General features: G+C 56.8%; 6 protein-coding genes across 8 annotated transcripts; 4 read left to right on the top strand and 2 right to left on the bottom strand.

Moving 5' to 3' along the window:
- Positions 1–8,549: 8,549 nt before the first annotated feature.
- On the bottom strand, positions 8,550–30,339 carry ANXA6 (annexin A6). Of its 2 annotated transcripts, XM_067304570.1 has the most exons (26): positions 30,239–30,339; positions 26,783–26,843; positions 23,108–23,192; positions 22,693–22,787; positions 22,302–22,415; positions 22,122–22,212; positions 21,935–22,014; positions 21,796–21,852; positions 21,511–21,604; positions 20,919–21,014; positions 19,993–20,051; positions 19,393–19,515; positions 19,193–19,251; positions 18,427–18,505; positions 17,416–17,497; positions 16,999–17,093; positions 16,208–16,321; positions 14,949–15,039; positions 14,074–14,153; positions 13,785–13,838; positions 11,762–11,779; positions 10,779–10,875; positions 10,315–10,410; positions 9,902–9,960; positions 9,451–9,573; positions 8,550–8,919 (listed from the first exon to the last, which is right to left on the bottom strand). In XM_067304570.1, exons 2-26 carry the CDS (start codon positions 26,798–26,800, stop codon positions 8,860–8,862), a joined length of 2,019 nt encoding a protein of 672 aa, XP_067160671.1. In that variant the 5' UTR covers positions 26,801–26,843; positions 30,239–30,339; the 3' UTR covers positions 8,550–8,859. The 2 variants fall into 2 exon arrangements, with proteins under 2 accessions (XP_067160671.1, XP_067160672.1); XM_067304571.1 differs by lacking the exon at positions 11,762–11,779.
- Positions 30,340–33,285: 2,946 nt separating this feature from the next.
- Positions 33,286–38,429, top strand: LOC106493571 (cationic amino acid transporter 2-like). Its single transcript, XM_067305082.1, is given in 10 exon segments — positions 33,286–33,299; positions 34,515–34,852; positions 35,509–35,664; positions 35,952–36,120; positions 36,361–36,497; positions 36,876–36,948; positions 36,950–37,035; positions 37,038–37,089; positions 37,603–37,739; positions 38,326–38,429. Coding segments are annotated over 10 exon segments (1,266 nt in total).
- A 3,223-nt stretch (positions 38,430–41,652) lies between these two features.
- LOC106493572 (platelet-derived growth factor receptor-like protein) lies at positions 41,653–46,112 on the top strand. Its single transcript, XM_067305081.1, has 6 exons — positions 41,653–41,707; positions 42,797–43,121; positions 43,531–43,682; positions 44,215–44,508; positions 45,228–45,367; positions 45,895–46,112. The coding sequence occupies exons 1-6, from the start codon at positions 41,653–41,655 to the stop codon at positions 46,096–46,098; spliced, it is 1,170 nt and encodes a 389-aa protein (XP_067161182.1). The 3' UTR covers positions 46,099–46,112.
- Positions 46,113–46,224: 112 nt separating this feature from the next.
- Positions 46,225–56,539, bottom strand: CCDC69 (coiled-coil domain containing 69). The gene is made up of 9 exons (XM_067304876.1): positions 56,429–56,539; positions 50,784–50,853; positions 50,188–50,354; positions 49,527–49,614; positions 49,200–49,273; positions 48,852–48,953; positions 48,371–48,490; positions 47,987–48,084; positions 46,225–47,770 (listed from the first exon to the last, which is right to left on the bottom strand). Exons 1-9 carry the CDS (start codon positions 56,495–56,497, stop codon positions 47,602–47,604), a joined length of 957 nt encoding a protein of 318 aa, XP_067160977.1. The 5' UTR covers positions 56,498–56,539; the 3' UTR covers positions 46,225–47,601.
- An 8,974-nt stretch (positions 56,540–65,513) lies between these two features.
- On the top strand, positions 65,514–72,985 carry GM2A (ganglioside GM2 activator). The gene is made up of 4 exons (XM_067304881.1): positions 65,514–65,669; positions 68,524–68,676; positions 70,087–70,269; positions 70,625–72,985. Exons 1-4 carry the CDS (start codon positions 65,556–65,558, stop codon positions 70,778–70,780), a joined length of 606 nt encoding a protein of 201 aa, XP_067160982.1. The 5' UTR covers positions 65,514–65,555; the 3' UTR covers positions 70,781–72,985.
- Positions 72,986–79,491: 6,506 nt separating this feature from the next.
- LOC106493624 (proton-coupled amino acid transporter 1-like) lies at positions 79,492–108,688 on the top strand. Of its 2 annotated transcripts, XM_013953697.2 has the most exons (11): positions 79,492–79,606; positions 79,915–80,062; positions 80,924–81,014; positions 82,180–82,268; positions 82,905–83,000; positions 83,832–83,916; positions 87,302–87,520; positions 87,847–87,945; positions 90,823–90,989; positions 97,277–97,446; positions 104,837–108,688. In XM_013953697.2, the coding sequence occupies exons 2-11, from the start codon at positions 79,920–79,922 to the stop codon at positions 105,100–105,102; spliced, it is 1,425 nt and encodes a 474-aa protein (XP_013809151.1). In that variant the 5' UTR covers positions 79,492–79,606; positions 79,915–79,919; the 3' UTR covers positions 105,103–108,688. The 2 variants fall into 2 exon arrangements, with proteins under 2 accessions (XP_013809151.1, XP_067161119.1); XM_067305018.1 differs by lacking the exon at positions 97,277–97,446.
- Positions 108,689–112,591: the final 3,903 nt, after the last annotated feature.

Below are 112,591 nucleotides of genomic sequence, written 5' to 3'. Positions count from 1 at the left end.
CCCCGAAGGCAGCCTGTGCCTGCACTGCCTGCTCACAAGCTGTCCCAGGGCTACCAGCTCTTCCTCATTAGCAGCTGAGGCAGAGAGGGTTCCTCTCTGAGGAGGAGGAGTCTGTCCCTCTGCCTTAAATTACATGAAAACAATTATAACCCTCCAGCTGGGCTGTTTCTTGTTAGCGATTCTTTTCCTCAGTGCTGCTGCTTTGATTATTGCATGTTCATGAACAGAAACAAGCCAGAAGAGCAAGGACTGAGAGGAACACCTTTTGGTTTCGCATAGGTCTTTGGGACTTGCCCACTAGCTACCTGACTTTCTTTCCTGTGTTGGTTTTGCCACAAGAAAGGTGTTACAGAATATATACAGAAAAACAGAAGCAGAGAAACCCTACTGTAAGTGAACATGCTGCTAGGTCTGCCTGCACCCGTTGGCTTTCCCTCCTGTCTGTAGCCGACTGCTACTGGGCTCTCTCAGAGGTGTCCTTTGCTAGAGGTCATGCTGTTTCCAGCTATCCCAGCCCTGGCTTCCTGCTCAGCTGTGTTCAGACAGCTCCAACACTTCTTGGCAATTAGAGGTTTTGGGGTACTGTCTGGGTAATAAAAAGGTTTTTTTTTAAAAAAAATCCTTCCCCCAACTGCTCTTAGCTCCAACCAGAACGTTGCCCTTGAAGCCTGGCTGAGTTGTAAGACAGAGCTCAGTGGGTGCTGGGACCCTCATGGGCTGTTTGGGTGTTCTCATGTCCAAGATCTTAAATGAGGACAAGAGAGGGAAGCATGGCTGTGCTCCAGAGCTGAGCATGCAGCTGTGATTGGAATCCATAGGCTCACGGTGAACAGAGAAAACCTTTGCTTTTGTTCCCCAAATAGCTTGTAAACCTTCAGAAAACCTGGCTTCAAAGCTAAATGCAGTCCCACAGAATGAGAAAGCATCTTCTTTATAAGACAGTGTCTCAGCCTGCAAAAAATAGCCAAGCTCCGCTCTATTTCTGTGAGGAGACAAGAGGGGGTGGCCTGACTCTTATTTCCAGCTTTCCAGACTGACAGCCGAAAAGCTGCCTCCCTTCCCCTCTGCTCCATCTCAGACAAGTTCACACCAAGAAAAACACTGTGCTACTCACCGGGTTGGGGTGCAGAGGGGCTCGGAGAGGGAGAGCCCTTTCGTCCACACGCTCTCTAGCTGCAGTCCACAAATGCAGGAAGACCATCTCAGCTGAGTTTACTTTTAGGCATGGAGAAGGGGAATTCCCCATGATGGAGGTCCCAGACAGCCTCTGTGTGGTTTTGGTAGGGAGCCAGGCACCATTTAAAGGGCTCTCCTTTGCCATTCTTTCCACACAAAGGGGGCAGCTGAACAGTTCCAGGTATTAGTCAGCAGAGGGAGGGAAGGAGGGGTCCGTCATCGAGGTTGGTGATTCACTTATGGACTACTAGAAAGGCTGGTTACATCATTTTCGTCACCTGGTTTCTGAGCAAGTCAACTGGGTTCGCAAATGCTTTGTGCTTCTCCCAAGGGAGAGCTGTTGCATCTTGCAGGGAGACGTTGTCATTGTCCAGCCTGCATTTCCATCCAAACATGCCATTCTTGGCCAAAACAGGAGGATGCTTCTCAGTGGGAGAGTAGGGAAGAGCTGGCTCCACTAGTGAAGCCAGACAGGTGATGTCACGGCAGAATTGCAGATAGTCCTGGAGACCTTCCACCGAGACATCTGATGGTTAGAACCAAAGCTGGAGCTGGCTGATGCTGGAATAAACACTGAAGACCCAAGCATTTCTGTATTACAGAGACCAGTTCCAGCTCTGAAATGCCTTGCCAGCAAACACAACTTTGTACCTGGCAAGGTGTCTTTGCCCTACAGTTGTGAAGCATGCCTGCAAAAAAGCTCTGTTGTAGTTTCACCAGTTTGGGTGGCGGTAGCACGGGTACCTGGCATGAGGGGTGAGCTTCCTTGGGGGCTGACACCCACCTGCAGCCTAGGCATCCCAGGACATGGTTAGTTGACACAGCACTCTCTTCTGCTGCATCTTCACCTCTCTAGCTAGCCGTGCAATGCTGGGTTAGGTCTCCACATGCAGTAAACAGCCCCGGTGGCCATGGGGAAAGAGCCTTGTCTGAGCACAGCCCTGAACTCCTCTCCCAAAGCATGGGGAGAGCGCTCCTCTCAGTCAGGGACATCCAGATCAGATTCCTCCTTCGATGACCCCAGGAGGATGGGGGACCCTTGTCTGGTGATTCTTAGAGCTGCGAGTTGACTGCTCTACTGAAAGGCCTGGTTGCTGCACTGGTGGGAGCACGCAGCTAAGCCCCAGGTTCTCCCAGTGCATCCAGAGAACATGCTGGGAGTGTGCCACGGCTGTGGAAACTTCTCTGTAAGGGCAGTGAAATCTCTATCTACACAGCTGTGCTGATATGAAGAGATTCACAGCATCTGAGTCATATTTGCCTCATTCCAGCCTGCCAGTGATGTTCAGGATCCCTTTTCATTAGTGTTACCCCACAGGACATGATACACCTGTTTGCCGTGCCACTGGGGCGTGAGCTGACTCTGACTTGGAAGCCAAGTGAATATATTAGCTAAAAGGCTGCTTATATTCACCCAGCACTGTGCTGCTGCCTGCACACATATGCACTTCCTTTTCTTTTTCCCCAGCTGACTGCTCTTTTTATTTCCATCTGAGGTTACCAACTCAGACTGGTCCAAAGGCCATCCTAAAAAGCCAGTGACCAGGACAGTGCCAGCTGATGCCAGAGGCTGTTGGTCCCATTGGTTTTTCCTCATTCCTCTGGTCCCTCAGTGCTCGCAGGAGAGAAAACTCACCTGACAGCAGCTATGATTCACTAGCACACAAGTGGCTCTGAAGATGAGTTCATAGTTGCCATTTTTACATGCTAGGGTTTTTTGGCGTGGAGAGGTGGGCTATGAAGTTAGAAGTCAGCACCTTCAGCTGAGGCTTATTCACGTGAGGTCACTGCCTCTGTTTGCTGCTGTACCAGGCTTTGCTGCAGGGAGCAGGGCGAGAGGGTGCATGAATGGGCTGGTACAGGTGTATGAGCTCTCCTCTTGCTGCCTGCCCCTCTGCTCCTGCTTCTTTCTATCCAGGCTTTGTCTGGGTTGTCGCTTCTCAGAGCTGGGTGGGAGGTGAGCATGTCTGGGACTGCCTGCAGTGCAAATCCCACATGGAGGGCCCAGCAGCCCAAGGCAACCAATAAATCCACTGATCCTAAATACTGCTAGTCAAGCAGTGCATTTAAACCCTGCTAGGGCAGAAGCTATGGTGTGAGGAGGCCAGCCAGAGTCTGGTTGTTCAGGGTGGCTATGCTGGAGAGCTGACCCAGGAGCAATGGAGGAGCAGAGGGGCAGCTGCAGAGCAGGCCGCAGGCACAGCCGGTTGGTGTGGTGCCCCAGGGACGTTTGTGGATTTAGATGGGCTCAAGGCCATGGGGGTGCTGCTGTTTAGTGCCTGTTGACATCAAAAGTGGGTTTCACTCAGGGTTGCTGTTTATATCGCGCTGATCTGATGTGTTCTGGTGCTTCGGTAGGGGAAGGAAAGCAGAAGGACGACAATGACGCTTTCAGAGCTCGGGAGGAAGCTTCGGCCACAGAAGGGGATTTCCACAACACTGTGATCTGCTGCCTATGCAAATTAGGAACTCAAATTAACCTGGCAGGATGGGAGGGCTCTGGGATGGAGGGCAAGGGAGAGAGGTGATGGAAGAGGGAGGGAAAGAAGAGAAAGGAAAGAGCAGGCTACTGGGAGAGGGAGAAAAGACGGAAGGAATGTGAAAAGAGTCAGAACAGGAGAGAGGTCAGCAGAGGGATGGAGAAAAGAGAAGTTGGGGAGGGATCTTGCTCCTCCAGACCTCCTGCAGAGCCCTGCCTTTGCAGGGGGTCAGAGTTGCATGGTGACTTTCCATGGATGCTGAGCTTCTTTTGCTTTGCTTGTTTTTCCCTCTTGTTGAAGGGGAGCTGCCTTCTCCCTCTGGCATGTGAGACAGGCTCCATATCTCCCACTTCACAGGAGGAAATTGCTACCCCTGGCCTTCCTCCAAAGCCTTTCCATCCTCCTCCTCCCTCCTCCATGATCAGCAGGGACCAGATTATGGTGGCACCTGGTGCAGTCCTGCCAGCAGATGTACCACAAACAGTGAGAACCAGGTCCCAGAAGGCCTCAAAGGATTTGCTTGCATGCCTTAAGCTTTGAAGTACTTGCAGTCCCGATCTGCAAGATCAACAACACACACAACGGATTTTCCCCTTTTCCTCTCTCCCTTGGCCATGTTTCATCCAGTTGTCATGCCTGAGAAATGGCCTTGTCAGCAGGCATCATGTCCTGCAATGACAGCTCCGTGGAGAACAGGAGGCAGAGAACAGCCTTGGGGCTCAGCACCACACACAACTCAGGCGACGGAGGTGACATGGGAGGAATAACATTGTGGCTTAGTATGATCACACAGTACCATCATGCCGGTAGCAGGTTTATGGCACACAAAGAGCCTCTCTGTCTCTAGGCTGCTCTCTGTGACATGAGTTTCTGGCTTTATCCGCTGGCTGGGGAAAAACAAGTTGTCTCATGTACCAGCCATTCCCCTGTGTTGGGGCACTGTGGGAAATGGGTCACCCAGTGAGCAGCACACAGATATGAGGGTCAATGCTGCTTCCTCCTCCTTTGGCAAGGAAAAAGGAATAGATAAAGAGAAAACCTCTGCCAGCTCACAAGACTCAAAGCCCTGGCTGCGTTTCTCCCTCTGGAGGATGGGGAAGACTGCAGATGAGGTGGAAGTGGCTCACTGAGATTGCAGCGTGGTGCCAGGTCAAGGACAGAGACCAATGTCCCGTGTGTCTCTGTGCACCAAACATGACTCCTCCCAGGGTCTGGTGGCCCCAGCAGCTGACTCAGAGGGAGAGGTTTGACCCTCCACACACAGAACACAGGCTCTTGGGGTTTTTTGGATGTTGCAACCTGTGAAATCTAGTGCTGGCTTTGCCTGGAAGCGAGCCCTTGCTACCAGCATTGCAGGTCAATGTGCAGAACAGCTGTACCCTGAGAGCTGGTGTGCAAATCCCTGACCCCAGGGATAGCTTTTCTGCAGGGATGCTGAAGACCTGAAGTGTGGATAGCCAGCACAAACCTACCTTCAAACCTTGCCCTGGTGACAACCTTCCTAATTCTTCCCCCTTTTTTGTTCCCATCGTTTTGTCCTCACCTTTCCTTTCATTGCTTGTCTTAAACTGCTTTCCTTCTTGTGGATCACAGAGGCAAGGCATGAGATGTGCCATTATTTGCCCTCAAACTGGGCAGGGTTGGAGTCAGCAGGTGGAGTGGAGACATTCCTGGAGGAGTTGTGCTATAAGGTGCATTTTCTGTAGAGACTGGGATGCTATAGGGATGAAGCTGTCTGTAGGGACTCTGACCTACTTGTTTATAGAGGATTGTCATAGGCAAAACAGTCCCAACCCCAAGGAATTTTGCTGAATTTAATTTATTGCTATTTAACACAAATTTCTAATCACCAATTTGGATACTGAGAGAAAAGGAAACATAAACAATTGAGCAAACAGTTAAGTAAACACCTTTCTTCTTCCTTTCTCAGGCTCAGCTTAAGCCAAACACGCATCCTCCCCAGTTCCTAGCCTCAATTTCCATTGTTTTCACCACAGGTTACACTTAGTCCATCCCAATTCCTTCAATGAGGCAATGGGTGGTGCAGGAGGTCAGGGTTGTGAGTTTAACTGTTTTTGTCTGCCCCGTCTCTGTGCTGCTTACTGGGTTTCTTCCACTGCTTTGTACAATGGAGAGGTACATTTAAAACCAGGCTCCAGAGCCTCTGTCATTGTGCTGCCATCCTGTGCATGGCTTGGTTTGCTTGGAGCCCTGTAAAAGCAACACACCAGCCCAGCACTTCCTCCTTCCTCACGGCTGCTTTTAACCAGAGATATTTTCTTTCTCTGGGCCTGGTGTGGAGTCCTTGGAAAGAGATGGAGTTAAATCACCTCATCCCTCACTGCAGCCGACTCTCCAGAGTAGGAAGGCAGCGGGTGCTCCTTGGAGGGTTCATTGAGCTGGCACTGGGAGATGCATTACTGCAATGCACGACATCAGACAGGAGCAGTTCTCTGAACAAGAGCTGGCTGCAGATTAATCATCCTCAAAAGATGGCATTGGGGTGAGAAACAGAGAACCCTTCCCCTGTGCAGAATGACTCCTAGGGCCATGCTTGTGCTTCCCAAGCAGCCTTCATTCTCCTAGGATTGCCTTCATGATGGGCAGCTCTTTGCTGATAGCTGTTCCTCAGGGTTTTGGAGGTGTTGTAGGGTGGCTGAGCCCCCCATGCTCACAGCGCGTGGCTGTTCCAACCTGTTTGCAGTCTCCATCATAGGGCAGCCCACCCTGAATAGCCCCAGATATGCTATCAACCACGGCAATGCAAAGGCAAGATGCTTAACTATCCGATGCTTAAACAGGATATGCTTAAATATGCTTAAATATTTGCAGTGATTAAAATGCTGCTGGCTGGTTTTTGCTCCAGCTGTAGCACAGCTGCTGGAGATGGATTACTGCAGCACTGGGGGCTAGGTAACAGGAGGAAGGCCTTTCAGCAGCAGGCATTTTCAGGAGAAGTCTTCCAGGAGATGGAGTCCCTTCAAGGAGGAAATCCCATCTTGCTCTCCCTCCCCATCCCCAAACACTGTATAACTTTGGTATCTTGCCCTCAACACAGGAGCGGCCGGGAGCGGAGTTCATAGCCGCACCCTGCCAGGGAAATTCCTAGTGTGTGGGAATGAAAGACGCCACTCTTGGTGCATCGGGGGCAGCTGGGATTTCTGGCGGGTGCATCTCCCCAGGGCCTGGCCTAGGGGAGCAGACCCAGAAGGGCTGTCTGATTTCATACACTTTCCTGTGCCACATCAAGGCAGCTGGGCTGTGGGTAACAGCGTCACTGATCACAGGCCATCGCATCATAGCCAGAAAATTCCCTGGAGCATTTACTCCTGTGCCCAAGATATACACACACACACCCCTATACACACATCCCACACTTGGAATAGCCTCAATTTTAGCAGCAAGAAAGGGGCCCATGAGCAAGCTGGGCTGATGGCTTGCAGGTTGCAGCCCTGTTCTAATGCCGACCTCCCCCATGCCCTTGAGGAGCAGAGGTCCCCTGCCCTGAATCTGACTCCCCAGGGCACAGTGCTGGGGTCTCTCCCCTGAGCCAGCAGATTTCCTTGGTGCCTGAAAGCAGCTGTTCCCAGCCCCTGCCTTGCCCCAGCATGGGGATTTGCCCTCAGGGTGGACCCCAGGCCCTGACACCCAAACGCCCTCCAGGCTGAGAGGTGCCTGCTCGAATCGCCTGGCCCCAGCAGGAACGCGGCACAGGACGAGGCCAGCTCCTCCCGGGTCTCACACACGCACAGAAGCCACAGGCGGACCTGCAGAGCATCTGCCCTGCCATCGCAGCTGCCGAGCTCAGCCCTCCGGTAGCTTCACGCCTCTGGTAAAAAGGCAGAGAGTTGCAGCGCTGAGCCACAGGAAGAGACAGACAGATCAAGATTGGTGCTTATATCCTCCCTTCAAAACATCTGGTGCGTCTTTGCAGCAATTTCCCACCAAAACAGGCAAAATGTGAGCTGCTGAGGGGGGCAGGTGCATTCAGCTGCAAAGGCACCCAGCTGTCTTTGGAAAAAGGAGGCACATTTCTACTTAGTTGTGCCATGCAAGCATGACAGGGGAGCACAAGCCTGTATCTGAGAGGCTGAAAAAGCTTCAGCAGGGCTGTTTTCCCCCCAGGAAAGGCTTTTTTGTCACAAGTGGATGTTTAGCAGGAGAGCATAGAGGGAATTTTCAGTGGAATAACACCAAAATGAATTGTTTCAACTTCCGCAGCTTGTCTCTACACGTTACTGCTTCTCAATTGGCTCCCCTGATTTTGATGTTATAATAATATTGCATTATTATTTCTAATACTGCTTTGATATTTTGAAGGTAAGTCTTTCCTCACCAGGCAGTTCTAAGGAAAATTTGGATAGTTAAGGGGTTTTGTTCTGACTTGGAAACAATTGAAAGTGCTGGGATTCCCCACTTTTGGAAATTCCAGTTCTTTTCTTCTGGGAACTGGGGGAAATGCAAACATAAACTAGCCTTCATGGCATGTGCCTTTCAAATGCCCCCTCAGCAGGCTGAGAGCACAGGAAATTGCGTGCGAGGAGAAGGGGATGCCATCAAGTCAGATCTGTACCTCCAGTTTGTAACACCATCATCTGCCCAAGATCCAGCCTTTGGCTACAACCTGGAGGAGAGCAGCACGAGACCCGCCAGGGATTTTCAGAGGCGCCCAGCAAAGCTCATGGTGAAATCCGTACGCAGCAGCCAGCCGCAGGCACATTTGGCAGCCCTGCGCCCAGCCCAGTCCTGCACGCTGCCCTCCCCAGGGCTGGCAGCCCAGCATGGGGCTGGTGCTGAGCACATTTGCCCGCAGGAGCAAGGAGACACTGATTTCTGCACAGGGGCTCAGTCCCACCCAAACCTGCCGCAATAAGTAGACTGGTCTTGGCCCAGTGACAGCAACATCAAGGTTTTATTTCTGAGATTTAAAATTGTCTTCTCGCTCTGGGTAAATGACTGGGTTAGTGGCACGTTTGAGTATGAATCATTTTGCACTGAGACAGACATAATCCCCGTACACAGACCCCTCCCCGAGACCCCCCTGCTTGCAACGCGGTGCCATTTTCTAGCACAAAGTGAGTTGTCTTCCAAGGGGAACCAAGTGTTCCCTGAAGCCCCCAAAGCTGCAGTGACATTAAGGCGGTGTGTGCGCATGTGCTGGCTCAGACGCGAAGGAAGGGCTCCCACGGTGGCCCCGGACGGCCTAGTCCTCCCCCCCGCACAGCGCCAGCAGAGCCTTGCAGTAGTCGCCGGAGGTGTCCTTCTGCAAGAGAAAAACCCATGTCGGAGAGAGCCACGCGCCGCTCTTGCCACCTGGTGATCCCTGCCCCAGGGAAGCGCAGCTTGCGGTGTGGACAGGAGCAGGACCTGTCGGCTGCCTTCCCAGCCCTAGAGGGCTGGTTGGTGCTGGTATTTCTATTGCAGATGGCATGGGGACCATGGTGAGCTCTGGGGAGCTGAACTACGAGCGCAGCCCTTGCGCGGAGCTCGCTTGGGGTCTCCGCAGCACTGGGGCACGAGGCAGGCCTGCCCTTGGGCACACAGGCAATAGCTCCATGTCGCAGCCACCCCCCAGGGATCTGCAAAGCAGCAGGTTTGGCAGTGCAACCCCTTCACAGCCAGACCCGCTAAGCCAGTGCGGTTCGGGGCTGGTTTTTCCTCCCGAGGCTGTGCTGCAGCCTTTGGGTGCTTGGCTCAGCACTGCTCCCAGCCCAGGGTCCACACAAGGCTCAACACCGCCAGGGCTCAGAAAGACAAGCTGATGTGCCGGGGAGGGACACCCGCGGGCCCTCACCTCGATCATGCGGTGCAGCGATTTGTCAAACAGGTCTATGAACTCGCCCCGGATGTTGAGCAAGTCGATCTCACTCCGGGAGATCATGATGCGGGTGAGGGTCCTCTCATCCGTGCCAGCACCCTGCAAAGGGGAGCTTGAACAAATAACCCTGGAGAGAGAGGGGTCCCGGGAGCCTGCTCATGTTTCCAACGCAGTCCAAGTCAGGGGCTCCCCTCGGACATGGCACTGGGCTTGCTGTCCACAAGACACGGACCTGCTGCATCCCCCGCTAATCCCAGATGGCCATTCAAGTAACAGCTTGAGCTGAGCCTGGCCCTGCTCTGTCAGGGATGGCCGGAGGAGGCCAAACCCCATTGCTGCTGTGGGGCTGAATCAAAGCTCCCCAAAGGGTGTCTGCCTGCCATCACCCCTGCCCCTGCAGCCTGGCCCCGAAGGAGCCCATTTTCACCTTCATGGACTTGTAGAGCTTGTCAGCGAAGAAGGCCGGCTTATTCTTCACACTCCGCACTGCAACACACAGACAGGGGAGAGACAGTTGGCTCCTGGCTCTGCGACACCAAGGCCACTGCCAAAGCCGCAGTAAACACCACTGGGCCATCACAGAAGAGCCACGTCCACCTCCTCACCCCTCCATCAAGGCCAGCTGCAAAACCCTCCTCAGCTACAGGACTGGCCCCACAGGATAGCCCCGTAAACACCCCGATCCAGTGCCGCACTGGGAATCTCCATGGCCCGAAGGCAATAGGAACAGGCAGGCAGCATTGCCTTGGTAAAGGCAGGTGAAGGGGCTGCCGGCTGGGGCATCCTGCCTTGCTGAGCAGCCCTGAGGAAGCCTCCGAGGGGCACCCGTCAGGCACTAACCGATGGCCACGAATGCATCCCTGACGTCTCCTGACATCCGCTTCTTGATGGCGTGCGCCACATCGTGGTTGGTCATTTTAATGAATTCCTGAAACACTAGGGATGGACAATAGGAGACAGTCACCACCAAGCAGCTCCATCCCAGCCCCAGAGCCCTGGGGCAGTAGGACAGCAAGATGCCCAAGAGCCCTGAACCCTAAAAACAGAGACTTCTAGACCACATGGGACCAGGTCAGGTGCCACCTTGGGCAGCCTCAACCAGCCCATCCCAAATGCAAGGCCACACCATCTCCTCCTGACACCCCCCCCAAGCAGACAGCTCCTCCCCTCATTCCCAACACTGGTGAAGACACAGGGCCGCTCCAGCCTCCCACTGCCTGGGAGCCCTGTCTGGCCCACCCCAGTGCAAATCGAAGTGCTCATGCCCCAGCCGGGGCTGGCAGCAGCACACAATGTGGTCCTACCTCTCCGGAGGTGGGGGTAGCTGCGGGTGCACAGGATGCTGAGGAAGCGGGTCTCCAGGGAGTCGCTGGAGTCATTGCTGGAGACATCAGCGAGTTTCTGCAAGAGCAACCCAGAGTGAAGAGGGGAGCAGGGGCAAGGGCGTAACAGAGAGGGGCAAAGATGTCAAACAGCCCTTCCTGGGACAACCAGTCCTGGATTCCCTCATGCAAAGAGGTTTTCTGCTCTTAGAAGGCTCCCTAGCATATATTTTTTTAAAAATCAAAAAAGGCATTTTCTGTTGGGGCTTTAGGAAAAGCATGCATAGATAGTGTACAGCTGTGTACACACCCATGCAGATACATGCATACACACATGTTATCTCTGAAAAAAGATGCTCCCCAGTTTTTAATGAAAAATCTGTGCAGTGCTAGCGGTTAGGATATTTTTTCTTTCGGGGGTTACAAATACCGAACAGGCAATTCAGAGCTGCCAGATTCAGAGATCACCCTTCACGCTGGGTCATGTTAGTGCTGTCCGTGGGCAAAACCACTGCCATAGCTGGTGCTGGGCTCAGTGGGGATGCTGTACTCATTGCACCCGTTGGGCTATTTCAGTAGAAAGTTGCCCCTTCCCCAGTTCCCCGTGAAGCAGGGAAGCCAGGCCTGAGCCCTGCTCTGCCTCGACCATGAGCCCGCCCCTGCAGCCAGTGGGCAGGATTGGTCCCCAGCCCTGGCAAGGGCAGGTGAGCAGCTTGTCTCTCCCCTACCCTGCCCTCTGCAGCACTGCATCCACCTGTCCGGCAGCGCTGCGGGAAATGCCCTCATGCCAGCCTGCCTGTCACCTTGCCACCCCATCCCACTGTGAGGAGCCTGGAGCAAGTGGGCACAGCCCTCACGGCCGGAGGAGCTGCGAGCGTGGGGATGCTCCTCCGGCCCAGCACCCAAGGCCTGGAGCATCCCCTTAAACATGCACAAGGCTGAGGAGCAAAAGGGCAGGCACTCACCAGGGTCTCGGCAACAACCTGGCAGAGAGAAAGAGAGAGACAGGAAGACAACAGGGTCAGAAGGTGCTGCACAACCTTTATCTTTCCCTGACAAAATGAGGGAAGCATAGCAAGAAACCCCCCAAAATATGCGTCCCCTGCTCCCTGGCTTCCCCATGAGTGGCTGTGATCTTATGAGCTACCCATGTCCTTTTTCCATTTGGACCCAACACTGCTGGCTGCCAGGGACTTTGGTTGAGCAAAGCAAGCCCCTCCAGACCCCATAGCGCCCTGTCCACACTCCCAGGCAGAACCTGCCGAGCCCTGGAGACAGGGGTGCTGGCAGGTCAAAGACCCCCCCGCAGTGGGTCCCTGGGAACATGGAATGGAAATCGCAGGTAGGGGCACTCAGGGGAAAAAGAGGAACAGTCTCCCATTGGGGTGGTGCTGGGGTATGGAGGAGCCTGTGAACCCAGCCAAAGCCAAAGGCTCAGGGTTTGAGTAGCAGCTTTTCCACTGGCACTGCACCAGCCTGCCCGGGCTCCCAGTTATGAGGGGCAGCATCCTTGCACAGCCCCAGCAGGTACAGTGGGGATGCCACGCGTCATGGCTTGTGGGGCCGACAAAACTACTGCCTGGTACGGAGACAGGCAGGGCAAGAGCGGCCGGGAGCCAGCTGAGGGCAGCCTGTCTCCCTCTGCCAAGTCCAGGCAGCAGGAGGAGGGCAGGGGCCAGGTTTGCTGATAAAATGCAGGATGGTACCAGCACAGCTAGTCCATCTGCCTAGAAAACATCCCTGTGGTTTTCCTCCCTGGCTCTCTCTTTCTCTACATCAAGCGGGAGGTGAGCAGCAGAGCAGCAGCAGCACACGGCAGCATGCAGCCAGTGCAGCATCCACTCCCTCTGCCGGCAGCAGCCCGTGGTGTTAGTGCAAGCAGCGCTGAAGCAGAGCAGCCAGGCAGGAGTGCAAGTGCTGCAGCAAGCTCGGAGAGGTGACAGGAGGGTCATAGGGTGGTTCCCAACGCCAGGCCTTTGGTCTGAGGCATCGTGGAGCAATGCTCACTGCAGAAATGAGCCCCTTGCCCACTCCAAACATCCCCCAGACATGCGTCTTGCTGCACGCCAAAGGAAAGTGAGGGAATGGGGCGCACCCAGGCCCTGTTCTGCCACGACGCTGGGAGGCAGCTCCAGGGAGCAGGATGGTGAGGCACACTGGGGAGCACACAGCTGCCCAGGTCAGACTCAAAGCTGAGCTTTCTGGCCCCATTCAGAGGCAGCTTTGCCTGCAGGTGCAGGAACAGGAGCCCAAAGTGCACAGCGCCAAAGGCTGTGGTTCTCCCGGGCCCAGGAGGCACACAGCTCCAGAAGCAGCCAAGCGGGCCAGCAGGGCCCAACACCCTGCTCTGCTGTTTCTGCTTGCCTGGCCTTTCCCTTCCAGTCTGCGCTCACTGTGGCCCAATAAAGACGAGAGAGATGGTTTGGGGGCTGGAGCTGCCATCCCAGGTGCTGGTGACATGCTTATGTTTCAGGGCTGCCCCATGCACAACAACGAGGTGGGTGACTCCTACAGGCCAGCCCAAAGCAGCCTTTGAAGCTAAAGTGCCAAATTTCAGTGTTGCTATGTGCTGCCGGACCCCAAAATGGCAGCTCTGCACAGCTAGCGGTGCAGCACCCCAGAGCTCCAAAGACCAAGGCTGGGAGCTCCCCAGCCTGCTCTCACGGTTTGCAGCCTCCATGTGCAGGGACCAACCTCTGCTAGGAGCAGAGGAGCCCAGGGCATTGGCCAGGCTGTAGCATCAGACCTGGCAGATTCATCACCAAAGGTTTCATTTCACCTGGCATTTCTCCTTGCAGCTTTATAGAGACACTGCCCCAGCACCATTAGGTTCCCTAAGGAAGCTATTTCCAGATCAGGGGACATAACATTGTTGGTCTTTTACACACAACCAGCAACACAGCACAGCTCCCACTGAAGCTAGGAAGCCCTCAGGTGTTCCCAAATCCCATCCCCGTTTGCGCAGCAAGCCTCCAGTACGGCCCTTACCTTTGCATCTTCCTGAGCTTGTGTGAGGTTCTCTGGTCCTTCGTCACGGTTGCCCTGTGTTTCAATACAAAAGTCATAGAGCTGGGGAGCGAACATCTCTGGGAAAGCCCCAACGAGGAGATGCGAACAGTGTCCAGCAGCCCTGCCCAGCCACTCAGCGATGCTTTGACTGTCCTCTCCTAAACAGCATCCTCGCACACCCCCACCTGCCCCACGGGGACCCTCTCCCACATGGCAGTGCAGGGACACCATCCCTAGTGAGTGCGCCAATCGCGAGAGCTGCCCTCACCAGAGCCAGGGAGACGAGAATCCTCTTGAAATGCCCTGATGTGTCAGAGCTCAGGTCATCTTCCAGACGCTTGTGGTAGGCTGGGGAGAAAGAGGAGAGCTGAGCCCTGCACCCAGGGTCCAGCTCCACTTCCCACTCGCCAGCACATTTTGTGCCAGCGATCCCCATGGGAAACACTTGCACCTGCAGAGGGTGGTGGCCATCCTCTACCCTTTGCATCTCTGAAGCAGATGCCTCCACCTGATTTTTTCAGGCCCAGGGAAATGGGGATCAGCTTGACAGCTCTAATTCCCTGGACTAGAGCACAGCCTCCTGTTCCAAGTGCTCAGGAAGGAAAGGGGTCATCGCAAAAGAGATCTCCAGGGAGAAAACTGCGGTGGCAGAGCTGGGAGCATTTCACTGTAACTTGGAGAGATGCCAGACCAGCACACTTCTGGGGGTTACCAGCCACAGAGATGTCTATTTAAAACCAAAGGGGCTCTGGGAGAGATGAGGCTGAGGATTTAACCTTGATCCTGCAGCTCCTCTCATACCTTAGGGAGAGGGGAGCATGGACAGAAGAGGCAGAGAAGAGGGGATGGTTTAGAGATGTGAGAAACGATAGGACAGAGATTTGTGGATTCTGGCCAGCCTTGTCCTACGTTTCTACTGCTTTTTAATGAAGGCTTGGGCCTGAGTAAGAGCTGTTGTTGCCTGGAAGGACTAAGACACTTTCACCACATCAGGCCATGGATCCAACCCAGAGAGCAGTCGTACCCTGAGTACAAAGGGCCTCGTACAGCAGTAGAGCATTAAACATACTCTTTTCTGCTTGCCAGACCCCAGGACCCTCGGTGCACCCTGCACGCTCCCCGCACTGCGTCCTGCTGCTGTACCTTGCTGATATGCCTCGTTGATAGCCTTGATCTCCTGGTTGTTCCTTGTGGTCATGATTTCAATGAGCACGCTCTCATCTGTGCCGGCTCCCTGGAAGAGAGTGGTGTGGAGGGTGCTGTGGGGCTCAGCACGGGACAGGGATGCCACGACCCTCCTGCATTGCCCCACCAGTGTAAAGCAAGGAGGAGCTGCTCTGAGCCCAGCGCTACATCACCCTGAATATCTCTAGGTCACACGATCCCTCCCATCTCCATTTCCAACTGCTCCAGTGCATCTGCCATGCAGGGGCACCTTGACATTTATTCAGTCATTTCTAGGGTGTGCAAGTAAACTCCCCTCCTAAAGTTGCACAAAAAGGGGGAGGGGGAAGGGGGGGTTGGCCATGAAGACCAGGTTCACTTTGAGCCCAGCAGTGTCTGTTATCTGCATGTCACAGGCTCTGTTCCCGGTCTCTGCGTAGCAGGACACAGTTGTTATGGTTACAAGAATTGGTATCAGCAGCCAAGTCCATGCTTGGATCTGCAGATCTGCAAGACCCCAGGCTGTGTCCTGCAACCTGGGCCACAGATGAGCCTCAAGACAGCAAACCAGCTCAGGGATGAGTCCCTTTGCTCTCCAGGTCAAGCAGAAGCTCTGAGGATGTTTGAAGGGGAAGGTCTGTGGCTGCCAACAGAAACCTCCCAATGACCCCATGGGCTGGGAGGAGCCAGCACAAAAGAGTCCAAGAGTGCTGCTGCCAGGGAGGGTCTCCGGCAGGGAGATGAAGGGTGCTCAGCCTCGCCAGCAGTGCGGGTCCTGCTGGCCCAGCTCAGTGCACAGCACTGTGTAGAGCTGGTTTGCACTCACGCTGGCTCTGCCCTGGCTGCCTGGGCCAGTTGGCAGGGTGCTGCCTCCTGCTGCAAAATGGGGATACTGTGCAAAGCAGCCCATGACCTGCTGAAAGGCTTTGTATAAAAGCTGGCAGGAGCATGCTGGCTGCAAACAAGCCAAACCGGGCTCCTAGCAGGTCTCAAGTGCAAACCAGGCCTTAGTCTTGGTGCTTTTTGCTCTGCTTTCCTTTCATAAGGGACATGAAGAGGCCCTGGCTTCATATGCCACCAGCCAATTCACAGCCCTAGCTTGGTACAGTCTGTAAGAGAGGGAACAAGTGTGCCATCCTCCAACACCTGCCCTGGGCCATGGGCAGGATGGGTACAAACTTGACAAATACTGCATCATCCCCATGTGTTGAAGCTGGTCCTACAGGTGCTACAATTACCTCCACGGCCTTCCTCAGCTGCTTGGCGTCGTACTGCGCTGGGGTCAGCATGAGCCCAAGGATCAGCTTTGCCAAACTGCCCGACAGCTCTGATTTCAGATCTGCCATCAAGTCCTGCAAAAGTGTTCAGGCATTGGATTCAGCCTGTCCCTTGCTCCTTTGACAGGGATGGATCAGCCGAGGCAACAACAGGGAGAAAACAGGGGAAAACAGCATGGGATACCCACCCATGAGCAATGCAAGGAGAAATAAGAGCTATTCCAAATCCTCCCTGCCAGCAGATGGCTGTACAGAGGAAGAGCGGAAAGGAGTAAGAAGTGCATTTGACCAGCTCCTTAGAGCTAGAATCCCCAACACCTTCATTTCCTCCTATAGAAGCGGAAAGGGGAATAATATTCCCTGTGCCAGACGTGATCTGCATCTCCCTGGCCACAGCAAAGAGACCCTCTTACTTGGAGGTGAGGCATATTTGGGCAGACCTTTGGGGCTGTTTAAAGTCATGTTTGGGGGGATGGCTCCAGGGACAGCCTAGTTCTGGAGTCCTCCATGTGGGACCCAGGACCTTCCAAAGCGGAGGAAAACTGATGCTCTCGCCTTGGGTTGGTGGCACACCCAAAATGGGAGGCCACTTTGAAAACCTCAGTCTTCCTCAGGTCATTGCAGGACAAAGCAAGGCTCCCAGATTCCCCTCCCCTTCAGCAGGATTTTTTCAGCGAGGGTCAGATATCAGAGTGAGAGGACACAGGCAGAAGAAAGGAAGCATGGCGGGAGAGGGGACAGGCCAGCGTTACCCTGCCGTAGTGAGCCTTGTACGCCTTTATGATCTGCTGCCTCTGGGCATTGCTCCTCTGGGTGACGATGTCAATGATGGCCCCTTCATCTGTGCCTGCAACGACAGCAGCAATGCCGCAGAGAGCCACAAGCCACAGCCCCCAGGGCTCTGCACCCTCCCGGCCAGCCCGCTGCAAGGGCCACGCCAAGCCGCACTGTCACCCATTACCGCCCGGTAACAGCGCGTCCCTGAAAACTGGGGACAGGGAAAAGGGGCAGTTCTGCTCCAAAGCTGGCTCCTTATTCCCCTCTGGGCCTTTTCTGCAGCCCCGGGTGGGCCAGGATGGTTTTTCTGCTCCCTGATCCACTGAAGAGCATCTCCCCCCCGGGCCAGGGGACACAGGCTCGCCAGCGCTGTGCACACGACACCCACTTACCCAGCCCCTTCATCGCCTTCCTGAGCACCTGCGCGTCGCCATCGTCGTTGAAGTTTCCCTCAGGGTGCACGGTTCCTCGCAGCTGCAGAGGCACAGAGGGGTTTTAGGCTCGCTCCCAAGGGAGGCAGGGAGGGAGGGTGCCAACCAGCAAGCCGAGGCCAAAGCAGGTGCTGGGTTAGTGTAAGCACCGGGGCTCAGCGCAGATGTGCCCTCACTGCCACCCTCCATCAAGGGGCAACCCATAGCCAGGCCAGCGGAGGCTGGGGAGGAGACAGCAGGGGACACTGGTGTCTCGGTGGGGCACTTGGTGCAGTAACCTTCTCCCCGACTGTATGGACCCCTCCACTGGGTTTGACTGCATCATTTGCAAGCCAAAAGGGGAATCACTGAAAGTATTCCCGCTCCTTCCCCCAGTCGGGTGTAATTCTGCCCTCCTAGGTCCTCACACAGCTTCCAGCAAAGTTAACGGGGTGCTTTGCCTTGCGTGCTGCACCCCAGGGGCTTTTCTACCCATCTCTTCTTATCACCTGCAGCCAGACAAGCACCCTTCCATACATCTCCCTGCTGCATGCACAGTGCATGCTCCCCAGGGTGCGAGGGCCAGCAGACCTCCCACCAGCCGAGCCTCTAGTTAGTTCCAGCTTTGGTACAAGCTGCTCATGAGGAGCTCAGCCCTGGAGGGGCGACATCTCCGTCACGCACCAAAGCGGAGGCCGCACGTGGTGCGTTGCACGGACATGCAGTGTCTGCCACCCCAGCAAGATCAGGCTTTAGAAACAGGAAGGTCTGGTTAGTGGAGACCACAGCACTGCCAGGGTTACATCACGCCAACCTCATGCCCAACACCAAAGAGCCAAAGGTCTCAAGAAAAGAAAGCAAGAGGCAGAGAGGAGGTGCCGGGCTGGCCACAGCCCCTCAGCAGGCCCTGGCGTGCGGAGAGGAAAAGCAGTGATTTCCAAGCTGGCAGGGAGCTGAGCGAGGGATGGAGGCAGGAGGGGAGGGGGTGCTGACCTCCACTTTAGCCACTGCACTAAGCTCCCACATCCGGTAGGCCACCTGCGCCGCTTCGGGGAAGAACTCACCTGCGGCACTGCAACGGGAGGGCAAGGACACAAGGACAGTGAGCAACGGGGCTGGTGCGCACAGCACAGGGCAGCCAGCGCTGCCACCCAGCCCACGGGCACCGATGCCGCCACCCCAGCCTAGGGCCAAGCAGCTGGCTCCAGCCCCGCTGTGGAGTGGCCCTACAACCCATCCTGCTCCACCGCTTAGCAGTGCCAGCGGCAGCGGGACTGGTGATGGTGCAAGGGGGGCATTGCACACCCGTTATCTGTGCAGGGGGAAGCAGGCAGCCAGTGGAGGGAGCCCTGGGGATGAGGGGAAAGCAGGCCATAAACTGTTCCCGCTGCCCCTCTGGAGCGTCCGCCCTCCAGGCTTGCCTTCCCCGACCTCTCAGCCTCAGGGACAGGAGGACGCACAGGCCCTCTCACCGCCTGCCCTGGCCTCCCCTGCCTCTGCGGAGCCTCCACATGTCAAGGAGGGACATGGCACTGTGGTTTGCCATGCAGAGGGGCCACAGAGCCCTCTGAATTGAGCTGCTCCCACTGCAAGTGCTGCTGGTCCTGACTGGCTCCCGGTCTGGAACGAAACCTGCCAGCATGGTGTTCCACAAGGCTCCTCAGGAGGCCAGAACGTTTGCACCCAGCACCCAGGGCAGCCCCAACAGGACCCAGAGGGACAGTCCAAGGCAAAGACAGGCAGTGACAGGCGCTCTTACTCATCATCTCCTCCACACAGCTTCAGAAGGGCCTTCTTGTACTCGCCAGATGTGTCTTCCTGGAAAGACAGTCGGAGATGGAGAATCACACACAGCGAGCTGGGCAGGGTATTCAGCCCTCCCAGGTATGCTGGTGTCAGGGTGAGAACACTGCTAGCAGGAGTTCAGCAGATGATGGTTGGGAACCCCCTAATGTTTACCTTTATCATGTTGTAGAGAGACTTCTCGTACTTGGTCCTGAACACCTCTCGGATGTCCAGCATGTCGATCTCGCTGCGAGAGACCATGATGCGGATCAGTGTGTTGTCCCTTGTGCCCAGCCCCTGCAATGGATGAGTCCTGGGATCAAGCCTTGGAACAGCAAACAGCGAGGGCTGGGCAGCCCGCTTAGCCTTGCCATGGGCCTGGCCCCAGGGGACTAACCCGGGGAGGTCATTCGGCCCATCAAATCTGGGACCCTTTATCAGATTTCCAGCCAGTCCCAGCTGAGTGAAGAAGTGCTTTGAAGGTTTCCTCTGCTGGAGAAGATGACTTCATGTCTACTCTGGAGCGCAGGGGAGGGGAGGAGCAAAGACTGCAGGGTCATATAGGTCCCATCTTCACAAACAGGCTATCAGCCTGCCCTATAGCACCCACCCCACTGCTGGCATGCCGTGGCACGGAGCAGGAAAGAGATCTACAGGGCTTCTCATGGGCTCTAAGGAACAGGGCTTGCATGTCAGGGGCAGGGCTTTCCTCTGCTCTGCTCCCCCAGAGCTGCAAAGGAGCCTCGCAGCTCTGAAAGGGGGTGATCCACTCACCTTCATGGCCTTGTGGAGCCTTTCAGCAAAATACTCTGCTGTGCTTCTGATGCACTTCACTGGGGGGAAACAGAGGGGAGGTGAGAGAGACCGGGAAGCTGTCAGACTGCTCTCGCTCTGGCCCCTGACCCAGGGGCATCAGCCAGCACCCCGCGCCTCCAAGCTCCCATTCCCTTCTCCCGGCCCAAGTCTCTCAGTCACCACCCATCCTTCTCCTAGCTGTCTGCTTTCATTGGCTCTCCTGCAGCAGCCCTTGGTGCCTCCCCTGAACAACTGTATCTACCCACCATCCAGAGATGTCCCCTACACAGCCGTGTGCTTTGCTGTGCTTCAAACACTGCAGTTATTGTCTGCCGCCATTAGCTGTAAGTCAATGCAGCATCAGGCACTGCTGTGGGCTGGTCCAAGGGGGACCTCCACAATTCCCTCTCCGCATGAGGAACTTTTCATCTCTTGTCCATTTTCAGTATTTATAGCAGTGGGGATATGGACATATGAGTGTTTGCTGGCTCCTGGCCCCCGATTCACACAGCAGGAGCACAGACAGTCCAGCAACGGCAGGGAATGACAAATACATGTGTGTTCACTGGGAGGCTCATGGGGCGGGGGGGGGACTGCCTGTCAACACTCACAGCACGTATGGTAGGAATGGCCCAGAATGACCAGTTTTAGGTGTGAATGGCTCTTTATGACGAATGCTGTCTGAGCCAGTCCCCAGGATAGGCATCTCTGCATTCTCATACACTAAGAGTTCATGCTGCTCTTCACACACATCCCTCCCAAGAGCACGTGCCCGGATTTGAGCTACCTAACACCAGGTACAGCTGTAAGAGTGTCGGCCCCACTGACTCTTTCATTAAGACCTCAGATCCCCAGCAAGGCAAATAACGTTTTTGCAGCATCCCCGACCACTGGGGCTGACTTACCCACTGCCAGCATCAGCTTTTCGAAGTCGCCGGACAGCTCTCCCCGGATGCTCCTCTCGATTGGCTTCCCAGAAATCTTCAGGTACTCGTCAAAGACTGCGGAGCACAAGTGAGACAAGGCCCCAGCTGAGCCCTCCCGAAATGGCCGGCACATGCTGGCGGGAGCGGTGCTGCCCCCTTGGGGGATGTGAGCCACTCTGCGGCAGGACATCCTGGGGGCTTAGGTGTCCCGGCACTGCGCGTGCAGGTGGCGAAGGCAGCCCTAGGCATGCCACTGCTGTGGGGCAAAGTGGGACACCTCCCCTCTCCCTTCAGGTGTCTGTCCAGCCAGGTGGGCCATTTGGGGACACGCAGGACAGCCACGTGGGGCTCAACTGACCTCATAACTTTAAGGCCCAGTTTGCTGCTCAGGACTATACTAAGCAATGCTTTCAGCAAGGATGTCCTCACCACCACAGACAAAAACAAGGCACTTGGCAGATGATGGAGCTCTGGGGACCCAGGTGTCTGGCCAGGCCAGCTTGGCAGGAGGAGCTGCCCAAACCCTGCAGCTGCCATCCACCCAGCCCTGAAACTCATGGGAGATGCTCACCCAAGCGGAGGTGCTGCTTGCTTCGCCGGCCCAGGATGTAAATGAACTGGGCCTCGTCAGTGCCCCATTTCAGCTCGCCGGCTTCCAGAAGGTCCTTGAGGGATGGGGAAGATGACAGAGAGCCCAAATCATGGCACCGTTCATGCTGGGCTCTGCACAAGCACAGGCACCCTTGGCATCCACCGCATTTCACAGCCTCAGAGCTGGACTGTCCCAGAGTGACCAGCGCCTCCATCCCATCCCTGCCCAGATGCCACCCCATCCCAGCAATCTGCCAGGCCTCACCTTGGCATCCTGCTCCACCAAGTCCTCGCTCACCACGTCATCCTCCTCCCTGGTGCCCTGTGGGACAGACACTGGCTCAGCCCTGCCGGGCTCCCTTGGCCACCACCGGCACAGGACAGGGGAGGCCAGCTGGACCTACCTGAAGCAGAACAACAAGCATCTTCTTGAAGTGACCTGATGTGTCTCCAACTATGTCAGCCTCCAGGTCCCTCTCGTAGGCTGGTGGGAGAAAGAGAGGTCAGGGCCTGGAGCCAGATCCCTTAACTCTGCCCCTTGCCCTGGCCTGAAGGGACACGGGGTATCCCCTGCCCATCTCCAGCCCTCACCATCTTTGTAGGCAGCCACGAGGTCATGGATCTCCTGGTTGGTGCGAGAGGCGAGGATCTCAATCAGACACTTCTCGTCAGTGCCGATGCCCTGAGGGGAGAGACAGGGCCCCATGAACTGCAGGGTGAGCCGGGGCAGCCATGGAGGGGTCTCTGCAGGGACTGCCCCCCACCCCTTACCGCGATGGCATCTTTGATCTCCTTGGCATCGCTGTAGGCGGGGGGCCGCATCAGGCTCACGATCAGTCGCTCAAACTTCCCCGTCAGCTCGTACTTGAGGTCTGCAATGAGGTCCTGGCAGAGAGGGCGAGAAAGGGGCTGGGAAAGGCCAGCTCCCACCTGCGGGGAGCAGCAGCAGGCCCTGTCGCTGGCCCAGGAGGGCATCTCTGGCTGTGTAGGGCACTGGGAGGCCCGAGGCTGGGAGGCCCTTTCCTCTTCCGCAGGTCGCGTGGCTCAGGGCCAGGGAGCTGTGGGAGCCCTGCGTGGGCTTGTTGGGGGAGCCGCTGCCAGCCTGCGATGGTGGCAGGGGCACAGGCCGGGGCGGGGTGGGGGGTGGCGTTTCTGCAGTTACCTTCCCATAGAGAGACTTGTAGGCTTGGCAGATCTCCACTCGCTGCTTGTTGCTTCTGGATGTGATGAGGTCCAGGATGGCCTCCTTGTCACTGCCTGCAGGAGAGAGACCAGTCACATTTGGTCTTGCCCCCCTGCATCTGGGCTCGTCTTAAAGATCCTGCCATGTCCAAAGCTGCTTCCGACTCTGGGCTGTGAGGAGAAACAGGAGGGGCAGAGCCAAGGAGCAATGCCTGCTAGGCTCTGGTGCTGATGGGGAGCAAAGGGGAGCCAGAAAAAGTCCTGGCAGGCTGCTAAAATAGATGGGTGGCTGAAAGGGCGGCAATGCAAGATGCTCAGCCATGCAAGGGATCAACCCGAAGGACTAGGGGACATTAGGGCAACCCTGGAATGATGGTTGGGAGGAGCATCCATACCAAATCCCTTCATGGCATTGTACAAGGCCTCTGCATCCTGGCTGGCATCAAAGCCGGGGAAATCCTTCACTGACCCCCTGTAGACCTAGGAGAAAGGAGACAAGAAAATGAAAGGAGAAAAAGATATTCCCATGGCTCCATTCCCCTCTCCCAGCAGGGCCCAGCTTGGACAACAGGGCAGAAAAAATGAGGGAAAAAGTAGAAGTCAAAAGGTGGAGATGCAGATGGTGAGCAGGAGCAGGGTGAGATCAGCTCCCTTTTCAGGCTCTCTGAAGGCAAAGCTTAGCTTCAAACATAAACATTTGTTCCTCTTTTCAATTATTTCCTCTCATTTGTCATCCAGCATAAATTGTTTGCATTCCAGGTCATTGTAGTACATGACCTTCCCTCTCTTATCTCAGTGGCATTGTTCTTCATTTGCCCATTGTATTGTATATTTAAAAGTTAAACACAATCCTCCTTATCCATGTCAGCAAGAGCCGAATGTTTTGGAAGCAGGTTCCCTGAACACTTTTGGTTCCCAGCTGTGAAGAGAGAGACTGTGGGGAGAGACTTTCCCAGGAACCTGAGAAATCCCCCAGGTTGGCATCACCCAGTTCCCTCTGGCTGCTCCTCAGCACCTCCAGGGCTGTCAAGCCTCTGCACAATGGATACACCAGGAGCAAGACCGTGTAAGTGAAGGCATAAGGGGAAACAGGGCCAGCGTTTTCCTCACATCCCTGACTTCCCTCCTCGCAGGTTAGCTCTGAAGCAGCTCACACGGGGAATTTGCCTGCACAAACACAGGGCAGAAGCTCTGACTGAAAGCACCAGAAGCCTGGGGTGGAAGCAGATCTGAAACCAGCTTGGCTCCACACCCCTCATAAGGAACTGAGAAATCTCCCCACTGGAGAAAGAAAGATCTGAACAGCAGAATTTCCTTAGCAGCATTGCTGGGGAGCAGAAAAGCGAGCAGCGGGCTGCAAGCCAGACCAAGTAGCTTCACTGAGCTGCTTCAGGACCCTGGGAAGCTCTGAATGCACATCACTCAACCCAGTTTTTAATCATATGCCAAGCAGATATGCACATCTCCCTGGGCTCATGCACTCAGAAGGAGCTGCTGGGCTTGATTAAAGTCCCTGGGAGCTGCACAAAGGCCCGAGACTATTGCCAGCACTGGCATTTAAAGCCAGTTTGTCCCCAGACAGGATGGGAACCAGCAGTGCCAGATCCCTGACAGGGCGAGGGCATCCAGGAATGAAACCAAGGGAATGGGCAAGGAAGCAGTCCCATACCTGCAGCCCTCCCCCCCAGAAAGGGGCCTGCTGGGCATGACGCGGAAGGTCCCCTCACCTGCTGGGCTGTGCAAGATCAGCTCTGCCATTTCCTCTGGGCGCTCAGCCCCTTGCGCTGCGGCAGTGGGGCAGCCAGCGCAGAGGGGCCGACCCCTGGGAACACACCAGGCCCTGGAGCTCGGCCAGGAGCAGAGCCACCGGGGGGAACAGCCGCCTGCCTTGCAGCACAACGCAGCGAGCGGGAGATGGGGAAAGCCCCTTTCCCCCATGAGACAAACTCCAGGCTCGGCACATGGTGCGGGCCCTCTCTGGAGGTGCCACCAACATTGATCTCCTGCGTGGCGGGGGCAAGCTCCGGCAAGAGGAGACCCTCTCCTTCGAGGTGTGGAGGGAGCCAGGCAGGCACACTCGGACACTGAGACTCTGCTGGGGATGGGAATGGGATCGTATTGCAGGTGATTCACTGGGAGGCTGGATTTAGCCCCACTTCCCGTAAGCTCCCAAGGCCCTCTCGCTCACTGCAGGCAGCTGCCCACACACATGCCTTGCAGAGAGGCAGACTAAGAGTTATCAGGCACAGGAGTTGCTCGGAGGCTCCAGCAGCGGGAGAGGACGAGGGGTAGCTGGAGGGCAGGTCTTGGTCCTGCTTAAACAGGGATGAGGAGCAGGGCCAGGCTCCTACCCTGCCAGCCCCCCCGGCCGAGCAGCCTCCCCTCAAAGCATCAGCTGCCACTGGGTAGGGGAAACTGAGGCAGGAGCTCAGCACTGCGCCTCACCCAGTGCTCCCTGCACGCTCGCGGAAACGAGCCCCAAGGTGGTGCAGAAACGTTCCTTGGGAGGGAAGCGGCATCTTGCTGCTGGGCCCTCCTCACACCTCCATCCCCCAGACTTCAGCCGTTTGGGAGCCCTCTGCCCTCCCCTCCTCCAGTCTGAGTCATCGCAGCCTGCCGGGGACCTGGGAGCTATAAATAGGCCAGGCCGGGGCCGGGAGGGTGGAGGCAAAATTCCCCGCGAGGCTTCGCTCTCTCCTCCCTGCCCGCTGCACAGCTGCTTGGGCCCCTGGACTTCTTGCCCAGCCCTGCTGCCCTCAGCCGGCTCCCCTCCCCAGCGGTGGCACCGAGGTGCCCAGCGTGCCCGTGACTGGGGTGACAGACCCTCCTCCAGCGTGAGGAGCCCGCGTGCAGCGCTGGGTGCCGGGAGGCAAAGCCTCGACTCTCTCCCAGCGCTGCCACGGGCTCGGCGCACACCCGCAGGTGGGGGGCGCAGCCGTGCTGTGCCTCGGTTTCCCCACCCGGAGGCAACCGCCCCCTCGGCGGGGGGAAGCACAAGCCGCAGGTAACCGGTCTGAGGCAGTAACTGCCCATTTCCCCGAGGGAACAGAAAACGGAGCCCGGCCCAAGGGGCACAGAAGGGGTCAGCGTCGCAGAGGGCTTGGACTCCCCTGCCCTGGCCCGGCCAGCCGGGACCCCGCAGGCAGGGTGCATCCCCGCACAGCTGCACACCAGAGCCGCGGGTTTTCCACCCACGCCGAGATGTTTTCCCGGCTGCGAGGGGGCATCTGCTCACCGAGCTGCCAGATGGCAGGTTGCAAAGGCACCCGTGCCTGGAGGGAAGTGAAATTTGGGTCCCCTCACAGAGAAAAGCCAGAGGGGAGGGGAGTGGGAACGGCCTTGGGCCTCTCCGGAGGGCTGGAAAGGCAGGAGTCAGGGCTCTCCGCCTAACCCAAGGGTGTCCATGTACCCAGGCCGCAGCCAGGGCTGCCCCCGCACATGCACCTCCTCGCCCCGGCTCCTGCCCCCGTCCTAGCAGAAGCTGCCCACGGCGGAGGGCTTTGCAGGCACTGCCCTTTGGGGAAGCCCCCCGCACGACGCAGGCTGGGCCAGCACGTCCTGGTCCCACCGAGACTGTCACTGCATCAGCACACGTGTGGGCAACCGAAACCCAAACCCGGGCTGAACTGCTTACTGCAGGCCTGCCCAGAGGGCTCTCGGACATCCTTTCTCCCCTGCTAAGCACCAAGTCCCCAGTGCAATGTCTATTTTCCTCCCCTTCCCAGAGCCCCACTTCCCTCTCCCATCCCACTTTGTTCCCAAAGGGATTTTTGTGCCTTCCTCCCCGCCTCTTCCCAGCTCCCTCGGCCCCAGCATGCTAGCACTTCCCCCCATCCACTCCATGTCCCTATGGAGCCAGCTGGAGAGGGAGCAATGTAAACAGGCTCTGCGGCAGGATCTCGCCCCGCACCCGCCACCGCCGCCTCGGCACGGCTGAGACAAAGCCGCTGCTTGGGCACGGCTTGTCCTGCGGCAGGGGTCTCCGAGCCGGGCAGGGCATCCCAGCGAAAGCCGAGGCAGCCCCGGGAGCTGGCCCTGCCCCAGAGCCCACAGGGTGGGGTGCACCGTACCTTTCCTTTGGGTGCCATGGCTTCTGCAGCTGGAAATCACCGGCACGAAGGAGAGAAGGAGCTGTGGGAGGAAAAACAAGCAAGCAGATATGAGCTGGGGCATCTCTGCATGCGATGTTGCTCTGACGAGAAGTCAGGCATCGCACAGCTCTGATCCTCGGCCAGGACACCCCTTCCTCAGCAGTCTCCTGAGCTTGGGAGAGCTGAGGACTCCTCGGTCCTCTCTGAGGGCCACGTGCCAGAGCTGGGACAGGGCTCTTGGGGCTGGCCGGGGAGCTTGGCTCCAAGCAGCCCTAGCATTTGCTGTGCTGACACACGGCAATTTCCCCAGCACTTCCATCCCGCTCCGCTCCAGTGGGTCTACCAAAGGCTCCTTGCAGGCAATAGTTGGGGAGCACGATTTTGCCAGCGCCATGGCAAGGAGCACACCTGCAGTGCCGGGACCGGGTCAGGGCTGGCTGCCCTGCAGAGCCAAGGCCCTTTGCTGCTGGCACCGAGTCAGGGATCCCAGGAGCAGCAGCAGAAATGCGAGGGGAGGTCTGCCCCGGCACAGCTTCCTGGCAGCACAACGTTAGGCAGTCAGCACCAAGAGAAACCACGAGGGGAAGAAAGTGCTGAATATGTGGAAATGACTGAGCATCCTCCGCAGGAGCAGGGCTGGCGCTGTGCTGCTGACCCTCCGTGCTGCACCCCATGGCGCACAGCACAGCCCCGGGGTCCCGCTGGGAGCATCAGCCGCGGCGGTGTGCGGGAGCCCCCCATCGCTCTCCCCATCTCCTCACTCCCCACACAGCCCTCCAGGCCTTGGGGGCGCTGGGGTTGTCTCGGCTTCGGCGGCTGCTGGGGAAAATCCCGCTGCGACGGGGGAGGGAGCGCTAGGCAGCTCCCTGCAAGGTCCCGCTGGCTTTATCTGAGTTTTGGTGCACCAAATCAAGCCCTGATATCAGTCAAGCATGCAGAGCAGAGCCCAGGAAACAGCTCGGTTTCTAGGGTAACTCACAGATTGTTTTCTAACATCAAGCACCATTTATAGCTGTTAATCTACCAGGGCGCGGGCCTTCCCTGCCCCCACGGAGAAAGTCCCCAAAGAGCACGGTTTGCGCCAAGAGCCCTGAGAGCTGGCGGAAGGAGAGAAACAGCTGGAAAATGGAGTGCGGCCATGAATGAATCTCCTAAGCGTCATCTGAGCCGCTCGGCTTCTCCAGCTAGGAGTCACATCCCCCCTTCCTGCTGCGAGCCAGGGCTCGGCTGCCGTCCTCGACACGTTGCAGGAAAACACAAGGCGCAGCAGGCATTTTGCACCAAGGCACAGCCAGCGAGTCCTCCCCAGCCCCCTGCACCGAGGAGCAAGCGAGAGGATTTCTGCCCCAAGCAGAGCTGAATTTCATGCCAGTGAGCGACTGCAGGGGGAAAAAAAAATATATATATATATATATCTCACATGAACTTCCCTGGCACCGCCCCATATCCCTGCAACAGGGAGGCTGCCAGCAGCCGAGAGGAGGGGTGCTGCTCGGTGCCGGGGAGGTCACTACGAGACAAGCCTCTCTGCTCAGGGAAAGTAGATTTCTGGCCCCAAGTGCCCACGTGGGCACCCTTGCCAAGAGGAGGAAGTCTTGCTGGGAACCAGAGCAGCATTTGCTTCCCCACTGCCCTTCCTTTTTTAGCTGGGGAGGCTGCAAGCCTCAGCACCCAGTTCAGCACAGGCTGGGAGCACCCAGGGGCGGCTGGAAGTCCTCGGCGCCTCCTGTGCACACCCTGGGGCTGCACTGTGGACCAGCTGCTGGGCGGGTGCCAGGTGCAGGAGGATCCCACAGCCCCCAGGAGTGGGGTGCTGGACACCCAGCCCACATGCCCCCCCCCCTGTGTTGAGCCACTTGCAGCAGGCTGGGGAGCAAAACACCGCTCTCAGAGGCTGCAACCCCTCGGTAGACTGCTGGCCTGCTATATTACACCCTTTTCTCCCCAGATGAGGAGGTGGCAGGGCAAAGACAGGAGGTATGTGGAGGCCTGGGCAGCTGCAAAGGGACACAGCTGCCCAGGGCCAGCACCTGCCGGGCCTCCACATACCAAGAGAGCTTTTCGATGAGCTCGCCAAGCCCCGGTCCCACCCCACTGCATCAGGAGGCCCTGGGAGCCCATACGCTGCTGCAGTCCTGAAGCCCTGTGCCCTCCAGGAAACACAGAAAGCAATGTCCAGCACAGCTTCCTTGCCTCCTTCCCTCCCATTCTGCATGCAGCAACTGGGCTGAGACCACCCAACCCATCTCAGCAGTGGCTGAGAATCCCCTACAAAACTGGATCCACACCCTGTCCCTCTGTTTCCTGCCTCCATGTGAGGCTGCTTTTGAGGCCAGCCATGTGGCTGATCACTCCTGGCTGTGGCGAGATCTCCGCAGAGGCCCAGCTCTGCCCTTGACAGCAGGCGAACCCACGGCCAGCTTGGGAAGGACACCTCAGAGCTGCTTGGGCTCTGGTGGACAACCACAGGCCACCAATGGGGCAGGTGATAACGCCCATAGGCAGTCCCGCTCCTAGACCCTGGGCAGGGGGGTCTCCCCAGCTCTACACACCTCCTGATCTGGGGTGTACAGAGAGGTGTGGGCAGCAGGGGGGTCCTGGACAGCAAGCGCTGCAAGAACCCCCAAAGGATTTACAGACCCGATCCCTGGCATCGGTCCCCAACTCTCTCTGCTCTTTGCAGAATGAATAAGCTTTGCAGAATGAATATTTCCAAAAAGCATCTTTCGTGCCCACAGCTTGCACCCACTGCGGCTGTCTGGGTCCCGCCGCAGCCCGCCAGCCTCTCCACGGCCCCCGCCCCGGCTCAGCTTTGGGCTGCCATTGCGTTCGAAGGCCTCGTCCCTGCACCCGGGAGCTATTTTTGCACCTCCCACCTGGCAGGCTCCTCTGCAGGCGCAAGCGGAGCCCGAGGCGCAGCGGAGACGGGTCTCCCCGAGCGCCATGGAGGGCCGGACACACCCAGCAGCCTGCCTACATCCTGCCCGCAGCTTAGAAAAGCATCCTTAAGAAAAAGGGAGGACGGGTTCCCCCAGCCGAGGCAAAGGAGGTCTCCAAAACCCCTTTCCCCCTTCCCAAGCAGCAAGAAGTCCCCCTGCCCCCTTAGATCTATGCGCGTTTATAACGCCGCACAGTACGTTTCCCCGGGCAAAGTTTCCTGGGTGGCAGAGAGGGATTTTCCCCCGCGGGGAGCGCAGCTCGGAGCGCTGCACTGGGGCCACGGGCGCCCCCGCGGCGCGGCCCGACTCGCCGACCCTTTCGCGAGCAAGGAACGATTTTTTCCAGGAATCGGGGCTACGCTCCGGCCCTCCCCCGCCGCCGCCCCTCTGCGGGAGCCTCCGTCGCTTTGCTCGCTGCCCAGCCGGCGCCTTCCTCCTTCCCCCCTCTCCCCTGCAGCCGCCAGCACCGTGCCCTCGCCCACCCGCGCACACTTACGCGCAGCCTGAGGCCTGTCCTGGCGCTGGGGACGAGCCGGGCGCCGGCGCTCCCCGCCCGTGCTGCGGCCGTGTGCGCCCGCCGTCGCCGCGCGGCGCTTCCCCCCTCCCGCCGGGAGCGTCACGGCCCCGCCGCCTCCAATCCCCGCCGCCCGCGGGGGTCGGGGCCGCGCTTGCCCGCCCTCCGCGAGGGCCGCCGCGAGGACGCGGGGGGCTGGGGCGGGGGGGGGGCGCCGCCGGTGTGTGCGCAGGCTGCGCGCCAGCGGCCGTGACGCAAGGAGCTAACGGCGCCTGCACTTAGCTGCGGAAATTCAGCCCCCCCGCGGCGTCCTGGCGAGCGCCGGCGCCGTCGGTGCCCCGCTGCCCCCGCCGGGCCGCCCCCACCCGGCCCCTTCCCCCGGCCCCGCGGGAACGGCCGCCCCCGACGCCCGCTGCCAGCGCCGAGGGGGCTCGGGGACGGTGCTGGCCGGGGGTTCGGCAAGGGGCACCCGCAGGGCAGGCGCCGAGGAGGCGCGGGGTGCCGGGAGCTGGGGAACCGCAGCTTGGTGCATCCTCCCTGCGCGGCAGCCGGCGGTTACCGCGACACCTTCCCCTCCCTCGGTAGGGGAGGGAAAGATGAGAAGACCTTGCAGCAAAGCCGTGGGCAGAGACCCGGCTTTGGTCTCCCCAAGATGGTGGGGTGCTTTCAGGCACGCTGTAGGGCCCCAGTGCTGCTCTCCCTGCTGCCTGCGGTGTCCAGCAGCCATTTCCTTTGCCATCTCATCCGCGTTAACCCTGTATGCTCTTTCCCCAGCTAATGTAAAAGCTGCAGTGGGCTGGAGAAGCTGGCCAGGCTCTCCGCAGTGGAAGGCGCAGGCAGTGGTGTCCATGGCCTCATTTACATCCACAGGGGCAGATAAAACCAAGCCTTCTCCCCCCCACCCCCCCAACCCTTGGGATGGTTAGGGAGGGAGCAGATACTGAAACAAAACCCTTCAGCTATCCAAGCCTGGGTGAGACCCACTGGCTGGAGCATCTCTTCAGTGGGAAGGAGCCTGATAAGCAGTAGGGATGTCTCCATCACAGGCAACTGTAAGTTTATAGCTGACTACCCCAGCCCAGCTCTTCCCCCTGCCACCCTGGCTACCAGCACAAGCTGGTCCTTTCTGCTTCTGTTGTTCCCCTCAAGGCAGTGGGGTGATGTTCCTACTGGCTGGCATCAGCAGGGGCACCCAGAGGCCTCGCTCATGTGAGATGTTGTGGGTGACAAGCACTGCTTTGTTCACCCTGTGCTGCTCCCCTCCGCGTGCTGCAGTGCAGGACAACAGTCCCGCTCTCCTCCTGGCTGCGGCAGGGTGCAGAGCCCCCAAGCCAGGATGTGCTAGCCAGGCGGGTGCACAGGGGTATAGCAAGCACAGAGCTGCCCTGCTCCCACTGTTCCAGTAGTGCCCTGGGTAGCTGCTGCTCCTTGCAGCTAGGGCAGGGCAGTCTTGTGTTTAGAGCAAGCAGGTGCTTTAGTTTCTTCCTCACCTGTAATCAGCTGTTTCCTCATTGCTGATGGTTCCTTTCTCCTGCTCCTTGCAAAATTTTGTAACATCTGAGGACTGAAGAGTGCTAGGTCTTGTGGCCTGCTCTATATTGCAGCTCCTCCACAGCCTGAGGGATTTGAGTCCCCAGACACCACAACAAAGACAGTCTAGGTAATACCTGTGGAGGTGCAGGACCTATGAAGCCTTCATGGCCCTAAACTGCCTCACCTGGGACCCACACCTGCACCCTGCCTGTGGGCTGGAGCCCCATTTAAGCTCAGCCTGGGCCCTCAGCCCTTGCTTGAACTGTCCTGTAGGAGTGCCTGTCTGTCCCCTGCCCTGCCCTGCCCTGCCCTGCCCAGTCTAGTCTAGTCTAGTCTAGTCTAGTCTTGTCTTTGGGGGCCTGTATCTCACTAGGGAGGGTTCTGCCTGTGCTGGGATTGCCTACAGGCCCCATCTCACCTGCCCTCATAGAGCAGATGATCCTTGCTGCACCCCAACAACCTGGGGCTCAGCAGGCTAAACTGGGCAAGTATTGGCTGTGCTGAGAGCTGTGGTCTCAGGTCTGCAGGGGAGGAGGGGCCTCTGGGGCAGCCCTGCTCCCAGGATGGGGCTGGATGGATCAGTGATGGATGGTCTTGCTGCTTGTTTGCTCTGCTGCAGGCTGAGCTCAGGCTAGTCACTTATCTTTCTTCTTCTAAAACTGCTGTTTCCATGTGATTAGGTTGTGACCAGCTACCACTCTGGGGAGCATCTGGGATCTCATGTACAAGTACTGGGGAAGCGCAGGCAACCAGGCAGCCTCAGTGTTTTGCTCACAGGAGCTACAGCTGGGTCTTGGCAGTGCTTGCACACTCTAAAGCTTGTGTTTGTGCCTCTCATCTGTATTCAGTCCTTGGACCTGGTCACCTCCCTTTGCCTTCCCTAGGAAGGATTAGGCCAGGATGCAGTCACAGCTGCATCATGATGTAGGTGCATGCACCACTGCAGCCCCCTGCACCCAAACCTAGCCACGTTTCTGCTCCTCTTTCTTCTGAAACCTGCTCCATGTATCAGAATCGGGGTTCCTGATGCAAGGGGGTGAGAGAGGTGGCATGGAAAGGAGGAGAGCGTGTGAGAAGACAGGGAGGGGTTCTCCTATTCCACTGGCACACACAATTTTGAAATGTTAATTAAAATTCCTCAGTAATGCCCCTGAGCCTGTTAGCATTGAGGGCATGTGTATATGATTTGGACGGCATTGTGGGAAAAATATTTTTGCATAGATTTTCCATTGTGTGGCCCAGAGTGGTGGTCAGCGGAGGGCAGGGGAAGGTGGGCTGCGAGCAGAGGTAAGGGCCAGGATGCTCCTGAAAGGGCTTTAAGCCCGAGGAGAGGGATTAAACACTGCTGATGGGGCTGTGCAGCACTTGCCTTCCCCTTCTCTCCCTCAGCTTCCAGCCTGGATGACTTTTTCCAAAGGACTGGTGAAGTAAGTAGTTTATTTTGCCAAAAGAAGGAAGAATCATCTGAGCAAAATGCTCTGAGTGGGATTTGCACAATGGGATATGAAGGGTGGGTGCTGCTGGGCTGGTGTGGGTGGCAGGACTGGGAGACACAGGTCCCAGGGCGCTTCCTCACAGCAATGGTGCATGGAGGAGCGGGGAGGGAGGGCAGAGTGGCCTGAGCTGTTGTGGCCACAGGCAGCAGCTCTCCAGCACCCAAAGCAACATGGCTGTTGTCCCCGGAGGGACCAGCTCCTCCACATGCCCAGGTGGCCACAACCCTGCTGCAAACTCCTCATCCATCTGAATCCTGGGACCAACATCCCTGTCCATGTTCCCCAGGGTGGGCTGGCTTTAGGTACCCCCAGGTGACCTCACCTTTGGGTCTCAGTGTGATGGACTGAGCTTCTCTCTGCTCCACAAGGGCTCATAGCACCTGCTGCCACAGACCAGGGCTGTGGGGAGCTGCAGTGGCTGTCCCTGTCCTGTCCAAGCTCCAAGCTGCAGCAGGGACTGCAGGGGTCTCATGGCCCCACGGTGGTGTGCTGGGTTTCCAGCTGACTGCCAGGTTCCTGGCACCTGGGTGCACACAACCCGGGCCCCCTAGGCAGCAGATCATGGGATCTGGAGCACACAGAGTGGACTTTGCTGCGTGGTAATGAAGAAGTCCTAAAAGCCCCGTGTGGATGTGAAGGACTGCAGCACCCATTTCCAGAGTCCCGGGAGCTCAGACGGGGAAGGACTGGGGCAGTGGTGGGGGAAGGTGCATGGGTCCCAGCCATTCCTGGCTGAGTACCTCTGTTACCCCATGCACCAGCACGAGTATCCCATGGTATGGCATTTCTGCCAGGCTGGGGTCCCTTTTGGCGACTGCTGCGAGTCCTTCAGGGTGCCATGCTCAAGGGACCTGTGCTGTTATTGCGTGGGCTGATGGCCCAGGAGCCCCAGGCTCTGAGCTGTGCTACAGTTGTGGTGGGAGCGTCTTCACCTGAGCAGATGGGTCCTTCCTGATACACTTTGAGATCTACGGGTCCTCCAGATGCAAAGTGTCACCCACGCCTCCTCTGGCCTGGTGTGAAGTCAAAAGTCAAAGAGTTTGTCAGTCCCTGCGGTTTCTGCACCTCAAATAATTTAAGTGTCAAAGCTGGGACAGCCTCGCTGCATGTCCCTGCTGGGGAGGCTGCTGGAGTAACCTGATGCGTGTCAAATAGTGGAAGTTGCACAAAAAAACTGTTTTCCTCTCTTACAGATGTCGGTTTGGATTTCCCTGCTCTCTGTTTTGAAGACACTTTCCAGCAGAAAGCAGGTGCCGGCCAACTCAGGAGGGCTCCAGCCTTCGCTGCTGCCTCTCCACTGCAGACCTCACAGCCTTGGGAGTGGGCAGCACACTGGGGGCCGGCGTGTACCTCTTGGCAGGGGAAGTAGCTAAGATCAGCTCCGGCCCAAGTATCGTTATTTCTTTCCTGATTGCAGCTGCAGTGCCTGTTCTGACAGGGCTGTGCTATACTGAATTCGGGGCCCACGTACCCCTCACCAGGTCAGCTTATCTCTACAGCTATGTGACAGTCCACGAGCTGTGGACGTTCATTGCCGGGTGGAACCTGTTACTGTCCTATGTCATTGGTATAAGGTGCCTCGATGCCTCCTGGTTTTCTTGGCAACTGCGTGTCATTCCCAGGAAAAAGATTTTTCCTTTCTCCTTTCTGGTGGAGAGTGCAGGGAGGAGAGGGAAGAAAAACTGCAGTGGGACAGAGGCTGCTGACTTTGTAAATTGCACTCCCCTACTGAAAATTTTGCCAAAAAAGGAAAGGGGGGGGGAAAGTTGTTCACACCTTTAGCCTTATTCTGCTTTTGTTCTTTCTGATGCTCAGGCTTTTCCCTTAGCTTTTTGGGAAGTGTTGCTTGGAAACCTCTGGTTTATATCCTGCAAACTTGGTTTTCTCTTGCTGGAAAGTCTCAACAGCTTCTGAGAGGGAGGGAAGGAGGAGGGAGGACTGTGAGGGGGAGAATGGAAAAGGGGAATGGAAAATTGTTCTTAAAGAAAATCTTGGTGAGGCAAACAAATGCTGCCATTTCTGAGGAGGTGCTTGCCCATGTATTTTGACCATATCTGACAGAGTGTCGGATGGACATGCCAGATCAGGGAAGAGCCAGCCAGATGTGCTGGGAACTGCAGAGGGGAGCGACCTGGGGAGGGTGGCCGACTCTAGCGTGTGCATCCTCGTTGGCCTTTTGCCCTTGGCCACTGGCATCTTCCCCAGCTGCCCTCCTCTCCTGAGGTACAGCCAGCGTTGCCCGGGCCTGAAGCATGACCTTTGATGAGCTCCTTGGCAAGAAGATGGGGAAGTTTTTGGGTGCCCACGTGGTCATGAGCTTGGTGGGGCTGGCAGAGCACCCAGGTGCCTTTGCCACCAGCCTGGTGGTCCTGCTGGCTGGTATGATGCTCCCTGACCTGCTCCTCTAGATGGCACTGATCATCCCTGAGGCTTTGCTGTGCCTTCCCTGAGCAAGGAAAGGGCAATGAAAGGGACTTTGGGAATTATTACAGAGAATTCTCCACCAAGGAAGGCCTTGTGGTTTATCCTTGCCTTACTTGCCCTTTTCTTTCATGCAAACCCTTCTGACCCCGCCACCGTCCCCCCATTTCCAACACCCAGTAAAGTCTACCCCGAGCCTGGCGCTGTCCCAGGGAAATGACCAGTTTTGTGCTGTTGCTCCCCAGTGCTGCTTTCCTTTGGAGTGAAAGAATCCACTGCGGTCAGCAAAGGCTTCACAACTTTCAACATGCTTGTGCTGCTCTTTGTCACCGTGAGTGGCTTCATCAAAGGTGACCTGAGGAACTGAAAGCTCAGCAAGGACGACCTGCTGCAGGCAGCTTCCCCTGGGGCCAGGTACAAGGGGGGAACCACTCTCCCCATGCTTTCAGAGGAGGACAGGGGATGGTTGAGTGATCCTCCTAATGCTTTATCCCAGGAAACCCTGCTTCTTCCTTATCCATGCCCTGTTGACAATGCACCAAAGAGCCCAAGTCCTGATCCCAGAGGAGCAAGAAGGTTAGATGGGGCTGGTCAACCTGGCCCCATCCCAGGACCCCTTTGTACTGACCAACATCCTCCTCCTCCTCCTTTCAGGAACCAGTCTGTGGCTGCCAATGGAACCAGTGGCTTTGGGATGGGAGACTTCACGCCCTACAGTTTCACTGGGACCTTGGCTGGAGCTGCTACCTGTTTCTGTGCTTTTGTTGGATTTGACTGCATTGCTACCATGGGTAAGCAAGGCAGGGAGAGATGTCAGTGTGTGCTTCCTCTGCAGGGTGGGAAACCGCAACAGTGATTCTCCCCATGGCCACAGGAGCTGGTATGAAGCCAAGCTGGGAATCAGCACACTGCCGGCTGTGCCACTGTTGCTGTCTTCCAGCCTCCATGCTCAGAGGAGGAATGGCGTGAGCCCATGTGGGCTAATCCTAAAGCAAAGACTGTCCCTGTTTCCATAAGCCCTCAAGCCCAGGAGGTCTAGTGGTCCTTGCTAGAAAGTCTCTCTGCTCTAGCCAGGGGATGTAGGATACATTCTCACACTTGAGCTGGGCTCTTAGCATGGCATGGACACTAAATAAGCATGTTTTTACAGCCAAACTTGTCCTCCCCAGGGGAAGAACTGAAGAACCCCCAGAGATCTATCCCCCAGGGGATTGTCATCTCCCTCCTCATCTGCTTCCTGGCAGGTCTCAGCCACCCTCACCCTGATGGTGCCCTATCACCTCCTGGACACAATGAGCCCACTTCCAGCAGCTTTTGAATATGTTGGCTGGGCAGCACAAAATACGCGATGGCTCTGGGGTCACTGTGTGCCCTGACTACCAGGTAAGGGAGTCCCTGATGTCAACAGATGTCAGAGCAATGTTTCATTGATGCTGACAAAAAAATCCCCCTTTCAAGAATCCCCCATTCAATTCCTTCTCACTGCCTTGTTCAACCAAAATCACTCAGTCCTGTCCTTGCAAATCTTTGTTGCTCCCATCTGGCCCCTTCCTGAACAAGGATGGCAACTGGACCCCGTTGGCATGCTGCTTTTAGCCCGAAGTCTTGGGAAGTGGTCAGGCATTTGGTGGCACCATGACCACAGCTGACAGGCTGCCAGGAGCAGGCTGGGGTGTCTCAGCACACAGGTCTCCTGGTAACATGTGGACACCACTTCCCAGACACTGTTTCTTGTCCCATTGGGAGGGAGGCGAAGGCCATGTCTACATGGTCTTGAGAAGGTCACACTTGGCAGAGATGAACAGGAGCTCCCTTGGCACCTGAGGAGGAGCAAAAGGCAGGATGCATCTTCTGGGCTTTACCCTTTCTCTCACCCATCTCCTCCCTCCTCTGCAGCCTTCTGGGCTCCATGTTCCCCATGCCACAGATCCAATATGCTATGGATTGCAATGGGCTCCTTTTCAGACCTCTGGCCAAAGTTAGTGGCCTTCAGTGCCCAGTGGTGGCAACACTGGTGTCTGGAGGAGTGACAGGTAGGTGAGCTATTGCAATAGCCATTAGCCTTGAGCAGAGCTTGGTGAATGTCTTCTTTTGGCAGGACAATGCCAACCCCTTAAGGCACAGTCTGCCCATGCTGCTAAATCGGCAGTGATTCCTTCATCCCTTGACAATGCTTTTGCCAATAGCTGTTTGAGTGTTATATCTCCAGTATAAAATACTTCTGAATGTAAAACCCGCAGAGGAAACCAAGCGGGACTGGAGAATCCTGAGTTAAGATGGTGGGAACTTCCTTTAAAGAAGAGAAAGGCAGAGACACAGGATGTGGCAGAGTGAAAATGTGCCCATGCAGCCGTGCAGGGCTGTGGGTGGGAGACCATTTAGCCTCCCTGGTAGGACTGGACACTGGAGCAGTCTCTCAGCTGTTTGGGGAGGAGGTGGCAGGATGCTTTGCACGAGTGACTGAAGCATTACCAGCTGAAAGAGATGTTCGAGTCCTGTTGCTGCTGGTGTTACAAAGAGACCTGGGGGTGTAGAGGGAGAGCAAGGGTGAGGTGGGCAGAAAGCAGCAGAGTGCCACCAGCTGTTCCAGGAGACCAAAAGGGCTGCTTCTGTCTACAGCTATCCTGGCCCTCCTTGTTGACATGATGTCCATCGGTATACTGCTGGCCTACTCTCTGGTGGCTGGCTGTGTGCTTCTCAGGGAAGCTGCTGGGCAGGCCTGAGGAGGGCAGGGGGTGGGGGTTAGTGAGCTCTTGGTGCTGACCACACCAGGAGCAAGGCACTGGCCTTGGTTCACCTTCAGCACCAGAGGGGTGAGTTGCCTCCCAGCATCGCTTTGCAGATCCTGCTTTTTAAGGGCTGCTGGGAAGACAGGAGGAATGCAGCTCCCAGGCACCAAGCAGAGTGGCATGTTTCACATGGCTTGATGTCAACTGTCTCTTCCTCAGGTATCAACCTGAACCTGGCACTCCAGGACACTTCTGATGGAAAGGTCCCAGCTGTACAGCTCTGGTGTGTCTGTCTCATCCACCCACCCCTGCATCCAACTCCTCATTCCTCCCAAATGGTGGTCTGTGCTCTGACGCTTGTAAATATGCCTGTGAGCAATGTGCCTTAAGTGGAGCTAGCAGCCAACCCAGGGGGACCAATAGAGAGCGTCTCTGGTGTAGTCAGGCCTGGCGGTAGCATGGGTTGGCAGGTTCATGCTTGCTGAAAATGAACTGCAGGCAGGGCCTGCCTAGCTCCCTCCTGCCCTCTCCTGACAGCCACGCAACTGATTGCACTGGCATGGGCCTCTACACCTCTCACTCAGTTGACATCTAATACTGGGTAGAAAAGAGTTAAATTCTCTGTGACAAACCATTTGGCTCGAGTCCTGGCCCCTGCTTGTCCTGCTGTCACTCCCACATGCAACAGTGGCCTTGAGTCTGCACTGAGGAGTGGAGGAGGTTCAGCCCAGGAGTGGCCGGTCCCCTAACATGCTGCCTGTGGTCTGTCCCCAGGCGTGCTGGTCTGTGCTGTGAGCACGTTGAGCACCACAGGGCAGCCGTGCCTTTGGGCAGTGGGTGCCTAGTGTGTTGCTGGCCTGGCTCTCCCTCTCCTGGGAATCCTGGGGACCATCATGCTCATCTGGAGGCAGCCGCAGAACCAGGAGAAGGCATCCTTCATGGTGAGCAAGAAGCCTGGTGCCTGGGGGGCTTCCCAAAGGAGAAGGACGTGGGGGACAGAAACAAGTGCCATATCCCTGTGGGAAGAGGGTTATATTGCATGTCATCAGGGGGATGTTTCCTCTGTGCTCTGGCAGCCAGACCTCTTCTGCATCCACATTAAACAGTGCTATTGGATGAGTCTGCTAGCTTACTGTGTTTTTCAAAGGGACCGTGAGGAATGTCTAGTTCTTCCCCTGGTGTGTCACAGGCCAGATGAAGGGACATCTCCTGAGCCCCGCACAGAGCCCAGTGCCTGATATGCAAACTGGAGCAACTTTTTGGTAAAGAGATATCTGGTCTTGATGCTCTGGGTAGGCTTCATTAGTGGTTTACTACCCTCCCTCTGAAATCCTACAGCACCTTCCTCCCAGGTGCAGGGCATGTCAGCCAAACCGTCCCTCATGAGCATCAGACTCCACAGCCAAAACTGGGAATCACAGCTCATGTCTCTCCACCTTGCTGGCCCTTCCCTCACTGGCTGCCAAGTAGCCCCAGCAGCGGAGAGCTGAGAGGGGGCTGTAGGAGCTCTGCTGGCTGGCCAGTGCCTCTTGTTGAAGGCACTGTTGCCTTGTGCCTGCTCACTCCAGGTACCTTGCTTGCCAGTCCTGCTGCTGCTCAGCATCACCATCAACAGCTACCTGATGGCTGGTCTCAGCGCAGCCACTTGGCTGTGGTGCCTTCTCTGGATGGCTCTTGGTGAGCCCCGTGAAGCTGGAGGTCCCACAGCCGCCAGAAGCCTCTTTGGGCAAAACGTGGGTGTTTCAAAAGCCCATGATGTTAGTGCTTGATGTGGAGTGGTGGTGGATGGGTGGAGAAAGAGATGCCCAGTCTTACCATAAAAGGGTGGTGAGACCACCACATGCTCCAACATGTGGTGCTAATTGTCCCCACCAAAGGACCGGAAAGGGGTGAGCTGTGGTGTTGTGCAGTATGGAGGAGAGGGAAGAAAAATCCCTGCACACTGTTCTGTTTGTTCCCAGGTTTCTTCATTTACTTTGGCTATGGGATCCGCCACAGCGCTGAGAGATGCCAGCCTGGAGGGCCGCCTCCCCAGGAAGAGTTGGGAAGCACAGCCAGGAGCATGGACCCTACTGCCCAGAGCAAACCGAGTCCTGACTGGGCAGCTGTATTAAATGGGTGCCTGAGGATCTGTGCAAAAATGCAGCACTGGCCACTGCTAACTTCTCTAATGAGTTTGACTGGTGTTTAATGACCCTCTTTGAATGTCATAGATGACTGCCCGTGTTGTCACCCCTCCAGCCAGCATGTTCTCGGGTGAGGCGTGTGGCCATCAATTGTCACTTAGGGTTAGGGAGCGCACATGTCACCTCATCAGCCTCCTCTCTATAGCTGCCATAATGTCCTCCATAGGTGTCCCATGCCCAGCTCCCCTTGTTCACATTAGCAGTGTCACAACTGTCCCAGAGGAGACGAGAGGGAAAAGAAGAAAACCTGGATAGTATTATCCTTCTTGTGGAAAAAATCCTGGATTGTGCTGCAGGGATAATAGGGAGGTTGTGGGTGAGGAAAGGCTGCCCTGTGTCCCTACAGAATGGACAGACCTAGTGGTTTTGGGGTGGATGGGAGGGATGGTCTGGTGGATGTATTCTGGGAGTGGTGGTAGTTCCCTCCATGTCCCCCTGCCATGAATATAACCCCATGGGCCCTGCGACGGGCAGTAAGAGGAGATGGGCTGGTCCCCGCGCGCCCAGCCCCCTTTGCTGGTGGCACAGGGCCATGCTCGCTGTGCTGGGGGCCTCCACCCTGCTGCAGAGGGAGCCCCTCATCTGGGGGCAGAGAGCAGAGGTCCCTTGGGCCGAAGGACGCTGTCGGCCCCCGCCCTTGGAGAGCAGGGTACAGCCTAGAGCAAACCGGCGGGGCTGTTTTCTTTTGCATTTGGGCCTGAATGGCCCCATTCACCTCCCCGGGAGGGACCTGAACCCTTGTGGCCAGCCCTTACGAAAGGAATTTTGTTTGGAGAGGAAAAGAGTCAAGCACTTGATATATATATTTTTTCTTCTCCTTTGAAACCTCTCCCTTGCATCCGCTGCTTCATCCCTGTCCCCGTGCTCACCTCCTCCCTCTGGCCCCCTCAGCTGCTTGTGGCAGAGCTGAGCAGACCTTTCTCTCGCTGCGAAGCTGCAGGCGCTGGGACCCTCGCCATCCTTGCTGCGCCACCTCTGTAGCCCAACCTTGCTTTAGAGGGGTAAGGGGGGCTTGACCTGCCTGTCCTGCCATGAACGCCAAGGCCTGGGCTGTGCTGGGCTGTTGCCTTCTCCTCCTTATTGCAGGTAAGTTCTCCTTTCTGCACCCTTGTTCCTCCTCAGTCCCCAGCCCGTCCCAGCACTCCCCTTTCCCCTTTTTCCGGGGCCGGGCACATTTCGCTGGCCCCATGCAAGTCATGCCTTCGTGGGGTGCCAGGACACTGTGCCGGCTGCTTAACCCTGCCATGCCAGGGACCGCTGCTGTGCAGGGGCTTGCTCCGCACCTTTGGCCATGTCCTGCCCCCGGACACCTTGGCTGGCACTTGTGCGGCGAGGAAGAGCGGAGCGGGGCTAGTGGTGCCAGTCGGGATGGGGGGAGCTGGGTGAGGAAAGGACCGTCTCCCTCCCCACACCGGCCCAGATGCTTCCTCAGCCAAACCGGAGGCATTTCTCCTGCTCTCTGCAACCCCCGGCAGCCACGTGGCATAGCGACAAGGAAACCGAACCACTCGCTGTGCAAGTGTGACCCAGAGATGCAGCGCAGAGAGCGGGACCTTGTGCCCTCCTGCGCCAGCACTCGGACCCAGGCGACTCGCCCTGCCGCCTTCGTCTCCCTTTGCCCAGCAGTTCTGCCTGCTGCCCCCTTTAATTACGACTGCACAGGAAGTTACAGGGACAACAGCAGTGCCAGGTCCTTGCCCCGCGACCTCTGATTTTGTGCTACAGTGCTCGGTGTGTGCATTCGGCCCTCGGCCAGGGCAGACCAGCTCCTGTGCAGGCGAGCCGGGAGCAGCCCTGGCAGCTTCCAGGCTGCCGCTGCGGCCCGTGAGGCCGCAGCGCGTGGCGTGCAGCCCAGGGCATGCAACCCCCGGTGTGCGACCTGCCGTGGGCCCCCCCGGTGCACGCACGGCTGCGGTGCAGCGCAGGAGGCTGCCTCAGCCTTCGCCCCTTGGCGTGGCTGCGGGGCTGGAGGTGGGATAAGTGGCGTGGTGCCTCTGCAGGAGCCACAGCTGCCTCCTTCTCAGGCCTCCCAAATCCGTGCACGGTCTCGCTCTTCCTCTGTTCTACGGGTGGGCACAAATTTTGCAAACTCAGCTGGAACCTTTGTCTCCTTGGTCGCCCTCGGAGCGGCGTGACTGTTTGACCTGGGGTAACTCTCCTCCTCTTTGTCCCCAGCTGAGTGTCACAAGAAGGGAAAGCCCCCCAAATCCACAGGAAAGAAGGCCGCGAAGGAGCCCAGAGGTGGCGAGCTGAAGCCTCTGCAGGCAGCAGGCCGCCTGCCTGCGCAGGCGCTGCCCCGGCACCAGCCAACGGCGCAGCCCCCGGTGAAGGCGGCAGGGCCCCCCGTGCTGCTCCGGGTGCTGGGGCCGGGGCGCTTCCAGGCGGTGGCCGAGGCCCTGGCGCTGCGGGCGGGCGACACGCTGGAGCTGCGGTGCCGCGGGAGGGCCGTGCGCTGGAGCCACCCTGCCCACCTGGAGGACGAGGAGCGGCCGCGGCTGAGGTGCGTGGCGCTGGCAGGGGCTGATCCAGTCTCCCGGCTCCCTGGGCCCTGCGCAGCCCAGAAGTGGGGGGGCCCCCATCCGGCTCCCACTGTCCCCAGAGCCCTGGGAGGTTGCGCCCTGGGGTGACTTTGAGCTCGGTCTGATACAGCTGCCCCCCCCCCGCCGTGCTCCCTAATTTGAGCAGAGCTGTGTACTCCATCCATCACCCCTCTGGCTTTCCCCACACTGAAGGGGGCTCACAAATACCCAGATTTTGGGGCAATAACTGCATTCCCCAGCCCATGAACGAGACCGTCCCACGGTTACCAAGTGTTTCCCGCCCTGGGTGAGTTGCTGCCTGTCCGGCCACGATGAGGCCCTTCACCTCGGGCACCCCGGCCGAGCCAGCCCATGCCCGCTCTCTTCCAGGATCAAGCACTTTGAGAAGTACAGCCAGATGCAGGTGGTGAACGCCACGGCTGCAGACACCGGCCAGTACAGCTGCTGGTCCTTCCAGTGCCTTGACACCCGGTGCCAAGATGGAGAAGACAGGACGGGCAAAACCTTCATCTTCTTCGCAGGTCAGACACCTGCCTTGGGCTCCCCACAGGCCTGGCTGGCATTCGCCTCCATGCGGGGGAGACCCAGGGCATGTCACCCGAGAAGCCCAGCTAGGTGTGCGGGAGATGCTCTGCCCTCTCGTTAGCGTGACGAGCTGCGGAGCCCCTGGCTCTGGGTTTCTCGGCACTGGGGAGTGGGGGAACTAGGGCTTTGCTGTCTCTCTACGGCCTTGCAGTAGGTTTTACTTGCTCCTTGCAGAGCCTCCCCGATCTGGGAGGTGCCAAGCAAAGACCCTGTGCCCTTATACAGCTCTGCGGGGCACTGAGGGTGTGTGTGCTCTTATGGAGGTGGGCATGGCCGGGCAGGACTGGGTCAGGCAGCACTGGGACCAGCAGGAGCACAGGGAGCTTGGCTGGAAACTCGTGCCCTCACCGAGGGCTTTGGGGCTACCTGGGGGCAGCAGGTTGGTGAGCAAGGGGCATGTTTCCTCTGGGGTGCTGGAAGGGCTCACCACTCCGAGGAAGGCTCCCAGTCTCGGTGACCTCCCCCCAGACCCCCAGGAGCTCTTCATCCCCACGGAGAATTACTACGAGGTGCTCCAGCTGCGTGCCAACCGCCCCACGCTGCTGCCGTGCCAGGTGACCAGCCCGCTGGCCCGGGTGACACTGCACCGCGAGTTCCCTCCTGAGGAGGTGCCTGTGGATGGTGTCAACATCTCCTATGATGTCCAGAGGGGCTTCATGATCCACCGCTCCCAGCCCTCATATGCGGGCTCACTCTTCTGCATAGCCAGCCTGGATGGAGTGAGGCAGATCTCCACGAAGTACATGCTCATCTATATTAACTGTGAGTGGCCCGGCTTAGCAGGAGGTCACCGCTCGGGGTGTTCAGCTGGTGGGCTGCAGGCATCCGCCCCTGCCAGCTGTAAGTCTGGCCTAGAGTTTCCCTTATTAATAGGACTTGCTGGGTTTTGCTAAATAGCTGTGGGGACGTGAGGTGGGAGACAGGCTGCATCTAGCCCCCGGGAAGGCACAACTCTTCTCACGCAGTTGACCATGGCATGGGTTTGCGCTTTGCGAAAGAGGGTGTTTAACCTGAGCCGCATAGTGCTGATTTGGGACAGATGGGGAGGGCTGAACACCTGGAAATGCCTGTTGCTGCCTCTGTGCTCCTCTGGCAACACCTTGTCTGCCTCTGCTGGCAAAGAGCCTCTCGCGGAGCAGGGCCGTCCTGTGCAGGAGCCGTTCCTCCCAGCCCCCTGACAACGCGTGATGTGACACTCATAGCCAACCTGTATCTCTAGCATGGGCACCCAAATCTCTCAGTAAAACACCTGATCCCGTGGTCAGGCACAGGGCAAGCAAGTCCGCATGGGCAAGCAGGTCCGCATGGGCTAGCAGGGCTGTTGGCAGGGGCTAGGCCAGGTCATGCAACCCAGGCAGGCAATGAGGCCACCGCGCTCATCTTGGCTGCTGTCTCTTGCCACTGAACATGCTGAAATCAGGCTATTTCATGTGTTGCCCCCTTCCCTTCCCTTCCCTTCCCACCTCCCTCTGGCCCTGCAGACCCCTCCTCTCCCCCCAAACCTACAGTGAGAGCCTCAGCCACTGCTGTGCAGCCAGGGGAGAGCTTCAACGTGACATGCACCGTCCTTGGAGAGCCGGAGGCGAGCATCACATTCACCTGGGCATATCCCAGGCAGCAGGTAAGAGCGGCTGCTGGGTCAGCCCCTCTGTGCTCTGCATTACTTGGGGCAGGGGGTTAGCAGGTCCCTGCCACAGAGGGCTGGCTGGAGCGAGCCCGGGGCAGAAGAGCACCCCAGCTCCTGGCCCCGCACGCCCAGCCCTAGCAGAGGGCATCGGGAGGAGAGTGAGCCCTGTGCTCGCCGGGGTCTGCTTTCCTGGCTGCCTTTTTGCAGCTGATGGAGGCATTTTCCCAACAAGGATCAGCACAAAGGACGGAAATAACTGCAGTGTTGGCCCCGATAGCTCAGCAACACAGGGCAGGGCAGGACGGCGCTGGGAAGGGAGCCCACTGAAACACATATGCAACAGGAAAGAGGGAAGGAGGCAGGAAAAATGGGAAGCACCCTGGGCTCCTCCGGACACACCTGCAAGACCCTTCTCTGGGGCTCGCTCGTGCCTGAGCTGTGCCGCAGAGGCGGCAGCGTTACCACCGGGGTGCCCACGCCCTCGCACGCTCCCAACCCTCCCCTTCTTCTCCCGCCCGCAGCTGGGGCGCCCGCCCTACGTGCGGGAGCGCGCGGCCCTGCGGCGCCAGGGCGGGCAGGTGCGCCAGGAGGCCGAGAGCACCCTCTACGTGGACGAGGCCCGCGCCGGCACCCAAGGGCTTTACACCTGCCAGGCCCAGACCCTGGAAGGCGCCGGGTCCACCTCTACCCGTGTCCGCGTCCTCCCGGCCCCCGCCGGCGCCTAGCCCAGGGCGCAGCCTCCCCGCCATCACCCCCGGCCTGCTTGCGAGGAGAGGCCGGGATGCTCGGTCCAGTCCGGGATGGGGGCAAAATAGCTCCTTTGCTGCCTTTTGCATTCCTGCTGCTTTTTTTCATGCAGTAAAATAAGTGGTTTATTCAGTGGCTCCCTGACTGTTTTCCCAGACCAGCCTCCTCCAAGCATCGGTTCCCCCCAAAAATGCTGACACTGGATTCTTTAGGCTGCTGCTTTTACAGTTGTAATTGGTACAGCCTGTAGCACATCGGCCTGGTGCATGCACACACACACACACACACACACACACACACACACACGTACACACATACACCTCCCCACCCCGGCTAAACCCACCCGGGGTGGGGGGACAGGCCAGCGACAGCCACTGGAGCAGTTGCTGTCCCACCACACGCATGCACCCAGCGGAAAGTGCTTGTGTGCATCCAGCCGTTGTCCCACAGCTCTCCGGTCCCCCTCGTCCCCGCTGCTGGGCCAGCAGCATCTCCCCGCGACGGGGACGTGGGCAGGGAGGGACGCGACCCGCCGGCGGTCACCGCCGAAGCCTGCTCCCCTGCAGGAGGACGCTCTGCGCCCTGAACACGCCTCCGAGCGTGCAGCCCCTGCCCAGCTTTGCGGGGGAAGATGGGGCCGGCGGGGCTTCTGCACGTCGCTGAGCGGGCGCATCCCGGGCTGTGGGAGCAATCCCTGGGAGCAGGTTACAGGAGGGGGGTGGAGGGGAGCAGTGCAAGCCTTGCCTGCTCCCCCTCTTCCCCAAGGACCACGGCAGGTCCCAGGCAGGGGAAACTCTTGGTTTCACTGTGAAAAGGGCAGGAGCAGCACTTTTCTGAGCAATGACCAGAGCCAACCCGGGCGTTGTCGGCTCAGGGGGGCCAGAGCAGGGGAGCAGAGAGCCAGGACACCTCTCTGCACTGTTACCTCCCATCTCCAGCAGGGCTTCTCCGGCGGGGAACGGCACAGCTACCGCCTTTTGCCACTTACTCTAAACACCGGGTCCCCTTGGTCAGCGCCTGCTCCCCCTCGGCTCCTTCCCGGCCTCAGGGCTGTCCTCACCTACCTGATGCTCATCCCCATCCCATCTGCCCCACGGGCAACCAGCTTGTCTGATGACCTCCTGGGAACGCTGACGCTGGTCCTGCCCAGAGCTGAGCGCCAGTTCGGATCCACCCCCCGAGGCAGCCCGGACCGTCTCAGCAGGTCCGCGGGGTTCAGCACGGAGGCAGGGATGCACAGGGCTGGCCGGAGCCGCCTGCAGCCCCGCGGCAGAGGGAGGGCACGAGCGAGGGGAAGGCAGGGTGGAAGTGTCCTGCAAAATGCTCCGTTGCCGCGGCTGAGCCGGGCTGCCCCGAGGGCTCGGCCGCCCCAAGGCACTGCCCCGGGAGCAGAGGCACGTGTGAGAGCGGCCCCGGGTCCACGTGCCCGGAGGAAGGCCCGGCAGCTCCTCCGGCGGGCCGTGGCGCCGGGCCGCAGGGCGCTACGTGGCGATGAGGGGCACCTCGGCGGAAGGGATGGGGAAGGGGGAGGCGTCCTCCCCGTTCAGCACGCGGTACAGCAGCTCCTCCTTCTCGCGGCGCGCCTGCTCCCGCAGCTGCGACTCCTTCTCCAGGGCCCCGCGGGCGGCCAGCAGCTCCTCGGACAGCTGCCTGCAGGCAAACGGCACGCGCTGCGAAGGGACGTCCCCGCGCCCTGCAAAGTGCTCGAGACGGAGCTGCTCCTACCAGCCCCCAGAGCACCCATGTGTCCCCCCCGCCACGGCCCCTTCTCCCACGGGAGATGCCACCCATGCCGGTGTCCCCCTGCCACGCCACCCCCAGGCGGCGCGCCAAGTCCCGAGGGGCCAGCCGGGGCCGGGCACTTACCTGGTCACGATCAAGTGGTTCTGGGTGCGAACGTGCAGGTCCTCGTTCTCCTGCTGCAGGGTTTTCACCTTCTCCTCCAGCAGCAAGTTCTGCTCCACCTGGCAGAGCCGGGAAGGCACGAGGGTTGGGGGGAGCCCCGGGGCGCCTGCCACCGGCTCCGCGTGCCCCCAGCTCCCCGCAGGGAAGTATGTTGGCTCACTGGGAGCGCTGGGGCTTTGCACCGAGCCTGCAGCCCCCCCGTGCTCTGGCTCCAAGGTGCCAGTGGCCAGAGGGAAGAACAAGGCTCCTTCCACCTCCGCTCCAGCTGCAATTTCTTCTGAGGATTAGGGTGGGAAGAGCTGGAAAGAGAGGAAAGCCCATCTCCAACCCCCGCTTTGAACGCACCACAGTCTCCAGGTTCAGCAGCTTCTTGTCCAGACCATGGATGTGCTCGTTTTTCATCTCGATGACGAAGTGCAGGCTCTCCAGTTCCTGCTCCCAGAACGGGCTGGGGCTCCCATGCTCCTGGGGGGCAGAGGAGAGATGCAGCAGCCCGCAGCTGGCTGGGTGCTCGGTCATCCTCTGCACGGCAGCTGGGTGACTGCCGTGAGCCAATGCTTGCAGCCAGCGCTGTTCCCCTCCCAACTTCATTTTGTACCCACAACCTACTGCGTTTTGCCGCTCGCTGCAGCCACTCATGAGCAAGGGACCCAAATGGCCCATGCAACTCCCAGACATGGGGTTTTAGCCCCCTGGCCCCAGCCCCTCCACCCTGGCATTGGGGTCCCTCAGAGCAGCACCCCTTGCTTTGGGTCAAACTGCTGGAGGCAAGAGACTTTGCTGACACCGAACCCAAAGAGGCACCCGGTCCCGTGTTTCCCTGCACCTCGATGTGTTTCTTGTAGTCTCTGCTCAAGAGTGACTCCTCCACCCGCTTCATCTTCTCCTGAAAGGACTTCAGCTGGGAATTCAAGGTGTCTATTGTCTCCTAGGGCAGCCGAAGGGGGAAAAAAAGCAGGAAAGGAGGTGTCTAGGCTTGGAATTTCCTCTCGAGCAGGTCCCTGCTTGGCTACAGGAAGACGATGCCCCGATAACCCCCAGAGCTGGAGGTCAGGTCCCTGTGGCACCCTGGGGACTGAAGCAGCCACGCAGGGGCATGGGCACCGCAGCGGAGTCAGGAGCCAGTCACTCAAGCCCTCTGCCAGCATCCCCTCGGGGACTTCCCTGCTGGTACCTGTAAGGCCTCCTGGGACCTTTGGTGGGACTCTGCCAGCAGCAGCTTCTCCTGGTCGTGTGCTCTCCGGAGCTCTGTGGGGACACACGAGCTGAGCGTCACAGGCACAAGGACACCAGAAGAGCCAGCTGGGCCTGCACCCTGTGACACCACAGAGCAACCCAGGGTGCCGCAACTGGCTGCCCACAGCCCCCACAGAGCAAGGGGGCACCAGCTCTCGGCCCACTGAAGGCACTCGCAGGGTGACTGGCGCTGGAGAACGGGCCGAGGTGCCGACACACGGGCTGGGGGAGGCGGAAAGCGGTCTCCTGAAGGGACTGCACGCACCTTGCAGGGTCCCTTCATGCTCTCTCTTCAGCGCATTGAACAGCTCGGAGAGTTGCTCCTTCAGCTCCAAGTCTTTTCCCTTTTCCACCTGGAAACCACGGAAAGGACAAACCCTAAGCATCTGATCTAGTGTAAGGGATGCTCCATCTCTCCTTTCCCCCAGGGGACAGGCTGGGTTGCTATTTTTAGCCACACTTCTCATTTCTCTGCTTATGTGAGCCAGAAGCTGACCTGGGGACACAAGGGACGGACGAGTGCTCTCATGCATGGTGCAGCCCTGCAGCGTTTTGGGCTTTCTAATGCTCCCGGCACAGCAGCCAGGGCCTGACCAACAGAGATCGGAGCCAGCATGGTCTGCGGCGGCGCATCCCATGGCACGCGGGGGCGACGGCTGAGGCACAGTGCGCGTCTGTGCCCTGCCCGCTCCAGCGCTCAGGGGAAACCACATCCGGGCACAGCAACAGGCACAGCCGCCTCGCTGCATCCCAGCCTCTGCCGCAGCCAGCAGGCCAGCACAGCTAAGCGGGATAAGGCAGGGGGCACTTATGTCACGCTTGGTTGTGCCAGGTCTGTGATAGCTGCCCGGAAAGTCCTGACCGGATGAACGACGCCCTGCTTGTGTGCTGTTCCTGAGAGCCCCGGCCCTGCTGTTTTGTCCTACCTGGATTTTAATGTCTTGGGCAAGTCTCTGGGTCTCCGCCTGGTGGACTTGTCTCAGCTTCTCCTCTTCCTCCTCGTGTCCTTGAAGGATTTTTACAATCTCTGTCCTCTGCTCCTCCGGCAGTGTGGCTTTCTCCTTCCCATCTTCAGGCAACGGAGTGGTGTTGGCTGCAATGCAAACACTGCTGAAACACGGCCGGATCCTGCAAACCTGGCTAGTTTGCTCTCCTGGGCAGCTGGCCTGCCGGCAGCTTGGTGGCCCAGCTTCAAGCCCTCTCTGTCCTGTCCCTACTGGACAAATACCACCCCTCTCCCCACCCACCACGGGCACAAATTAGCACTAATTGGGATGACTTTGGCAGGCTCAAAGGGAACGTAGCCCAGTGCCTCGTTAGGCCTCCTGCTTTGGGGATGACCCGTCTACCCAGGATAATGGGATGCAACCTGGCCACGGCCAGGTTGAAGTTTGAGTCATCATCCCAGCGTCCTCCTGGCTACTGGTACTAACTGCTGCCCTGTGGGGTCAATTTTACTGCTTTTAAAGATGCAATAGTGCCAAGAAAGCATGGGGGGGAAAGCCACAAACGTTCTTCTCACCATTCGCTGCCTTCAAGGCCGTCAGCTCCCGGGAAGCTGTTCCCTTCAGCTGCTGGGGTTTCAGTCGTCTCTGGAAGAGAGAAAGGAGGATGGGAGGCCTGGTCCCGTGCCATGCAGAGATGGAAAAATCACTGCTGATAGTTGCAGCCAGGGGGACACACGGGTGGATACATGCAGCTTGCAGGCAAGCTCGAAGCTTGCACCCCGCTGTTTCACATCTCCCCTCTCAGCCGGGCTGCTGGCCCCCGTTGCTGAGGGGTCGAGGTAGGATGCTTTGCCCGCGCAGTGGTACCAGCCTCCTTTCCCAGCCTCTGGAAGGCCTGTGAAATACGGAGGATGCTTGCAAACCCATCCGACAGGGTGCCGGCACAAGATGGGCTCAGGCAGTAAAACTGCTGGGGATGGAGAGCAGGGAGCAGTTCCAGGGCTCTGGCTATGGCGCATCCTTTCCACCCTCCTCCCACTGTCCTGGGATGTTCGGGGCCAGCTGGGCCCCAGGCGCTTTGCAACACCCATGAACACACAAATGTGCCGGCGCTTTACATAGCCTGGCCTCGAGGTAGCCTGTGCCGGAGCCCGGACCCCAGGCAGGAACAGGAATGAAAAATCACAACAAATGAGCGGCGATCACAGTCAAAGCACCGCCTCGCGACTCCTCAAGGGCTCGGGCAGCCGGCGGGCGCAGGGCGAGCGGTGACGTGAGGAGCGCAGGAATGCGGCGCGGGAGCCCCGCCGCCCACCACGGCCCTCTCACACTTTCCATCGCCGCCGCGGGGCGCGGGGGGGTGACACAGCCCAGAGCTGCCTTCAGCAGCGCGGCTCGGCGGGCCTCCTTCCAGCCCCTGGATGGGCTTAATTTAGTTACGGCGGGGGGAGGAGGAAAACAAAAAAAAAAGAGAGAGAGACAGATGCATTTTTATCTGTTGCTGGAGGATAAAAGCAAAGCTCGCTTGCTCTTGCAGCTCTGTCTTGCCGGCGCGGGGGCAAATCCAGCCCTCACCGCCCATCAGCGCCCGGGGCTCCGGGCAGGGGTGCGGACGTGCCGTGGGCGACGGGGTGCACCTGCAGGCACGGCGCCGCGCTCCGGCCCTAATAAACCACCCCGAGACACCCGGGGGGGGACGGCCCGGGGGTCCCAGGCTGCCGAGGGCCACGTCGCGCTGGCTGCACCCCGCCGTGGTGCTGAGCCCCCCTCGGGCCAGCACGACGCCTGGCCAAATACAAACCGGATTAGGGAGCTTGGCTGGGGAAAAAAGAAACGCAGAGCAAACAGTCCTGCCTCCCTCCCGCCGCCAGCCTCGCGGCCCCCCTTTTCCAGCTGGATGGAAGAGGAGCTGCCAGAGAGAGTAGGAAAACTTTTAGCCTCTGCGAAAGCACAGCGTTATCTTCCCTTCTATGGCTTTAGTGGACTCGGCGCTGAACTCGGCCCCGACAGGCAGAGCGAGGAGACACGAGGCAGCCGGGACATGCCAGGTCTGCTCTCGGTGCCGACGCGGCTCGCCGTGCAAACCCAGGCACGTCCCGGGATCGCGCCGCAGCCTCAGCGGCTCTGCCCGAGAGCAGCGCGAGGGAGGGCTGTTCCCGGTGCAAAGTGCGCCGGGGGTCCCGCGTGCCTGCAGTTTCTCTCACCTGAACCCCATAACTTCAGGCTCTTCCCAGGCATTAAGAAAAGGAAATGAGAATTTCAAGGAGAAGCGGCACACATGAAGGAGCTGCTGCCAAGGACTTGCCTGTGGCCGCAGACCCCCCATGTCCGAGCCTGGTCCGTGGAAGCAGCGCAGGATGCGCGCCCGGCCCCCAGGGTGCGGGCACGGCCGGCCCCGGGCAGAGGCAGGCCCCTTTGGGACTCTCTGGCCTCATTTGCCCATCTCTACCGCAGGGAGAAAGTTTTGCATCGGAGACCAAGTTGCTCGTCATCCCGGGTAACCTCCCCACCGCCCCTGCCCAGGGCTCCCCCTGGTTTTGCCCCGCCGACTTGCATCCCTCCCCCTGTGATCACCCCATGTAACGAGCAGGTTTGCTGGGATCCGTGCCGTCCCCCATCGTCCCGGCCACAGGCTCCTTCCACCACCCTGGAAAGCAAAGGGACAGCGCAGAGCCCAGCACGAGACGGCTCCTCACCCTCCTCCACCGGTGCAGGAGTCCCTGGAGGCTTCGAGGCCAAAATCCAAGGTGCTAGAGGATGGTGTAAGCAGCAGAGTCGCAAAGGTGCCCTGGGGCTCGCGTGCTGGCCCAGTAACGCTCCCAGAGCAAGCCCAGTCCAAAACGCAGGAACGGGAAGATCTGGCACAACGTGACAGATCTAGTCCCTGCACAGCAGCCAGTGGAGGGCAGGAAAACAGTGCCCCAAAAAGGATCTGCATCCCATTTGTGGTGGGGAAAAGCCTTTTGCCCCCAAATCCCTGCTGCCCAGGAGTGCCTCCCCCTCCACTCCTGCCCCGGACAGACCCCGGTGCGGAGGGGGGCCAGGGCACGCTCTGAGCTATGGGGCTTGCTGGGAGTGGGAAGGGCCCTTGGAGCCCGTCCCCAGGCCAAGGAAGATTATTTCAGATAACCAGATCTAACTCCGAAATGACTAAAGGGAGGGAGAAGTGTGTAGGCACAAACAAATAAATCCAAATACCTTCCCCAAGGCTAAAAGCAACTGCACCCTTCCTATCTCTAGGAGCAATTAAAATGATGTCTGGAGCTAATTTGATTCCCAAGCGCTCCGTTGTCCTCTTGGATGAGAACTTCATCACCAAAGAGGATGCAACAGCCAAAATGTGGCTGAAAATTAACTGAACTACGAAGGCGCCTTAAGCTGGCGCTTCCAGGGTGACTTTGGGAAGAACCAGTTGGTCCAAACTGAAACGTCCTACAGGCACAGACCATTGGCAGCAGTATTTTTTTTTTAATGTTTCAGCATGAAAACTTCTGGATTCAGGTTTGAAGAGGCTCCTTGTGTCAAAAGTTATCTTCTAATTTTAAAAGTTTTTTTAAAAGTATCCAACTTCTTAGAATGAAATATTTCTAAAGGCCTGGAGCAAAGCTATTTATGGACCAATTAACAAGGATTTCCATCAGCGCCTGAGCTACCTCAAAACCTGTCAGTGGCTGGGAGAGCTCGTCCATGCGCCGAGCCAGCAGGCATGCGTAGAGGCAGCGGTCAGCTGCAGCCCGTGCTTTAGCTTTCTGCATGAGGTTGTTTTTACCGTATTTTTCTTCCTCTTTTCCTGTTTTACAGCTACATTAGGCAATTGAACTGTGCAACATTATCGTCAGAGAATGAAATCACAAAGAGACGGGAAACGAGCAATTAAATCCCGGCTCTGCTCCTAGGGAAGAAGTTTTGCTTTGTGGCTGGGGGGAGAAGTTCAGGATTTGGCCAATAACCCCGGTTTTGCCGTGGGACCTGCAGCAGCTGCTCACCGCCGGCACAGGTCTGCTGGGCCTGTCTGCTGCCGTCTGCTGCTGGTTTTTCTCCTGCAACAGTTGCAATACAAACTGAGTATCACCTCCTGTGCAGTTAAATCTGTACCAGGGGCTTGCAAGCTGTTAACGCCGTTGAGAAGTCTTGAGTTTTGCATTCTGACCTTTCCCTTGCTCCTGATGCTACATATAGTTCCTATATCTCCAAAATAAATTTATCCCAGCGCTGGAAGCTTTCCAACCCCTGATCCCTCAGGAAGGCATCCTGGCATCTCTCGGGACGGGAATGCGGACCGAAGACGAGCAGCGCGTCCTGCAACAGTGAGCAGCCGCGGGAGTCGGACGCAGGCGGGGGCACGGGGCGCACAGCAGGGCGCTCGCGTACGGCACCTGCCCCGGCGTCTCCTCACCTCCCGGCTCCGTGCGGAGCGAGCGGCCGGCGGCAGGAAGCACGGAGGCTGCCCGGCCGGGCGCGCGAGGAGCGCCTGGTATGCAGCCCGCCCACCCGGCCCGCTCGGCTCCCCAAGGTCACCTCCGGCGCGGTCCAGCCCCCGCAGCGCCGCAGCAGCCCCGCGCCGGACCTCTGCGCGCTCGGCTCCCCAAACCAAGCTCTGCCACCCCTCGGGTTTCGGGGCTCCCCCACCCCGCAGCAACCCAAAAGGGACCGGCTCCCTGCGTCAGTCTGTCCATCAGGACGCGGGAGGGTGACGGAGCTCGCCCTGCGCTTTTGGGATCCGGGCCCGGACACGAGGATGTGGACGGCCGCGGCTCGGTGCCCTTCTGTACCCGTTTATGGCAAAAAGGGGCTTTTCGGAGGTGCTTTCAGGATTAGCTCGCACCGTCGTCACAGCGCCGGGGCAGTTTTACGGGGTACAAGCTCTGCTACGCAGCCCCGCGCCGGGGCGAAAGAGGCAGCGTGTGGGCGAGCGCAGGAAGGGAGGCGTCCCCAGATGACAGGCTGACGTTTCCTCGTTTCAGTGAACGCGCCGCTCTCAGCACCTGGGGCCTCTCGCCTCTCGTTTTCCCCTGTCCCATGCCCCCTTCTCGAGAGCTCTCAGAGTCGCAGCCTGGCTCAGAAGCGCCTGATCTCAGGACACAACGAACACCGTATATTTTCCATGACACAGAGAAGCAGCCAAGCGTGTGAGTGCTGTAAGCAAAGACACTTGCTGGCTCTGGGACTGGAGGAGCCTCCTCCGAGCCTGCTCCCCCCGCGCCCCCCAGCAGCGCGCAGGGCCGCAGCCGCGTGCGCCCGGGGGCCGAGCTCTCAGTCCCTCCCCGTGCGAAGGGCCGCGCTTGCAAAGGGCCGTGCTCGTACCTCAGGCCCTTTTCAGCTTTCCTCCTGCCCTTGTCGCCCTCCAGCAACCAGTCACAACCCACCGATACCAAACAGCAAGTAAGCGCAGCACATCCGACTTCACAAACAACTCCGAGGCCAACGGCGGAGCACTCAGGCAGCCATCAAGTCATGAGCATGGCAGAAAATAATAATAATTAGCAGCGAATCATTTCTGGAGCCGAAAAAAGGCTTAACTCACAGAAGACTTCTTTGGTGCAGACCAACACATCGAGATCTGCCGGGGCTCAGAGTGTTCCCCCACAAAAGTGTCACCTTCGGCACAAGGGGGGGTCTCGGGGAGGATAGCACGGGTCTTGGCTTGGGGACCCCATCCCTATCCTAAGCAGTACCGGCTTTTCAGGCATGAATTATCTCCCCCGAGGTCTGCACCCCCTCTCTGTTTGGGCTTCCCAGATGTGGGGGCTTTTCCCCCTTTGCACGGAGGGGTGCAGGAGGGCAGGCGGCTGCTGACTCCTGCCGTGCCTGGTGCCCACTGCCGGAGCAGTGATGCCCACAGGGCCACACGCTGCCCGGTGCAGCCGCACTGTCCAGCCTGGCTGCTGCACTGCGCTGGGCAGGGGGACCCCCGCGGGGTGCCCCCAGCACACGGCCAGGGCCCAGCTCCCCAGTGGTGCGAGCGGGGCTCCGTGCAAACCCCAGCCCCACACAAGCCCCCATCTCACACAAACTCTGACCCCACAGAAACTCTGTCTCAAGCAAACCCGAGCCCACGCAAACCCCAGCTCCGTGCAAACCCCAACCCCATGCAAACCGGGCCCCAGGCAACCCTCGACCCCGCGCAAACTTGACCCCGCGCAAACCCTAGCTCCACGCGAAGCCGACCCCACGCAGCCGGGCCCCCCGCGGCCCGACGCCCCGCGCCCGCGGCCCCTACCCGGCTGGCGGCAGCCCGCGCCTCGGCGCCGGCGGGGCAGCAGCGCAGGGAGCTGCCCCGGCAGCCCATGGCCCGCGGCGCCGGGCGCTCAGCGGCGGGGCGCGGGGCTCCGCATCCCCCGCGGCGCCGCTTCCGCTGCGCGGCAGCGACGAGCGGCCCCGGCCGGGGCTGGCAGGAAAAAAAAAAAAAAAAAAAGTCCCCGAGCCTGCTCGCAGGCGGTGCCGGGAGAGGGTGCTCTGCGCCCCCGAGCCGCCGCCGCCGGGCAGCGCCCCCGGCCGCCGCCTGCCCGCCCCCGCGGGGCCGGCCCGGGGCCCCCTGCACCGGCGTGCACCGACCCGGGACCCCCTGCACCGGCGGGCACCGACCCGGGGCCCCCTGCACCGGCGGGCACCGACCGAGAGTCCCCTGCACCGGCGTGCACCGACCCGGGACTCCCTGCACCGGCGTGCACCGACCCGGGACTCCCTGCACCGGCGTGCACCGACCCGGGACCCTCTTGCACCGGCGTGCACCGACCCGGGACTCCCTGCACCGGCGTGCACCGACCCGGGACCCTCTTGCACCGGCGTGCACCGACCCGGGACCCCCTTGCACCGGCGTGCACCGACCCGGGACTCCCTGCACCGGCGTGCACCGACCCGGGACCCTCTTGCACCGGCGTGCACCGACCCGGGACTCCCTTGCACCGGCGTGCACCGACCCGGGGCCCCCTTGCACCGGCGTGCACCGACCGAGAGTCCCCTGCACCGGCGTGCACCGACCCGGGACCCCCTGCACCGGCGTGCACCGACCCGGGACTCCCTTGCACCGGCGTGCACCGACCCGGGACTCCCTGCACCGGCGTGCACCGACCCGGGACCCCCTTGCACCGGCGTGCACCGACCGAGAGTCCCCTGCACCGGCGTGCACCGACCCGGGACCCACTTGCACCGGCGTGCACCGACCCGGGACCCTCTTGCACCGGCGTGCACCGACCCGGGACCCCCTTGCACCGGCGTGCACCGACCGAGAGTCCCCTGCACCGGCGTGCACCGACCCGGGACCCCCTGCACCGGCGTGCACCGACCGAGAGTCCCCTGCACCGGCGTGCACCGACCCGGGACCCCCTGCACCGGCGTGCACCTACCGAGAGTCCCCTGCACCGGCGTGCACCGACCCGGGACCCCCTGCACCGGCGTGCACCGACCAGGGGCCCCCTTGCACCGGCGTGCACCGACCCGGGACCCCCTTGCACCGGCGTGCACTGACCGAGAGTCCCCTGCACCGGCGTGCACCGACCCGGGACCCCCTTGCACCGGCGTGCACCGACCCGGGACCCCCTGCACCGGCGTGCACCGACCCGGGACCCCCTGCACCGGCGTGCACCGACCGAGAGTCCCCTGCACCGGCGTGCACCGACCCGGGACCCCCTGCACCGGCGTGCACCTACCGAGAGTCCCCTGCACCGGCGTGCACCGACCCGGGACCCCCTGCACCGGCGTGCACCGACCAGGGGCCCCCTTGCACCGGCGTGCACCGACCAAGAGTCCCCTGCACCGGCGTGCACCGACCCGGGACCCTCTTGCACCGGCGTGCACTGACCCAGGACCCCCTTGCACCGGCGTGCACCGACCGAGAGTCCCTTGCACTGGCGTGCACCGACCCGGGACCCCCTGCACTGGCGTGCACCTACCGAGAGTCCCCTGCACCGGCGTGCACCGACCGAGAGTCCCTTGCACCGGCGTGCACCGCCCCAGGACTCCCTGCACCGGGGTGCACCAGCTGTGAGTCCCCTGCACTGGGGTGCACCAGCTGTGAGTCCCTTACACCGGGGGTGCACTGACCCCTACCCCCCACACCGGGGGTGCACCGACCGAGAGTCCCCTGCACTGGGGTGCACTGACCTGGGCCCCCCCGCACCGGGGCTGCCCTGACCCAGGGCTCCCTGTACCAGGGGTGCTCCATCGTGGGCAGGAGGAGCAGGACCCCCCACCCTGGGGGTGCTCCTTCTCTGGCCCTCCATACCGGGAGTGCACTAGCCCTGGGCCCCCTGCACCCGGGATGCGCCGTCTGGGGCAGGGGGAGTGGGACCCCCATGCTGGGGATGCTCCAGCCTGGGCTGGGGGAGCAGGGCCCCCGCAGTGGGGCTGGGGTCCAGCCAGAGCAGGGCTGCCCCAGGGCAGGGGTGCCCTGGTGAACCCACCCCAGCTCCGCGGCGTGAGCGGGAGAAGGGATGCGAGAGGCAAAGGCAGGGCCCAGCCTGGCTTTTGCCTTCGGCCCATGAAGTTTCTACTGAAACTTGTGCTGGTGGTGGGTTTACGGTGTTTTTCTCCTGGCAAAAGCCCTGCTCCGGGGGTAGCTGTGCTGGCTGAAGGATGTTTTTGGTGTTGCCCACACTGCCTGGGGGACTGCACTCTGTCCACCCCCACTCTGGAGTACCCCAACCACCCCAAATGCTGGGCCTGGAGCTGGGGTGCCCACTTCCAGGAGGAAATCCTGTGGTTTGGAAATGGGTCCTGAAAAGAGAGGGAAACACGGGGATTTGAGAGTGCCCTGCCTAAAAATTAGGAGGGGAGGCAGGTTCCTTTAAATATTTCAGTTCTGATGATGCCTTTTTAACAGTATGAAATAACTGACGTTACTAAAGGAAAATACATTTCCACGTGAAAAATCAAACTTTCCCATCCAGCACTGCTGAAGTAAGAGCGTTTCAACCTGGTGACGAGGCTTTGCCCTAATGGAAACATTGCCAGCTTTTCTCAACAGATTTCTATTTTGACACTTTCCAAATAACGCCCTGGGAGACGTCCAAGCAACCGCTGCTGCAGGGCTGCCAGCGTGCCGCCGTCACTGGGCTTGCGTGTGGCCGCGGCTCCCGCGGCGCAGCCCCGGCCGCGCGGGGCCGGCCCGCGAGGGTGTTCCCGCGGCCGCCGGCGTGGCTGGGAGGTGCTTTTCCGGGCTGAGGCTGGCCGTGTCACACCTGTGATGGGACACCTCCACTCCCCAGGGAAGTTGTGAAATGCCGATTCGGTACGAGGGCGGCGAAAGCAAGGAGCAGCCCCAGGTTTGCGGGGAGTCTCGCAGGGACTGGTGGGACCAGTTGCCTGCGTCCTTTCGGGTGGGTGCTGCACAACCTGGGTGAAGTTTTGTGAGTCATCTCCGCTTCCTGGCACTCAGCTCCCACAGCGCTGCTGGTTTAGAAACTTATTAAGAGCGTCTCAGTTCTTATCGCCCTAAATATTGCACACACAGGGCAAGTCTCCTTCCCCGAATGAGAGTATTTATTTTTCAGGCTTAGGAGATCCTTTGATGGATAAAAGGCTCCTCAGTGTAAGGAGCTGGTCTCCACCTCCTCAGGGTTAATTAAAAACCCGGTGCAGATTTCAAAGGCTCAAGGCCTGTATGTGGGATAACAGAAGCACATGCGTGTTTCTGGGCTGAATTTGCATCCGCTGGTGCCGTCGCGGGGAACAGAAGCAGATAACTGTGTGTCCAACCGGCATAATGTCTTGCTTGTGCATGAAACATGCTTGTGCATGTTTGCATGTGTGTTCGTGGTAACTTCTGCTTTTAGTGCGGCCCCGTTCAGCCCGGCAGGAGCCTCCCCTCTCCCTAGCGCCGCCGGCTCCTGGGCTGGGCTGGGCTGGGCTTGCCCCATCAGATAAAAAAAAGTCTGTTTCTGTAAACTACTGACTTTCGCAGAAGAGGCGGCACCAGATGAGGTTACATCCTTCCTTCAGCCCGCAGGTTCATCCGTGGTGCTGCCTGCCGGAGCTGTCAGTCCCTGCTGCCCCAAAGCTTTCTTAATTTAGCTTTATTTTATCAATTCCTCAATTTCTCAGGTCCTTCCTGTGTGGGCTGTGCAGGATGTGTCCTTACTGGAGAGATCTCACCTATCAGCCCTGCTTCATCCGTTTCTTTCCCCTGCCCCAGTGCATTGATAATTTACTCCCTTTGCAGGGCAGTGGTTAAAACAGCCAGCAGCTTTTCTGCCCAGGTGCTGTAGAGCAAAGCAGCGGGGCTCCAAGGGGTGCAGGAGCGGGATGTCCTTAACAGCTCGTCCTTGTCCCCCTAGTTGGACCTAGGAGCAGGGAGTGCTTTGTAACAGGTGGGGAAACGCCGACCCTTCATTTTCTGCACATCGTGGGGACGTTGGTGCTGTCCCCAGGGGCAGCAGCTCCCTCCCGGGCCAGGGGAGATCCTCCTCGATCCTCCTTTCCCCGTCAGCAAGAGCAACTGGGAGACAGCGAGAAGGCCATGAGCACCGGGGGAGGCTCCGCCAGGAGGAGCGGAGCTGCCCTGGCCCCACCAGCCGCCAGCTCGGCCCCAGCCTTGGGGCCGATAACGTGGGCTGGTCGGGGATTTCGTGCCCAGCAGCCTGGGGCCAGCGAGACATTTAGCAAGCGCGGGACGGTGTTATCACAATTCCTCTGGGTCCCCAGTGATGATAGTGGCTGGAGATATCTCAAGGGTTTTGCCTGGAAAAGTGATCCGGAGAAGGTTTATCTCATCCTCAGCTGAATTGCCGTAAATGGGATAACAGCCGACCTGACGGGGAGTTATTTTGTGCCAATGTTAATTTAAAGTGTTTGCCAAAGCTTATGGATAAGAGAAGTATTTACGCAAGCTGTTGAAGCGTCTCAGCTCTCCGTCCAGTTTTAGCTGGCAAGGACTGGTCGGGATGGAGTGGGTGCAAGCCGGAGTTGGTATGAACTCGTAGGATGTGTGACGAGCCGGGGCGCCCGGCCCGCGGTACGGGGCTGGAGGGGTTGTCCACGCGCAGACGGGCCGGTCGCGGTGAGCGCAGCTCTGTGGCGGGACCGAGCCGCGCGGGTCTGCTGAGGCTCCCGTGCTCTCGCCACCCGCTCTGTACCAACGGGACGCTCAGTCCAAGTCCCATGCTCTGTTTGGGGCCGGAGACCTGAATTACCGCGGTGCTGTAGCTCCCAGCAGAGGCTTCCCCCGAGGGGCTCACCGCTCCTCACGCTGCTCCAAGGGCATCTGGGGCACTTGTTCTCCACTGTGAGAATTTAAAGTTTATACCTGAAACAATTTTCAGGACATGAATTTTGCCAGGTGAAAATAAGATTTGCTGCAGGAAGCAGATACTTGATTTGGTCATTCTTTCTTATATATTTCTTTTTTTCAAAAACTTGTCTTCTGACCAAAAAAAAAAGAAAAAAAGGGGAGAAAAAGATTTTGCTGGAAGATTTTTGGCCAGCTCAACATGCGGGTGAGGAGCCAGTCTGTGGCAATGCTCCCGCTGGCCAAGGAGGCCCCGTGAGCCTCTGCATGGGGTCAGGCTGGACCCACCCCAGCCCAGACCCGCAGGGAGAGGGTGGTCTGTGGTTGTGCTCTGCAACCACGCACATCTTTTGCAGTCATTTGTTTTTGTAAACGAGACATAAAGAAGTCATTAACATTGTCTCTGATCTTTGCTGGCTCTCTTCAATGCAAATCAAAGGCCAGATCTGCAAGAGCTCGTGACTTGGGCTTTGCATGGCGCAAGATAACTCAGAAAATTATTTGCACTGGAGGGGATCTTGCATGTGTTGGAGCCCAAGAAAAAAGTTGCAGACTCCTTTGGTTGTACCTGGGGGAGTCCCCTGGCTCTCGGGAGTGCTGGCTCGAGGTCATACGTGCTTCTGCTTTTAGGAGGAGCAGTGATTTCAAATCATTCCTGCCTCTGTCTGTGTTTTTCAAACAAAAAGATGATGTGGGTTAAATTGTCTTAATAGTTACTTTTTTTTTTTTTCCCAAAGGCAAAAGTGGAAGCAGAAACCGATGCTGGGGGATAACTTACATTCTTGCACCCAGGAAGAGCGCGGCCATAGCAGGCGGCAGGCGGGAGGACGGGGCCCGCGGGAATGGGGCTATTTATTCCTCACCCTTAAGCCTCCGAGGGCTGGTAGCGACGCAGCTGTCGCTGCGGGGCTGGGTAGCTCCCGCGCCCCGCGCGCATGCTCCCGGCCAGCCTCACTACTAAATAAGGACGAGCGGCTAAAAATAGAGCGGAGCCGGGGGTCCGGCGAGCCGCGCGACCCGTCCCAGGGCCTGGGAGCGTTACGGGGCCGCAGCCCTCCTCCCGCGGGGACGTGCAGCGCTGGATATCCGAGGGGCGCCTCTCCGGCATCTGCCAGCAGGGCTCCGGTATCCCGCCGTGCCCATGGGGGCGGGGGCCCGCGCTCGTCCCTGACACATGGTGCGGAGAAGGTCAGCGCGGCCAGGTTTTGGCTGGGATCTGTTTGCTCTTGATCTGTTCAGTGTCGTGAGGTGGCTCTGAGGCTCATTTGGGTGATTGGCGGAGCAGAGAGCCGCCCTGGCGTGCCATTTCGGACAGTAACCCTGCCTTGCGGTGATTTCCTGGTCCCGGGGGGGGCCAGCCGGGATTCATGTGCAAGGAGAGAGCCAAGCTGCGGCCAGGAAGGGTCCTGCTCAGAGGTCCTAACTGCACCTTGGAGGAGAAGAAAGAGTTGAGACCTGCCACACTCATGTCCTGTGTGGTCAGTTGGCTCAGCCCCTTCCAGCCCCTACCTTCTGCTCTTGGTGCCCGTGAGACGTGCGGAGGGTCCAGCCACGGCTTCTTGGAAAGTGAGCGCTGGGTCAGGAGAGTCCTTCTGCCACAGAGGCACTCATGGGAATCTCCCAGGGGCCAGGCAACCTGCCGGGCCAGGAAGCTGGGGACGTTCCCCTTCTGCCCCCCATCGCCTCATGCTGTCAGATGTTCAATCCTCTCTCCTTGCAGGGGCAGCAGGAGGGAGCTCAGGCTTTCAACAGAACCCCCCCCCACCTATTTACCAGAATCTGGGGGAAAATCCATATTCATGAGTCATTCATGACTTAAAGCAGTTGTGTGGTATCACCTGGCCACATTCCAGTATGATGGGCAGCTTGGAGGAGCTCTGGATGGAAAATGGGTGCTGGAAGGGGCAAGGATGGAAGAGGGGGGCATTAAACACCAAACCGGTGGAGAGAGGGGCACTGGGTAGCAGGGTGTCTCTTTATCGTTGCAGCAAACCACTGCCCGGTATCTAGGTACTTCCACACTCCCACGGCACACGTGGTATTGTATCCGGTCTCTCAAGTATCTCCTTTTCCTCTCTAGTTGCCACCTGTCCTGTGCCGAGGGGGCTGCACTGGGGCCGGAGGGGGCCAGTGCAAGTCTGCGGTGGGTACCAAGCCCATCACAGAATCACAGAATGGTTAAGGTTGGAACGGACCTCTGGAGATCATCTGGTCCAACCCCCCTGCTCAAGCAGGGTCACCTAGAGCACATTGCACAGGATCACGTCCAGGCGGGTTTTGAATATCTCTAGAGAAGGAGACTCCACCACCTCTCTGGGCAACCTGTTCCAGTGCTCTGTCACCCTCACAGTGAAGAAGTTTTTTCTCATGTTCAGATGGAAGTGTCTGTGTTTCAGTTTGTGCCCGTTGCCTTGCGTCCTGTCACTGGGCACCACTGAAAAGAGTCTGGCTCCATCCTCTTGATACCCTCCCTTAAGATACTTGTACACGTTGATAAGATCTCCTCTCAGCCTTCTCTTCTCCAGGCTGAACAGGCCCAGCTCTCGCAGCCTTTCCTCATAAGAGAGATGCTCCAGTCCCCTAATCATCTTTGTGGCCCTTCGCTGGACTTGCTCCAGTAGTGCCACATCCCTCTTGTACTGGGGAGCCCAGAACTGGACGCAGTACTCCAGATGTGGCCTCACCAGGGCTGAGCAGAGGGGGAGAATCACCTCCCTTGACCTGCTGGCAACACTCTTCCTGATGCACCCCAGGATACCATTGGCCTTCTTGGCCACAAGGGCGCATTGCTGGCCCATGTGCACCTTGTTGTCCACCAGGACTCCCAGGTCTTTCTCAGCAGAGCTGCTTTCAAGCAGGTCAGGCCCCAACCTGTACTGGTGCATGAGGTTATTCCTCCCTAGGTGCAGGACCCTGCACTTGCCTTTGTTGAACTTCATGAGGTTCCTCTCTGCCCACCTCTCCAGCCTGTCCAAGTCTCTCTGAATGGCAGCACAGCCCTCTGGCGTATCCGCCACTCCTCCTGGTTTTGTGTCATCAGCAAACATGCTGAGGGTGCACTCTGTCCCTTCATCCAGGTCACTGATGAATAAGTTGAACAAGACTGGACCCAGGATTGACCCCTGGGGGACACCGCTAGCTACAGGCCTCCAACTGGACTTTGTGCCACTGATCACAACTCTCTGAGCTCTGCCATTCAGCCAGTTCTCAATCCACCTCACTGTCCACTCATCCAGCCCACACTTCCTGAGCTTACCTATGAAGATGTTATGGGAGACAGTGTCAAAAGCCTTGCTGAAGTCAAGATAGACAACATCCACTGCTCTCCCTTCATCTATCCAGCCAGTCATTCCATCCAAGAAGGCTATCAGGTTCGTTAAGCATGATTTCCCCTTTGTGAATCCACGCTGACTACTCCTGATCACCTTCTTTTCCTTCACATGCATGGAGGTGACATCCAGGATGAGCTGCTCCATCACCTTTCCAAGGATCAAGGTTAGGCTGACTGGCCTGTAGTTCCCTGGGTCCTCCTTCCAGCTCTTTTGAAGACCTTGCACGTGCTGCAGCCACCACAGCTGGCCCGTGCGGGACAGGCAGCTGCCGGAGCAGGAGATGGGCTGCCGGAGCCGCTGGCCAGGCCGGAGGGTGGGCACAGGGGGAGAGGGCCCGGCTGAGGCTGGGCATCCCGCGCCGGCCTCCCTTTCCCGGCGGCCCTGCCGTACCGGCAGAGGGCAGGCCCGGGCGCCTGGGAAGACACCGCTTCCCGTCCCGGCTTGCCTGCAGCTCCAGGCCTGCGCTTGGCAAAAAAAAAAAAAAAAAGAAGAAGGGGGAAGGGAAAATCTCTGAGCAGATGCAGGCGGAGGGGAGGAGGGAGGGGAATCGCGGGCGGGCCGGGCGAGGAGCGGGCAGGGCGCGTCCGCGCTGCGCCCGGCATCCGGGGCTGCCCCGCCGCCCGCGCGAGCGCAGACCCGCAGCGCCGCTGCCCGGGAGGCTCCCGCCCGCCTCGCCGCCGCCGCCGCCGCCGCCGGCCCCGGGCGCGCGTCGCCCCCGCCCGCGCGGCTCCCGCCGCTCCCGCCGCGGCTGCTTGGCGCCGCCCGGGCCGCGCTCGCGCGCCGCCGCCGACATGCGAGCGGCGCTGCTGGCGCTCTGCGCCCTGCAGCTGTGCCCGGCGGCGCTCGGCGGGCCGGGGCGCCCGCAGGTGCTGGTGGAGCGGAGCGGGGCCAGGAAGCTGAGGAAGGTAGGAGGTCCGGGACCCTTCGCCCCGCTGCTGCCTCCGCAGGGAGCAGCGCGGACGGGGCTGGCGGCCCCGAGCGGGGCTTGTGCGGGGACGCCCCGGGGGGCGTCGGTGCGGCTCCGGCGGCCTGCGCGGAGGGGAGCGGAGCGGAGCGCTTGCCGGAGCGGGCCGGCAGTGGCCGAGCGACGCAGCCCCGCAGGAAGAGCTTTCCCCTTCCCGCTGGGCTCTGCAAGAGGTCAAAAGCGCTTTCTGCCCAGCCTGGCACAAAAGGGCTCGCAGCGTCTGATCCGCGCTGCGTGTCTGCCGCCGGGGTGGCGGGGGAGTGAGGAGCGGATTAACCGCAGTGGGCTGCTGGGATCAGGGCTAGAGATGCGTTTGGAGTTCAGCCTTGCCTCCTTTCCCGGCAGAAAGGAATTTCGGCTTGAACAAACCATTTTGCGCTGAAATGCCCAGCCGACCTCTTTGCATTTAGCTGCGCTTGACGTGCAGCGTCTCAGCAGGTCTGATTTTATTCCTTCAGTTCATTTGCGTTTTCCAGATCAACAGCTCACACCGCCGCCTTGTTCCCACGCGTAGTATTGGGTCAGATGAATCAACGTGCACTGATTAGGAGATACACAGGAAATATCCTTGCAGCTTTGGTGAACACGGGGATCTCTGCTTGGCCTTTGGCTAGCATTGAGTATCCCTTTCTTTTCAGGAAGGCTGATGTTGGCAAGGAAGGGGAAGCCTGGTTAGGGAGGCTGAGGGTGGCTCTGCAAGGCAGCAGGGGGGTCTGTGCTACCCCACAGCTCGGCACAGCCCCATGCACACGCTCCAGCACTGAGCTCCCCTGGCGCCTCTCCGCCTGCAGGTCTGCGTGCAGGGGGGAGCGGGGGCTCCAGCCAGGCTCACCTGTCTCTTGCGAAATTTTGGGCCCCAGCCTGCACCCCGGGGTGTCCTCGGTGGCAGGGGCCAGGGCGGGCAAGCGGGCTGGGCCGGGCTGCGTGGGCAGCGCTGCCCACTGGGTTTTGGCGCTGGCACCAGGGAATACAGTCTCCACCGGTACGGCCTGTGCCCCGGGCTGCGGCTCCCGGCTCCCTGCTGAGGCAGGCAAGCCCCGGCTGCTGCTGGAGATAGCAGGGCTGCTCCAGCCAAACCTGCTCGGGGTGGGCAGCCCGGAGCTTCCTCTTGGCTCATCCCGTCTCTGCCACTGGGGAAACACCTGCAATTAGGCTGGTGCCTGGTTAGGGAGGCGCAGGAGCTCAGCTCTTGCCGCGAGACGTGCCAGCTCACCGCAGGTTAAGGGGTGGCCGTCTTGGTGCTTGACCCCATGTTTCTGTTCTTCTTTAGGTTCTTTAAATATCACTTCTGCTTTAGCTGCTTTCACCTGGCCGTGAGGTTCTCAAAGCAGAGACTTCCCCAAAGCCTGGCGACTGGCCCAAAGGTGGCAGCCCCTTGCCTCCTTTCAGGAGAGCTGGCCCCCGGCACTGGAGCCCCGCAGGAGCCGGGCGGCGGAGAGGTTCCGAGGTGCCGCCGGGACCCGCCTGCTCTGTGCATTGCTTTGGGCACTGCAGCCGCCCGGGGTCAGGCAGTGGTGGGCCTTGGAGCAGGTGGCTCCCCTGCGTTATCCCCTCTGGGCTCGTGGTTTGGGAGCAGAGGGCTCCGACTGCAGCTGCCAACCCTCGGCGTTGGCTGTGATCGCAGCCAGCAGGCGCGGGTGGGACTCAGAGGAGACACCGGCCTCCCTGCGGGGGTTTCCCGCACGGCTCCTCAGCCAGGCTGGGCACCCGGCCGTCTGTGCCCAGCCTGGGACTGCTGCCTGGGAGCGAGAGCAGGACTGAAAGGGACCGGTGATGCAGCTGCAGGTGGCTGATGTTTCTGGGCCATGCTACTGGCACTGCTCTGTTTCCCCCTTCCGAAGCAGCTCCCATGGGAGCACCTCAGCTGAGCGGTGCCGCTCGGCAGGACACGAGCAATGCCCCCATGCATATGACAGCCCCTGCGTGTGGATTTTCATTATCCCACAGGACAAAACTGTTTTCCAGGCTCATCCAGACAGTCATTAAACCGGTTGAGCTGCAGAGCTCGGAGGTGTCTGGGGAACAGAGGTATCGACCATGCGAGTGAGTCAGGCTCATCTGCCTTCGCTCAGCAGCAGGCAGTATGGAAATGTTGAGCAGGTTTTGAAGTGTAAAGCACAAGCGTGGTTCCCACTCCCGTGCAGGATCACACGGCAGGAGCCGGTGGACCAGGGCGCTGAGCGAACAAGCCGGGCTGGTTATTTCTCCCTGCAGTGAGCTTTTCACTTTAGGCTGGTTTGGGCTCAATTCGGAGGTTGCATGAGTACAGGTGACCTCCCCGAGGAGTCTAGCAGCTCCCCCAGGCAGCACGGCCACTGCTGTCCCTGCACTGTTTCTCCCGTGCTCTTGCGCCTCCGCTTTCACAGGCATAGCTCTGTTTCATTTAAGTTGGCATGAAAATTAATTTTTACCTTGTGTGCATGTGAAGTGTTTTAAGTATGGCCTAACAGATGGTTTGGAAATTGCAGCCAGGGAACACTCAGTAAAAAGGATAGAAAGGAGTTTTATTGCAATTATTTTCTGAAGAAAAGAGTTTCTAAAATGCCTTTAGACTTGTAGAATTGGAAGTCTAATAAGCAGGTGAAGCATTTCTTTGGCATTTGGGGGGCCTGAGGCTCCTTGGGGCTGTGTTTGCGAGCAGCCCTGTGTGGCAGCGGGAGCGTGGGTTCGGGGTGCCCTCCAGCCCCCGAGCAGCGTCTGAGGTCCATCGCGGTCACAGCGCCTTGGGGACGCGGGGCCAGCGCCCCGGGGGCACCTGCGGCGCTGAGTCTGAGTCCTGTCCCTCAACGCCGCAGGTTGGAGGCTTTTCCTGGGAGAACTGCGGCGATGGGAAGGATCCCGTGGTGCTCCAGAGCCTCTCCGTGGCGCCGGACCCCATCACCATCCCGGGGAGCCTGCGGATCAGCGCCGCCGTGACCAGTGCCAAGGCCCTGACCTCCCCGCTGAAGGTACGTGCCGGGACACGCGGGGCCGAGGTGCTGCCCGGGGCGGCAGAGCGCCCTGCGAAAGCGCCGGGAGCTGCGACGTGCCCAGCCAGCGGGCGCGGGAATGAGTAGCCCTCGGAGGGAAGTGGGCGCCTGGAGCCGTGCCGGGCTGGACCGCGGGTGCTACCTGACCCCGGCCCCCAGGGCTCATCCCAGCCCTGCTCCGCACGCGCGGGTCGGATGAGACCCAACACGTCCCGCGTGGCGCTCTGCCCCCGCCGCAGCGCCCCGTGGCCCGGGGCCAAGCCGCGCCGGGCGACTTGAGCAACGCCGTGGTGCCTGTTTGGGGCCGGGCCACAGGGAGCGTCCCGGCGGGAACGCGGCCAGGCAGGAAAACACCCGGCGCTGGCTGCGGAGCGGAGCTGCGGCGGGCCTGAGCCATCGGCAGGCATGGGAAGGGCGCTGCCGAAGCGGGGCTGGCCCGGCCGTGCGCGGGATCATCCCTCGGCGGGGAGGTTTTGGAAGGGGTGCTGCGGGAGAAGGGGAGGAGAGGGCGTGCGGGGAGCTTGGAGGCGGTGCGAGCACAAAGCTCTGCTCAGCAGCCCAGCCAAGGCTGGAAGAGGGAAAGTGAAACCTGTGGGGAGAGAGGAACCAAAAGCAGGAAGGGGAAGGAGATGGCCGAGAGGCAGAGGCATGCGACGGCCCCACAAACACCCAGAGGCAACGGGAGCGCAGCTCCCCCCTCGGATCACAAGGCTCCCCGCGAGGGCTGGGATTATCTCCCATCCCATCCCCGTGTGCCACGGGGTGCTGAGGCGGATGGCGTCAGCGCCGTCGGGATCGGCCCCTCGCAGCCGCCCGGGCTCTGCCCTTGCAGGGCTTGCCGAGGGCCGGGACAGCGCTGGGCTCTGCTGGGTGGTCGGGGCTGGCACGTTGCAGCCTGGCGCTGGGCTCTGCGGTGGGACCAGAGATATGAGCTGGTGCTTCTTGCATTGCCGTGGGAGGTCGCCCTGCTGGCACCTTTGGTGCTCGGTGCTGTAAAGAGTCTGGAGGAAACCAGGAATTAATTTTTGAGAGCAGGGGAGGGGAAGTTTAACCTCTGCTGAGCCATGCTGGATGAGACACTTCCAGCCCTCAGGGAGGTCTCCCATGTTGTTCCATCCTGCGTTTTACCCCTCCTGCTGTGAACTGGCCCATCAGCTTGCAAACAGGCTTGTTTTGAGCTTAGTTGTGCCGGTGCAAATCTGCACTTACCCCACTCCCTGCAGTTACCCACGATGCAGGTGCTAAGCCGGACAATCTGCAGTCTGAGCCCAAAAATGGAGGGCAGATGGCTGAGTGGAAGTGGAGGAGGGACGGGGTGGGATGCGGTGGAGGAGCTGCGGAGCACCAGCGCCTGCGGGCTGCACCGGTGTCGGACCTCCTTTCTTCCAGGCGGTCGTGGTCGTGGAGAAGGAGCTGGGCGAGCTCTGGATCCAGCTGCCCTGCATCGACCAGCTGGGCAGCTGCACCTACAGTGACGTCTGCACCATCCTGGACAACCTCATCCCTCCGGGGATGACCTGCCCGGAGCCCCTCCTCACCTACGGCATCCCTTGCCACTGCCCCTTCAAAGCGGTACGCTCAGCACTGAGCTGCCTCGGCCGTGCCCCGCGCCGGGGACGCCGGGAACGCCGGGGATGCCGGGAACGCTGGGGACGCCTGCCTAGCGCCCTGGCTGCTCGGCAGGCGGCTGCGCAGGGCCATGGTCCGTCTCCTCCTGCCTCCACTTGGCTGCCACGCGGTTGCTCCCCCTGCACCGGCGTTTTTCCAGCTGGAGCTGCAGCCTTGCCCGCAGCACTGGGTGCTGAAACGCCCTTCGGTGCCCTCGTCTCGGCGAAGGCTGAGGGGGACGGAGGTGGCGCGGGGTGGCAGGGGATTTTGGCCCAGGCCACCGCTGACATCTTGCCCTACGCCTGCCCTCTCTCCGCAGGGCTCCTACTCGCTGCCGGCCAGTGACTTCCCGCTGCCCGACATCGAGCTGCCCTCCTGGATGACCAACGGCAACTACCGCTTCCGGGCAGCCGTCAGCAACAACGGGGAAGAGCTCGCCTGCGTCAAGCTGGCCTTCTCCCTGCAGGCGCAGTGAGGGGCCGGGGGTCTTGCCTCTCCCCGGCGCCCCTCTCCGCCGTCCCCGTCCCCCCGAGGCGCGCGCCCCGGTACCCCTGCGGCCGACCCTTGCTCCGCTCTCCCCGCTGCCGTTTCCGCTCGGGCCCCCCACCTTGGCCCTCCTCTTGCTCCTGAAACGAAACGCTGACGTCCGAGGCGAGAGGAGAGAGAGGCTTTTGGTGGGCTGGCGAGGTGCCGGTCCCAGAACGTATCCCCGATTCCTACTGCTTTATGTTCCCCGCCGGCCTGGTGAATAGAGAAGGGCCCCCAGCTGTCCTGCTCTACCCCAGATCCCATCACCAGCATCCCCTGCCCGGGACAGAGTTATCTTCAAGCACACCCTCAGCCTTTCAAAGGGGACTGGGGCAGGGGGGTAGTTATTTTTTACTTGTTTTCCTTTTTTTTTTCTTAATCCCATCAGGGGAATTTTAGACAAAAGCATTCCAGGGAAGAGCAATCTGTATTTCTTGAAATAAGAAAGGAGGGAGCATTTGGAAAGGGAGTGCTAGTATTTGGCTGGGGGCAGGCTCGTGCCCCAGCCCCCCGGGCAGGCAGGAGGGTGCAGGATTAGCTATGAGGGTGTCCTCTGCTCGCCCCCACCTCCTCCAGCCGGGCCACGATGGGACGGTCTTGCAGAAGTGCCCCTAATCTGTCTGCGGGAGACCTGTCCCCACTACAGCAGCTCCGAGTCCTGTTTTGGCAAATCACCCTCCCGTGCACGGGGCCGGCTCTGGAGATGCCCGTGCTGAGAGCAGCCGCCACCTGCGAGGACACCCCACTTGGTATGTCTGCGAAAAAAATTGTGAGGAGAAAGAACTGAAAACACGCAACCCCCAAGTGGACGTTGTCACTCACAGGGGACCAAATGACTCGTGCTGCTCTTCAAGGGGAGGAGAGGAGTCCTGATGCTCAGCGGCTCCCGTGCCGCGGAGGGCACGGATATGACAGGCAGCTGGGACACAGCCTCACCAAGGACGCTTCCTCCTCATCTCATTTTCAAACCATAACTCCGGCAAGGGTGAACGTTTTAACCACGGCCTTTAAAGAGTTGTTTCTCGAACACGCTTGCATGCTCCAACGCATGTGCTTGCAGCGGGCAAAGTGTGCAGCCTGTCTGATACCGCTGCAAGCACTGGTTGCCTTTGGAAACGGGCTGAAATGAGTGTTTTCTGCAGGCTGGGGGTTGGGGTGCTGCAAAACACAGGTTAGGACCTACCCCAAGAGCTTTGCTGGGGAAGCTGCCCAGATCTGCCCCAGCAGGCGTGCGGGGGTCGTTCTGAACGGTTTATTTATTGCACCCCCTTGACATCAGTGAGCAAAACTCTCGTTTCCCATGGCAGCCAGTCTCCTGGCTGGGGAAGGCCAGCCCCCATCTCCATCCCCTCGTGTGACGGGATGGATGTCCACCATGTGGCCAAAACGCCAGCATCCCTCACCTGACCAACGCGCAGGCAGCGATGTGGCAGGCGTGTGTTTGTGTTGGATCGCCCCGTGCTTCCAGCCAGTCCTCGCCCGGGGCTACGCAGGGCTTTCCTGTAAGCACGAGGCACAGGTTGCTGGTCCATGCTGCTGCAGAGCACACCGAACAACGGCACGGGGCGCAGCAGTGCCCTCCGCACGCTCCTGCCACACGCGTCCATTGCGGCACACAGGCAGCGTCATCCCCAGCGCGCGGCGGACGCGACGGGGAAGGGCAGCCAGCGCAGGCTGCGCACGGGGCAGGTTTCCCTCCTGGGCTGGTCCCATCCCAGCAGTCGGAGGGGTCAGCCCTGAACTGGGGTGGACCCTGAAGAACAGCAGCCTGCTTGGGTGACCTTCAGCCATGGTCCAGCTTCTCCCGTCCGGCTGCTGAGCCTCTGATCACCTTATTTAGCATTTCCGTAGGGCTGGTCTTCCTCCGAGCACTTTATATGCCCTAATCCCTGTATGGCTGCCTCAGCAGTGAGCAGAGCCCAGGCCATGGGTGCTCTGCAAGGCAGACTTGCTCCCAACACCTTTCTGTACCCTGAGCTCATGCCATTTAATGCGGCCACTGCCTTCGGCTTGGATTTGTTTTGCCTAGAGAAGTGCTAACCAACTCGCCCGCTTCCCGCTGCTTCGCTGCTCAGCGCGCACGCCAAGAAGGTGCCCTCCTTTTGGACAGTTACTGCAGGTTCTTAATAAATCTTTTTACCTGAAAGCGGAATTGATGCCTCTTGGTGCTTGGAGTGAACTGGGGAACCAGATTTACTTTCCTTGAGATGGTGGTGATGCAGTTTTGGGCTGGTGGAAACAGAAGTGGGTGGCGGTATCAGAGCTGATGACAAGCAGCCCGGAGCCGGCTCCCTGTGCGAGGCTTGCAGCAGAGATCTGCACGTGCTCCCCTTGTAGTACAGCACCATGCAGCCAAAAGGCACAACCTTGCAATGCCCCTCTCTCCTTGTGGGCTGGCTTGATCATTCGTCCCACCAGCCACCTCCCTGCCACATGCTGACTCTCCTTGCTCTGCAGGCCCTGGCACAGCACACATGGGCAGGCCTTGCCCAGGAACTGCCCCGCCGTGGGGGCTTTCCTTGCTGCCCCACATGTGGGGGGGACTCAGGGTGCACCAAGTCTTGGTGGGATGTGCATGGGCAAGGCAGGCCCTGCCAGTGGCACCATGACCCTGAGTGTCACCTGCTTCTCTGTGGGGCCTGCTGCGTGTGGGGGAAGCGTGGGCTGGGGTTGCTCACTGCAGCAGGTGCTGGCCCTGCGTGGGGCAGAGGCAGGCTGCAGAGCCCATCGCATTGGCTCCTTGCATCCCAGGGGGCTGCAAAGTGCGCCCCAGGCTTTGCAAGAATAACAGCCCGGCTTTGCAAAAGCGGCCCCCCCGGCTCTGCAGCACGGACCTCCAGGCTGTGCAAAAGTAACCCGCGGGCTCCGCAAGGCGACCCCCGGCCCCGCCGGCGGCCCGGCTGCCCCCGCCCGCCCGCCCGCCCGCTGCGGCCCCGGGCAGCGCCGCCCCCCCCGCAGCCCCCGCGCCGCGCTGTTGTCCCGCGCGGCCGCCAGGCGGCGCCGTGGCGCCCCGCCCCGCCCCGCCCCTCGCCTTCACTTCCCCGTGTGCGCAGGCGCGGGCCCCGGCCCTCGGGCAGCGAGGCCAGCTGAGCGCGCTGTCACGTGACGGCGCGGCCGCGGAGCGGGGCCCGGAAGGGGCCGCGCGGCGCCGGGCGGCGGCGAAGGTGCGTGGGGAGCCGCGGGGCGGCGGCTTGCGGGGCGCGGGGCGCCGGGGGCCGCGGCGGTGCCTGGGGCTGCCGGCAGCTTGCAGGGGTGCCTGGGGGTGCTGGCAGTCCGCGTGGGCGAAGAGGGTGCTGGAGACCTGTAAGGATGCGCCGGGGGTGCTGGCCGCCCGCAGGGGTGCCTGGGGGTGCTGTCAGTCCGCGCGGGTGCAGGGGGTCCGTGGGAGATGCTGGCAGCCCGCATGGGTGCCCGGGGTGCCTGGGGGTGCTAGCAGCCCACGTCGGTGCTCAGGAGTGCATGGGGGTGCTGGCAACTTGCATGGGTGCAGGGGGTGCTGGCAGCCCTCCTGGGTGTAGGGAGAGTGCCTGGGGGTGCTGGCAGCCCTCCTGGGTGCCCACGGGGGCGCTGGGGAGGGGCAGGGCTGTGCTGGCAGCCCACGTGGGTGCAGGGAGACACTAGCAGCCCACACGGGTGTCCAGGAGCACGAGGGGGTGTTGGCAGCCCACATGAGTGCAGGTGTTTCCAGCAGCCCGCCTGGGTGCCTAGGGGTGCGGAGGGATGTCCAGGGCCTGGATGGGTGCAGGGATGTGCTGGCAGCTTGCATGGGTGCCCTGGGGTGCCTGGAGCCCACGAGGGCTCAGGGGCAGTGCCTGGAGCCTGTGTGGGTGCCCAGGGGTGCATATGAGTGCTGGTAGTCTGCATGGGTGCAGGGGTATGTAGAGGTGCTGGCAGGCTGGATGGATGCCCAGGGGTGCCTGGTGGTGCTGGCAGCCCACATGCAGGGTGCAGGGCAGTCCGTGTGGGTGCATCGGAGTGTCCCCGGGTGCCGTGCAGCGTGCGAGGGTGCAGCTGGCCCTGGTGTGCACGGGGACATAGGGAGCCTTGCGCCGTGCGAGGGTGCAGCCTGCGGGCAGGGTGCTGCGAGAGCACCACAGTGCGCATTGCCGCAGGGGCGTGCGAGATGGAGGGTGCCAGGGCTGCGTCGCTGTGCAGGGCATGGGGCGCACGGCACGAGGTGCCATGGGGCAGCGTAGCGCACATCGGAGAGGAGGCTGCAGGATGCTCGGGGAGGCTTGTGCTGAGCAGCAGCCTGTAGGGAGAGGCAGGAACGGGGCCAGGGCCAGGCTGTGCCATGAAGTGGTGGAAAGACGGGAGTCCGCAGGTGGTGTGGGCTGCAGGAGCCCCTGCTATCGCAGGGAGGAGAGGGCCACTGCACAGGCTGGTGCCAGGGGAGTGGGACTGGCGAGAGAGCCAGCGCTTTAGAAATAAAGATTTAAACACGCATGACAGCAAGAGGTGACAAATTTCTTGTGCAATTCCTTTAGCAAAGGCTCTTCCAAAGGACCGTTATCTGTTCTATGTGTGGCCCCCACACAGCCAGAGAGAGCTGTCAGGAGCTTGACAAGTTGCATCATGCTTTTGATTTCTGGGATGGGGTTGTGACCCTAAAGGACAAATTGTTGTAAGCATATACAATTCTGCTTCCCTAGGCATTTCACTTGCCACAGTGAAATTGCTCGTGTGCGTAGGAAAAAACTACACATGAAAGTGGCCATAGAGTCAGGGTTACAGTGGAAACCAAATGTGGATGTTCCTGTCTTTGCTCTTTGTAAATGATGAGGAAATTATTTAGTGGGTTTTGCTTTGGTTTGAAATATCCACTGTGTGGAGGAGACAAGTTTTGCAGCTTCTTGTTGATTGCGGGGGAACGGAGTGCTTGCTCCCTGCTGCTATGCAACCTTTAATCCAGGAACAAAGCAGGCAAGTCATGATGATCAAATTTCCCTGGGTCTTCAAAGCAAAAAGCAGCTAGGCCTGCTTGGAAAAAAAAATTAAGGGGAATGATCAAGCAGACTAATGTAGCGGTGTTGCATTTTATCTAGAGAACGTCGCTGTCGAGTACTTCAAGTAACATGCCAAGTGTCCAGCCCCGCTGTGGGTTGAGGGGGGAGGAGGTGGTACAGCTGCCACTGTGCAATTACTCACATCAGAGCGCTTTGTTGAGTTGCCCTCTGTTCCCTGGGCTGATGGCTGTTTTTATTATTAATGAGAGACATACCACCAATTTACTGGCAAAAAGGGGTACTTAAGTTTTCCTGCCCTGGAAGGAATCAGTGAGTTATGTGAATATGGCTGTACGCTGTGTGTTGGAGGGAAGATTATTGGCAAGATAAGTGGGGAGAGACGGGGTGATCCCTGCCCATAGTAGCGGTGCTTTCCTGGCCGGACCCTGTCTCGGTGGCTCTGCTGCAGCTGGGGGCGACGCCTGACCTGCTCAGCTTGGCCTGAGAGAAATCTCTCCCTGTGCAAAAGGGATTAGGTGAAGTTATTTGGGTAGGGGGTCCAAGTCTGCCCCAGACTGCCACCTCAGAAACCCTTCCTTGCCCACTGCAGGTCCTTGGTGCTTTGCGAGGCCTCCCAGCGCCACTCCTGTCCCCCGGCAGGCCCAGCCTGTCACTCATGACGAATAGCTTCTGAAGCCGCCTTGTGTAAACTAAAGCCGTGGCTCTTCCAGGTCCCTGAGTGGCTGGATCACCTTGAATGCAGCCGAGCTTGTTCAGGGCCTGATCGTGTGGCCGGGCTGTGAGCTACAAGGTTATGCCGGAGTGATTTATATGCTGACATTAGCTTGAGCATGCCTCCCAGCATCCCTGCTCGCTGCCTCTCTGTACGCTGTTATTGCATAGCGCAATCCTTGCCTGGCTTTCTGCTTCGGGCGTTAGCCGTTGCTGCAGGAAATAAAGCGGCATTGCTGGGTATTGCTACGGCCCGTTTCTAACCGCTCCGGAGCAGTGCGGCTCCCTGGGTGCCCGGGATCTGGAGCAAGTGTCAGGTCTGGATTGAGCAAGCTCTGTTGCTCCCTGCTTAGCTTCGGTAGCAAGGCTGGACCTCACCAACCACTGTGGCTATTCACTTCACTGCATGTAGCGTCCGGGTTGTTGGAGTGGTGGTGTGAGAGGAGCAGGTCCAGCTGTCGTGTGGACTGCCTGTGGGTGGCCAGGCCTTGGGGATGGAGCAGGTCTGGAGGGGCCTGCGCTGAATTTGCCCCACACTAGCAAACGTGTGGGTCCCCCTTGGCAGGGCCATGGCGTTGCCACTGTTGTTTGGAGTTGGGCAGATCTGGACTCCCATTCCTCTCTGATAAATCAGTCTGATGTTGGGTGCGTGGCCATCATCAGACCTGTTTGGGAAGCTGGTATTGAAGCAGGGGTTAGATCTGAGGCAATGAGGGTGGTGGGGGTGGACAGACATGCCAGCACAGCGAGAGCTGCAGCTCTGCAGCAGCTAATGCTGGTTCCTCTCGGGTTTGCCGCCCCCAGGTCCCACTTGCTGCGTGTTGCGCCAGCGCTGGTGCTCGCGTGACCTGACGGGGAGCACGCGGAGCTGTCTGGCAGGAAACGAGCCCATCTGTGGTAGCAGCATTTCTCTGCCGCTTCCGCCTGGCTGGGGGCCAGGTCTCCACCAGCAGTGGTGGGGGAAGGAGGGGATGGGGCAGGGTCCTGGGAGGTGACATCCAGGGGGTGCCTGGGAGGTGACATCCAGGGAGCTGCCAGTCTGGGTGGTGACATCCCAGAGGAGCCTGGAGGCAGGTGCCTAGTCCCATGGCTCTTTGGCAGAGGGTTGTCCCTGCCTGGGGCAGCCAGCAGATGCTGCTCGTTAGCTGTGTGTCCTGTTCTACCTGGTGACAAAGCAGTCCCCGTGGTTCCTGACACCTTCCTCTTGGAGCATCCCTCTGAAGCTGGGGCAGGTGCGGTGCAGCTGGCAGCGAGAGCCGCTGCGAGCCAGCAGCAGGTGCAGAAGGAACGAGTCCTGCGGCCGAGGGAAGTCACAAGGGAAGTCTGGAGCAGGCAGAGCAGGGCTGAGCTCCTGAGGCAGTGGGAGGTGCTGGGGAAGGGAGGCAGCGTGTGCCCTTGCCGCTGCCGGACCACTAACGGCAGCAGGGTGGGAACCAGACCGGAGGTGCCGGGAAGCCCATGGTGAGCTTTACCGTGCCGGACGTGGCCGCGAGTTGTGGCTTTGCGTGTAGGGGGCAAGCAGGACTCTGGTAAGCTGGAGCGATGATCAGTAGTTTTGTTTTTTTATTAGAATGTTTTTCTGCAAGCCCTCCCTGCTGAAAGGATGTGGTGAAGGCTGTGCGCAGCTCTTGCACGCACTCTTCCCCGAAGTGCTGTCCGAAGCCTGCTGAGATAGTTTTGCTGCCTCTTCTGCTCCATGCCGGCGTATGTGGTGTGCTCGTCAGCTGTCTCCCTGCTGGGGAAGGGGGTGGCACGGCCGGGCAGGCACCCGTGGGAGGGAGGCTAGGCTGCAGCGGGGCCTTGAAGGTGTTGGGCAGAGCGTGGGGAAGGAAATCAGGGCTTCTCGGGCACGTAGCTGGAGGATGTCGGAAGAGAAACTTGTGTGTCCGTGGGCACTTCGTGGCACCTGGAAGCTCTGCTCTGCCTGGCGCGTCCCCTCCCTGCCGTCCTGCCTGTCTGGCATGCCCGACATGTAATGTCCCTGGGCTGGGGATTTAGGACGAGCCTTTGAGTCACCGGCGGAGTCTAGGGCAGGGCCGGGAGGTGAACTTGAGTTTCTGGATTTTCGGTTCACTGTTGCGTCCACAGCTCTCGTCCTCCTCTTCCCCCTTTCCGGCAGTTGCTCCTTCCTTATTTTGCCCATTGCCCTTAGCGCTGCTCTCTGGTGGCCCCGCGTTTGCCGAGCATCGCCGGAGGAGCCAGCGCTTCCCGGGGGTTGTTGCCATGGGGGTGGAGCAGTGCAGCTCTCACAGGGCTAGTGAAACCCAGAAGGATTAATCAGTAACTAGGCTGCTTCCTTGTGAGTGCCTGCGCGAGCAGGGGAGAAGGTCTCAGCCCCGGGCTGGTACCATCCGCGGGGCTGCGAGGGGCTCTCGCCTGACAGCAAAGCCACCGTGATGTCCATGTCAGCATGACCGCCGGCTCCTTTGACAGTGCGACCTGGTGCTCCGAACCCTGTTCTCTCCCTTTAGTTTTTCTCCAGCCACCCTTCCGTTTGCCTGTTTTGCTGATGCACTGTCCTAAGAGGAAGCAAGTGGTTTTTTTGGGAGGGGTGTACGTGTAGCGGGAGCCAGCAAGGTGTGCAAAAGCAGTGGGAGCTCTTCAGGGTTAATCTGGGAATTAAAACAGCTGAGTGCTTTTTGGCTTAAGCCAAGAGGCAGGAGACTTTTGTCTTTTGTGGATGCTAACTTTGGTGCTTCTGGCTTGTAGGATTACTCTGGGTATTGCTCTGGAATAAGAGCACTGGATTTCTTGAGCTCCGAAGGCCCCTGAGCGCTTCCGTGACTCTGTGTCCTTCGGTGGCTTGTTGTCAGGCACATGGACTGTGCTCCAGCCCATGGGCATCAAAAACCTTTGCTCTGCCTAATTTAAAAAAAAAAAAAAGCTAGGAAACTTTCTCTGCTCTGGCAAGGGCAAGGTGTTACCCTGCAGCAAAATCTCTGCAGGGGCTAAAAGCGGTTTCTCTTTCACAGCCCCAGTTTGGAGCACGGGGGTTGGGGACCCACTGAGGCACAGCCCCATCCCTGCCTGCTGCGTTCGGCTCTCTGTGCTTCCAGGTGGCGTGCATGTCTCCATCGCCTCGTCGAAGCGGGCAGGTGGGTTGTGTCCAGGCGGCTGTTCCTGCCGGTTTCCAAGCCCATCCCATGTGGGTGTGCCAGAAATGGGGGCATGAGCCTGCGGGAAGAGCCAGAGGGAACACACCGTGGGCCTTTGACCTCGGGAGATGCCAGCTCTGTGATTGCTTGAGTGGGCAGGGAATGCGTGCTGTATAAAAGCCCTCAAGGAGAGCTTGCTCCAGCAGTGCGAGCTGGGCTCTCCTGAGGGATGGCTGCTCCCAAGGAGGCTGAGATGGGGGGCACAGAGCTAAGCGTCACCGCAAGCCCTGACGCGGCTCCCTCCGCAGGTACCATGTCTACCCGGCGGCTCCGCAGCGAGGACTACAATGACTACAGCTCCACGGACGTCACGCCGGAAGGGAGCCCGCCTGGGGGCATAAACGGTTTTGCCCATCCTGAGTCCTACCAGCGCTTCGGGGAGACCAATGGGACAACGTGAGTGCCTCTTCCCTCCCCGCCAGACCAGCGGCTTGCGTGGCTCGTGGGGGAGGTGGGCAGGGGGAGGAGGAGGTGACGACAGTGCCATGCTGCCATGATGTGTGCCGGAGGGTGGTGGAGCCGTGTTCGTACGGGGAATCCCTCTGTGGGAGCAGAGCTGCCGTCGCAGGGACAAGCACGCAGCCCGCAAGCGCACGTCATGGGGGCAGAGACATGCTCCGTAGTGTGGCCGCCCTGGCTGGGCGCTGTTTCCTGATGAAGCCTGGCTCGCAGGCAGCAGGAGGTGTTTTAGATGCTTTCCCCAATATCCCCCTGCTCTAGTGAGGTTTGTGGAGCTGTGGAAAGCAGGCAGCATGCCCAGCTTCAGAAGATGCCTGGGCTTATTGCAGTCATGGCCTGGGGACTTCCTCTCGCCTGATTCACACAGAAGGGCAGACCAGGCTTACTTGACATCAAAACTGTACTGGCTGATAAAATTTGAGGCCTCTTTTATCCTGCTGAGTAGGGACAGCATCTCCTGAGCATTACCAGAGGATGCTGATGTCTCTACTCCAAGGAGGCTTGATGATTTGGACCATGCGACCCAGGGAGTTTCTGATCACGCAGCCACGCGGTGCTGAGCTGAGCTCTCATTGGGTTTGCCTGGAAGCAGGTTCAGCAAATACCCAGCCAAAAGCTGTTTGCTTAGTCTTTGCCTCCAGTCCTCCCTGGCTCCTATGCAGAGCCCAGCTGAATTCAGCGGAGGTGGTCTCGACCTCCGGATGTGTTTGCCACAGCTGTGTATAGACCGAGACCGTATGGTCTGGGTGTGGGCTCCTGCTGATGCTTGTGGTGATCTCCATATCTTTCCTCTCTCAGATGGTACCAGACCTTGATCCACCTCTTGAAAGGGAATATTGGCACAGGTCTGCTGGGGCTGCCTCTGGCTGTGAAGAACGCTGGCATCTTGGTAAGGTGTCCAGCTTGCGCTGGGCCAGCTTGCACTGCCAGTGTTATGGCTCATCCCCCCACTGAGCTGCCTCCTGGTGCTCACCGGCTTGCAAGCATTCGCACCTTGGACTCTTACTTGTCTCGTTTCCTGCTATGGCTGTGCTGGTTGCTCCTATATCGCGTTAGCTGATGTAGATAAGTTCAGCATGTGAGACTGAGCTGTGGTTTCCTCTGCTCAGGGTCAAGCAGGGAGCTGGGCTTTGCTTCCACACTGAGCTGGGTGTTGCCTTGCTGTTCTCCCAGTGTCAGCTCCTTTCTCGCTGATGGCAGAATGGTCCGTACTGCGCTCAAATGGCATCTCCGCTCCCTCGTCCTGTGGGTGGCAGGTTCCACCTTGGTATGTCCCCAGCCTGTCTGTGCTGAGCACACTGTGTGACCTCTGCAGCTCCCGGGAGTTGAGCACACATCTAACAAGCCCTACAGATCATCAGTGAAGCCCTGCAAAGTGAGAATGCAGTGTGTTTGCCTCTGTGTGGTTTCACCTGGGCTGAGCCAGCCTCGCAGGTCTGAATTTTGGCCAAGATTCACGGATGTGATGCAGCCTTGCTGTCTGAGGGCTGAGACTGCATTTGGCAGTCAAACATAGCAGCCCTGGGACGCTGTCACTTCTCTCTGCCGCTTTTGTTGTGGTGCTCAGCTCCTCAGTGGCTGCAGCATGCCCCAGCGCTGGCTGGCTGGCTGTGTGAGAGAGGGGTGGCTCACTGCTCTTCTCTGGATTTCTTTGCTCGGGAGTGTAGCGTTCCCATTGTTCAGATTAAAAAAAGAAAATTTCCTTCCTCCAACCAGGTTGTGACCTCCTCCCTGGCACCTGTATAATAATGAAGTGCAAGATGGAGAGTTTAAAAAGCAGTTCTTAAAATGCTTTGCTATGGCCAAACTGCCCCAACTTGCTTGCTTTGCATCATTTCTGCCAAGTTCATGACTTTTCTGTAGGGATTATTTGGTACTGGGGTGGGCTAGTTCCCAGGGAGGAGAACTGGAGCTCCTGTTGGCTCTGCAGTGGCATTTCACTAGAGTTTTCTGGGCTCAGGTACTAAGTTTGGTTTTTGTCTGCAAGTAAAACCCATCCTGCAGCTCTGGCTTTGGCCGTCAGAGTGCAGCCTTCCCTCTCTCCTTCTGTGCAGTTAGGGCCTCTGAGTCTGTTTGTGATGGGAGTTGTTGCTGTGCACTGTATGAGCATCCTGGTGAAATGCGCTCATCACTTCTGCTACAGGTAAGGAGCACTCTAGCACTCAGCACTGCTCCCTAATCCCTGTGCAGTGCCTGGAGCATGCTGTCACCCAGGGAGCCTGGCCCTGTGCCGTGACAGGCTCGTAGTGCTGAGCTGCCGCCCGCCTTCGCATGTGCCCTAGGATGCAGAATGACGGTATTGAACCCTTGCCCCCACTGAAGTGGGACTGCATTGCTCGGCTCTGGTGGAAACCCTCCTCTGCTGCATCTGTAGCAGTTCAGCAGTCTTGAGAGTGCACGCAGCAGTGCCTGTGCTATCCTCTGAGTGGGAGAGGAGCCGAGCAGAGTCCCGGAGGCTCGCCCATGGGCCCTGGGTGCTGGAGGGATGTCTGTAGCTGGGACTTCTGTCTCTGGCTCTCCAGCTTGCGGATGGTTTCAGGGCTTCCCATCCTTTCTGAGCGCACACCTGAGGGGTTCAGAAGGGGTTCAGAAGCTCATATAATGCCTGTCCGGAATAAATGGGGAAGTGTTACAGGAGCTGCCTCTGGTGAAATATCACTCAGCAGCTGCTTCTGGACTTTTTCCACAGAAACTTTTTTTCCTTTAACGTTGTTATTTGCCTTGGAGACCAACAAATGGGGCCAACATGACACCCTTTCTTTCTCTCTCCTCTGGACAGATTCCAGAAGCAGTTTGTGGACTATGGGGGCGCCGTGATGTATGGACTGGAGTCAACTCCTAGTGCTTGGCTTCGGACACACGCCATCTGGGGAAGGTACACCTTCTCCTCTCCTTCTGGAGAGGAGGCTTTTCTTTAAACCCAGAGCTAGCTGCAGCTGAGACGAAAGAGCTGACTGGTCTCTGAACTGTGCTGGCAGATGATCATCAGAAATAATAAATGTTATTTTGCTCATCTGCCCTGAGTGGTAGATGTCTCCCAGGGAGTGTAACACTGGGCCCTTTGATGCAGTCCTGTCCTGAGAAGATCAGGTTCCTACAGAACATCCCCATCCAGATGTGACTTAGGGGATGTGTCCTCTCTTTAGAGTTATACTAAAGGAGTGGGAGAAATATGCCTTCTTTGCAGCATAAGGAAGAAGGAGTAAATAATGTGTACTACAGTACTGGTCCATCTTCATGTTAATCAGTGAGCACTGAGGTCTAACAGCTGCTTCAGGGATGCTTCCAGCCTTATGAATATAGGCGCATCAGATGCTGGAAACATCTACCTATTCCTGTGTCTGGGGATTGTTGTCTCCAGCTGTGGTGATGGTTCAGCTGCAGACTGGAGATTATAAACCCAAGGGGGGGCAGTGAGCAGGGCCTTTCAACCTGGAGACTTTCCTGCTGAGGCTGGTCCTAGTCCTATCTGAGATGCCATCTGAGACCAGCCTGAGGTCTGTGAGGTTAGATGGAGATGCAATGCTCCTTCTGAGCGTTGAAGAAAAGTGACCCGGGTATGCTCTGGCTTGCATACATCAGCCCTGTAGGAAAGGAACATTGCTGCAGTGTTTGAGCCTAATCTCCAGGCTCAAAGGGTGCAGGACAGGCAAAGTCCAGTCTTATCTACTGACCTCTCTAATAAACAATCTTTTTTCTTCCCTAGGCGTGTAGTGGGACTCTTCCTGATCCTCACTCAGTTGGGTTTTTGCTGCGTCTACTTCGTCTTTCTAGCTGACAATCTGAAACAGGTTAGACTTGCCCCTTTTTTTCCTGTAAACAAGAGACAGACAGGAGGGGAGAAGTCCTCTGATTTGGGAGGTGGGTGTGAAGAAGCTTAGTGCTGTTACAGCCTTGTTCTTTGAGGAAAGTCCATTTTCCATAACTGATGTTTCTCTGGAAGGTATAACTCCTCTGCTCAATTATTTTAGAGGATCAGTTTTCCTGTTAAGTTGGCCAGAGAGGACAGGTTCGTTCAAGAGAATCCCTGCGAGTTTCTTCTGTTTAAAAAAGCATTAGACCCATCCATGTCCCTCAGGCGAAACGGAGGCCAAGTGCTGTAGAAGGCATGTAGGAATGAGGTCAACACAGTGATTGCTCCTTTGATAACCTGCCCAGCTTGGTCAGTTGGTTTATTGATACCATATGTAGACAATAATGGCTCCTGGGACCTGATGTGAACTTCTCCCCTCCCTTTTTTGGACCCATTTATATTCCCATTTCTTGCCTCATCCTGTGGCAGTGATTCTATAGCTTAATTACATGTTGCATGGAAAGAAGTTCCTTCTGCCAGGCATCAGTAGGAAATAAACAGAAACAGCTTAACTGTATGCTGCTTAACTCTTGAGCTGTAAAAAAAAACCTGGGAATAAGAAGTCCCTGTTCTCAGCCTCTGCACAACTCAAGGCCTCATAGACCCGTTTAGCGTTGTTCCCCTCCTCCCTTCTCTCCCTGCAAACTTCTGCTCCTCTTACAGATGTAACACAGCAGCAATTCAGTCGCACTCACCATGGCAATAGCCTTCATCAGCCAGATCTTCCCTGTTCATTCACTGCTAAAGCTGAGGGGCTTTTACTGAATTGCTGTGGTTGGGGGAGCCCTCTCTTGAACTCCTTCCCTGCACATTGTGATTACTTGGCTGCTGTATTTCCCTGGAACAGAAAGCTGGCTCCAAGGCTGAGCTTTTGTGAGGAGGGAGCAGGATTTGTTTACTGCCTAAACTTTAGGAAAAACCTTCTGGAAAGGAAAATTCAGACTGTTTAACTTCAGGCTGGTGCTGTGCATGACAAGAGAGCAGAGAGGACAGATGGATCCCTCTATCATGAGGGAATGGTGCTTTTTTGGCTCACAGAGAACTCTTCAGATCTTGTGTGAAGCCATTCAGGGCAGTGAGCTAGCAGATGGGCTCTCATGCAGACTGTGCAATATGGAGGCTCACTTAGAAATAGGTAACTGCAAAGCTTCAGAGGTGGTTTCTCGGAGACCCCTGCGGGAGTGTGGGGGTTTCTCTAAGCAGCTTCTCTTCAAATGGCTGCGATGTCAGAGAGGAGCTGCTCTGGAAGTCAGTGGGCAGAGGATGAAAGGCAAGCTCTGCCTCCACTCTGCAAGCAACAGCCGAGGAGGTTCCCTTCATCTTGCCTTGTGGGATTGCTTGTAGGAGTAAACGTGTGAACACTGAGGATCTGATGCCAAACACCCCCACTCTAAGTGAGGTGGTGTCCTGGGGGAAAGGGGCTGTGAAGCAGCCCACGCACCTGCTGTCAGTTGGCTGGCTTTGGAGGAAAACCCTGCCCGTCCTCCGAGCGGGGTGCAAGCGTTGTTTGTGGGTGTTGCTTTGGTGCTGGGCTGCATCTCTCGTAGTGGCCAGGAGGCAGGTAGTTTGTGGACACTGGGGTCTGTTGAGATCCTTCCACGGGACTCTCCACGGCCCTGAGACATCCAGGGAGGTGGGTGCCAGCTAACATTTTGATGTGCTGAGTGCTGGTGGGAGTGAGAAGGCTGAAAATATCCTCATCTGGGTCTTGTTCACATCCCAGCAGGATCTTTCCCTCTGCTGGGGTAGGGGGAAGCAGCAATTTGGGGTATCTGTAAAACCAGACAAAGGTGTTGAGGTCATTAGAGCTTCAGGAGTGGGGAAGAGGAGCCAGAGCAGGTTGAATTCCTGGGGGCTTTACAGCCCTTTTGTGGTCTCCTATCGCTTGAAGGAGTCCTCTGTTTCCTCAGGGCAGAAAATGTGTGTTTGCAGGGACTGTTTTATCTTTGCAGCAGCCTTCTCCATGTCACTCTGAGAGCAGGAGTGAGCTTGAGGCAATGGTTAGTCAGGTGCACATGCATGAGGCTGGACTGCTGCTGGTGCACTGACCCCTGCTAGCAGCCCGTTGTTGCTCTTTCAAGACAGGCTTCTTCCTACAGAGACCCCTTTCGTTGCTGAGCAGTCTTGAAGGTTGAATGTTGGCTCAGACTGCAAATCAAATTTGCAAAATCACTGAAAATCCAAGCCATTTCAGGCCACAAACGGGAACCCCCTTGGCCTAGGTTTTGGAATTTTTGGGGTGGGGAGAGGGAAGTGTAACTTGGTCTTTCTTGCTGTGCTGAGCAGTGTGTTAGGTGGGGAGCAGTGGTGCAGGTGGCACCTTGGGCAAGGTGCTGCTGCACGGGGCAGAGCTTTGCTTTGGAAAACTGCTTCTGAGCAAGCCACAGTGAGGCAAAGCAGGACGAGGGCTTGGAGAAAACACTGCTCTGCAGGGTACCATGTCTCTGTGCTGCCTTCTCTCACAGATAATGCTGATTTGCGCATAAGCTCTCCTCTGGCACAGGACTTGCTCAGGACCAAGTTAAATTCGTTTGTACACAGCCCTTTGCTGCAGTGACCAGACAACACCTGGTACCTGAACTAACTCTTTCATGGCTGGTTTTATTAGTGATCTGAAATGTGTCCATGTCCTCGGAAGGGATGGTGCAGCCATCCGACTGTTGGGGTAAATTTGCCTCTAGAGATGAAAGCATAGCCTGGAGGGCCTTTGGGATGAAAGAGCACAAAGGAAAGTATGATTTCCCCTGGGAAGTGCAGGATCGGGGATCAGCAGTAGATACCAGATCTCCTTACATGGTGTCTGTTCTCCAGGCCTGTGGTGTAATGGCTTGGCTCTTCTGCCTGGAAAGAAAGCACTGGGCAGTTGACAGGGTGCATGGTTTTGAGTGCAACGTGATACAGCAAGAGGAAAGGGATCTTTAAGAAAATAGCACTTAATGCCTCTTTCCTCTCCTGTCAACTTGCCATGTGAGCTATGCAAACCACCCTCTGCCTTAGAGCAGGTGTGTGATGGTAGCCGGGGGGGCGCAGAGCGGTGCACTCGGTTGCTGAGTTTGTGTGCTCAGGGAGCCTGGGCCTTGGCAATTTTCTCAACTGAGAGGCAGTAGCTGTTCCCATATGTGCTCCTTGTGAGGTAACGTGGATTTGCTTAGAAACCATGTGCCCCGGTGGCTTTAAAACTTGTATTGCTTTGTTTTCAAACAACTTATTATGTAAATGAGCTGATGGGGTAGTAGTCTGACCTGCCTGGGATGGGCTGACAACATCCATAGTTGTCTAGACCCGTGCTATGGGGTTCGTCAAGTATTCCTATGCTTCCTCAGGTCATATCTGCAGCAAACGGTACTACCAATGACTGCAGCTCAAACAAAACTGTGGCCATGACCCCCACGATGGACTCCCGGCTCTACATGGTTTCTCTGCTGCCTTTTGTGGTGCTGCTCACATTTATCCAGAACCTGAAGGTCCTGTCCATCTTCTCCATGCTGGCTAACGTGGCCATGCTTGGCAGCCTCGTCGTGATCTACCAGTACATCATCAGGGTATGTGCGTGGGCCAAGCCAGATTGACTTCCCTCTGTCATTTCTGTGATGTCTTGTGCTTTAGCAGTCAAGTTATTCTCCACAGAAGGAGGGAGCTTGGCAATAAATTCCAGGCTGAGGTATTTGGAGACCATGGGGTTGCAGCAGTGGTGTGGCATAGCGCACACAGTGGGAGCACAGCCCTGTGCACTCCCATGGGCGCAACGGTTCACCCTCTGCTTCTGTGCAGCTTTCCAGGCTGGCAAGTGGCTGTGACAGGGAGCTATGGGAATGGGCCAGGTCCTCCCCTTCCTTTTTGTGTCTGAACCGTGTGGGCTTTTTTCCAGGGCATTCCTGATCCCAGTGACCTGCCTCTAGCAGCAGCCTGGAAGACCTACCCGCTGTTCTTTGGCACTGCGATCTTTGCTTTTGAAGGCATTGGAGTGGTAAGTGTTGGCTTGTGGCAGCAGGACTGACTGTGCAGGAGGCTGAGCCCATGCTTGTACTTGCTGCAGCACCTGTTCTGCGTTGCAGCTGTATTTGCAGAGGAACTTCTCTGACGGTAGCCCAAATACTGGATGATGCTGTTCATTTTAGCCTCCAGGCTATCTTCTGGGTCAAACTTTGTTGCTTCCATCTGAGACTGGAGGAGCACAAGCTCTGAACCTCAGAAGCTTGTTTGCTTCTTTGAAGATGTCTGTATCTGGCACTAAATTGGGCTCTCCTAGGAACTTTATTGGAAGCTGCCTTTGGCTCTGCTCACTGGCCTGTGAGGGAGGATTCCTGATTCTTGTTACCAGCCTGAATCCTGAAGCTGCCTAGTGGGAGGCTGAAAAGCATGACAAAAAAATGTGATCTATTTCTCCCCATCCTGCTAGCAAGGCAAAGTGATCTCCCTTTAGCAGCCACTTGGCTCCAGTCTGCTATGGTGCTAAATTTGCTTGTACCTCTCATACAAGATGCTGTAAATAGACTGACTGTGTCTATGAAAAAGCTGGGTGGGTGGAGTGCTTAATGGCTCGCTAAGATGTTGTGGGCTATTTCCGGGAGCTCCCTTCAAAGGAGGAAAAAATGTTTTCATCTCTTAATATAAACTGGCTGTGTAAACACAGGGATCGAGAATGCCAAATCCATTATACGGAGGAGTATTTACAGAATGCTCTGCCCAGCACTGAGGGCTCTTGCAAGCAGTAAGGCACAAATGCTCTCTTCCTAGCACAGCTTGGAGGTGAGGAAGCAAATACAGGCATACCTCAGAGATATTGTGGGTTCGGTTCCGGACCACCGCAATAAAGCGAATATCGCAATAAAGTGAGTCACACAAATTTTTTTGTTTCCCAGTGCATATAAAAGTTATGTTTACACTATACTATAGTCTATTGTCTGCAATAGCATTATGTCTAAAAAAAACAATGTACATACCTTAATTAAAAAATACTTTATTGCTAAAAAATGTTAACCATCATCTGAGCCTTCAGTGAGTTGTAATCTTTTTGCTGATGGAGGATTTTGCCTCGATGTTGATGGCTGCTGACTGATCAGGGTGGTCATTGCTGAAAGCTGGGGTGGCTGTGGCAGTTTCTTAAAACAAGACAGCAATGAAGTTTGCTGCATCAATTGACCCTTCCTTTCACGAAGGATTTCTCTGTAGCATGCAATGCTGTTTGATAGCATTTTGCCCACAATAGAACTTCTTTCAAAATTGGATTAAGTCCTCTCAAACCCTGCTGCTGATTTATCAACTAAGTTTATGTAATATTCTAAATCTTTTGTTGTCATTTCAACAATGTTCACAGCATCTTCACCAGGAGCAGATTCCATCTCAAGAAACCACTTTCTTCATCCATAAGAAGCAACTCCTCATCTGTTAAAGTTTTATCATGAGATTGCAGCAATTCAGGCTCCACTTCTAATTCTAGTTCTCTTGCTATTTCCACCACATCTGTAGTTACTTCCTCTACTGAAGTCTTGAACCCCTCAAAGTCATCCATGAGAGTTGGAATCAACTAACTCATTAAGCTTAATCATTTCTAGCTTTTGATTTAAAGTGAGAGATGTACGACTCTTCCTTTCACTTGAACACTTAGAGGCCATTGTAGGGTTATTAATTGGCCTAATTTCAATATTGTTGTGTCTCGGGGAACAGGGAGGCCCAAAGAGGGGGAGAGAGACGGGGGAACGGCCAGTCAGTGGAGCAGTCAGAACACACGCAACATTTATCAATTAAGTTCGCAGTCTTATATGGGCACAGTTCGTGGCGCCCCAAAACAATCACAATAGTAACATCAAATATCATTGATCACAGATCACCATAACAGATATAATTATAATGAAAAAGTTTGAAATATTGCAAGAATTACCAAAATGTGACACGGACACGAAGTGAGCACATGCTTTTGGAAATATGGCACTGATAGACTTGCTCGATGAAGGATTGCCACAAACTTTCAATTTGTAAAAAAAAAAAAAAAAAAAAAAAAAAAAAAAAAAAAAAGGCAATATCTGTGAAGTACAATAAAATGAAGCGCAGTAAAACGAGGTATGCCTGTAAAAGTTTTTCTGCTCCTGCCTCCTCAGCAGCTCCTCTGCTGTGTCCCTCCTCAAAATCCTTGTCACCCAATAACACTTTTAAAAATGTTTGCTGAAATCCTGTATTTGAAAGCGAGTGCTAGTAGTACAGAGGTGAGGGGCTTGTCTCTGTCCCTCCCTTTTTTATTGTCCACCTGACTGAAATCTCTCCGAACAAACTTGATGGGAGAGGAGAAAATGTCTCAGTCTGCAGCGTCTGCTGGGGGAAAATAAATAGCACATCATGCCAGGCTTGTTCCAGAGGGCATTGCTGTGCCGCTTTGGGGTGCAGAGTGTAAAGCAGCTGAGGTACAGGATGGGCTGCATCTCCCCGCAATGTCAGACTCCCTGATAAGCGCAGTTCTGTGCTATGGGGAGAGAGATGGTCCCTTCTTTAAGGCAAAGGCATGAATTTACCATGCTGGGGACTTGCCACGTGAAGCCGGAGGTCTCAAGCTCAAGTGCTAGAAGTCAGATCCCCAGTATAGCAGCTTTCTCTGCTCTGTATGGCCATGGTGTCTCTGGACAACTCGTGACCATCCTGTTCGCTGCGTCTGCATGCAGGGCTGCAGTGGGGAAGCTGCGCCTAGATCTGGGGGTTCCATCCTGGCTGCCGCTCTGCCAGCAGCCCTGCACAACCGCAGCAGCCGGCTTCACTCGCTGCCATGTCCTGGCCTCTGTGTCCACATCAGGGACCGTGCAGCCTGCAGAAATGGGGAGAAACGTGCTGTTCTGTTCTTCTCTTCCTCTCTGAGGTGTTGCCTCTGGAAAACAAAATGAAGAATCCCCGGCAGTTCCCAGTGATCCTCTACGTGGGAATGACAATTGTCACAGTCTTGTACATTAGCCTCGGCGTCCTGGGGTACCTGCGCTTCGGAGCAGAAATCCAGGCCAGCATAACGCTCAACCTGCCCAACTGTTGGTGAGTCCCTGAATGGGAGCAGAGGGGCCAGGGAAGTGAGGGAGGATGGTCCTCACCGAGGATGTGGAAAAGAGGGTGGTGGGGGAGGTCTCTCCTTAGAAGAATTAGCCTGGGTGGGTTTGGGAGTGGGGTGACAGAGGCGGGGAGGGAACAGTGGTGTCATAGCCACTGCCCAAAGCAGCTTGTCAAGTGTTGTCTGACATACAGGATGGAGAGGCGTTCATTGCTGAGGTGTCTGAGCACCTGCTGCTGAGCTTGGTCTTGACTCTCCAGCTTGGGAGCTGGTTCTCTGTGTGGTTGAGCTGTTTCCTAGGGGTTCCTAATGGTCCATGCCTCAGTAGATGCTGCTCCTGTCCTTTCTTGGAGCCTTGCAGCCTTGTTTTGGGGGCTAAACAGAGATCTGGCTGGCAGTACTTGTGGCGTGAGGCCAAGAGGACTTGAACCCAACCCTGATGTGCCCATATCAGATCTGTGAACAGCACAAAACCGCTTCTTTTCCCCAAATGAAATGTACTGAAGACTAAACCCAAATCTGGGAGCTCCCATGTGGGGGAGAGATGTGACGTCTCACATGGGAGCTGCGTTCCTGTTTGTAGCCCTGGAGCTCAAACTCCCACTCCTGAGCTCTGCGTTGTGCCTGGATGGGGCTTTGCCTGCGGGAGCTGTTGCTGTGAGGATACCCCTTCCCTTAGGGTCAAGTTCTGCAGCTCCCCAAACCTGTCTGTCCTCTTCTAGGATCCTGCAAGGCCTCTCATAAGGCTCCAGTCACTGGCCTGCGGGATTGGAGCCCTACGGAAACACACGTGGCCTAACACTGTAAATGCTTATCCAGAGGTGTTATTTCTCTTCTTGCCAGGGGCTGCTGGCAGTAGCTGGCCAAGTTGCATGCCAGGTAACTTCTAGGAATGCAGGCTGTGTGGAAATAAGATCTCTAGTGGAAAGCTTGCTGTTCAGGGCTTGCTTTGTGAGCTCGGCACTCTTACTTCTGATGTACACACTCTTATGTTAAAGGCTATGTATATGCTATGAACCTGGGAGACAGCAGGTCTTTCTGCTGGGTTTCCCCATGTGATCTTAGCCCTTCCTGATGTGGCAGTGCACGGCTGCTGTGCAAAGGAGGGGGCGCAAGGGTTTGCCTGGACATAGCAGCTTCTTTGGAAGTCCTATTCCCTGCCCATGCTGCTCGTGTTGGCCCCCCAGCTGCCAAACTGAAAATGCATTTGAAAATACATGGTTAAGTTGTGGTGCTCCACATCGTTCTGTGTGCTGCTGCACATGGCTTGGAAGTGCAAGTGTGTGGTGGAGGGGCTTGAACTACTCCGTAGAGCCAGTGCTCATCCTGACCTTCAGTGCCTGTGGAGATGTCTCCTCTCAGGAGCTGGTTTCAAAGGACTTGGAGGGAAGGCAGTGGGGGGCAGGAGCTAGTGAAAAGCCCATTGGTCTCTTGTTCCATCTTATTGCAGCATGGGCAACATTGACTGACTGTGTGAGGTAAAGACATGGGACCTTTGGAAACTGTACTCAAGTGACAGGACAAACTCCACTGCCTTAACTTCTCCTGCTCCTTCTGTTGGCTTTTACCTTTCTTGGCTGCCAGCAGTGCGCCTGTGGATCTGTCCCTGGGAGGGTAAATGGTTGTTCAGCGCACTTGACTCCATGTTCATCCCAGGGAAGGAATGCAAGCATTTCTCTAGTAGAAGATCTTACACCTTTGCGACAAGAAGTGTGGAGGCTCTTCAGCATGCAAATGTTGAGAGTTGAGGCCTTTTCCAGCTTCCTCCACTTGGGAGTATTTGGGGAAGTCATGGACAAACCCATCTCAATTCCTCCAACACACTGTTTCCAGGCATCTCTTTGGCAGGATATGGCATTGACAGGCAAGGAGGGAGGCTGGAGAGAAGCTCTGCTCTTCTGCTGAGGTAGTGCTTGCACAAAAGCACCTCTTGTGCACTGATGCAGAGTAAGGGCTAAGGTTTGATTTGATGCCACAGAGCTCCTCAGAAAGCTGTCCTATAACAAAACAATTTTTCAGGATGCTACTGGGCAGCTAAGGAATGCTCTGAAGTTTAAAAGCTTCACTTTGAAATCACTACTGGCTTGAAATCCTGCAAGAGACCAAAGTAAGAATTTTATCTAGAAGTGTATCTTCCCCTCTCCTCCAATCTGTCCTATCTTGTTAGCAAACTGCTGAGCTCTGTGCAAGGTGACTTGCTGCTGCTTCCCCACAAATGATGCAGATTGTGACAGGACTCGTATCCTGAGTCACCGGTGGACTTCCAGAGACTGACCTAATACTACTACTAATAGAATTATTATTAATAATATTAGGTAATTAGATTATATATATATATAAAATCCTGTGCAGCTGTTGGACTGGAAAAAGCAGGATTTCTGCCCCCCCCCCCCAAAAAAAAAGAAGATTGCAGAGCCCCTTCTTTTATTTTTGCTTTGTGGGTTTCTTTAAATGAATGGACTTTCATTCATGTTAGATCTGTGCGGTGTCTGAACTGTGGTGGATTTCTGTTTCCGTGTGGCAGAAAGCCTTGCTCCTGCTGAGAGCCCTGACCTGTTAACTACACTGGGATGTGAAGTACTTACAGGTTACTGTTCTGTCAGTGAGAAGGAATATGTCTTTTGAAAAATGTGTCAGTATTATCATGAGATTTGAATCCCAACCTACAGAGTGCAGCAAGTATGAATCCCATCAGCTCAACAAGCTACAGATAAAATACAGATAAAATAGCTACAGATGAGATGGGAAGAAGATGAAATGCTGCTGCTGTTCTTATGAGTGGGAAACTGAGACAGAACTGAAACAATAGTTCAAATTTAGTCTATAGAAGGATCCTATGTTGAATGCACACCTCTGGAGTATCCACACTTTCCATCAAAGTACTTTTATGAAAAAGCTGTAGGTTTTTCTTATACAGAAAACAGAATAGCCATTTGTAAGTGGCACACAAAGAAGCTCAGGGAATGAGGCAGGGCTCCTGTGCTCCACAGGCTGCCTCTGGAGAAGGAGTGCTGTGGTCTGTCGTGGTTCCACACACCAACACAACGTGTTTGTACACATTCCTTCCTGGCAGAACATTCAATGGAGGCTGTAAATATTGGACTTGGAAATGTGTTATCTGTCTTGTTAAAGTAAGGGCTGGGAAACTAAGGTTGAACCCTTGAACACTGTATTCCCATACTTTCATTAAACCTCAGGTGATGGGTGAAGACTTGCTCTGGAAATGAATTCTGCTTTGTTGCCTGTTTTTTTTCCCCAGCAGTAGGGCATTGCACTGCAGAAGCTGGTCATGAGGGCTGTGGGTAGGAAGTCAGGGGATTGCCTGCAGCACGGGAAGCATAAGGCAAGTATCGTGGAGGAGATGCTACATCCTTCTTTAGCTGCAGCCGTCACCTGGAGGTCTCTAGGGACAGGTTTGATGAATGTGTGAGGAATCGTTGAGATACAGGATGGCTAAGGACTTTACCAGGCTCACTGGTCTGTAACCACAGCTTCCCGAAGAGGAGTGTATGAGTTCCAAGCTCCCAGGTCTAACCATGGTCTCTGAGAAATACTGTGCTGCTATGCAGAAACCCCTCCTCGCATCCTCAGAAGGGTTGCTTAACCCCACCATCTGAAAAGTAAAGAAATGCTGTAGCAAGGGTGAACATGTTTGCTTGTGTGTGACCAGTTGGAGGTATGAAATGAAAGAGCCTATGGTCAAAGAATGGAATACTGTCTCTTGCTGAAATACCTTGAAGTACAGCTTGTAGGGGTGGCCCTCATGAATAAGCAGATGTCTGCTGCAGTCTGCAGAGCAGTGCCTCTCCAGGGCCCTGAGTGAACCTGCTTTCTCTGTGGGTCATGGCTAGTGCTTGAGCTCTTCCTCTTCTTGAGTTGAAGCTGCCCTTTGTGCTTGTTGTGCTGGTTCCTCCTGGCCTCTGCAAGATCTTGACCCAGCCTTATTCTGTATCTTTTAAAATAGCATCTCTTAAACATGGATAGCCTTGGAGCACTTTATTGCTTTACAATATTTGATATTCACTTGCTTGGAAATATGACTGTAGGATATGCAAACCATGGGATAGATGGCTGTGCGCTCAAGTCATGAACATAGTGTTCTGTGGCTGAGTGGGTGCACTCTGGACTCTGACATGAGTTCTGTCCTTTGTTTACCTATAGAATCACAGGATAATTTAGGTCGGGGACGACCTCATGAGGTCATCAGGTCCAAACCCTCACTCAGAGCAGTCCCAGCTGAAATTCTGAATATCAATAAGGATGGAGATTCCTCCCACCTCTGTGGGCCCCTGTTCCAGTGCTTGACCACCCTTGTGGTAAAGACCTTTTCTCCCATCTATTTAGGATTTCCCTTGCTGCAACTCTGTCCCGTTACCTCTGGTACTTCTGCTATGCAACTCTGAGAAGAGCCTGGCTCTGTTTTCTCCATGCCTACCCATTAGGTAGCTGAAGACAGCAGTAACATCCCCCTTAACCTTCTCTTCTTCAGGCTGAACAAACCCAGTTCTCTCGACCTCTCCTTACATGTCATATGCTGCAGCACCTGACTATCTTAGTAGCCTCTGCTGGACTTACACCAGCAGATCAATATCTGTCTTGTCCTGGAAGTCCAAAACTGGACACAGTACTCTAGCTGCAGCTTCATGAGGGCCAAATAGAGGGAAGTAATGTCTTTCCTTAAGCTGCTGGCTACACTCTTGCTAGTATAGCTCAGTGCATGATTAACCTTAATTGCTGCAAAGACATGCTGCTGACTCGTGTTTGATTTGCTGTCCAGCTTGGCCAGCATGTCTGTGTAGGGGAACAGGCAGGACCATGTGTGTAATGTAACTGGGTATCGCTCCGCTGTACAGAGGCTTGTTCTATTGCCAGGGAGCTCAGGGCAGAGACGGGGCTGGGGGATGGCTTCCTGGCCAGCTGTAGCAGGTTTTTCTGGAGCCGTACTTGCCTCCTGTCACTTCGCTGGAGGATCCAGGACATAGTGAGGTCTGACTTGAAGCAAGCCCAAGCTCTTGTTTGCAGCCTGTCTGCATACTGAGTTCCTTCTAGGAAGCCTAAACTCCTGTTTTAACTGTCTTTTCCCCAAACATGCATTATGCAGCGTTCTAGAAATAGCTGCTGTTTTTTTGTTTCATGGAGGCGGTTGAGTTGCAGGTGGTGGTGGTGACATTTGCGTTATGTTAATTTTGTAAGCGCAGACTTATCCCCGTGGTGCAGCCCTCTTCCTCCTATTTGGGAGTCAAGCAATAATTGAAATTTGTGAAATATTCATGGCTGCAGCTGATAAAACTCTTTGAAGATGTTCTTGATCTTCTATTTTAAGTTAGAGAAAAAAATATTGTTGGTTGCAACCAGGAAAAAAGGAACTTTTTTCCATCCTTCAGCTTGGAAGCTGGATTTTGTTAGTGAAGGCAAAGATGAGAAATGTTTGGTGAGGGGTTATGGATGCAACTTCCTTCATCCTAGGTCACCAGCTGAAAGTCGGGATTGCAGGGTCCTACCAGTATCAATGCAATTAGCCATCTCTGATGAGGGCAATTTCCTAATGGTTGGGTATTCAGGTGTTGTCCGTGGCACATGTACTGCGTGGCAGTCGGGAGGAAGGACTCCCTGTGTCACTGCATGCCTTACAGAGTCCAGCCCTGTCATGTGAAAGTGAAGAGGGCAGTAAGGAGCCCATATTCCTCCATAAGGAGTGAGGTGCCCAGAGGACTCATAACTTTGTGCGGCCAAGGGCAGCATTGCGCACATGAGCTGCCAGTGGAATTTTGAGCATCTAGAAATGTAGGTAGGTGCCTCAATGTGTAAAGGAACAAGTCGGGCTCCTGGTCTCTTGGCCAAAGACGTATCAGCCTTCTCTGCACCCTTGAATGAGTTAGAAGTGGAACTTTTTTTTTTTTTTTAAATAGCCTTTAATATCTGGCCCCTAGAGGTTTCCCAAGGGGGAAGCAGCACTTGAAAGACTGGTGGCTCAACTTCTGGCCTGCCAATTCCTTACACAAAGCAAGACTTGAAGTCTCTAATTAGGTGCTGGGGACATGTGTTGCCATGGCTTGTAGGTTGCGCTATCTCCTTGCCATCTCTTACGCAAGAAACAGCTCAGCGGATTAAGGCATTGCCCCTTAATTTGGAAGGGGGATGTGTAGAAGGGAAATAGTTGAGACACAAATGTCCTTCTGGCAGAGTGTTCCTCTTCTGCTTTTTGCCTTCATCTGATGCCATGGGGGTCGGAACAAGAGCCCATCTCACCAGATCCCCTCCTTCTTGTTTGTAGGTTATACCAGGCAGTGAAGCTGCTCTTCTCCTTTGGGATTTTCTTCACATATGCTGTGCAATTCTACGTGCCCGCTGAGATCATCATCCCTCCTGTCATCGCACGAGTGTCGGAGCGCTGGGGGTGGCTGGTCAACCTGCTCCTCCGGACTGCCCTGGTTGGCATCACCTGTGAGTAGGAACAGCCTGTTTGGAGCTTCCCTCCTTCCCACTGCAGGCTAGTAATGCTGTGAGCCTAAGCCCCTCGCACACCCTGGCCTCTTCTCCTGCTGTTAACACCATCGTGGTGGGGAGTCTCTTGAACCTTTCTAATGCAAACCAGAGGGCCAAGAAAGGTCTGCCAACAGGCAGCAGCAGTGGTGCTCCGGCCCCTCTCTGTGGGAACAGCCTCCTCTGCTGAGGAGCAGCCCTTGGGGGCTCATCCCTTGTGGGGAGACTGAGGGCATGTGTCAAACTCCCTTATGCTTCCTCTGGCTGGAAGGTGCTTAGGCCTTTTGGTATGGGGTCATATGCTTAGTTACCCTGCAGCCTCTTATGTCTCTTCATCTCTGCAAATTTCCTACTTGAATTGGAGGTGGCAGATCAGTTTAAACCTGGGAGAATTTGAGAAGGGAAGCTGAAGACCTGGCGAGACACCTGTTGCATGTGGCCAAGAGGGAGGCTAGGTGCTAGCTGGAGCATCTGGTCATGCTTTCTCCATGTGTTGATGGTGTGTGTTTGCTTTCAGGACATGGGTCTCAGCAGGGAGGAGTTACTGCAGTTTGACACCTTGCCAGATTATTAGCTGTGCGTTGCAGTTCTGCATCCAGACTAGGCTGCAACCTGATGCTGCTTTACACAGTGATGAGGCTCCCTTGGAGCCTTGGGTGTGGGATCCCACTGATGACACTTGCTGAAAAAAGCTGTGTATAAAACAATCCCAATACCTGGTCTGATGCCAGGACAGCCTGGGCTTGAGGCTGTCTGTTTTCTTTATGCACTGAGCAGCCAGGTTCTCTGTGCCGAAGCAACACCTAGCAAGGGACAGCTGCAAAGGTTTTGCTGACAGTGAGGGAATAGGTGTCCTTTCTCAGAGTGCTATGCTAGTATGTAGTGATATCCCTTTTAGAGTGAGACAAATGTGTATTTGCACCTGATGCCTTGCCTGCGTTCTCTCTGCAACAAATAAAAAATTTGTAAAGTTATAGTTTAAAAAAATAAAAAAGCTTGTTGGCTATTGAGAAGAAACCTCAAGTGAACAGTGAACAGCCAGATCCTGCCAGGGAATCCCTGTCCTGAGCAGTTTGACTTGACCAGTTGTGGCATAATAACCTCTTGGTCACTTCCATGCATGCCTAGCTGCCTTCCTTTCCCAGTTTCTCTGCTGCGTTGACTGGACTCTGTTTTGAAAGCTGGGTGTTGTCTGACAACAGCAGGAAAAAGCCAAGTACACAGTTGCTTTTCCATGCACACGTTTTATTGCAGTATGTAGCACAACAGCAGATAACTGAAAATAATCTGTGGATGGATGACCTATAACCAAAGCCCTGGCGTGCCAGCAGCGTGCTGTGTGCTGCGGGCGGGTCTGGCTGCCTCAGCCCAAAACAGACCCTTTTTCTCCCAGGGGTTTCATGGCTGCAGTGAGGCTGGTGGAGCAGACTGGCAGGCTCAAGCCCTGGCTGACCTACAGAAAAGGTGTGATGGAGCCAGCTCTCATCACCCAAATAGGGCTCATCCTGCCAGCCCCAAGGAGCTGCTGGCCCAGGGTGCGAGGCTCCCAAAACCTGAGAGCAGACTTACCCACGGCCCATGTGCTGGACGAAACAGTGATACTGAAAGGGCCCTGTGCTCCTTTTTGAGTTGAGGGCTTGGGAAGCATTTTCAGGTGCTCTGGCCAGACCAGGAGACGTTATCCCTCCTGGGATGCCTCTTAACATTGACTTCTCTTGTTATTTTGGAGGCTGTTTGGTCCTTCCTGCAGAAGGATGCAGAGCTTTGGGGGGCAACGCCAAGGCCAAGTGGCTGATGCACAGTCTGAAATCACTTGTTGCTCTGCTGAAACTATGGGAGGGTCGTGGTTGGACCTGACTAGTTTGGAGACCCTAGAGACGATTTTTAATTACCACAAGTATTTGGAGACATTTTGAATAAAGAGGCCAACCTTCTGAAGGGCTGTTGCCTGCTCTGGCATCAGGCTTGTCCAGCACCAAGATGCAGCCTGATGCCAGCCACTCCCTGTCTGCTATAAAAGTCATTGCATGCAATTGCCTGCATAATTTGGAAATTGAGGTGAATTGTGATTTTAGCAGGTTGAGGAATAGGGTTTGACCTGTCTGCCTATTTTTTAAAGGGTGAAATATGAGCTGGGAAAGGCAGAGCTGTTGAAGCGTAAGGGCAACAGGTCACTGAAGCACAGGTGTATACGATTTTGGCTGACTTTGATTCCTGAAGATTACATCCTTGCTGTTGTCAGCACAGCTGAGATGCTTGAATGAGCTCCCAGGCGTCTTCCACCAAGAAAGACCTTCGCTCCATAGTTTGATGCTGCTGATGCACCAGAGTTCAGCATCAGAGATCTGGACTCTGCATCCTAGCTGGCTTTGGTTTGGGCTTGTGAGAAAAGCACAGCGCTAATTTGGAGAAAATGGAACTGACTGAGAGCCTGTTGGTTTCTGGGCTCTTGATAATGATGATGGTCCAGAAATGCTGCCTTAACTGGGATGGGTGAAGCCCTGTCTTCTCTGTGCTGAGTTCCTGAAGCTCCATTCCAAACTGTTCATGTATCGATGCTCATATTCATGATGTCCTCCCCTGGGGTCTGGGCATCTCTGGCCACTGCAGAGCACCTGCAGCCAGGGGAATTCAGTGTCCTGGGGTGGAGATCCCATGGTCAGGCACAGCCTTGTCAGGCTGAGCCTAGCCCAAGCTTTCCTCAGTGGCTGGGAAATGTCCTGCCTGAAAGAAATATACTGCACGAGCTGGAGTGATACTGGTGGCACCTTTTGCTGAATCTTGGGCCCAGTGAAGAGTAAATCCATAGCACCTACTGGCTTGGTAACAAGGCTTTGCCTGGCCACATGGGAGGCAACACAGGCTGCCAAATAGCCATCTCATCATTTACCTCCTTCTCCCCAGTCCCTTATTTGCCCAGGGCCTGTTTTGAGAAGAGCTAACTTTGATCTTGAGGTCTTTTGTTCCCTGAAAAAAAGGAGAAAACCTTTTACTGTCCAGCTGAAAAATAAGAGCTTGGGCTATTTATTCTGCCTTCTCCCACCCTCGCATGGGAAGAGCTGGAGCGAGCATAAAGCAGGATCATAGTGCACAAGGAGGGTGTTTGATCTCTGGCTCTCCTTTGAAGTGCAGATGATGCTGGAAAGCTGGCATCCGCTCTCCCTGCCTGAGCGAGATGAAGGAGCTCAGGAAGGCCAGAGGGACAGAGCAAAGATTAAATCCTGCAGTGCTGGGGCACAAGCTATGGTCACCGCTGTCTTAATGGTCAAGCTCAGAGTCTGCTTCTGGGAGGGGAGCCCGTGGTGTCGGGGTGGGACTGAACAGGTAAGCAAAGGCTTAGGGTGAAGGGGTGGCTTTAGGTGATGGCAGTGGCTGTACCCTCCAGTTTGGGGCTAAGGGCAGAGAGGTGTTGGTGGAAGGATGCAGGTTCCTTTGTATCTCCTATTCTTATCTTTCAGTGTAAGAGATCACTGTGGATGTTGGTGAGGATAAAAGCAGTTAAGGGGGTTGTATGAATATTCATCAGATGATCTTGTGGCCACAGAACAAGCCTGCATCATGGCTTTGGCTTCCAAAGAGAGGATGCAATTTGCTATATGGGTGTCTTTTAAGCTTAGACTTCAAAACCAGCACAGTTTAAAAACCCTTTGAATTAATATCTGTGGAAAGTGTGACTGTTGCCCCTGGAGGCTGAGGACTGCAGCTGGTACTTTAGTTCTGCTTGTTTTTGAGTGGGGTTTAATCTTGTTTGAGTCCGAAGAGTGGGGTGGGGTGGGCTGAGGATGCTGTTAGCAGCTGGCCGCTCCACTCTTCCCTTCAACCTGCAAAAGTCTGGACCTCCTTGTGGCAGAGGGGTGGTAACGCAGAGCTTTGGCTCTTTGCAGGACTGAGCCCCTTGCTATGTGCCTCCTCCTTGGAGCTCTGTCTGTCCAGTTCACACCCTTAGCTTGATCTTCCTAGGCAGCTTGGAGAAGGCCAGCTGCAGTGACTTCATGACTCCATCAGCTTGGCTTTTGAGGGCCTCATCAGGGCAGGATGCCTGCAGCAAACAATGCACGTTTCATTGCTGTCACCTGGGCTGGAGGAAGGATCCTAGGTCAGGATTGAGTCCTATCCCCAAATGTTTGAAGCACCCAGTAATGTGAACATGTTCACCTAATGCTGCCTTATGCCATTAGTAACCTTAGGTTATGTTGTAGTCCCAGCCAGACATGGAGAGGAGCCATGAGGCTGCCCCAGTGCCTGGGCTGTGCTGGTGGCGTTTGGGGTTACACCCTTGTTCGAAGGAGAAGGTCCATCCTGTAACAGGAAGAGGGGGAAAACATTCAGGAGTTTGCAGCCATTAAGTGAAAGTTGCAAAAAGCCTCCCAGGGGGATTATTTTTGGCTGAAGTTCTTATTTAACAAATGTTCTCCCACAGGCTGTGTTGTAGGTGCTCTCACTCTGGAACAGCTCTAAACATATGCAAAACAAATGGATTTGTTCAGAGGTGGGGGATGTGGCTTTTTCTTGCTGCCTCCCACTTTTGCAGGATTTCTAAGGTTTCACAGCTCCCCAGGTGTGGAGGAAGAGACCTCAGAGGTGATGGGGTGCATGACTGCTGGCCCCTGTGATGGGGACCGGGGATGCCAGAACCTCCCCTCCTGTAAGCAGCATCAATTTGCCAGGGGCAGTTATCTTGCTTGGCCTTTAGTCAAGGGCTCTCTGCTCACCCAGCTGCAGAAAAACTCTGGTTTAATTGCACCTCGAGAGCAGGTGCTTGTGCCTTGCCAGGAAGCATTAAATGCAATTTCTGTGAATGCTGGGACTATGGGCAGAGCTTGGTGCAAAGAGGGAAACCTGCCAGGTGCTGTCACCCAAGTGCTCTCTGGTCTGCAGTGTGCTGGCTCAGGGAAGAGGCTGGTTAGAGGGGTCTGTTGTGGAGCTGGGGGGTAGCAGCCCTCAGGTGAGCAAGGAGCTGTACTGGGGTGGGTGCACTTGCGGCACAGGGCAGGTTTTACTCCCCGAGTGCGAGGCTCTGCAAGATGGTGAGGAGGAGCATGTAGGCAGCCAGGCAATGCTGGGGTGGCATGTCGGAACCCAGGAGGCTCCTAGTTGCTGCATGTGAAGAAATGGGAGAAACCTCTTCCTGCGGTATTGCTCTGCCATCCTGGCTGGGAGGCCTCTGCTCTGCTCTGGTCCTTCCTCCCCATAGACATTGGGTCAGGAGCCAAGGAGCTGAGTGTGCTGATAACAAGATTCAAATACTACAAATCCTTTTGGCTCCCTTGTGCCCTTAGTTTGGAGAACCTGATGGGGCCCTTGTGGCTTAGTGACGTGTGAAGCAAAATGCCTGCTGATTCCCAGGTGGAAGCTGGTGGGATGTGCAGAGCCTGACGGCTTCTCCATGTGGTGGTGCTGTGCTTGGGTGTGGCTGGGCGCTCCTGAGGCCCTCTCCGAAGGGTTTCTCCACTTTGTGCTGCTCCAGCAGCCATGCAACTGCAGAAAGCACTTGCTGTGGCCTGTTGCAGTAGCACTGATTTTTGGAGCAGGCCATCTTGTTTCTCTCCCCCTGGTTCCTTCCAGATTATCACTGTCTTGACCTTGTAGCAACCTCTTTCATGGAAGCGTGAAGTGTTTTCCCATGGTGGATCTCACCCTGCTGATGGCTCCCGCGGGACTCCCAGCCCTCCCCTATTCCAGTCTCCAGCTTGCTGCCCTGCCCTGGTTTTGCCCAGGGTGACACCTCCTGTGCAGTTCTCTTCCCTCCTCCCCACCGCTATTTAATTCTCCCAGTGTGAGTTTTGGGAACGTGGGTCGAAATGGGAAAATGGAATTTTTTTTGCACGACTCCTCATGTAACGGGAGTCCTATCACTGGCCTCACCTTCTTGTGACGGCAGGGTTTCCATAACTAAGTGTTAGGCTCGTAATGCTAATTGGAGGAAAATCCAATTTGCAGCTCTGAATGTATGCTTTTTGGCCAATTAACTGGGCTCAGCGCTGTTCAGGATTTCTCTTCCTGCCTGGCTTTGTCAGGAAACATAGATTTTATCGATTCCTTTCTAACAGAGACCTCTCAGGTTGCATTATGGGGAAAAACAGCCCCATGCGCGAACAAACTGACCATCTTTTAATGCGATCACATCCTTTGTTCCTATTTCTACAGCTGGGGTCTTCTGGGAAACTACAACTTATTCCTGCAGCCTTTAATGTTCTGGCCCCTCTGAAATGCGTGTTGTTGAGGGAATGCACCGGTTCATGTCAGGCAGCCTTGGTGGAGCTGAATAGGGGAGCCAGTCTCGGGAATGAGCACAGCATTTCCTTCCTGGGTGTCTGTTCATCCTGCAGCGTGGCTCAGCTGCAGATTGCAGGCTCAGCCTCTGTGCCATGGGTTAGAGCTGCTGCTTTGCTGCACATCCACATACTTAGCCCTGCTTGTGCCCAGCATGTCAACAGCACACCTCCAAGCACGACCGCAGTGAAAGCAGGCCTGTTTTGAGGGGGTCATCATGCCTATCTGCTTGCCGTCTCAGCCACCAGTTCTTTGGCAGCAAGTCTGAAGGTCACTGGGTCTGCGTGATCTCCTCTCTATCCAGCACTTGGCAGAGCTGGGAGGCTTTGGTGGCATTCCTCTTGGCTACATCTGTGGTGACAGACCCATTGCTGTGGTTAGATGAAGACGGCAGAAGCTTAAAAATCTGTAGATTTTTTCACTTGGCTCTGGTATTGGGGTAAAAACAACCAAAGGTTGGAAAAGATGGAGTGGTTTCCCTCTGAATGGAGACCTCTGCCCGCGGGACTCTGCCCCAGGCATTTCTGTTCACATCTCCTCCACATCCGCATTGCACCTGGGAACCAATGTAGAGTGGCTGCAGGATGGAGAGGTGTGCCCCCCACATGCCACTTCATTGTGACTTTCTGGCTTTGTCTTCTCCAAAGTGATGCCCCGAGTCCCCTGGTGGCACGCAGTACGGGGGTGTTTAGCTGCAGCTTGCCGCAGCTGGTGCGGGTGGTGGTTTGTGATGAGTGTGAGTGGCTGCCAGAGGGGACTCTGGGGTCTGTTGGGATGAGCTGGTGCTGCTGTTGGGTGGAGGGAGGCTTTTAGTCCTCTGTTTTGGGAGGTGAACAGGTATTGGCCTATGTGATGTGCTCTGTTAATTAAATGCAATGGCTTAATTGCTTGGGGAGATGGTTGGAAACATGCAACCATCTCTTCAAAGCTTGTTGTATCAGGCAAGAGGGCAGAGGTGCAACTCAACGTGTCAGAGATACCATCTGCTTTGCTTGCTTTGACTTGGGTGGTTGGGTTTCGGCTGCTGTCTGGCAATATCTTCGTGCCTTGCTAACCAGACTGTCTGCCCCTTCCCCAGGTGTGCTGGCCATCCTCATCCCACGCCTGGACATTGTCATCTCGCTGGTGGGCTCCGTGAGCAGCAGTGCACTGGCTCTGATCTTCCCCCCGCTCCTGGAGATCGCCACCTACTACACCGAAGGCATGCACCCCCTTGTCATCATCAAGGATGTTGTGATCAGCCTTTTCGGCTTTGTCGGCTTTGTGGTCGGGACCTATGAGGCACTGGTGGAGCTGGCTACTCCCTCCGTGGTTGTGAACGCCACCAGCGCCTTGGTGCAATGACGGTCCTTCTGCCCTGCGCGCCTCTCCGGAAGCTGTGCCGGAGCCCAGTAACACACTGGGGCTGGGCATTGCCACTTTCCTAGGGATGTTTTCCCCCCTCTTCATGTAAAACATGGTTATTTGGGTCTGTGTGAATGAGGCTGAGCTGGTGACGAGAGAATAAGCCTCTGACACTGCCCACCCATCACTGCCACACATCTTGATGTGCAGCAGGGTCTCTGCTGGCTTCTGGAGCCAGGGGAGGTGAAGTCTGGCCTGTGGCTGAGGTAGTGCCTTCCTCAGGGACTTTTCTGGCAGGGGAGATAGCAAAACAGGCCCCCTTGGCACCCATGTAAATAGAGTCACTTTGAGGGGCAAGGAATCCCGGGAATCTAGATTTTGCTTTTATTTTATTTTTTTTAATTCCAACCTTCCCATATTCCCACTTTCTTTCAGTAGGGGTAGGGAACAGGGACTGCTTTTCTCTGTGCCATTTTTTTTTCCTTTTCCCCCTGTCAGCACTTTATTTGATGGCAACAGAGAAACTTCAGCTCAGGTGGGAGAGCATGGAATTGCTCCCTATGGGCAGGGAGGGCAGCGCCTGAGGTGCAGAGTGTCCTGGGGACAAGGAGAGCAGGGTACTCCTGTGTGGGTGCTGGTCCCATGTCTGCTGGGTGTGAGAGGCACCCCCAGATCTCCTGTGACCAGAGATCCCAGGACACGGGCATTGCGTTTGGCAGCTACGTGCCTTTGGGCACTTGTCAGCATCAATGCCGACTGCTGCACCTCCACTTCCAGCTGTCTCTAGCATTGTGTGGGCCATACGTGGGGCAGACCGCCGGAGTCTTGGTGCTGGGCACGGCAGCTCTGGGACCGAGCAGCAGGGTTTGTTAAATCCTGGCCCACAACTTTAGTAATAATGCTTCTCTCCCCTTTAGATCTCATATCTGATGAATGTTTTTCTGAAGTGTTTGCATGACGCATAGAGAGAGCAAACTGGGCACAGGACTCTAAAAGAGCGAGTGAGTTGGTTATCTTCAGCTAGGAGCCCTCCCTGTGCTGTTGCACTCCACAGTGGTGTTCCTGGGTGGTCACCACTATGCTGGGTCTCTGCACAGAAATATGCCTTGTTTACAGTGCCCGAGCTAGCCCAGCACCTCCCCGGTTGTACTTGCAGTCTCATTGCTCAATGCTAAATCATGAAAAGAAGACCAGATCCTTCCCCCTCCTCCTGGTCCCTCTCACTCCCTGGTGGCACCCTCTACCTCCGATGCAGCTTTGTGTCCCCTGTTAGGAGGCATCTCTCTCCGGCATGTCTCTTGTCCCTCTTGCTTTTTGTGCCATTGCTGCTGTGTGTTGTGGGGGGGCAGGTCCTTCCTGAGGGCTGCACTGGTGCTGTGGTCCCACTACGCTGCTTTTTTCCCCTTTGGGAAGAAGAGGCTGAAGGCATGGACAAGCAGAGCTGCTGTAATTAGGGGGAGAGCTGCCTCAGCATCCTGCAAGCTCCTGGACTTTCTCCACCAGCATCCAGTGACGTGGACTCTGTCTTAGCGAGTCCTGGCCAGTTCTGAACACAGCAGTTCCCTGCAACTGCATTTAATTTCTTGAGCAAAAATACCTGTGCTGGGGACTGGGCTGCTGCCAGTGCCAAATGCTGCCCCCGCTATCCTTCAGCAGCTCCCTGGCCACCCTTCGCTCTCAGTGCAGTTCCTATATTTCCATTCTCTTCCTCTTGCTCGCTGCTAGTGTGGACTCCTCCAGAAAAGTCCAGCCTCCTCCATGGAGTTTCTTTGCCCTTTTGCTGGATTTTTTTGAGACAGGCAGATGAGAGCAAATGCATCCTCCATAGGATGTCTTTTCCTAGCAATGCAAATATATTTTGGCTTCAGGAGGGAAAGGATGCTATGGAAGAGCTGTGACCAAGAGAAGTGTCCCCTGCAGCTCATCTCCTTGCCAGATGATAACTTAGCATCTTAACTTAGTTGTCTGAGACCCCCCTTCCCATTTGCTCGCTCTGCTTTGGCTGGTCACTGCTGTGCCAGTCTGTGGGGCTGCTGACTTCTGCAGGCTTTGCCAGCAGCCCTTGCAGGTAGGTGGTTCAACTGCTCCAACAGCTCCTTTTTTTTTATGGTCCTTCACCTCCTTTCTACTCTCTCGGGGCTCCTCTAGCCACGAAGCTCACCCCATCTCCTCTGAATCTTTTCTGGTGAAGGTTTCAGCCTGCTCCGGTGTTGCTGGGTCACAGCGACAGAAAACCTCTAAGACAAATCCTCAATATGGGGGTCACCTTGGGGGTGACAGCAAGGAGCTGGGTCTGGCAGGAGGCGAGGCCAGGCAGAGAGCAGGGAGGGAGCTCGAGCACACACTACATCCTGAACAAATGCAATATTAAAGGCTATCATTGCACATCATCTCTAAAAGGCTCTGCCTGTTCCTGGCAAGGTATTGGAGCCTGGCTTGATCACTTCACCACGCGGCCAATGAGGCAAGATACAGATTTGCACTCCAGAATCGCTTTGTGTTAGAGCCTCGGAGACCTCCCAGGCTCAATGGTCCGTAGCAGAAAGCTGGCCACAATTGATGGGCACCTGCTCTAAGGCTTCTTGGTGCACTGGTGATACGTCCCCCACTGTCCTTCCACACGCACGTGCTGCCTGAGCTGTCAGCCTGGGAATTTATCGCTTTGGTGAAAGGGTTGGCTTAAGCCAGTCCTGGAGTGAGTGCACTGAATCACTTGCGTTTACCAGGTGGCACATGCTGAACGCGAGGAGCTGCGCTGCTTTGTTTCCTGGATTGCTGGCCAGATATGTAGCGTCCTGACTTACTGTGCAATCGCCAGCAAAGACCTTGCTTTTGTGGTGACTGTGGGATATCACGGGAGCATTAAATGGTTTGCAAGGTACTTTGGCTTATCATGCTGAAATGAAGAAGTGATGAGCAGGGGGTGCTTGGAAATGGGGGCTAGCAGCATCGGTGGGACTGAGGAGCTCTGGTGAGCCATGAGGACCTGATGCAGGACCGGGTGAACGTTAAAACTTGACACTTGTGTATTGTTGGCTGCTCTGTAACCAAGGAAATTGTGTAAATATAGAAATGATTAATGTACATGCTTTGTGCCTATGGATATTGTCAGTGTACAGCATGTGTAGCTGGCCAGTGGAAGAACCCCTCTCTGGTGCTGTACTTGAATTGTGTATCTTCAATCAATAAATAATATCTATTTTTTATGTGAAAAGGCTCTGTGATGTGAGGTGGTAGGTCTGTTACAAGTGGCACGTGTAAAACCACCATCTCCTTCACAGAAAAATTTAATGTAGTGGAGGAGTGTAGAGCCATCAGCCCTTTACGCAGACCCTCTGAACGTGTGGGGGTTTCACTGGCCTCTAAGCTCCTCGGCTCCCATGGACAGCTGGACAGCACATGGGCTATTGGCATGTCTTTAGCAGAGGGATGGAAACTGCGTCTTGAATAAAACCGGACTGTCTGTGCAGCCGGCCCCCACGCGAGGGAGCTCGCTGCGCTTTTCCCACCTCTGTACCAGGTTACGAGACTCCTCCTTCCACTGAGGGTTTCAAATAAAAGTACTTCAGTCTTGCTGCTCTTAAAAGTTTCTGAACGTGTTTGTACAAGTAGGTTGTGGTCAGCGGTGACTGCGTGATACCTTTATCTGCTTGCAGCCTGAGGGAGTGGGCTTGGGTTTCGTCTCTGCCCTGCCACGATGGTGTGTGGCTGGGATGGGGCTTTTGGGACAGTGCAAGGGACCTGGGAAGCCTCTGTTCGTGTGGCACATGCATATGGTTGCAATGCAGTGGCTGCATAGTTGTTGCCAATCCACCCAATGGATCAAAAGAAGCGAGAGCTAGCCCATGCTCCGATAGGATGTCCAGGCACTGTGCCAGCATTGCTGCAGTCGGGATTATCCCCACAGCACTGAATAATTCATGTTCTTGTGTGTCTTTAGCAGGGCCATTTGGGAAATGAATGCTAAAAAAGTTAACCCTCTTGAAGTTGTGGTTCCCAAGTGGAAAAGTCCCCCTAAAATACAAAGACTGATGGGGTTTCCGGAGGGGGATCTAAGACCCTTAACCCTAGGGCGGGAGAAGCAGCCAGCTGAGCACAGGCAACTCATAGTTATTGTGGGGTTATTTCTGACTATGGTGAATTACTGCTGCTGGAGCCAGGAGCCCTGATTAGGGCAGGAGAGAAGGGTGCTGAGGTCTTAAGCAACACTGTTCAGCTCTCAGTGGGTGTTTCAGCAGTTTTTAAACATCTTTCCTTCGGGGATTTTAAATAGCTATTGCTCCTCCTGCAAATGAAGCCACAGCACTGAAGGGGGGAGCAGAGCCCCAGTGACCTCCAGCACGTGGAGAAGGGGAGCAGATTTGCTCCGCCATGCATGAGAGCATTCCCTGGGCACCCTCTCTCCCTGCGTGGGGTGCCCAGGGGGCCAGCAGGCTTACAACAGGGCTGCTTATTTGAAAACAAACCTGCAAACAACCTCTGGAGAACACAGCAGCTCAGGGCTTCTGTGGCTTGAATGCTAAAGGGCTGCCGCCACCCGGTGAAATACCTTTGCTGAGGCTACCTGTTCCCACAAGTAACTTATCAAAGAGGCAGGAGGTGGGCACAGAGGCGCTCTCCTCTGCTCCCCACCCTCCCTTCACCAAGAGCCCAGCCAGGTGGCTCCGCACAGGGATGACTGCTGAAAATGCCAGAGAGCTAAGGCAGAAACGGCAGGAGATGGGGGCCAGAGGCTCCAGCCACCAGGGACTCCTTCTCCCTGTGTCAGGAGCACCCTGTCTGCTGGCCATGCAAAACACTGCGCACAAGGGATTCAGCCTGCCTTGGGCACCTGGCTGCTTTTAGAGTTTTTGCTTTAATAAACCCAGTTTTTATTTATTAAAAATAGACACAGGGAACCATAGAGCTCACAAGCTGACCAGCAGCACGAGGAAAGTCAGGCTGTTTGCAGGTGCTGAGGGTGGCCCTGAGGGCTGGCTGCTCTGCAGCAATGTGCCCCCACCCCACTTCAATTTGGGATTAGCCCCAGCTGTGGTGGAGTAATGGGGCTGCTGGGTCAGAGGGGAGGCCTGGCTGTACCAGGTGGTGCTTGTCCTGTGGTTGGGAGTTGGTTTGGGCAGGATGTAGGACAGTGTGCCTTCCTCTTCCCAGCATCTCTACATGGTGAGCGTCCCTCAAGTTGGGCAGGTAGGAATGTGATGAGGATGTTGTCCCTGGGCCCTTTTGGGAGTGGAGCAAGCCCTTGCCCAGGGTGTGGGGCCACCTGTGGATTTTGCAGCCTGGGCTGCTGGGGCAACACAAATGTTGTGTGGTTGGTCCCAGCCCCCCTGTATTTCTCTAAATAGTTGCACCAACCACTGAAGACCCATGAAGTTGAGAGTGGGCTTATTTTTAGCACAGGTGAGATGTTTTGGGGGTTTTGACAGTAGTAAATGGAAGGTGCAGTGTTTTTCATGATGTCTGAGAGAGTTGTGTCCCAGGCAAGAGGTGAATGACCATTCCCAGCTGAGCTCTCAACTTCTTTGCATCAGGCAAATGGAGTCAATATCAATATGAAATATTTCTACTGTTCTCAGGTGTGGTTTTATAATACACTGGGCTGGGAAAAGGTAGTATGGGCAGACAGGCAGGAACGATGTGTGTGATATAGATTTTTAATCAGAAAAGGCTGCAGGGGGCAAAGGAGCACAATGTCCAGAGCACAGCTGTTTGAGGGGAAAACACTTGACTAATCCTATATGGGCATCGCACAGGTTAAGATGGTTTTGTAAATGAGGGTCTGCAGATGTAAGAGCTCACTAGCAACTTGAGTGCAGATGGGTATGGGCAGCAAAGCTCCTGTGTCTCTGGTCCTTCTAACAGTGGAATAGATACAGGGAAAGCAAACTTTGATACTGGTCTGGCCAGCATCACAACTGTCTTTGGCAGGGACATGAGGCTTTGCAAACTTTACATCAGTGAAACAAAAAGTCATTGAACCAGAGCAATTCCAGCCCTTCTGTTGCCCAGGACACAGTATCTGAAGGGTTAAGTTGTTGCCAGCTTGCAGGGAAGTGTGGTAGTATTTACCGTGATCATACTTAGAAATTTAGTTTGTTCACTAAAGGGAGTTTGGCATCCAGTGAGGAAGAGAGCTGAGAAGTTGGATGCTGCATTCTGTCTGCTAAATCTGAGATAATATCATTCAGCCTGAGACTTTCACAGTTGGTGTGTCTTTTTGAAGAAAAAAGTGGACCTGCTTTTTATTAAAAAGCAGGGAAAATGCTCACATCCTGGCTGAAGCCAGTATGAACTTTCAATATCTCTGGATTTTTTTTTAATTATTATTTTTATTTTTAAAAAGCAAAGGTCAAAAAGCAGTCTCTCTGGTGTGGGTGGCATTGCTTTCACTGAAAGGCCAGAAGTCAAAGGATGAGCAAAGTTTCTACCTGCCTGCCACCATGTACGGCACAGCAAAATTTCACAGCTTGTATAATATCTGGGAGTACCTGGCATGACTGAAGCAGTCGGTGCTGCTTGCAACAGGAGTGTGAATGCAGCAGAGCATGTGATAGGATCCCTGTTAAAAGTACACAGAAGAGGTGAGAGGCAGGAGAATACAGGGTGCAATGTGTAAGGAACTGGTTAAAGGCATGTAAAAAAGAGCTGGGATTTGCTGTCTCTGGACCAGGGCTGCAAGACAGTTGAATCGGACAAGCTGCCGCTGCTCGGCAGCGCTGGGTTATCCTCTCACGAGCAAAGGGACCACAGGACAGATTTGGCCTTAAACAGAGGGATCGGCAACCCTTGCTTGGGAAAACTTTAGGGAAGAAGTTGAGTCCCAGGAACACCAACACTGCCTAGTGGGAGATGCAGAGTGGGGAAAGCAAAGGCAGGCGATGCTCTGTGCCTGCTTAACCCCTTCCCCTCCTCCCCCCCCCCCGCTCCAATAACTTCCCAGGAGTTACTGGTGAGGTAAACGCGGATCTGCGCTTTGCCATTTGATGCTAGGACAGGACCAAGAGAAGGAGGAGGTAGGAGCGGGAGCCCAGGGGTTATAGCTCATTTTGCGGGTGGGTACTCAGAGAGATGAACTCGAGTTTGCGCTCGGCTCAGAGTGCAGCAGCCCATCCCTGCCCGTCTGTGGCGTCCATAAGGGGGACAAAGCGGGTACCTGGCCTCGCGGGGGGCATCCCTCCAGCCCCAGCGTGTCCCTCCGTGGCTCTCCTGCCTTCTGCAGCTTCTTGTTCCTGAAAACGCAGGCAATGACCAGGCCGCTGCCCAGGACGTGGAGCGCGATGGCGAGCAGGGCAGGCGCCGGGCGGGAGCAGGCGGCGTGTCCCCCTGCCAGCCGGCAGCGCCGCTCCCCGCCTCCGCTGCACTGCCCGCCGGGCCGGGCCGGGCCCGCTGCGCCCGGCGCCCCGATCGTGGGGGGCCGGCAGCGGCTGCTGTGCTCCGGGCTGCATCTCCCGAGGAGGAGGAGGAGGGGCGACCCGTCCCTCCAAGCCCG

The sequence above is a fragment of the Apteryx mantelli genome, chromosome 14, assembly GCF_036417845.1.
Source record: "Apteryx mantelli isolate bAptMan1 chromosome 14, bAptMan1.hap1, whole genome shotgun sequence".
Taxonomy (NCBI): Eukaryota; Metazoa; Chordata; class Aves; order Apterygiformes; family Apterygidae; genus Apteryx; species Apteryx mantelli.
This window is presented reverse-complemented; position numbering and strand designations above follow the sequence as displayed.

Coding starts and splice junctions, on each gene's coding strand:
- CCDC69 (XM_067304876.1), bottom strand. CDS start 56,497: ATGGGCTGCCGGGGCAGCTCCCTGCGCTGCTGCCCCGCCGGCGCCGAG. Junction 50,355..50,783: donor GGCCTTGAAGGCAGCGAATG/GTGAGAAGAACG, acceptor TTTGCATTGCAG/CCAACACCACTCCGTTGCCT. Junction 48,491..48,851: donor ACTACAAGAAACACATCGAG/GTGCAGGGAAAC, acceptor TCTGCCCCCCAG/GAGCATGGGAGCCCCAGCCC.
- ANXA6 (XM_067304570.1), bottom strand. Junction 21,015..21,510: donor CAAGCAGCACCTCCGCTTGG/GTGAGCATCTCC, acceptor TGTGCTCCGCAG/TCTTTGACGAGTACCTGAAG. Junction 19,516..19,992: donor GGCTCCACAAGGCCATGAAG/GTGAGTGGATCA, acceptor CATCCATTGCAG/GGGCTGGGCACAAGGGACAA.
- LOC106493624 (XM_013953697.2), top strand. CDS start 79,920: ATGTCTACCCGGCGGCTCCGCAGCGAGGACTACAATGACTACAGCTCC. Junction 80,063..80,923: donor GGGGAGACCAATGGGACAAC/GTGAGTGCCTCT, acceptor TTCCTCTCTCAG/ATGGTACCAGACCTTGATCC. Junction 90,990..97,276: donor CTCAACCTGCCCAACTGTTG/GTGAGTCCCTGA, acceptor TCTTGTTTGTAG/GTTATACCAGGCAGTGAAGC.
- LOC106493572 (XM_067305081.1), top strand. CDS start 41,653: ATGAACGCCAAGGCCTGGGCTGTGCTGGGCTGTTGCCTTCTCCTCCTT. Junction 43,122..43,530: donor GAGGAGCGGCCGCGGCTGAG/GTGCGTGGCGCT, acceptor GCTCTCTTCCAG/GATCAAGCACTTTGAGAAGT. Junction 44,509..45,227: donor CATGCTCATCTATATTAACT/GTGAGTGGCCCG, acceptor CTGGCCCTGCAG/ACCCCTCCTCTCCCCCCAAA.
- GM2A (XM_067304881.1), top strand. CDS start 65,556: ATGCGAGCGGCGCTGCTGGCGCTCTGCGCCCTGCAGCTGTGCCCGGCG. Junction 68,677..70,086: donor CCCTGACCTCCCCGCTGAAG/GTACGTGCCGGG, acceptor CCTTTCTTCCAG/GCGGTCGTGGTCGTGGAGAA. Junction 70,270..70,624: donor GCCACTGCCCCTTCAAAGCG/GTACGCTCAGCA, acceptor CTCTCTCCGCAG/GGCTCCTACTCGCTGCCGGC.